At 36.8% G+C, this 144,179-nt stretch overlaps 1 pseudogene; it reads right to left on the reverse strand.

Moving 5' to 3' along the window:
* Positions 1-14,523: 14,523 nt before the first annotated feature.
* LOC149159720 (endoplasmic reticulum chaperone BiP-like) lies at positions 14,524-102,188 on the reverse strand (annotated as a pseudogene).
* Between the last annotated feature and the right edge of the window lie 41,991 nt (positions 102,189-144,179).

Below are 144,179 nucleotides of genomic sequence, written 5' to 3' on the forward strand. Positions count from 1 at the left end.
GATTTTTCTTTTCCGATTTCTTCTTTATCTTAATGAAAACTGATGTCATCAATAATGGGTTCAAGTATTCTTCCTGAGCATAAATGAATGTCATTGCATTGCAGAGGAGAAACTAGTTGGTTTTGTACATCAATTACTTGCAGAGCTTTATTATTATTCGGGTTGGGGTTAGGTTGTACAGGCAGCTGAGGTCTTATTGTCTGATTATTAGGTGGGGCATTTGATGGTAAGGAGAGAGATTGCTGATATTGAGGAAATTGGTTTGGAAATGGGATCTGTGGCGCTGTCCAACTTGGGTTCCATTGATAAGGTTGTTGTAAAGCCCAGGGATTCCACATTGTAGGATCAACAAAAGGAGGATTCGGTTGCTGCATGGGTGGGAAATTCATCTGATTGAAGGGTGGGTACTGCATTTGATTGAAGGTTGGGTAATTTGCTTGAAAAGGAGGATGATTATTCCAACGATTAAATGGCATGTTAGAATTCATACCTTGTCCTCGTGGTTGCCATTGTCTTCTTTGTGTGAGGAGGTACACTGCTTCAGCTTCCTCTTCAGTTGGCTGCAGTGCTGCTTTTATTCCTGGTAGAGAAGGGCATTGTTGGGTCTCATGGTCCTTTTCACAGATAGTGCAAATTGGTACCTTGTCCAGGGACATTCCCTTAGTGGGTGTTTCTCCTTGCATCTAGAGCAGAAAATAGCCAAAGTGGCTTCTTCTTCTGCCTGCTTTTTTTTAACCTACAAGGTATCAATTTGTGAAGCAAAAGAGCTTAACATTTCAATTTTAAATTCTTCAAGTAAGTTACCTATTTCGGCCCATGTTGCTCCTCCACTTGCTAATTTCTGGATTCTTGAATACGCACTGTCTTTGCTCCTTGGTCTGCTTGCTACTCCTCTTGAACATCTTTTACAGAGATCAATAATCTCATCATAGGATTCCTTAGATATGTCTCCTTTCCCAAGCATGTTTAACATATCTAAACAGTCATCTCGTACCCCTCTTAGCAGTATTGACTTGAGAATATCCTTACTCATCTCAGGATGATTAGATCGCTGTAAGTTATATTGTAATCTTTCCATGAAGTCTTCTAGACTTTCGTCCTCTTTCTGAGTCATCTTGAATAATTCCTCCTTTCTTTCTCTTGTTCGACAATAGTCTTGGTATTTAGCCAAAAATTTCTCCTTCATCTGATCCCATGTTGTAATCACATGGGCTCCCAGGCTCATGAACCATCTTAATGCATTCCCTTTTAATGTAGCTGGAAACAATTTTAATTTCTGAGCAGAATTAATATAGTCATAGCTTCTACACAGTATATCAAATTCAAAGAGAAATTCATCAGGATCTTCTGTGGATAACCCATGGAAGTTGGGTAATGCTGAAAGAGGGATATTCTTCATAGGAGTTGCACCTCTGGGGAGGTCTCCAATGGGGAATTCCAGGGTGGAGAGAGCATTTTCTCCCCTTCCCTCTACTCTGCGTCCTCCACCGCAAAGTCCTTCATTGTTATACTCCATTGGTTGTTTCCCTGATGCGCTTGCCCGGTCCTCGGAGTTTTCTGTTGGGATTTCAATGTCCTGTACTGGTTCCTCCACCTTAACTTCCTCTATTGGTTCTTCTCTTGGTCGTTCATCTTCTTCCACCGGTTCCTCAGTGTATTCTGATGGTTCTAGAACCCTCTCTGGCCCCACTACATCCTCTGTCTGAAAATCTGTCTGAGAAGAGTGTTGGATCTGTGGCCTCCGAGAGCATAGCCTCTGGGATGTCTCAGCTTTTGAAATAATATTGTCAATAAAAGTTTTTCTTCCTCCTCCTTTGCCTTTTCCACCTGAACGATTAACCTTTTTGTGTCCTCTCATGCATCCTGCCTTTCTAAAAGAAAGAAAAACATGTTAATACCTTTAAAATTTTCAGTCGCCTTCCCCGGCAACGGCGCCAAAATGTTGGCTGCTCGAATTGTTTATTTATTAAACAGTCGAGTACCACATTAAATTGTCAACCCGGGAAAGTCCTTTTGTTTCAAAGGTGACTTCGTACTGTATGCACTTAATTCTAAAAGTATTAAAGGCTGTAGTATGAACAAATCTACTTTTTATCAAACCCTTACTCTGTGTTACAACAGTTATGATTTATTGCAGAAATGAAATGAAAACAATTAACTAAAGGTAACAAATCTGCTGAAAGAAAAGATGGTTGTCTTGTAACAGAGGATCAGGACCCTATCCTCAGGGTAAGGATGTTCAGCACCTGCCCCTGTGATCAAATTGCCAATGCACACTGCAATTCCTAATCACCGGTGACACACTCTTCTACAGCGCCAAATGATTAAGAAAATAGAGTATCAGCAAAGGGAAATATTAGAAGCAATGCCACACAGAAGTCACACACACACTCAACAGAAAAGAAATGGGTGAATCTTATGAAGAAGGTGGGCTCTGTCCCTCTCACAAGATTCCCCAGGACACAGATACTAAGTAAAAATGCTCAGAATAATGCTCTATTCATCTGCCAAAATGTCAAGTTACAATAAAGATTTAGACTTGATCTGTAATATAATACCCGTGTTACCCCCCTTCCCTAATGTAAATGTCTCCTCTTTATAGAGGAGACATCTATTACAATAGATTGTCATCACCTGTTTAGTTGACCCTTTTGTACAAAAATAGGAAATCAATTCCTGTTACAGCATGTTGTTACAACAGTATGTAATTTTATCATCTTTGTTAATTGGATCCTTTTGCTATTGCAAAGCTGGTAGATTTTGACTTTCCCTTTGAGATCTCGTACAATCCTTGGCTATTCCACCATTTTTGCTGATCTGGTAGATCTTAACTGTTCACGTGAAGTTCTCGTGCTGCTCCTCGTGTTCCAATATTTGCGACTGTGTTTTGTCAATTTTGGACAGTGGCTAATCATGCTATATCAGCATCTGCAACGTATTGTTCTAGCTGCTTCAGACGGTTACTGTTCCTGCTGGGAAATCGCTGTTCCAGATGTCTTGGCCATTTGCAAAATGAGGATTTACCCGCTTTAGTCAGTTGCTATTTCTGGTATGGCAACAACTGCACAGTTGTTGTTTCTGGTGTTCCAGCAACTGTGAATTATAATTCTGCAGGCTTTAAAAAACTTAATCAACTTCCAAGGATTAATTATAAAGATAACATGAATATGTGTTGAATAATTAAACTTATAGTAATGAGGAGAGTTACTTCATACCTTTGGAATAATCAGGTCAAATGTTATCAAGGCTTTCAACTTATGGGCTAAAGAGGGTAATACAATAACAAAATACAAGGTCAAAAGTAGACAATATGGAGTCCTAACACCCTCATCCCATATCTCTGAATTAGACAAGTTTTTAGTCCAAAGTGAATTCATTAAGGCCAAGAGTACATGAGTACACTGTGAAGCCTTGATGAAGAATCCTTCATTATTTTGAAGTGTGATATGCACCCTCCAAGAGAACTAGGCGCAGTCCTCAACCCTCTTTCCCCTTCCTTAAGTTGAACTACACCCTTCAAAATGCTAAGTCTTCCTTGAGTTCACTCCTTCGACTCGAAGAAGTGTGCGCTCCTTGATCATATAGGTGCATCTTAAAGGCCTTAAGCTCCACCCTTTAGCCTTCCCTAATGGGACATGTGCCCCCTTGGAATCTTAGAGGGCATGACCACACTTTGCAGGCACAAAGCCTCAACCTTTAAGAGTGCGCCCTGTGCCTTCTTGGGCCACTTGAATGCAAGAGTGCACCCCAAAGGTATGAAGCCTTCATCCTTCAACCTTCAGGAGTGCGCCCCACAACCACCATATTTCCCTTGGGTGCACAACACTATTCAAAAGCTTGAAGCTTTCCCCATAGTCCTTCAAACTTATGTCATGCACCTTGCCTTTATTGTATTCTTCCTTTGATCACTTGAGCACATGTTGAAGCCCCAAAGCCTCTCCTCTTCATCCCTTCACCCTTTCAAAGTGCACCCATGTGCACTAAAGCCCCTTTTATTCCTCTTAAGTGCATCGAAGAGGCATGAACAAAAAATTTATATGAAGCATGGTAGAATAAGATATTTTTAGCTGACAGATTCTTTTCATGAGTGATTTACAAATACAGTTATTATAAAAATAGCATGGCAAGCACACACGAGGAAGATTGGGTGAGGAAAAAAAATAAAGGAACTAAAAAAGAACAAAGAACACACATGAATCTCAATGATCAGACAAACCCTAAAAAATGCATTTGATCAAATACCATTTTGAGGGTAGAGGACATCAACAATTGAAGTTGCATGAAGAATGAAAATATACTTGGAATCCATGTCACCACTACAGAAAGTCCATGTCATTAGTCACTATCAGTCCCAATCATCCAAGATAGTGACTTGTCAAGTCTCATCATGTGATGATGTGGAAGTCACGATGTATTATTGTGATAATTGCAAAGGAAAAATAAGTGGAATGCCAAGAGTCAGGTATGAACCAAAGAGTCATGGAACTCCAAAATACATGTAATACCAAAAGTAATTTGTAATTTCAAATGTCATTTTGAATTCCAAAGGTTGTAAAAGTCAAAAAGTCACTAGAAGTTAGAAAGTCAAGAGTCATGAGGATGTAAAAGGTCATTCCTCAAGTTATAAATACATCCTCATTTATCATGTGAATGAATTTTAACCTTGGCTTCTCCCACGACGCATTAGAGAGACAAAGTTAGTGCTTTTGGGGAGCAAGTAGTGGCTCTAGCACTCCACTATTGGAGCTAGTGGTGTTCATTGCATTTATGTAGCTTGGGACTTTTGCTTAATATTGAAGCCTTCCAGGAAAACACATTTCACACATGGATTTTGAATGTTTCCATGAATATTGTTTGAATGTTTATGACTCATGTTTTCTTTCATTAGTACTGGATTACTTGAACTATTTTTGTTACTTCGGTGCTTCTTGTTTGAAATGTGTTGTTAGGTTTATAATGATCGTTGCATCCTTGTGAACTATTTCTCTTGACATTAGACGAACCTTTCTCTTTCACATGTGTCTCCATCAGGGTATTACTATTACTTCACTCATAGAGGCTCACTTAATTTCTCCCCGTAGTAGAAGAACCTTGACATATAGACAATTGAACATTCACAAGGCATACTAGCTTTCTCATTCGAAAGGACAACTAAACTTCTTTCTCATACTGACAACTAAAAATAGGACATTTCTTTAAGTAAATGGAAATAGGGCCATATTTTGAATGGGACTTATACACCAAATAATGTGAGGTCTAGTTGGGACATTATATTGGGGAGATCCCATATATGGTAGTGGTATCTATCACTATCAACATTTTGGCGATGGAAGGAGGGCCGCTAGTTTTTTATGGTTGATTACTATGCACACCCTCATCGTTCTTCTTCTAGTAAAGGTAGCTACATTCCACGAACTACTCTGATTCCTGAAGTAGGACGATCTTCTCAGCTTGGCCTAGAACCAAATTGTGACATTACTTATGACAAGATATGGGCAATTTGACCTATAACCCATCCGTTCATGAAGGTTATCAGATTAATTGTTGGAGCCCAGAATAATCCACATTTTTCAAAGAAGAAAGAGGAAACTAAATTGGTATGTTGGTTTCTACATTAGAAGATTTGGTTTTTCCACTCTTGAGGGGTTAGCAGATTTTGTAGACAATATTGAACATTAAGAACAACTTCCACCTCTTAACAAAGGATACAAAGACGATACAATTTTTCTTTCTGATGGCCTATTCGATGGATTAGATGGTGAATATTCCTCAGATTCTGATAAGGAAAAGGAATGCAGAGAGAAGAACATGGCAGACTCAGATTTGGATTAGATCTAAGATGACCCAAGGGAATATTTATCTTTTGGATAACTTTCATAGGATGCCGAGATATCCAAAAAATCTGCTCTCAAAGTAAGATCCAGATAAAAGGACGAAGGCAGAAGATCATCTCGATGATTTTTATCTACATTTATGAATGATGGAGGTGAGGTATGATGATGTTTCTTGTAGGATTTTCCCTTATACATTAGAAGGAAGAGTGACATCATGGTACCATAGTCTTCTCGTCAATTCAATCCACACCTGGAGGGAGTTTAAAAATCTATTTCTTGAGAATTTTACTGATGACAAAACTCCCACCATGCTACTCAAAGAGCTCAGAAGCATGAAAATGGGGAAAAGGAGCAAGTGAATTATTTTAATCAAAATTCAATCGTATATTGAATAAATTTACCCTAGGTATGAAACCATATGATTCAACTACTATTGGTTACTACATAGCTGCCTTTCCCACCAATATTTCCTAGTTCATAAAGAGAGCTACAAAGGCAACATTGGCATTAAAATTTGCAAAAGAAATCTTCGTTGAGAAGGAATTGTGCGCAATTGGGGTGATTATGAATGATGAAGACAAAAATACTTCAAAGAGACTAGTAGGAAGTCATAGAATTCTTCTATTAAGGCCAAACATAAGGAATCATCAAACATCAAAAGCTTGACTAGGATGGTGAAAACACTCACAAATTAAATTTCAAAACTAAAGGAAAAGTTAAGTGAGACTACGACCAACAACAAGTCTCCCAAGTCCTTCCCTTTTTTAAGGAATAATAGTAACAACAAGAATCAACCTACCAAGAAAGTATTGGCATGGACAATTACTATTTTCCCATCAAGAATATCACTTAGAAAAGACATGCCTTCAATGGAACCACAACATGAACAATATTCCTATGCACATCATGGATACTCTATTGGCAGATGAGCATAAAAAATAGCTAGAAGAATTAGAAGAACCTACAGTGACTGAGGAAAGAAAAAGTATTGGACATGTAGTGAATGCATATCATTGTATCTACAACACTTATAAGAAGGATGTTGAAGAACCACCACAGAATGAGCCCCCTCCTTAGAAGAAAAATGGTTGATATATTCTAAGGAGTAAAGGGCCCATCTCTAAATAGGAATTGACAAGACAAAAGTTAAAAGAGAAGTTGCTAAGAAGAATCTCACCACCTGTCAATCTTGCTCAGAATGCACAGAGTAAGCCTGGAGAGGCATCTAAGTCCAAGAACAATTCCTCGAGTAACAAGGGTAAGTCCAACACTTTAGAAGTGTTGAATAAAGCCACTCCTCTAGACACTTCAACATTGCCTACTATTGGTGAAACAATTGATTATAACATTGTGGAAGATATGAAGAAAATGTGAGCCAAAATTTCCATCTATGAGCTCGCAAATATTACAGGCCAGCATGAACTTATTGTCCAGACCTTTTCACAACCTTCGATAGGTGATAAAGCTTCCTCCTCTCAAAAGGTGTCAGGTAACTCTTTTGGTCCTCTTGAATTTGTAGTAAATTCTTTAACATTAGAAGTTGACTCTAGCTACCTGTCGTTTCTATTAACATTTGAAATTTTTAATTGTAATGTCCATAATTATTTAGTATATTATGGTGAATTGGTGTGTCATGCCATTATCTGTAATAAATAAAATAAATAAAAAATGGGAGAAAACTGACAGATACACTGTTTAGCTGGATAGGTCTCTTGTCTAGCCTATTGGTGAGCTTAATAATGTGCTTATCATATTATCAAAATACGATCGAGTTCACTAATGTATAAATATTGTAATTGTGGACATACCAGAAGCCTATGGTGTATTACTTAGAAGAGACTGGTCTAGAAGATTACATGGAAATTTTGCAACAGACTAATCAAATTTTTGGCTTCCATATAAGAGTGGGAATAATCATATTCAAGTAAACATTAAGTCGTACATGAAAAACACTATGACATAGTTGAGGGCCACAACGAGCCTTTGCATTTTATTGATTTTATTTTTGGGAATTAGTTTCTTGAAACCAATATCGAGTGTTATCAGGAACAACCATCGCCCATTCTACCAGATGCAAAGATGGAGTTCCTTCGTTATTCTCCAGCTAGTGCAAATGAAACATGTAATATAGATGTAAATAATAATAGCAATAATAGTAATAGTTGTATAGGAAGAAGCTTAGTAGCTCATAGTATTTGGAATTTATATTTTGATGGTTCGAGGACACAGGATGGTTCCACAGTAGGTTTTTTTCTTACATACCTATGCAATAAGAAGAATGTCCTTTCATGCCATCTGGAGTTTGAGTGCACCAATAAAATTGTTGAATATGAAGTGCTTGTACTTGGATTAAAGAAAGATATTCACCTAAAGGCAGAAATTCTAAAGGTAATTGATGACTTAGAGGTGGTCACTCATCAGGTATGAAATAATATACATTTTGTTTCACCACATAATAAAAAATACGAGCAAGAGGTATGCCATTTGATCAATCATTTCAAAGATTTCAATATTGTTTTTGCTCCTAAAGTTAAATGTGGTGCAACATATGCATTAGAAAATGCTGCCACTAGGATGTTGCCATTTAAAAATGGATTTTCTTCTGAAATTATATATAAACCATCTGTGCCAGACAATGTAACTAACTTAAGTGTTTTCAATGATGACCAATAGATAGTGCAATTTCTGGATAATGATGACAATTCAAAGATGCTGCCATAGAGGAAGATGAGCACAAGAAGGATCTGCAATATGTGTCTAACGCAATAAAAGGAAACACTATGCATAAAGGTGTGGTGTCCCTAGAGAAATTATATTATCTGCAAAATTGATTTAGGGGGAAAACCAATACTAAGAGTTCAAAGTTAGCATCTGAACAAGTCAATTTGGGAACCCCCGAAGATCCAAAGTATGTGAACCTTGGTACTTATTTTTCTCCACAAGATTGGTAGACATTTATCTGCTTATTCAAAAAGTACCTTGATGTGTTCGTGTGGACATACGATGGTTTAAATACCTATGACACTCGTATTAGTCAACACGCCATTCATATAAAAGAAGGGGTGAGACCATTCTAGCAGAAACTACTGAAAGTTCATCTAGCACTAGAACCTCTTATACATAAGGAGTTTATAAAGATATTGTATGCTCGGATCACCTTTAAAGTCAAACATTCCATGGGGGTTTATAATCTGGTCCCAGTTAGAAAGAAATCTAGAGAGATAATATTATGTGTATATTTACGCAACCTTAATTAGGCTTCTAATAAATATAACTATCCAGTCCCATCCATGGAGCAGATACTATAGACAGTATCTGGGTCTGAAATTTTTTTGTTACTAGATGGTTTCTTAGGGTATAATCAAGTGCTAGTAGCATAACTTGACCAACTATAAATTACCTTCCAGACCAAATGGGGAACATTCAATTTTAAGAGGATGCCATTTGGAATTATAAACACTGGTGCATCTTTCCAAAGAGAAATGGACATCGCCTTTTGTGGCCTAATAGGTTAGATTGTTTTTGTTTATTTGGATGATGTTACTATTATCTTCTCGAAAATTTGAGATCATGTGCATCATCAAAAACAAATTTTTGAGCTGTGTCGAAAGTATGGGATTTCTCTTAATCCTAAGAAGAGTGTTTTTGGTGTGTCTGAAGGGATCCTACTGGGGCACATCATAGCAAAGAGCATAATCAATATTGATCTTGAAAAGGTCAAATTTATCACACAAATTGTGTTCCTAGTGAATAAGAAATCCATGCAATCTTTCTTAGGAAAAATTAATTTCTTGGGAAAATTCATCTTCAATTATGCTCAGATAGTCAAACCCATACAGGGCATGATCAAGAAAGTTGCAACGTACAAATAGGATAAATGGGAAAATGATGCTTTTGCTCATATTAAGCAGGCTATTGTTGATGCACCTACACTCTTCAGTCTATATTATGGAAAATATTTTATGCTTTATACGTTTTCTTTAGATTCATCAATTGTGGTCGCGCTGCCTCAAAAATAAAGTGAAGGAAATGAGTGACCTATCTCTTTTATGAGTGCTATTCTACAAGGGCATGTAAATTATCCTGCCATTGATAAACATGTGTATGCCATATACAAGGCAGTTAATTATTTTAGGCCCTACATATTGAAATCTCACACAATTGTATTTGCACCTCATCCAGTAGTAAGAACATTATTCGTGCAACAAAAGCTCGATGAGAAGAGGGCTAATTGGATGACCTATCTTCAAGAGTATGATCTGGATTTCAAACCAGTTCATACAATAAAGGGTCATGGCCTATGTTATCTAGCTGTTGAAGCAAGAGATACTCTCTAACAATCTATTTCAGGATGTGTTGAGACAAATTAATTACCTATCATTTAATTTTCAACCTGGGGGTCTTGTAAACCTTGCGAAGCGTGCATGCACTATATATGCTAGAAATTAACTTCCAATTTAGATCAATCTAACTACGAAGAAAAATAATGAAAAACCAAATTCACCTATTCTAATTCAACAATCAACTAAAAACAAATTATAGTACAACGCACAGAATTGAAATTTCATGAAATGAAAGAAAAATCAATCATTCCTAACCTCTCACACAGGAAAAGATATGAAAGCAAATAAAAACAATTTCTCTTAACTTCTAGGTAGAAAGCAACTAAAAACAATCACTCTTAACCTCTCACACAGGAGAAGATATGAATTAAAATAAAAGCAATTGCTCTTAACTTCTAGATAGGAAAGCAAATAAAAACAATCACTCTTAACCTCTAGGTAGAAAGAAAATAAAAACAATCACTCTTAACCTCTCACATAGGAAAATATATGAAAGAAATAAATCTTAATTTATGTCAAACAATAAATCTTAAAAAAACAATAAATCTCACACATTGTAGGTGGCCAATCCAAAAGCATGAGAGATGGAAAGTTGAGAGGCTCCAAATGAAAGCATAATCAAATCAAAGTGAACATCACTCATGAACATGGTTCCAAATCCAAATTCTATATTCAAAACATGAGCGTTTTCCGCAACTTTACACATGCCTTTGAAAGGAGAAGGCTCTCGTATTTATACAAAAACATAAAAAGCTACCTCATTAATGGAGGTCCATTAATCTTTCCCTATATCCCTTGAAAATCTCATAGAGTTACAACTCAAGTAGGTAATGATGAGACACATATCCCTTTTGACCTTTATCCAAATCTTCTTCCATATCTTGAAGGGAATTCGAATTTGAGCATTGGAGGCCACATAGGGTGCCTTGGAAGATTCCAAATGACCTACACATGTCATAAAACTCAAGCCACTTTTAAGTATTAGCAAGTATATGTCATTTTTCTAAGTTTTAACCATTTAATTAAATTACAATACTAGAAATCATTAGCTTTTGGAAAACACAAAGGTAACCCATATAATTATGAAAATGGAGGCTAATGAAATATTATATGGCTATGGAGTTGCGAAATGTGAGTTAAATGGTGGCGATAAAGGTGAAAGTGGATGATATTTTGAATATATTTTGGAGGCTCTATATACTGCCCAACCGACGTTATTGCATGTCCTCATGCAATCTACTGCATTTTTTTTAATCATGATTTTCTTTTGAATGAGCTTGGCTTATATCATATTTCCTTAAACTTTGCATTTGATAGTATTTGACAATTTTATTTCATTTTGCAAATTATTCCTTATCATACATTTAATTGCAACATGTTTGGTTGGTTCTTGTGTGACAACCAAATCTTAATTGGTATTGGTTCTTGTGTTTCAATACCTTGTTTCTTTTTGTTGCAGCAAGATTCATTGAACATATTTAAGAATGCATCTTTAAATCAACCATATAATATGCTCATCATTTAGGCATTTATTTGAAAATCACATAACTTTTGAACCATAATGCAATCATAAATGATTAGGACAAGTATGTTAGGATGAAATGAAGTGAAATGGAATGAAGTGATATGGATGTGATAATAAATGGATGTCCTTCCCCCCAACTAAAGGTGTTTACGGTTTTTTTTAAATGAGAAAGGAAATATGGTGAAGTATTTTCCAAAAATTATAATTTTAGTATTCAAGGAATTCTATGATTAAAAGCTAGAAAAGAACATACCTTTACTTACCTAGGAAGTGGACAAACTGTGCATATGTAGAGAAGTTGTAACTGTTGCTAGATCATGGAATATAATGTAGAATTTCATCTACTTCTTGGTTTCATAAATGGTGGATGAGGTGGTGAAAGTGGATTCTTTATTTCTGCTACTAAATCTATTGTATCTGCTGCAAAATGCTGAAATGATATAGTCTTCACCTGCTACAAAACCTGATGGTACAATTCTAGTCATGCAAATGAATGTGTTGTTGTCAAGCATGAAGAGAAGTCAATGGATTATCGAACATTAATGAATTTCATTAACCAATGAGAGGCGAACTCGCCATTAATGTCAATGAGTGCCAAGGTACCTAAGTACATCTTACAAAGTGTGAATCAATAAACCGATGTTGAGTCCCTTGCAAGATCAAATGATTAAGGGACATTGATGTATGGACCCATGATTGTCAGCAAGAGAACTTGTCATTGATGCATACAAGCCTCAAGGTACTAATAAGGACTATAGCCCTGAACCTAGATAATGTGCTGATGTCGATAGGCCAAGACTTGTTAGAAGGGAGGCATTATGAATCCCCCATCATCTAACACGAGTATGAAATAATGATTTTGGAAGGACTATGAATGAAATTTTTTGCAGTGGATCAAGATTTATTTAATGGAAAGGAAAATGACAAGAGAGTAAACAAGTGAATGGAAAGCAAAAGGACAAATCAACATGTAAGCGAGTTGAATGTCTCTATTAATGGGTTAATGAATGGAAATTATGGAAAATGTGAATGGAAAATGTAAGTGGAAAATGTGAAGGAAACATGCGACTCTTTGCAAGGAAAATGGTGATGACGATGCTTAGCGAAAATGCTTGGATAGCTTGTGAGTTTGGAGAGGAAAAATGATGGCATTTATGGATGATAGAAATGGATTCAATTGGTTTATGTCTCTTGAAATTGGTCGTAGAAAACCAATCATGCATAAATTGGCCTCCTTCAATTCTTCGATTGTCTTGGAACCTGAAAACAAACATGGCACTAACATTGCAATAAAACATAAGTGTGTTCAAAGAGAAGTGATCAATTTCTTTTTGATACATACAAAAAATTTGCATAATTAACAAGTTCATGACATGTTTTCATTTCAAATGGTTAGTCCAATTTCATAATTGTGATAATAAATCCAATTTATAAAAAAATGATGATATGCACAGGTAATCAATTTCCTCCATTTATGTTTGAATCATAGCATTTCATAAAGATAAAGAAATATTATTTGCAAATGCTTAATGATTCCTGCAAAACAATCCTCAATAAAAAATTCATCAATTGATCCTGCGGATAAAGTGCCTTTATAGTTCTTCTTCTTTCCTGCATCATGCTTGAAAACATAATCATTACACAAATCCAATAAATTTTGATCATGACTTTCTGATTAGAAAGCATTGTTGACAAATAGATCATTGAGTTAAATACAGAGGTACATAATTGTTTTTCAGCTGTAGAATTGCGCAGTTTCTTTAGCTAAAATCATGAACAAAAGGTAAGTACACACAACTATGCATTTTTGTTATGAACAAATAACCAGTCCAATGTTAAAATTGATCAATGCCTCTTCTAGAAAAATTAGCAAATAAAACAAATATATATATCATCTCAAAAGATCTTTTTTCTTTTACTTTGCTCCAATCATGAACTGAATTCCACATCAATTTTGTTTTTTAATGGCAATTTTCTTGAAAAATAATAAAGTAATGAAATATTTACAAAACTAAAAAAAAAAAAAAAAAACAACATATATAGACATTATACATATAATACATATGTATAAATTACCCCACAAATCCAAATGTAACATCCACTCCCAGCACTGGAGGTTGGAGAAAAGTGGAAAAGAAGAAAGGTAGAAAAGAAAAGGCTCAGCTGTAATTTTTTAATTTTTTTGTACCCTGTAAAACAGGAACATCTCATATGCATATGCAATTTAGCATCTACAACATGTAATTTTGTCTTATGAATAAAATTATGATCTTTCCAAGGGGAAAAAAAATACATATGTATAAACTAAAATATGTACAAACTAAAACAAAACATATAACATTCGTATGTAATTACACTACTAAAGACTAGAATATAAAGAAGCATCACCATCAAAATGAATAGAGAGAACTCAGTTCAGTCCCAGCAATATCAAAATGAAAACCTGGAAAAAGCCTTGTCAAACAGACTGCCTACATGAAAAAAAATGACAAAATCCATTAAACAAACTTACACACAGAAAGGTGGCTGCAGGGGAACTGTTGACACTTGAAAATTTGCTGATCATGAATCCAACTTGCAGAACAGCAATGATCATTGTCATGTTTGAAATTTTTTTCTTGATATCTTGCATCCAAGAGCTACTGGAAGCGTTCTTTCTTCTGGTGAAGGCATTCCCCACACTAGCTGAAGAAATCGCGTTGGTGCTTCTTAAGTTACCTAAATATAGTGCTTCTACACTAAAGAACCAAATTCATTCTATGATCAGAAAGAATTTCCTTTACTCCATGATGATGGCGACCAGCATGCAGCATGGCTTGACCTAGTGTTGGCTACTCAAGGCTCTTTTAGCACACTCAACTTCCCTTCTCAATTTTCCCAACGCTCTGTTATCCTTACTAATATCCTTTCTGTGTTTTTTCTTGATCAATTTGATGAAATATTCCATTGTCCTTTAGTCAAAGTCCTCACCTCCAAGATGGGTATCACCGTTTGTAGACAAAACCTTAAAAACGCCGTTGTTAATAGTTAGAATGCTAACATCAAACGTGCCACCGGCAAGATAAAAAACAACAATATTTTTCTCTCTGCCCTTCTTGTCCAAGCCATACGCTATTTTTGCAGCTATGGGTTCATTGATAATACGAGCTACATTCAAGCCAACAATAACACCAAAATCCCTTGTTGCTTGGCATTGTGCATCATTAAAATAAGTAGGGACAATCACCACAACATCCTTTATAGTCTTGCCAAGGAATGCTTCTACAGTCTCCTTCATCTTAGTCAAAATCATAGCACTGATTTCCTCAGGGCTAAATACCTTTGTGTCTCCATCTCATACCTAAACTTGAATATAAGGTTTCCCATCTTTGTTCACAATCTTGTATGGTACTAGTTTCATATCCTTCTGAACTTCTTTGTCTTCAAAAAATCTCCTTGGATGGTCGCATCAAAGAGATGTCTCTTTTAGATGCAGATGTATACAGATTTTGAATGGTGTTTAAAGACGTGGAGCTTCAACTCTCCTAGTGGTGGATCTACCTCCTATAGATCAGGGAGACTGTATTCTTAGCAGATGGTTTGTAGGAGAAAATTGAATGGCTGCAACTGTCTCTGTGTATTAATTAAAAACATTTTTTTTTTCTCACGCAATTTGCCAAATAAGGCTCCAGAGAAACCCGAATATATCCCAATTGGTTACGAATTTGAGAAAATCACTCCTGGGTATCATAATTAACCTTGTTCTGAAGAAAACCCACATTTAAGTTTTTTTGAAATTCGTTTTCATTTGGCCAGAAATCATGTTTTAAAAATGACGTTTTTAAGTTGCTATGCATTTCCTCTATTAGTATTACACTCGGGCTTTCTTCCAGAACGACTGCTTGATCTGGAGATTTGGCATGAAATGAATACTCCTCAGAAATCTAACAAAGGTGGCACCCCCAATTTTTTCCTTCCTGATTAATCTATCAGGAGGATGCCAGCAATTGTGCCCAATGCATTCACACAACAACAACTAATGACAACGATAAAGCTATCCTATGAGAGGTAATCCTGCCAGCTCCATGATGCATGGGCTCGATAAGATGACAAAAATGTTCAATAATCAAGGGCTTCCTTTTAGTCTAATGTTCATGTTGAAGGATCTGATTGATCTGAGAAATAATGGATGGCGATAAAGGAGGAAAGTTGAGGGCTCCAAGAAAATAGAGTAAGTGCTTCGGAATGTTGTGCAAGAATTACATAGACAGGGAACCCACTCTCGAGGGACCTATATGGATCATTTTGGTTAGAGACTTATGATACCTGGATTTAAAAATCGGTCTATGCCAAGCCCTTCAGCACAAAGTTTTTGATGATGGATGTGGAATCAAATTAGGCTTCGATGTAGAAACGAGTCGTTTCTGCAGCTCCTCCAAAAAAGGAATAGATATGTTGCAATTTGAAGCAAGATTTATATATATATATATATATATATATATATATATATATATATATATATATATATATATATTTTGAAATTGGATTTTGATTTTTAAGCTAATGCATTGATATTTTTTTTAGGTCGCACAAGAGCGAGTTATCAATTTGTCAATTTGTCAATTCTCTTAAAAAAAGAATTGATGATTTTTATTTTAAAATTTACATTTCCTTTATTCAAAAACATGAAGATTTTTTTCTTTCTTATTTTTTATGTTTTTTTTTTTTTTATATTGAAAATCTAACATGATTTTTTTTATTATTTAAAATCAAAACATGATTTTTTTATTGAAAATATTTGTGATCTTAATGAAAATTTAAGAAAAATAAATAAAATCTAAAAATTTTAAAGCCTAAAAACTTTAGAAAATGCAATCAAGAACTTTAAAAAAAATACAATCAAGTTTGATTTTATTTTTTCCTAATTTATCTACTTGAAATATTTTTTTATTTTTTATTTATTTTTAAGTATATGAATGTTTCCAATGGAGCCATTTATGGATTATACTTTCTAGAACGTTCATATCCAAGTTTGCAAAATGTACCTGATTGTGCATGAGGACATGAAAAATCATTTTAACCTTTAGATTTGCTGCATAGATCTCTTGAAGAGCAGATGAATGTTGTGGTGCAATCACGTTTCGATACCATTCCTCAATGTAGTCTTTGTGCTCCAAAGAATGTTTGATCTGCATTCTAGATCTTTCATCCATAAATGGTTAGTATCATTTTTTTTTTTTTTAAATGATATGCAGCTAAATGATTTATGCATCTACATGCTTTAATCATGCATCTAGAAAAAAAAATTGAAAAATGAACTCTAGACTTAAAGCTAGTTTCTATGCACACTTCCTTGGCAACGACGCCAAAATGTTGAGGAAAATTAATTACCTATCATTTAATTGTCAACCCGAGGGTTTTGTAAAACTTGCGAAGAGTGCATGCACTATATATGCTAGAAATTAACTTCCAATTTAGATCAATCTAACTATGAAACCAAACAACGAGTAACCAAATTCACCTATTCTAATTCAACAATCAACTCAAAATAAATTATAGTACAATTATAGTACAGCACGTGGAATTGAAATTACATGAAATGAAAGCAAAAACAATCATTCTTAACCTCTCACACACGAAAATATATGAAAGCAAATAAAAACAATTGCTCTTAACTTCTAGGTAGAAAGCAAATAAAAACAATCACTCTTAACCTCTCAAACAGGAGAAGATATGAAAGAAAATAAAAACAATTGCTCTTAACTTCTATGTAGGAAAGCAAATAAAAACAATCGCTCTTAACCTCTAGGTAGAAATAAAATAAAAACAATCGCTCTTAACCTCTCACACAGGAAAAGATATGAAAGAAATAAATCTTAATTTATGAAAAAAATAAATCTTAAAAAACAATAAATATCACACATTGTAGGTGGCCAATCCAAAAGCATGAGAGATGGAAAGTTGAGAGGCTCCAAATGCAAGCATAACCAAATGAAAGTGAACATCACTCATGAGCATGGTGCCAAATCCAAATTCTATATTCAAAGCATGAGCATTTCCCCCAAATTTACACATGCCTTTGAAAGGATAAGGCTCTCCATTTTATACAAAAACATAAGAAGCTACCTCATTAATGGAAGTATATTATTCTCTCCCTAGATCCCTAGAAAATCTCATAGAGTTACAACTCAAATAGGTAATGATGAGACACATATCCTCTTTGACCTTTATCTAAACCTTCTTCCATATCTTGAAGGGAATTCGAATTTGAGCATTGGAGGCCACATAAGGGTGCCTTGGAAGCTTCCAAATGACCTACACATGTCATGAAACTCAAGCCACTTTTAAGTATTAGCAAGTATATGTCATTTTTATAAGTTTTAACCATTTAATTCACTTATAATACTAGAAATCGTTAGCTTTTGGAAAACAAAAAGGTAACCCATATAATTATGAAAGTGGAGGCTAATGAAAGATTATATGGCTATGGAGTTGCGACATGTGAGTGAAATGATGGCGATAAAGGTGAAAGTGGATGATGTTTTGAATATATTTTGGAGGCTCTACAGGATGGGAGCAGAAGATTAAAATGTAAAATATTGAAATATTCCTCATTCCACTTCTAGAATGCATTCATATGCGGATCTTTCTCGAGCACGACACCTTCCCTCACACTTATTGAACAAGAATAAAAGGGAAATCATTTAAAACATTTATCTTACCAATTGATTCATGGAGTTCTTTTTCAGAAGCACCACAATGGTGTCGTCCTAAGGTGCCTTGCGCTGCAAGTTACAGATAAGATCTTGGAAGATTTACATGATGGACCAACAGGTGGCCACTATGCGTGTGACAGCACAACGCATAAGGTTATGCGAGATGGTTATTACTGGCCGACTCTATTTAAGGATCCTCATGCCTATGTCCACAAGTTTGAAGCATGTCATTGATGTGTCGGTCGTGATCAAAGGTCAACCGCACCACTGCTACGAGTAGAAGTTGAAGAAACAATCCAATAGTGGGGCTTTGATGTGATTGGAGAAATTTTCCTCATTCATCAATGCAAAACTGATATATCTTAACGATGATATATGAATTCACTTAGTGGTCAAAAGAAGTTCCTCTTAGACAAGTAAATGACTAGGAGGTCATCCATTTCTTGCAACATAATATTATGACCAAGTTTGGCATTCCTATGTCACTTGTCTTTAATAATGTGACACATTTTTCATCGTTAAAACTTTATAAATTTTCATTAGAAAGTGGAATTATATTGAAGCATGCATCTAATTATTATCCGCAGGGAAATGGTTTTCCTAAATCCACGAATAAGAATCTTATACTTATAATCAATAAAACTGTCTTCTTTGGACAAAGGAACTAGCATAAAGATTTTACCAATGCTCTTGAGGCTAATTGTGTTACCCCAAAACCTTCCCTGAGAACCTCACCCTACTTCCTTGTTTCTGGTAAAGAAGCTATATTTGCTTCGAACCTATATCTTACAGCCTTGAAACTCTCTCAAGTGTCACAAGGTAAACCTTGCCTCTTGATTCAAAGTAGGATAGATACACTACTTAAACTTGAGGAAGAAAGGTGTAAGGCCAAAGAATGATTTTCCATACATTAGAACCATGAGAAGTGTTGGTTTGATAACAAGTCCACAATGGAAAATAGCTTTAGTGTGGGTGACCTAGTCCTGAAGTGGGATAAATCCCACGAAGAAAAGGGGAAACACACAAAGTTCCAACCTTTGTAGATTGAACCATTTGTTATTTATGAAAATTCGACCAAAATTCCCTCAAGCTGAATCATTAGATGGGAGTATTTAATGGCTTCTCATAAATGGCTGAGATTTAAAGCAGTACTTTCATTCGTAGTGACTAGTTGCACTTCCTGTACAATTTTTTTTCTTTCTTTTTTTGAATGCATGTAACTTGTGTCTTGCCACATCTTGTTGGTTGGTTAATATACATAGATAAGACCCTTGTGTAAAGTGAATGGCTCAAAAGGATTTGTAGTGCAATAAAATAGAAGTGTGACAATAAAAACACTTGGCTTTCTATTATTCTCCTTCTTTGTTTGGGAAAATTCCATAGGTTGAGCTAAGTCCATATGTTAAATATGATTCTTCCAATAGAAGAACCTTGAGGGAACCTATTATATCCATGCCTATGTTGGTCTCCAAACTTCCTAACTTGGTGTAAATCTAAATGTGTGTTAACGCTTGTCCAATATAGTAGAGAAGGGATAATGGGAAAATCTAAAGTCAGAAAGCAAAAATATGAGGTATTAAAATACTTCTCTGAAACAAAAACCTCCCCTGCTCTCAATAAGTTGGTATCCCTCTTTTGTGTGTTGAAAATAATAAGTTCCATTGTATATTTCTATTAAAAAATTAAATAAAGGGTGAAATAAGAGGAAGGCTTCTTGCACAGAGAGGTGAAGCAAGTGACTTCATCGGGGTACTATCCAGGCTCGATGGCCGTGAAGCAACATTTGTGCTCCTAAAGTGACTTTGTCGGGGTATTGTCCAAGCTTGCTAGCAGCGAAGAAACACTGGAGATGAAAAATCATACTATGAATTCCATAAAATCATTGTGCACGTTACCCTTTCCTGTACTGAAACAATTGTGATATAATGTATCTTTGGTATGTGTTTCGAGCAAGTAGAGAAAAGTGTAGATGATAGGTATAAAACTAGGTTGAAAAGGGTAGATCGAAGGAATCAATAATTCCCAAATTTATAACCCATAAATGAAAGATATTCCTAGATAAAGAAGCTAAAAGTTCGCCCAGTGTGTCACCAAGTGTTGTCGCTGCTACAACACTATCCAAAATTTCACTACATTCAAATGTTAGAGCCTACTATCATTGTCAAATCTAGAGACACTTTCATATTCAAGTGTTATTTAATGTTTTTCTATGTTATTCAAGTGTATTTGAATGGTCTCAAGTTTCCTTGCATTGATAAGAACATCATTTAGTGCATTTTGTGGTCATAGCATCTTTGTTGTCATAAAACGACATTTTTGGGTCGCAATCACACACACTTCGATTGTTGCAGTTGGGTAATGGGTGTAAAGTGGCGTTTCAATGAATATTTACCCTTTTTCATGTTTTTCTAAGTTCTCTTGATGATTTGGTTTGTGTCGTACATGGTTCTATGTCCAGACTCATCCTATTCACCCCTCATCCCATATCTTAGACTGAGACAAATTTTCAGTTCAAAGTGAATTCATTAAGGCCAAGAGCACATGGGTGTACTCTAAAGACTTGATGAAGAATCCTTCATTGTTTGAAAGTGCGCCATGCATCTTCTATGAGCACTAGGTGCACTCCTCAACCCTGTTTCCCCTTCCTTACTCTGAACTTCACCCCTCAAAGGACCAAGTCTTCCTTGAGTGAACTCCTTCGACTCGAAGAAGCACACCCTCATTGAGTGCATAAGTGAGACCTACATGCCTTAAGCTCCGCCCTTCCATTGTCCCTGATGCGCCATGCACCCTCTTAGACTCTTTGATCGCATGAGTGCACTTAGAAGGAACGAAACCTCAACCTTCAGCCTTCAAGAGTGTGCCTTGCACCCTCTTGGGCCTCTTGAGTGCATGAGAGAACCCCAAACCCCTGAAACCTTCATCCTTCATCCTTAGTGCATCATCTACCCTCAATCTTTGCCTTGGGAAGCTCTAAGGTTTCTCCTTCTTCCTTCGAACTTGCGCCACGCACCCTGCCTTGATTGCCTTCTTCCTTTGAGCGCATCAGTCCATGCCAAAGTCTCAAAGTCTCTTGTCTTCATCCCTTCAACCTTTCAAAGTGCAACCATGCACCCTGAAGCCACTTTTGTTCCTCTTAAGTGCACCAGAAATGCATGAAAAATAAATATGCATGAAACATGGTAGAATATGATATTTTTAGGATGATGGTTGCTTTTCATGAGTGATTTGCAGATACAAGTATTCCAGAAATAACATGGCCATAATGCATGAGGAATATCAAGCAAGGAGAACAAATAAAGGAAGATCGAAAGGAACGGAGAACACACTTGAACCTTGATGATCAAAGCAACCCCGAAAACTCCGTTTTATCAAAGACCCTTTGGAGGATAGAGGAAATCAACAATTGAAGTTGCATGAAGAATTAAAATACAATTGGCAACCATGTCACGAGTAGAAAAAATCCATGTCATCGGTCACTATCATTTCTAGTCATCCAATATAGTGACATGTCAAGTCTCATCATGTGATGATGTGGAAGACATGATGTATTATTATAATCATTTCAAAGGAAAAACACGTGGAAGACCAAGAGGCATGTATGAACCAAACATTCATGGAAGCCCAAAAGACATGTAATACCAAAAGCCATATGTAATTCCAAAAGTCATTTGGAATTTTAAAGGTTGTAAAAGTCCAAAATTTACTAGAAGTTAGAAAGTCAAGAGCCATGAGGATGCGAAAGGTCATTCCTTAAGTTTTAAATAAATCCTCATTTATCATGTAAAGGATTTTTAACCTTCTCTCCTCCCACAAGGCATTAGAGAGACAGAGTTAGTACTGTTGGGGGGCAAGTAGTGGGTCTAATGCTCCACTATTGGAGGTAGTGATGTTCATTGCATTTATGTATCTTGGGACTTTTTATTAGTATTGAAGCCTTCCAGGCCAACATGTTTTCACACATGGATTGTGAATGTTTCTAAGACTATTCTTTGAATGTTTATTGTTCATGTTTGATTTCATTAGTACCGGATTAATTGAACTATTTCGGTTACTTTAGTGCTTCTTGTTGGAAATGTGTTGTGATGTTTATAATGATCATCACATCCTTGGGAACTATTTTGCTTGACGTCAGAAAAAACTCTCTTTCACATGTGTCTCCCTTAGGGTAGTACTATTAATTCTCTCTTAGATTCTCACTTAATTTTCCCTCGCATTAGAAGAACCTTGATACATTGAAAATTGAACATTCACAAGACATAATAGCTTTCTCATTCAAAAGGACAATTTCACTTATCTCTCATGCTGACAGCGAAATCCAAGACATATATTTAAGTAAACAAAAGTCAGGGCGTATTTTGGATGGGACTACTACACCAAATGGTGTGAAGTCTAGTTGGGACCTCATATTAGGGAGATCCCCTATATTTTGGCAATATCCATCACCGTCAACATAATCATAGTACCTTAGAGTATCCCTTCATCCCACACGCATTACACGGTTATGCCGACCCCCACACTTAAACTCCAATTTATATCTTCACTGAATATCCTTGATGTTTTTAAGTCGAAAAATGATTCCATAGCTCATGATGCTGCATGTACATCCTTTTCCACGAAAGTACCTATAGACATACCTAATCTTGAAGGAAAAGCTGGGGAATAAGACACAAACTATGTGATGACCTTTCAACTATGGTGTGCTTCAAATGACATCATTGATTACTTAGCTTGATTGAGTCTCTTTTAATTCACCCACACTAGCCCCTCGACCAAATGGTATGTCAATGAGATGGTGGGATCCCATGACACATTTGAATCCCTAGCCAAGTTGATCCTCACATTTTTTGAACTTCTTATTTGTCATGACACTGGGTTAGAATTATTATCAAAGTTTCAAAAATATTATTCTACCCACATCGTAGACCATATCCATACGTGATGTAGATGTTATGCATTCCCTTGATTCTGCTGATGATACTTTGTCCATATCACCCTCAATTTAATCCTTTAACAAAATAGGAATTGAAGGAATACCAATGGAATTTGTTACTTGGTCGGCCTCATCCATAGTATTGGTTAGGTATCTAAGTAATTGTTAATTGTGATCTCAATATTAAAAACATCTTTACCCATGCCTTCAACCATTTTTTCCATCACACTCAACTTATGCATAGTGGCTTGTTGTTGGCAATGTTCCTTTACCAACACCTAGAACATGAAGACCTTGTTTAACTAGAAAAGTTGAATGCTTTTGAAAATCTTAGCATTCCATGTTCAAGAATAACTAGTGTCTAGGACCCACTCTTTAAACTCCACCTTGAGTCAGTCCTTGAAAGTTATTCATTATTTTTTTCTGGATAACTTTTGTGGCAAACAACAACCCCCACATTTTCCCTTTTAATTCATAATAATAATGGGGACCCTTTTAATTTTTCCTTGATTTAAGCCATTTAATAAAATAAAAAGGAAATTAAATTAATTGAACAAAAGCCACGAACTTGTCCCAAAAATAAATTAAAGGGAAAATATTCGAAAAAAGTTAAGTATGGGATTCAAGGATTCAAATCTTGGCACCCCTCTATCGGAACTAATTTCCTAAATGCTATGAGATTTTCTTCCTAGAGATCCACATGGCATTAATCGAAAAAATTCCTTGGTATCTGAATCTCATAAGTTATTGTAATTTTGATGTCACCTAGCCTCTGATATCTCGCTCCTTTTTTAAGGTAACCTCGGGCTGCTCATATTAGAACTTTTATTTAAAAAACTTTACCAAGAATTCTATTCCAAAGCCCCTCTTACCTCGAAACCTCGAAACCTTGGGATATCAAATTGTTGTGATAAATTTATTTAAATTTCTTCCTCATAATTCCTTTCGCCTCTTTTCATATTGGTGCCTTGACATCTCAAATCATTGCGATATCATCAGTTAATTTAAAATCTTGCCGAGATCTTTGTCCCGATAACTTACATGGAACCCTTCACTTTTTTCACCATCCTATTCATTTAATTGATTTAATGTCATAATAATAGTCCTTGAATGAATAAAGGTCACATTAATGGACATATTTGTTCCCTTGATTGGCTTAAAATATGTTTTAAATTCTGCATTTTTATTATTCTGTCTTGAGCTACCATAAATAGTTTTTATGCTAATTTTTATGTTTTCTTCCTCCAGGCAAGCTCAGATCCTAAAAACAAAAAGGGATGAAAAACGCATCTAAGGCCAAGAAAAAGGTTTCATAACAGCAAACCACACGCCCATATATTGAGGAAATTAATGAAAATATCCCGAGAGTTGGATTATTCTCTGATATAACATGTTCCAAATCCTTTATCCATTCTTCATGGGAGGCTATTTATCGATACTTCAAGGATGAAGGTCTGAGAGTTAAATTTAGAATGGTAACAACCGACAATAAAACTCCAGTATCATAAACGATTGAGAGGGGTGTAGCAACTCATTTCTCCATAGAATCCGAGCAACGCTGAGGATATTACTGTATACATACATGGTATGATGGGTGCGGCAAAATTTAGACATTTCAGAGAGGAAATTTCATACCAGGAAAGGAATAGTCATTGGCTCCTTCCCCAGCAAAGACCTCCAAAGTATGTACCACTTTCCAAAGCCATAATGTACTTATAATAAGCAGTATGTTGAATTCTTCATAAAGGAGCATGGACACCCGACAATCTCAATTAGAGATTGGCGAAAGGAATCCATCAAGAACAAAGCCGAGGAAAGTGGTCAATATGCAATCGATTCTCTTGCATCCCCTTTTTCTCAAGTTGCTTCGATGTTGTGTCAATTATATGCCTACCCTAACATGTCAAAATTCCCTAACCCCTGGGTAACTTTAATTTATGGGGTCTCTGAGGGTTTTATCTTTGATTAGGCTATTATTCTTTCCAATAGTTTGGCCAACCAAATTTTAACTTTCTGGCGTTCCCAAAACATCTCTGCTTACATTATGAATTCCCTATGCTTTTCTTTGGAATTCCCTACAATGGGATGGAAATGGACCATCCAGGACCCTAAACCTATTCACATTTATCATGAAATTTTGTGGGAAACAAAATATTTCAGCCACTTTTAGCATATTTTCCATAAAGTCATGATTCCTGTCTATGAACTTATCTTCGGATCCCGACCATTCAGAATGTCACCAGAGGTCATGGATAATCTTGTCAAGGTTGGAAATTGGTTAGAGAAGAAGTATTTACTTACATCAGAGTTTGGATAAGCCAAGCTAAACCCCATGTTTTTCCCTTATTTATCTCGGATAAATTAGTTTACAGAGAGGTGGCATATCAGGCTGTGGGTTGTCACATTACTAAAGTATTGAAGATTCTGATAAGAGATAATGGCGTGTTTTCCCCTTGATATTTGGCATATTTTCATTGGCCAACTATCATCAAAATGAAAAGGAATCTTAGCCATTTGAGCTCTTAAATTGGCCACCATATCTAATAGGTTGTATGATCCAAGTTCATTTGTCAAGAATTTCACTGCTTCATAAGGGATTAGACAGCTTATTCATGGAGAAGATAAATTTGATGATATGTTTGCTCAAGATCCATCCTATGTCACAGTGTTAAATCATGTGGATGAACAACTAGCACTAGAGCAGAAAAACCAATTTTCTCACTTCAGGACTTCCATATTAGTCACATTTCCTCTTGATCTGCTACAACTACCTCTGCAAAGATTCCCATCTTTGAAAGAAGCTATTATGGCCACTGAACCTGGAACTTCATCTTATATAGTTTTGTCCTAGGTTCAAAAAAATGTTGTTATAAGTTATTCCACCTCAAAGTAAGAGGAATTTTTTAGTAATCCTAAATTGATTGAAGCCTTGAACGAATTTGATATGATTATTAATCCACATTGATCCAGGTGGATATTGGTGGCCACCTGCCAAGTCCACCTGGACCCCCACCATTGTCTTTCTCAGCATTTTCAGTTTCCTTAATTGTAGCACAATTTACTATTTTTAGCAGTTTTTCGGGTCCTGAACTTCCGGAGCCGTTTTGAGGCCCTAAACGACGTTGTTTGGGGAATCCGGGGGCAACATGGGTCCATGGAATGGACTGATGTTGCTCGTTCCAACAATGATAGTGCTCGGATAGATCTTTCTAATGAGCTATTGTACGCGTCAAATGGAGATCATATGCCAAAGTTACGACCCCGGGAAGTTGATGTACCAATTTACCCCAAACGGGACCCACAGTTTGGCGTTTCATCTCCTAGGGTTAGGTTTTGGAATGTTAAGGGTTTTCCATTGTTTCTCAACAATAAATAGGCCTTCAAGCCTCATTGTAACACAATTCAGAGGCATGTAGCAATCACATCTCTTCTCTGAGATAAGCTACCATCGCCCTAGCTGGTTTATTTCCATTTCTGGTTGTAAGCATATTTCAGTATTTTCCATTAATGAAATGAAGTATTATTTCCGCTGCATCTTTGTGTATATGGTTATCTCTGTAATTTGTTGCGTTCCTGTTTAAATCTGGATCAGTGGTATCAGAGCGGTCTGCTTTTTCTCTGTTTTTCTTTGCATGTCCCCAACAAGGTCGGGATATAAGGAGTTAGGGCTTGAATTGGTTGAACCTTTGCAAGACCAGCCTCGCAAATCCCGACGGCCTCCCATGGCGGACGAGAAGAAAGACTAGGGGGTAGGAGATGCCATCAAAATCTTGCTCGAAGAAGCCCTCGAGCGACAACGGAACGCGATGATGGACAGCTTTGCCCAGATCCTTCAGCGGCTACCCAGAAGCAACGCATCGGCTTCTAGCAGCTACTCTGGAAACGCCACACCCTTTAAGGTACAAGTTAATTTTGAAATCCCCATATTCGAGGGTCAGATAGACGCAGATGCCGTAGATAAATGGTTAAATCTGCTAGAGGGTTATTTTTCTGTTCATGAATTTTCGAGTCGGGAAAAGATTGTTTTTGCTCTTCTCAAAGTAGCCCCCCACGTCAAGGACTGGTGGGAAACCTACTGTGAGCAGAAGGATGAAAGTACTGGCTCACTATTTTCAGCCGCACCCACCTGGGATTTGTTCCGGGATGCCATCAAGGAGCAGTACTACCCTGTCGGAAGCTATGAGGATGAATACATAAAGTGGACCACGCTGCGGCAGGGAAGGGACCAAGACGTGCCGGAGTTCACCAATCTTTTCCATACCCTTCGCACAAAGTTGGGTACCAAGGATTCGGAGCAACATTTGATACTCAAATACCGTGGCTGCCTGCACAAGTACATCCAGGAAGCAATACAATTCCTAAACATCCCCTCGCTCGGCGCAGCATACCGATATGCCGTCAAGGTCGAGCAGAAGTTTAAACAAAAGAAGCGAGACTTTGGATCTGCGAATCCAAAGGGGAAAGGTGCCCCTAAACCACAGAACAAAGGACAAAGCCAAGGTGGGACAGCCCAAGACAACCAGCCGAAGCTGCAAGCAAAGAACAGCGCCGCGAAGCCGAGAAAGGACACTGGAAAATGGTGCGAGTTCCATAAGAGCTCCACTCAGAACACAAGTGAGTGTCGGGCCAAGCAGTCACTGGTGGCTGAGCTAAAGGTTTCAGAATCAGATGCATGTTCTGACTCTGAGTCAAAACCCAATAAGGGGTATGGAAAAGGGAAGCAGATCATTGATGCGGATCCCAGCGCCATTGTTGCTACCGCAAAGATCCAGAAAAATGAACCCGAAGATCCAGAGGAGGAGGAGCGTCTCTTCCACTCCCAGATGTGGGTAAAGGGCTCCCCGATACAGTTCATTATTGATAGCGGGAGTCAAAAGAACATCATTTCGGTAGAGGTTGTGAAGCGGCTGGGCTTACCGACCACAGCACATCCACAACCATACACCATTGGGTGGCTTCACCAAGGATGAGATCTTCGCGTGAGCCAGCAGTTTCGCCTTCCATACAACATCAAGCCCTTCACGGATGAGGTATTGTGTGACATTGCTCCCCTTGAAGTTTGTGATGTATTACTAGGACAACCATACTTGTGGAAGCGACATGCTGTGTATGAATCAAGGCCTCGTGCTGTTATTATTACATTGGGAAATAAGTTGTTCAGGATACCAGAGGTAGCACCACCTACCGCCATCTCTTTGATTACTGCAAAAAAATGCAGTAAGATCATTTCCAAAACCAGGAAATTTGTTTTCCTGATGATACGCCTTCAAGAAAAGAAGAAGACAGTGGCCGTGGCCTCCAAACGGGGTCCCTCTGCACGACAAATACAGATGGACAAGATTGTGGAGGAGTACGAGGACATATTCACCTCCCTGGCAGGCGTTCCTCTGCACTGTCAAGTCAAGCACTCCATTGATCTGACCCCAGGTGCGCCGCTACCCAATGGACCAATTTATCGGCGCTCCGTTCTGGAGAACGATGAAATCAAGAGGCAGATTCAGGAGCTCCTGTAGAAAGGTCACATCCGTCCGAGTTCATCGCCCTGTGGGAGTCCGATCGTGTTGGTACGGAAGAAGGATGGGACATGGAGACTCTGTATTGACTATCGGGCGCTAAACAAGATCACTGTCCGTAATAGGTACCCGATCCCGCGGATTGATGACCTCCTAGACCAACTAAAGGGGGAGAAATATTTCAGCAAGATCGATCTGAAGTCAGGATATCACCAGGTACCAATCGAACCCTCTGATGTGTGGAAGACTGCCTTCAAATCCAAGGAGGGCCTCTTCAAATGGTTGGTCATGCCTTTCGGATTGACGAATGCTCCTGCAACCTTTATGAGGCTAATGGATGACATCTTGCGGCCATTCACCAACTCCTTTGTAGTAGTATAATTGGATGACATTCTGATCTTCAGCCAGAGTTGGGAAGAGCACCTCCACCACATCCGACAGGTTCTCCAAACATTGCGGCAACACAAGCTATGTGCCAATTTGGAGCAATGCACTTTTGGCATGACTCAGGTTCAGTATCTGGGATACATCATTGATGAATAGGGGGTGCATGTCGATCCAGCCAAGATCCAAGTCATTCAGGATTGGTCCTCTCCAACCACTCTAACAGAGCTCCGCAGCTTTCTAGGTCTTGCCAACTTCTACCGCAGGTTTGTGTTGGGGTTTTCTCATATTTCTTGGCCCTTGAGTCAAGTCACCAAGGGCGAGGCGAAAGCAAAATTATTTTGGTTTGAATCTCAACAGAAGGCATTCAGGGAGTTGAAGGATCGCCTCTGCACGGCACCAGTGCTTGTGTTACCAGATTTACAACAACCATTTGAGGTCGAGACAGATGCCTCTGACTATGCTATTGGGGCAGTCCTTACTCAACATGGACATCCAGTGGCATATCACAGTGAAACACTTTCAGACACAGTCTGGAAGTACCCCACTTATGATAAATAGATGTATTCCATTGTACAGGCCTGCCGACAATGGAAGAATTACATTTTGGGGAAGGAAACGGTCATCCACACAGACCACCGACCTCTGCAGTTCATACAGACCCAAGGGAAATTGCAGAATGATCGCCATCAGAAGTGGTCTACATACCTACAACAGTTTCACTTGAATATCAAGTATAAAAAGGGCAGCACCAATAATGTTACAGATTGCCTCAGTCGACCACCGATCATGGCGCTAACCACCGTGCTCAACTCTTGTGGGCACAAGACTTCTGATTGGCCACTTCTCTACAAAAGCGACCCAGAATTCGGCCACACATACCAGACACTCTTGGAGGGTCGGCATGTTGCAGATTTTCACCTCCAGGATGCCCTATTATGCCACCTCGGTCACCTTTGTGTTCCTTCAAGCGAGCGTGCCAAGATGATTTGGGAAGCACACTACAGTCGGGCTGCTGGGCATTTCGGGGTCGAGAAAACAGTGGCAGTACTGCAAAATTATTTCTATTGGCCGAATCTTCGACAGGATGTTGGGAAGTACATCCGATCATGTACTGCCTGTGCCATTGCCAAACCGACCATTAAGAAGCACGACCTCTATACCCCGTTGCCTACCCCTAGTCGACCTTGGGAATCCATCTCCATGGATTACATGTCAGGCCTTCCTTCCACTAAACATGGAAATGACTGTGTTTTTGTGGTCATCAACAGGTTCTCGAAGATGGCCATTATGATGGCCTGCAAGAAGAATATCACATCAGAAGCCACTGCTAAACTCTTCTTTGAACGAGTGTGGGTGCACTTTGGGATCCCACAGTCTATCATCTCAGATCGGGACAGTCGGTTTCTCAGCACATTTTGGTCCAGTCTCTGGTCAATGCTGGACACCAAACTCACGAAGTCCACAGCCTTCCATCCTCAAACTGATGGCCAGACAGAGGTTGTCAATAGGATGATTGTGCACATTCTGCGCATGTATAACTCAAAGCATCCACGCACATGGGACGAGAGCCTCCCCTATGTTCAGCACAGCTACAACCGAGCTCTTCACAGCTCCACTGGCCATAGCCCTTTTCAGGTGGGTTTGGGATTCCAGACACTATGCCCCATTGATGTGGCCATGCCACTTGCAGCTACTCACATGAATTCAGCTCATGTCCAGTCCGAAACAGATAAGGCCACCAGCTTCATTGAGCGCATCCAACATATTTGCCAGCAGGTCCATGACATTCTTGAGAAATCAAATGCCAAGTACAAGCAGCGACATGATCAACATCAGGTGCCACACAAGTTTCAGGTGGGCGACAAAGTCTGGTTGCATTTGCAGAAGGAACGCCTTACTGGAGCCTATCGGAAATTGAGACCACTCTGATATGGTCCTTACACCATTACTAAGGCCATGGGAGACAATGCATTTGAGCTCAGCATTCCCCCATTCCTTCGCCTGCACCCAGTGTTCAATGTGGACCGCCTTCGGCAATACTTTCCACCATTGCTAGACACATCCGACATTGCAGAACAGCTGAAACCCACAGAATTAAATCCAGATTGCATGGAACAAGCTGCAACTGATCGGATCATGGACACACAGATCAAGAACACTCGCCAACAGAATATCCAACTGTATCGAGTTGTCAAAGCAGGCCAACTCCTTCAGCAGGGCAAGTGGCTCACCAGGGAACAAGTTCAGCAGAAGTTTCCTCATCTCATGGAGGAGCTCAATGCAATGGGGACCATTGCTTCCTAAGGGGAGAGGAATGATCCAGGTGGATATTGGTGGCCACCTGCCAAGTCCACCTGGACCCCCACCATTGTCTTTCTCAGCATTTTCAGTTTCCTTAATTGTAGCACAATTTACTATTTTTAGCAGTTTTTCGGGTCCTGAACTTCCGGAGCCGTTTTGAGGCCCTAAACGACGTTTTTTGGGGAATCCGGGGGCAACATGGGTCCATGAAATGGACCGATGTTGCCCGTTCCAACAATGATAGTGCTCGGATAGATCTTTCTAATGAGCTATTGTACGCGTCAAACGGAGATCATATGCCAAAGTTACGACCCCAGGAAGTTGATGTACCAATTTACCCCAAACGGGGCCCACAGTTTGGTGTTTCATCTCCTAGGGTTAGGTTTTGGAATGTTAAGGGTTTTCCATTGTTTCTCAACAATAAATAGGCCTTCGAGCCTCATTGTAACACAGTTCAGAGGCATGTAGCCATCACATCTCTTCTCAGAGATAAGCTACCATCGCCCTAGCTGGTTTATTTCCATTTCTGGTTGTAAGTATATTTCAGTATTTTCCATTAATGAAATGAAGTATTATTTCCTCTGCATCTTTGTGTATATGGTTATCTCTGTAATTTGTTGCGTTCCTGTTTAAATCCGGATCACACATGCCAAGGGGGAAATCATAGACATTCAAATCATAACATCCTCAAATAAAACCAATGTTCCAAGTACTCCTAAGGGTATTGAACAAAGCATAGGATCAAGGGAGACTACAGATCCTAAATATTTTATACACGATCAGACATATGTTGAGGTCATCCCAACCTTTCCTACCTCTGAAGTCATCCTAAAAGTTGAGGAAATTCCACCATTGGATTTCTTTTACAGTCCCCAAAATAACGCTGTAGTAAAAGGGGGTAGAAAGAAAAGGAAGCTTGATCAGTCTCAGGAACTAGTACCTAGAAAGGCCACTCCCTTTGAGGTTTTATGGAAAGGTTCTTCCACTGAACCATTAGATGAATTGGGAAAGTTAACTCAATTCACAGGAGCATATGCCTTAGCCACTATGGATAAAGTAGTGGAGGTTCAAGAGATTCTAAAGGAAAAAGAGGAGAAAATTGCCACAATGGAGCAAACATTCAATGCAGAGAAAAAGCCGATTAGTGAATAGTGGCAGAAAGAATTGACTGAATTGCAACAAAAGTTCGATGCATTGAAGTTGAAATGTGATGAAGAAATGAAAATCAAAGATGGCAAAAATCAAATAAATCCAACAAATATTAGAATAAATCCAATCCAATCCTCCTCAATTGATATAATTTAAGCATGAGGAAAAGGAATTAAATTATCTACTCAGGAATCAACATAAAATTCTTTGTAATAAACTTATGTTAATTTAGGATAAATGCAAAACATGAAATACAATTGTTGATCAACTTGCTCAAATGATGAGTTACCTTGATGAGTTGAATGAGAAGTTAAGTGATCTATTAACTTGTAAAGAAAGCACAAAATAAGAAAGGAAAATTTGCCTAAAATCGATGAAACTCATAAGTCAATTATTTTCCGAGAATGGGAAATAAGGATGAAGCAAGTTGAGGCTGCAGTTAATGAAGTCCGAGATCTATCCAATTCTATTATTGAATCTGTCAATGATTCTTTGTTGCAAGAAAATATCATCTCCACCTGATCTGAATATTCTCTTCCAGATGTCAAAATACCATTGAAATATTATCTGGAGCATGGTACAAAAATGGATGAAAATATCAATCAGTTATGAAAGATTATCTCAAACATCATTGGTAGTTTCTTCTAAAACCTCATAGTCAATGGTTGGTATTCAGTAGCTTATCAAATGTCACCACTTGGATGCTTTCACCTTTGAAGGCCACCATATTTACTAGCCAAATGTGGATTAAGCCGAAATTTCCTTCCGAGCTAGCTAGTATTCTCGACATTTAAAGGCTACGACAACTCAACTTTGGGAAATCTTCATCTTAAGTTCAAAATTGTTGTAACAATTTCCTTTTTGGTCTTTTATGGTTATAGTTTTGATGAGAAATTTTAGGAGATTTTTTTGCACTCTCCTTTTTATTTTGGTTATAAATTTCCCTCTCTGAGACTAGAGAATGGGTTTTGAATTTGACAAGAAAAGGCTTGAAGTGCATTTTTGTATTTAAGTTTTTCCTTATAATAAAGTTGAACCACCAACAATTCCAGAATGAGAAGATTCTCAATCTCTCAAGTACTATTATCCATTACATATGTTTCTTTGCTTTGGAAGGAATTATTTTATTATTTTATATTGTTCATATATGTATACTTTATGTCACTCTTTCATTATCACTTTTGACATGTTTGAATGAAATTCAATCCATATAGTGAACAATGAAATATATATCATATATGATGTTTTATTAAAATTAATTTAATTAACTATTTAATTAAATTAATTTTCCTTAATCGAATTAAATATCATAATCACATAATAATCTTCATTATTGTGTTCATTCTGAAATATTCTAGCACATAAGATTTCAGATTTCCCAAGCAATATAGTAGATTATAGTAATTTAAAGCTAAATAGTTAGAATATATTATTAATCTTTAGATCCTATTATCATCATCACTCACCCTACTATATATAGTATTTTGTGAGAGGGTAATTGGTCACATAATTCTAGCTGGAGCCACTATTCCAAATGGAAAAGGATCTAATTGGTCCCTGATTGGGTGGTTTTCCCCAATGTTGATGATCTTAATTTTGACCATCAACATTTTTGGTGCTATAAGGAGGGCCATCAGACTATGAATGTCAAGAATATCATATAATAAATCAAGTTTCCATCCTAAGGTTCAATCCCCTCAAATAAAATCACCTTCAAATTATAAATCACATTCCAAATCACCTCCTTCACGATCTAAAGTTGCAGAACCATCTTCCAAATATCCTAGCCATGTTACAAGATCATCTAGGGAACAGTGTGTAAATACTTCTCTTCCTGATCAACAAGTTGAAGCTCCTGAACTTCAAATTATTATACATAAATTGGAAGGAATTTCAATTTCTAGTGAACAATCTATCCAACCTGAACCTTCTCAAGGGAGTGTTACATATTCAATAAAATATTCTGAAGTCCTTACCAGATCACAAAGTGAGAAGCTTGGAATCAAACCATTTGAATTCCCATTACCAACTCAACATAAAAAGAAGCATACTTCTGGTGCCGATTCTTCTTCTAGTGAGAAAATTACATCTTCTCCACCTCCCACACCTACCATTTCTTCCAATTATTCTCAAATTGTACCATATTATTCCTTAAAATCATCCTATCATCCCTTGACTCTTTCATCCAAATATCCATTTTCTTCCACTCATTCACTCTCTTCTCAATCAACTAGTGCTACTACTCTTAGTAGTTCTGTTGGGGCATAAACATAAATTGTTATCACTTCAATTGACCATTTAACATGTTCATATAGTTTTGGATCTATATCATCAACTACTAGGGAAAATATTAATCCCAAAATGAGAAATAGACCATAGAACAGTCTAGGAGAATTTGCAATGAATCTTCCTCTGCATCCTCTCCCAAAAAATAAAACGAGATGGTTGCCTAAATTTAATCATGGTGATGGAATTTCTGCAGAATAACTTCTACACAACTTTATGTTGTATATCAATCTTAATGTTATTATTTAAGAGGATGTAGTTTGTATATTGTTCCCTCACACATTTTAAGGATCAATGAGATCTTGGTATTTTTATCTACCTGTTGGGTCAATAAAAATTTGGGATACAATTGAAGAGAAATTTCTTAGGAAATATGGAGAGGACAAAACAAAAACAACATTAATTAAAAAATTATCTAATCTTAAGGTATCTTCTAATGAAAATATTAAATATTTTAATTCCATGTTCAACAAACTTTTAAATAAGATCCCAACTGCGTCTAGATTAGGTGCCAATGTCCAGGTAGAATGGTATATCAATGATGTGCCTTCAAATATTTCTATGTTCATTGATAGAGCTCAAAATGCACTGTTCACTTCAATAATATTAAAGAAGTTATGGAATTCGAAAAAGGGTTGTTAGCTATTGATAAGAAAGCTGCAGTTGAAGAGAGAAAACCTACCAAAAAAATCACTTTAAAAGAAGAACCAAGAAAGAAGGTTTCCAAAGATCCTTATGATATATAAGGCTTATAGAAAGTCCTAAAAACTATTTCCAATGAAATGGTGGAATTAAAAAAGCAAGTAGCTAGAAGCTCAACTAAAAAAACTTTCAGACTGATAAGAAGAAATCATCCTACTCAATCTCAGCCACCTGCTTAAGTATCTGCTACTGATTCAGATGAAGAATAAGAGGAGGAAGAAGAAGAATAAGAGGAGGAAGAATAAGAAGAAGAATTCACCGAATCTAATGGCCTATGGGTCATTATTCTTATTGCTTTAGATACCTAATAAGAAGAGGAAGCTCTTCCTATCATGAGTTGGAGTAAAGGACCCGCAGATATAGTACAGAAGAATAAAAAATTCCAAGTAACTCATCAAATGAAAAGGTACACCCAAAAAAACTTCTAATCAATCTATAGGATCCACATCAAATACTCCCAAAACTCCTCCTTCAACTTCTCCTACATCAAAGACTCTAATAGTATTAGATAATATAGAATATAACATAGTGGAGGACATGAAGAAAACCAAAGCTAATATTTCCTTGTATGAGGTTAGTAAGTTGAAGCAACAACATAAATTACTACTTAATGCATTGAATGCAGTTCCTACCTCCCCATTACCTTCAATTGTTGTCACCACTAAATCCTATAAAAGAAAGAACAAGCCTCATGATCCCATATCTGATAAGATTACTCCCTTTGATGCAATTGTAATCGGGGATAGATCTAATTCACATACACCTCCTTTCCTCCCGACTTTTGAAGTTTTCAACAAGAATGTTCATAATTGTCTTGTAGATTATGGTACCTCTTCAAGTATTATGCCTTACTCAGTATGTTTGAAATTAAATGTAAAACCCCAAAAATATTCTGTACAAATAGTCCAAATTGATATAACAAAGGTTAAGGTGTTAGGAGAGATGAACAAATTTTTTATTAGATTATCATCCTACCCAAAGATTTTTCAGATCATAGATATGTTGGTTGCATATATTACTAAATTTTATGGCCTCATTATGAGTAGGTATTGGCCTAAGAAGTTTAATGGCTATTTTGCTACACATTGGTCTCATATTTAGCTCCCTTATAATGGTAAACCCAATCAAATCAGAGTTGATAGGGAGAAACACATGAAATATATTGTGGCTAATCTGGATGAAGAAAATGAGCCAATAGACATCACTAATAACATATTGGGAAATTATTCTTCTAAATCTTTTCTTTGTAGTTTCTTTTCACAAGCATCCCCTTTTCCTGCTAAATCTGTTACATCATAAATTGAAAGTTTTTCACAGACAACTTCATCTAGGTGCGTAAATATTGTAGAATTACTGATGCAGGAGCAAAACCACCCCAAGTCAAAGTTGAAATTCGTGATTTGGTAAGTGTGTGGTCTTTATATTTTTGTGTAGGTAGCAGCAGAGGAAGGTGAGAAGATTTACAGCATCCTAGAGCATGGAGTGCTCATATGGTTCCAGAGGAGAGAACCAGAGAGATGCCAAAAGACTAAACTCAGAGGAGAGAAGCTTAGTGAGGTATCATGTAGTAGGGAGGACTTGCTACTGCAGAGGTTTTGTTGCAGCTCACAAATGTTGTTACGAGAGACCAAGAAGGCATATGACTAGGAGGTCATAAAATTTTTGTGCCTTGGGAGTCCGATGCAGGAGAAAAACCACCCCAAGTCAAAGTTGAAATTTGTGAACCTTCCAGAATGCAAGCGTGGCATGAGAACAAGATTTACTGATGTTCATTTGAGCTTTTTAATTATTTTTTAATGAAAGTATTATTTTAAGAGATTGTGAGCGAAGTTAAGGATTGATTCGACCTCACTTGATCTAATCCATATTGTATTATTCTATTTAATTGTAAGTTTGTGTGTTTGTAAGGGGGCTAGTATCAATGTAATACCAGGCTGAGAGCGCCGCCATTCCATGGGGCATATGTAATATTTTTTCTGTAATACACATATCTGTGTGTTATCTGTGTGCATTTTTATGAAATCAGATTTAGGCTTAAACATATACTCTGCCTGAGGATAAATTGTAAGGCAGCATTGGGTGTGTAACGAAGGTTCTGTATTAAATGGGTTTCTTGTTTTGTTTACGTCATGAGCATTTCACATTATATCACATATCAAAATTCGGTTTATAAGTCTTCCTTTTTAGATCGTGTTCAGTCTGGTTGTTCTTATCGCATATCACATGCGAGAGGAGGAGTCTTAGGAATGTGATGAAGAGTCACATGTTGGTGTGATCTGCGATATTGCGATGGATTTCTGTGAAGGAAACTTTGGCCATAGGAACAAGATCATTGAGCAATAAAAAAATTAACCAATTATTGTGGGCTCATAACCCACAGGTCCGGGGATGTGAAAAGTTGTAGCTTTGCTGCATCGAAGTGGTACCAGAGCAGAGAAAGATTTCCTGTAGAGCGAGGAGCATGCAATGGCCAGAGGTACAAATATGTTGTGATTTGGTAAGTGTGTGATATTTATATTTTTGTGTAGGTAGTAGCAAAGGAAGGTGAGAAGATTTATAGGATCCTAGAGCATGGAATGCTCATATCGTTCCAGAGGAGACAACCAAAGAGATGCCAAAAGATTGAGCTCAGAGGAGAGAAGCTTAGTGAGGTATCATGTAGTAGGGAGGACTTGCTACTGCATAGGTTTTGTTGCAGCTCACGAATGTTGTTACGAGAGACCAAGAAGGCATATGACCAAGAGGTCATAAAATTTTTGTACCTCAGGAGTCTGATGTAGGAGAAAAACCACCCCAAGTCAAAGTTGAAATTCGTGAACCTTCCAGAACACAAGCATGGCATGAGAATGAGATTTACTCATGTTCATTTGAGTTTGTTAATGGTTTATTAATGAAATTATTATTTTAAGAGATTGTGAGCGAAGTTAGGGATTGATCCAATCCATATTGTATTATTCTATTTAATTGTAAGTTTGTGTGTTTGTAAGGGGGGCAGTATCAATGTAATACTAGGCTAAGAGAGCCGCCATTCCATGGGGAAAATTCAATATTTTTTATGTAATACACATATTTGTGTGTTATCTGTGCACATTTTTATGAAATCAGATTTAGGCTTAAACATATACTCTGCCTGAGGATAAATTGTAAGGCAGCATTGGGTGTGTAACGAAGGTTTTGTATTAAATGGGTTTGTTGTTTTGTTTACGTCGTGAGCATTTCACATTATATCGCATATCAAAATTTGGTTTATAAGTCTTCCTTTTTAGATCGCGTTTAGTCCGGTTGTGCTTATCACATATCACATGCGAGAGGAGGAGTCTTAGGAATGCGATGAAGAGTCACATGTTGGTGTGATCCATGATATTGCGATGGATTTATGCAAAGGAAACTTTGGCCACAGGAATGAGATCATTGCACAATAGAAAAATTAACCAATTATTGTGGGCTCATAACCCACAGGTCTGGGGATGTGAAAAGTTGCAGCTTTGCTGCATGTAGGAATTTACAGGGTAAGTTCCTCAGACAGAACACCAAAGGACACCGCTCACAAACAGATCACAGATCAATACACTAGTATTTTTGACGTGGTTAAAATCGTCAAAGAGGGAAACAATCCACATCCTGAGCCAACGCAGCCACTTCAAGGAATTTATTAATAAAAGAATGAAAATTTACATAAGCTTCTCTCATGAACGGTTACCCTACAAATGACCCTACATGCTCTTTAAATAGAGATCATGGACCAATCGGGTGTTAAGCCACGAATCAAGTGTCGGTAATACCAAGGAGAGAATGAACCATCAGATCACTACATATCGTGACCGTCAGATTGTAAGTTACAAAAGTACATAGTAAAGAAACACACTTTACCTAACTCTACACTAGACCAAGTTATACTTAACTATTTCCTATGTGTCGGACTATCATAATGTCCCCCGTTAAGAGCAACTTGGGATAGGATTGAAGGATGTACAAACATGACAAAATAGGAGATGGAAGGAGGCACTAGAGCCTATACCCCCTAGTGACAACTTCCTGAACTCCAACCATAAATCGAAGTTTAGTAAACTTCGCCTCTATGAGAGCCTTTGTAAAGATGTCTGCAACTTGATCATCTGTTGAACAATATTTCACTTCAAGAACATGGTCATGAATGAGCTTTCTAATGAAGTGCATTTGTAGTTAAATGCATTTGATGCGCTGATGTTGGACTGGATCTTTGCATAGTTGAATGGCACTTTGATTATCACACCAAAGTGTAGTTAGATGCTGCTGCTGAAAGCCAAACTTTGACAGGATCTGACAAAGCCATAGGGCTTCCTTACTGGCTTCTATGGCACAATGATACTCTACTTCTGCTAAAGAAAGGGAAATGGCACTTTGTTTCTTGCAAGCCCATGTAATAGGTCCTGAACCAAGAGTGAACAAATAACCTGCAGTAGACTTCTGATCATTAGGGTCACCAGCCCAATCGAAATCAGTGAAACCAACCAGTAGAGGAGACGCTTCTGCACTGTAATGAATCCCAAACTGAACTGTACCTCGAACATAACAAAATACTCTTTTAGCTACTTTCCAATGACTTTCATGTGGGTTTTGCATAAATCAAGCAATAAGGTCAACAAAAAAGGAAAGGTCAGGATGAGTATTGGTTAGATACAAAAGTTTTCCTACAAGTTGACGGTATAAGGTAGCATCAACTTCAGGGGAAGTACAAGTGATTGAAAGTTTGGCTCCAGACTGAAAGGGAGAAGGGGCTGGCTTACAGTCTTCCATGTGAAAAGGGCGTAGAAGATCACAGGCATACTTGGACTGGGAAAGGGAAATACCATCCTTGGATTGCAAGACTTGAAGACCAAGAAAATAATGTAAGTGTCCTAAGTGTGTCATTTCAAACTTCTTTTTAAGGTTGGAATTCACATGGTTTGTAAGGTTGGGATCACTACCAGTAAGGATAAGATCATCGACATAAAGAACAAGAATGATAAGAGACTTGCCCACTTTCTTGGTGTATACAATAATGTTAGAATGACACCTAGAGAAGTCAATTTCTCAAAGAAATCTATCCATTTTGGCATATCAACTCTGAGGGGCTTGCTTGAGACCATAAAGGGATTTCTTAAGCTAACATACAAGACTGGAGTTTGTTTGTATAAAACCAATAGGTTTCTCCATATAGATTTCTTCATGTAAGTCCCCATGCAAGAAGGCAGATTTAGCATCCATCTAATGGACTTCCCATTTGAAAGAGGCAACAAGGGAAAGAACAAGGTGGATAAATTTCATTTTGGCAACAGGGGAGAAGGTTTCAGTATAGTCGATTCCTTCAACTTGTGAAAAACCCTTAGCAACAAGATGAGCTTTATGTTTATCAACTTTTCCATCTGGTCCATACTTGGTTCTGTAAACCTATTTGCATCTAACAAGTTTTTGTCCCTTTGGAAGAGGAACAAGATCCCATGTATCATTTGCCAATAATGAACGATATTCTTCATTCATAGCTGCATCCCAATATGGCTGGCCTGAAGCTTCTGCAAAGGTGTTAGGATCATAATTAGCTGAAGCGTGAGATAGTAAAGAAGAGGCTCTATCTAACTGAGAATGTGTATGTCACTGATCTGTAGGATCACCAGCAAGAGCACCTGCTGCATCCCGAGTAGCACAGACCCCTTTTGGAAGCTGAGGAGCTGAAGGAGGATCTTGAGAAGGTGGGGGAGGATTGTCATCCTCGCTGTCATAATCTAAAGAAGAAATATTTTTAGAAGTAGAAGGGATAGAGAGAGGTGGCACATCCGCTGAACTAGGCTCGTAGGCCGATATATTTTCAGCAAACTTTACATCTCTTCTAATGATAAATTTTTTTGACTTAAGTGGAATAAGTCTGTATCCTTTGACATCTTCAAATTATCCAACAAAAATACATTTTTCACTCTTAGGTTCTAAAGATTTATGTTTTTCATCTAGAATATGGGCCTATGCTTCACTTCCAAAAACACAAAAGTGACTTACATCTGGTTTAATTGAGCTCCATGCTTCTTCTGGAGTGATATTCTTTAAAACCTTAATAGGAGTGCAATTTATTATGTAATTTTCACAGTTGATTGCTTTTGCCCAAAAATTAAGAGTAAGTCCTTTAGATTGATGCATACAATTAGCCATTTCCTTTAAGGTGCGATTATTCCTTTCAGCTACACCATTTTGTTGTGAAGTATATGGAACAATATGTTGCACTTGAATTCCATTCTCAGTGCAAAAGTTGATGAATTTGTTGTTAAAATATTCTCCACCATTATCAAATCTTAGCTTAAGAATTTGATGTCCAGATTGTTTTTCAACAAAGGCCTTAAAGGCCAAGAACATGTTAAATACTTCACTCTTGAGTTTTAAGAAGTATACCCAACTGTGTCTGGAGAAATCATCAATGAAAGTTAAGAAATATTTGTAGCCAGAGAATGAAACAACTGGAAGTGGACCACATAAATCACTATGCACAAGATGTAAAGGGGCTGAGGCATGCTAAGAGGCACGTTTTTCAAAACTATCCCGATGATGTTTTCCGATTACACATCCAGAACAAACACCATCTCTGCAAGATACCATTGGAAGACCTGTCACCATATTTTCTTTACATAGATTTTGAAGGGAGTGATAGCTTAAGTGACCAAATCACTCATGGCAAAGTTTGCTCACTTCATCATTATGAGCAACAAATACCAAGGGAAGATTTGATGACCCAAAGTTGTTAAACTTATACAACCTTGTAGAATCATCAGCAATTCTAGTAGCTAAAATCTATCTAGGATCTCTTAGGTCCTTAATTACAACATCGTGAGGTGAAAATTCAATGATTTTACCTTCATCTGAATGAGCTATCTGATATATAGATAGAAGGTTGCAAGATAAAGTTGGAACACATAATACATCATTAAATTCACCATTGTCAATATGAATAGTTCCAGTCCCTACAACACTAAGAGATCTATCATCACCAACATATATATTTTTGGTGTTACAATCATTTAAAGAAGAAAACATGGCTTTTCTTTTGTCCATGTGATAAGAACCTCCAAAATCAATGAGCCACTCATGAGAATCAGAAGAAGAAGATACATTTAGTGCATATTCAGACCGAGATGCTTGACAACCACATGCAGAAGGTGCTATTCCTGAAGATGAAGTTGAAGTTGAAGAGTGCTCCAAATGGATGTTATGCTTCTTCATTGCTGCTTCCAAGGCTTCCATCTTCTTAAAGCATTTGGATTCTAAGTGGCCATCTTGATTACAAAAGTGGCAATGTCTATTAGTCTTCTTCCCTTTGTTTTTATTTTCCTTATCATTTTGATGAAATGATTTTTTATTTTGAGACTGAAATTGCTTAGGACTTTTGTTTGGTTTAGGACCATTCCTTTTAGGATACAACTTCTTAGGATTCTTTGAATTTAGTTGCTGCTGGGTAGCTAAGGCTTTGTTAGAAGAGTTTCCAAGATTAAGAATACAAAGATGTAAGGGTTTTTCTTGTTCTCTTATTAAAGAATCACAAAAGGCATCAAAGGAAGGGGACTTGTAGTCTTGTCCTTGAGAAATGAAGACTTCTCCTGTAGAATGGAAGGTGGAAATAAACACAGAGTACGCTTGTCCCAACTTAGTAACAATGGAATAGATAAGGTTACCATCTTCTTTCTTAACCTTAACACCTTCCAAGAGAAGTCTAGGGGTCTTGAACTTGGACAAAAAATATTTAATGGAAGAGAAATTATTGGGGTCCAATGTAAGCAACTCATTTTCAAGTTGATGGGATCAAAGTTCATTTTTAATTCCAAAAACTTTAGTGATTTGTTTCATTGCTTCATTAGGGGTACCAATTTATGTGATATGGAATCTAAGGTATGGATAAATAGACATCCCTATCAACCCATGTGCTTGATCTTTCCTATTTTCCATTTGGCTGCCTTATCTTCATCTTTCAGTTTGGTTTCTTGGCCTGAGGCTATTCTGTAAAGACCTTTACTTCTAAGTAAATCCACAATGTAGGACCACCATTGGAAGTAGTTGGTGCTATCAAGAATAAATTGGCAAGGAATTTCCATTTTAACAAAATATGAAGCTATATATACTAAAACTAAGTGTTCCAGTGGAAAGATCTCGAAAAATTAGGCTGATTAAAAAAAAAGGGCTCTGAAAATGGCTTTCGGATGAAGAAGTTATGGCTTTTTGAAGAAAAGTTTTTGAAGATGCCAACGAAGTACGGGAATGTGCATAAATGAATGATAATGTTATATTTAATAAAAAACCACCCCCTTTCCAAACTTAATCTAATTAGCTCAACAAAAAAAGAATTGAACTCAAGACCTCTCTTCTCATAAAGTAGCTTTGGACCAAGTGAGATAGATTAAAAGGTTAGTAATTTTTGGAAAAGAGGAAGGGTTTTTTTTTAGTCACAAAAGCATTGGGGTGCGTTCTTACTTGAAAAAACTCCTTTTTTCCTACAAAACAAAAAGCAAAAAACCCAACATGGACATACAAAAAAGAAAAATAGCTTTAGCTGGAAACTAAATATTTCCCTTAATGTTTCTGATTTTCCTAGATCACACTAAGGCGCAGCGGAAAAGAGCATACGCATGAGAAAAATTCTTCCTTTCTATTTATGATTTGCCCAGATCGCACAGAGTCACGGGGCAAAGAGCGTATGCAAAAATGAATGGTATAGATCCGGTAATAAAAAAACAAAGAGCTAAATAAACCGAAATAAACAGAGAGAAAATAACTAAAAACTACAAATAAACACTGTATACCTCCAGATCTTAAAAATGACGTATCTAGGGCTACCGGAAACCTTTTTCGCATCAAACAAAATGGGTTCCTCACTAGAACTGATGATCTTAACACAATAGAGCAGTCCTCTCAGCCCAAAAGTAGTCAGTAACAGTAGATCTAGGAAACGATAGGCGGATGCAGTTCTACCAGCTTCAGATTTGGATCACCAACAGATGCGGCCCTGTTGTGCTATACAAAAACCCCAAATTTCTTTAAAATTTTACACAAAATATTTATGAATAAATGGGTCCCTTTTTAAATAAACTTAATTATATTTGTGAGTTGATGAATAAAACTGGTATTGACCTCATTACAAGAAAATTCTCTATCAAAAAACCCGATGTAAATAATCCATTTTATAAAGCCTCTGATAAAAAACAAAGTGTTCCTTTAAAATATTATAAATAATTCTACTTTTTCGATAAAGCGATCGAAGATCGCATATCGCAATGACTAAAGGACACAAACAAACAAAGCCTCGTCAAATCCTCCAATCCGATAAAGGAAATCAAAATCAGCAATCAAAGATATCATATGACAAAGCAACACACACAAGGCCTCATCAAATCTTTCGATCTGATAAAGGATATCGCAATTGGCAATCAGAGATGTTCGTATGACAAAGGGATAAAAGCGAAAGCCAAACCCCGATTTACGATCAATCAATTGGGTGCGCATCTCAAGAGGGAAACATACGCTAAAACCGTTTGCATGCATAATACTCTGCTGTATTATAATATCACTTTTCGGCAATCAGAGATATTCGTTGCAAGTCATAAAGCCTCTCCCTTTGAAACCCCCGATTGCGATTTGCGATTTATCACCGATCGCCGATCGAGGAAATCCTAAGACACGCTTGAAATAATCATGTATACGATTGACAAGATGGGTATTTATGGTATTAATTCACCATGATTGGTGGTTTGAACAACTATTAAATTTTAGAGTTAAGAGTAAATCCTTTAAAAAGATTTCATTCGTGGTAATTCTTAACTGCATCTGATTTATCTTATGACAATCATCGTAATTATATTCATTTTCATTTTGGCTTTTAGCGGCAATATCTCTGTGTTAGGGTTTGCAATTGCTTGTACAAAGTTCCTTCGAATCCATGAATCCAAAGAATATGGGAAAGAAATCTATGAAGGCCAAAACAACTCCTGCAGCCAAAGAACTAGGACCGAGCAAGAAGGGATTAATATCATATATGACATGTCTCGGACTGGGAAATGCTAGCTGGGAAAGCATTTATAATTTGATAGAAGCAGAGGAGCCTAAGGAATTAGAAGTGGAAGCCACAACTGATTCAACCAACAAGCCAGAGGGAACCCTCAAAGAGTTGGCCTGCTCATTCCTTTACAGGATAGCAGCACGGGCCAAAAATTTTCCCTACACTGATGTGGTTAGATGGGTTTTTGAGAAAATCCCAACCTCACATAGAACATTTTCCATGACAGATGGAAGTATATTCGGCTCATTCAAGCCTGAAGATCTCATAAAAATGTACTATCTACTCCACCCGAGAAGCGATACAACAAGGCATTCCTAGAAGCATTTGCAAAGGAAAACGACTTGGAGTCAGACCCGATCAAGCAATGAAGGCATTTCCCAGAGAAACATAAGCATGAGTCATTGGGTAAGTATTATGTCGACTAACAGTAGTAGGTAGCTGGTTCGGAGAGGAGAAATTTACCTATGTGAGGCTTTTTGGCAGTCTCACTAAACCCCATGTTCTCCCTCTATATGTTCCCGATAAATTGTTAGCATGAGAATTGGCATATCAGATAAATGTTGAAGGGACATCAAGAATCCTTAGGGATTCCAAGAAATAGATGTGGCCTATATCCCCCCTATGATGTGGCATTTTTACTTTACATGATTACAAGCATCCACAAAAATAGGCAGAGAAGATTCAGATGCTGAATCTTGCCACTATTCTGAATAGGAAATATGACCCAAGAAAGGTTTCCCATAACGTTATCGTTCAAGCTAAACTTACCAAATTCGATTATGAAGCGGATGACTTTGATGATTTATTTGCTTCAGCCGAAACATTTTTCCAGGTTAAAGGATTGGCCAAAATCAAGTATGAAGAAGAGGGGCTAGAAACGTTCAATGCACTCAGAGCCCAGAGGTTGCAAACTCTACCTATGGACCTATTATCTACAATCCCTACAGTTCAAACTAAACAAGAAGCTACGGACAAGACTCCTATATTCGAAAAGATTCCTGAAAAAGAAAAATTTCCAGAGCAGGACCAGGGACAAGAAAAAAGTGGTGAACTCATTGATTCAACCATTTATGTTGATCCCAAACTGATCAAAGAATGGCAACAATTTGATTCTATCATCAGTAATACTAAAAGTCTACAAGGATTCAACACACCTGAGGTGACAACTGGTCATAAATCAGCAATCAATACAGTTTTGACTGAAGGAACTAGCGACCCACCCATGACTCAAAAGGATGTAGAAATAATACCCGAGAATCGATCTGATGAAATTGTTTTACATGTAGAAGAAATACCACCCTTGGATGTCTTCTACAACCCTAAGCATAGAGCTGTAATAAAAAGACAAAGGAAAAAGAGGAAAGTTGATCAATCTCCTCTTTCGACTTCACAAATGGAGATAACAAATGTCTTATGGAGAAAAGAAGTCAATCCATCTGAAGATCTCTCTAAACTTTCTCAGTATGTTGGAGCATACACAATGGCTACAATAGACAAAGCATCGGAGGTTAGTAACTTACTCAAGGAAAAGGACCAAGCAATTATTTTGCTGGAAACAAAGGTACAAGAGAAGCAGTATAAGATAGAGCAGTTGGAACAACAGTTAGCAGCCTAGAGGTAGTCAAATGATCAATTGAACGAGCAATTGCTCAAAGAAAAACAAAGGATTGATCAACATGCAATTCAAAAGCAACAGGAACTATCCCAAGCATTGAGCAAGCTGCGATCATTAAATGAACAGTTGAGCAAATCAAAAGAAGAATAGATCACTCAACTATCACTGCAAATAGAAAGATTCAAAGAATATCCCCAAGTGGGAGAATTCAGATCAGAAGCTCTACAAATTACCAAAGCATTGTCTAATCAGTTGAGCTTATTATGTCATAACATCTCACTCATTCTTCCCCTATGTGAAATTTCATCATCTATGATTGATAAATTAGTTGATGCAAGACAGAAATTGGAGTAAGAAGATGAAAGATTAACATATTTTCTCTCTTGGCAAGAAACCAAAGAAGGAAAAGCTGCTAATCTACCACAAATTCTGGAATCGCATAAAGAAATCCTATTCACTGAATGGCAATCTCAACTAATGAAAGCGAAAAGGGTGACATCAAGATGCAGATCGAAAACAATAAATTTGGTTGAATTGATTAATGATACTCTTTATTTGTCAAATGTAATTACAAAGTGTTTTCCAGGGAAACTTCCATCGATAAAAGCATTAGAACAGACATGGAAACAGGAGCTGGAGCAGAGGGAAAGATTAATCGCAGGAATTCAAACTTTAACATGGAAAACCTTTTGGTTTTTCCTTGTTAAACCACATAGTCAACGGACAACTCACCGATGCAATTGGTCATATGATTCCTGAAATTACTGATGCCACATACACTGCTCAGTTACACTCAAACATGAGTCATCTGCCAGAACTTCAACCGATGCTAGCCATTTGCCAACTCAAGTCACGAGATGATCAACCAATGCAATGAACCATTCTGACCGACTGCAACATGCCTATTTTGAGAAGATTTTCACATTTTTTTGATTTGGTTATACCAGCACATAGCACATTTATTTCATAGTTTGTTAGTTTAATAGTATTTATAGACCCTTTCATGTTTTTAGAAAGGGTCCTCAAATTTTTGTATTAAGACTTGGATCGAAAGTTGCACTACTGTGCTTCCGATATATTTATTTTTATAAAAACTGGACTGGAATTCTGAGTTTTGATGAAGAATACTTTTATGTGATATGCACTATTGCTTCCTGTAAAAGAATTTCCAAGTTGAAAGGCAGGATCTGAATGCAATTCATATTGGAGGAGACTCAAATACATATGGTACTACTATCTATGTTTTTGCTTCATGCTTTTATATGAATTAGCATTTATTTATTTTGCTATTATTGATATATGTATATGCTTTCACAGCAATTCTTTGACTTATCACTATTGAATGTTTAAGAATTGTTATTTTTCATACATATGTATGTCAATGATATATAAATATTAGTGTAATAATGTTTTAATAATTACTTTGTTCAATTACTTAAACACAGTAATTATCATATAAATAAATATTTTTGTTTATAAGTAGAGTCATTTATATGCCTACTTGTCAATAAGAATCATCAAAAATTGCACTAAGAGAAAGACTTCCCGAGATAGATTAGTTATTTATATTGTTGCATTTTAGAATAAATCATCCATAATTCCCATTAGATATTAGAAAATCAATCACTTATCCATCCCATTTATAAATCATTGGGAAATTGGTCCCATTATATCCAGTCAGAGCCACCACACCAAATGGAAAAGGAGCTGCCTTTAAGGTCCGGACCGGGTGGTTTTCCCGGATGTTGATGCAACGATTTTGGAGGCATCAACAGGCCCTCAAATAGCTCTGATGCCATGTAGGAATTTACAGGGTAAGTTACTCAGACAGAACACTAAAGGACACCGCTCACAAACAGATCACATATCAATACACCAGTATTTTGACGTGGTTAAAACCCTCAAAGAGGGAAACAGTCCACGGCCTGAGCCAACACAACCACTTTAGGAAATTTATTAATAAAAAAATGAAAATTTACATAAGTTTCTCTCATGAACGGTTACCCTACAAATGACCCTCCATGCTCTTTAAATAGAGATCATGGACCAATCGAGTGTTAAGCCATGAATCAAGTGTCAATAATACTGAGAAGAGAATGAACCATCAGATCACTACATATCGTGACCGTCGGATTGTAAGTTACAAAATTACATAGTAAAGAAACACACTTTACCTAACTCTACACTAGGCCAAGTTATACTTAACTATTTCCTATGTGTTGGAATATCCTAACACTACATCAAAGTGGTACTAGAGAAGGGAAATGTTTCCTGTAGAGTGAGTAGTGTGCAATGAACACATATTTCATTAAATTTGGAAGTATTTTATTACAAGGCCTTCAACAACATTCATTCTTTTGTAAATCGCCATATTAACTTGATTCAACATTAAAATAATTTGCAAGTAATTTCAAACCAATTAGAGATCATGAATAAGTCAAACATGGGGTTGTTATGTACAATAGTATCAATACACAATAAGAGTGTCAAATCAAACTCTTAGAAGGAATTGATTTAAGCTAAATCATATTAGTATGTCAAACATCCAATAAAGATATTATAGTTATGGATAACATGCTAGATTCCTCAATGTTTAAATTTTATGTCTGGCAACTCTAACCCCCTTTCCCCCAACCTATGGGGGATTTGTTGATTGAATGATGGTGATGTGAGTATCTTATTGTAAATGACAAGGATAGGTGTCCCTTGCATTGCATTGACAGTAGTCTACTAAAACCTTAGTAAAATGTTCTTGTGCTCAATTTCCTACGGTCGCTTTGTGCCTTTATGAAGCACTAATGAGGTGGTCATCATTCATCTTCATAGCATGCAGGCATCCACTATAAAAGTTATACATTGTTGATCTAGGTATTTCAAGAAGGTTAGGTACCATTGATCTATATCCACTCAAATCCAAGTACATCAAATGAGATTTCTTAAATGGGTATTCAAGTCATTCCATTATGATGGACATTGTCACAAATTGAAGTAAACAAGAAACTTTAGTGGTGACTCCGTGTAAGTAGTGGAGGCAAGGGTTTTCAAATATTCGCACAGTTAATGGTAGTGTGGATATTGATCTCTTCTTGTAAACATTGTCAAAACCAATAATAGTGTCAATGTAAATTTAGTGTCAACCAATTGTATGGAAAATCATGATTGACCATTACTTTCACTAAGAAGAGAAAATGATATGCATTTTTAATGGGGGAGAAATAAATGTGAAACATAACTCATGTATTTTAGTTGAAATTTATATAAGTCCCCGTGTTCTTTAATTATTAAATACTTAATGTAAATACAAATAAATTATCATTAAGATATTGATTTTGAAGATTAAATATGTATTAAAAGGCATTCATCTATGACACTTGATTTTTCATGTAGCCTGAATAAACCACTTAAAGCTGATTATCAATTAATCCTAAATAGTTTTGTATCAGACAAATCTTTACTTGCAATAATAGCTTTATTTAAAAAATAAATTACATTTATAAACTTATATGAATACATATAACTAAATGAAATTCAATAAATAAATTCTGAGTCTTGTTGGATTCTATGAGATTATTTTAAGTACAAATAATTTATTTAAGAATTCAAATTTACAAAATGTTAATATTGATGGGAAAAGCATGTCATATGGTGTAAAAAGTTTAAAGGCATCCATTTATGGCCCATCTCTTGAATGAGCTTAAATAGTCTACTTAATGCTCATGGCGGATTTATTAATCCATGTTTTATTAGAAAATTCATTTTCTTTACATGGTTTTTTATTCTAGAAATAGCAATTTCACATTTATACATTCATATTAAACCACATGATAGTTAAATAAAAATCAATTAATGCTTTCCTGACTTATTGACTTATATGACATGATTACATATAGGAATAATTGATTTAATAATGCATAGTTAAAAAAAGTTGTCAATTCAAAATAGAATAAACCAGTTAGAACTCATAAATAATTAATTTTAAATTATTAATTTTCTAAAAAATATATTTTTTACTTACATTGAGATCTTTATTTCAAAAATAAATTCCATTTATATATACATACATTCTAAATATAATTTAATACATACTTGTATTGTTGGTTTCTATGAGATTATTTCAATTACAAATAATTTATTTAAGAATTGAAATTTACCAAATGTTAATAAAATTGGGAAAATCAAATGCCATATGTTGCATAAAGTTTAAGTGCACTTATTTATGACCCGTGCCTTGAAATAACTTTAGCAATCTACAAAACATTCATTACCAATTAATTATTCCACGTGTTGTTAGGAAAAACATTTCATATTACATGGAGTTTTATTTTAAAAAAAAAGTGCCACATTTACACACTTAGATTAAAGTTCATGATATGAAAATAAAAGTCGATAAATGGATTTATATAGACCACTTAAAACTCATTATCAATTAATTATAATTTGTTTTGTAAAATATATATATTTACTTACATTAAGTTACATTTAAAAATTGCATCACATTTATGAACTTCTATCAATGCATATAGCCAAATAGAATTCTTCAAGTCATATTGGATTCTATGAAATTATTTAAACCACAAATAAACTATTTAGGAATTGAAAATGACAAAATGCTAATATGGATTGGAAAATCAATGTCATATGGTGCAAAAAGTTTAAATACAACCATTTTTTACCCATCTCTTTAATGAGTCTAGATGGTCCACTTAACACATTGTTAATTAATTATCCCATGTTTTATTAAGAAGAGAATTTTGTTTTTCATAGAGTTTTGTTTCAAAACAATACAATATGAGATTAATACAGTCTTAATAGATTATGTGATAGACAAATAAAAGTCAATAAATGGATTCCTTATTAAATTAAATGAGATGAGATGATTGCATATACAAATAGTTGATTCAAGAATATATGAAAAAAAATATGGGTTAAAAATTGAATGCCCTACAATTTCACGAATAGTATTCAATTATGAGCCATCACCGTTAGCCTAAATAGTCCACTTAATACTTATTATCAAGAAATTAAAAGACTTATTTTTCAAAAGAAATCATCATAGTATATGGCTATTATAAATCACATTTATATACTAATATTAATGGGCATAACTAAGTACAAGTCAATAATATAATTATAGCTCAAGTGATATGATTTCAGTTTATTTAAAATATAAATTTACAAAAAAACGACTTTAAATAATGAAATTAAATGCTTTATGATTCAAAAAGTTCAATGACATAATTCATCCATGATAGTATGTAATCAAACCTTGATAATCCACTTATCAATCATTATCATCATATACATGTTTTTTTAAGAAATGCAAAATTATTTACAATATATTTTTATCAAAAAAATTACATATCACATTTATGCATTCATATTAGTGCATTTTATATGTAAACAATGAATCACTGACTTAGTTCCTTGTTGATTTTCAATATGATATGATTGCAGTTACAAACATTAATTGATTTTAGCATATAAATTTATGAAAACTATCGATTGAGAAATCACATATCTTATGCTTCAAAAAGATCAAATCATTTACCTATGACACATTTATCATTAGCCTTAATAGTGAATAATGCATTGTGAATAGTGAATAATGCACATACCATTTATCAAGTAAATTATTCTAATTTCTTTAGTAAGAATAGCACCTTTGTTTGCAAGGAGTTCTATTTCAAAACTTATATTTCACATTTATATATGATTATTGACACATATAAGTAAACATATGTCATTAAAAATAACATGCCTCGATGGTTCATGTAAGATAATTTGAATGACAAACAATTCATTTAAGAACACACGCGCGCGCGCACACACATCTTAGAAAAAAAATCGATACAACAAAGTCATTGCAAAAACATTTATAAATAATAAGAAATATACATATTAATATAATTGGCAATTCCCATATATTTCAAAAATTATAAAATCATACAAATTGATTCAACAAAAACTATGTCTAAAATGTATTGAAAAATTGGAATGTACTTTTCAACAAATTTATAAAAGAAATTATCTCCATGAACTACAATGAAGTACATGTTCTATTGAACATTCAAATGTACTCATGTTTTTGTTTGATACGATGAAGTGTCTTAAGAAATGGGAATAAAACTTGCATAAGCCACGTACCTTACTCTTTCCCTGTATATGATTTTATCAAGATGTGGTTTGATCAATATCTGATGAATTGAGAAGTATTCTTTTATGTATCTATTGGAAATACATTTGATTCTTCATAATTATGTCCATATTGGGACCACACATCAATCAAATTTTTCTCATAAAATTGTCTTGCTCTCCCTACTTCCAATTTTGTTTGCAAATGACAATGAGACCTGTCCCATGCAAATTTAAAGTCCGCTATATCAATATTTGATTTTTCAAGTACTTTTCAAATGTACTTGTCAGTGACATTTAATGTCCATATTGCGACATCATAATTTCTTAAGCAATATTTTAATACTTTTGACTGAAAAGGCCTTAAAAAATAGGACCTATCACCAAACTACCAATCTAGTTCTCTTTGAATATGAAAATTTTGTTCATCTTTGGTGTATGATTGGAAGAATACTCTTCCATTTCAAATATCAACAACATCTTTTGAATTGTAGTAATTCCCATCTGTATCTACACTGCAACCACATGTATGATATTAATATATCTCCACTTCAACACTTCATTGCTTAAGGACATAAAAACCTATCATTTTAAAAATGATGTTAGATTTATTATGAACTATTTCCATTTGTATGCAAACATAATTTTATAATAAGTTCAAAGTATCACAAAATGCAAATACAATTGCCCCATTAAAATGAACAAACAAATAATATGTTTACTTTATACATAGAGCCTAATACCTTTATTTAATTTGTATGGAATAAAAGTCTTATAAGAATGCATTGACCCACCATTTAAATCATTGATTTTACAAGTTGTAACAATTTATTTAGTTGCAATTGAAAAATATAATTACAATGGTCTAGTACAAGTACACAAACTAATTATATATTAATTTTCACCTACAATATAATACAATTTTTAAATTTCAAACCTAATTAATTATATGTTAATTTATAGAGTTTCTACCTTAGTCTTTTTTTGTGCTTCTTTTAGTACAAATTGTATGTTTATTGTTGGTGCTACATACAACTTAATATAATTTTTCAACTTATATGAAATAAAAAGGGTTATAAGAATGCAATGGGTCATCCTTCACATTACTAATTTCTAAGAGGTATAATGATAACTTAAACCACATTTAAAGCAAATAATTGTAATGATATAATTAAAACAAATAGACCAATTATCTATTAATTTTACATACAATGTAATCCATTGTAATATATATATATATATATATATATATATATATATATATATATATATATATATATATATATATATATATATATATATATATAGCATGGGAAATTTTGATATGAAAACATTAAATGACCATTCATCTCACCAAAAATAAAAAATCAAAATCAAAATATTTTATTTTTAGTAATGACAAACCAAATCAACAATTCTTTTATTAGTGTTGTGAAATAAAAGTAATAATTCATAATGTCATACATATAATAGCATGATATAAACATCTGTAATCTTAAGGTACTTCTAAATGTAATTGAACATCCTTCAAAATAGCTTGCACATTCGTAGCCTTGTTGAGTTTATGCAATATTCTCCATAGCTCATTGATCAACCAATTATCCCCTTGATTTGCTCCAATGAATGGAGGGGCAAGAATCACATTTTCTTTTGGATTCTCTTTCACTCTCTCAATTAAACAAACAACTCTAATAGCATTGGTTGCATCATATTGGGTATGCATTTCCCACACTTTTTTCAATGATTTAGTGTGTATAACTTTCATTGGATTGTCAATGACCTTATGTCCCTTTTGTGGCTTACAGTCTGAAGTAGTCCACTTAAACACAAGTTTATCTTGTAATGTTTCTAAAACCAACTTTTTTAGAAATCTTGTTGTGCTTTGTTTCAAAGATGTCGTCCAAATTTCAATGTCAAGAGATTCATTTTTGAAACACATTTCAAAAATTGATTTTGCATGTGGATGAATCCAAAATAATTTTTTCTCTATTGTGTAATCAGCATCAGCTCCCATTTTCTCAATATGCCCTTTGTTTGTTGCTTCATCATCGATACTATGATTAAAAATGTCCTTTAGTTCAAAAATAACTAGTTTCTTTTCAGTTATTTTGGCTGCAACACAATGGAAAATAATATAGTCAAACCATTTTATTCATGTTACAAAAATTACTAAAAAAATTGTTGAAACGATACACTTACCTTGAGTGGTTTTTGCACTATTTATAAATGAAACAATAATTTCTTTTATCATCTTGATAGGACTTGGAGTAAACATATTAAACCTTCAATAAAATACCAATTGTACTTCTTATTAAACCTTCAATAAAATACCAATACCAAGAAAAACATTAGTAATGCAACCTTTCAAAAGAAACACACACACACACACCTTTAACATTACTTTGATGGTTAATTTTATCCTTTTTATTTGTTCCTATAATAAAAATATACAAAGTTATGGTAGTTACAAGCATTTGAGTTTGAAGAATAATAAGATAAACAACAAGACAAGTTATAAGTATCTGATATGACATTATCTTCATATTTGTAGCATTTCACCTCATCATCATCTTAGTTACCTTTATTTGTTTCCAAATTAAACATATAAAATATTTTGAATTGTGAAAATGAATAGAATTGTTAAATAACAAGGAAAACAAGTGGAAAAATTATAAGTACCTGATGTTATATTTTGTTCTTGATTAAAGTTTCGTTTAACTTTCGTTTGATCAATGTCTTGGTTCTCTTTCCTTGTCACTAAAATAAACATAAAAAAGATGTTATGAATTGTGACAATGAACAAAATTCATTAAACTATACAAAAAAAAGAATCATCTCTAATCGTCCATAATAATATTTTGGTCTTGATTGTGGTTTTGTGGGACATTACCCTGGTCATTATATGCATTCTATTTATTTCCAACTATAATCAACATATGAAATGATATGAATCATAATAATTTAGAATAATAATAAAATAAAAAAAGATAGAGTTACAATGATTAATACCCATTTCTATCTCCATCATTCCATGGTCATTGTCTTGATTAATTTCATTCATCTCATAATTCCCTATAATAGTCATCCAAAAATGTTATGAATATGGAAATTAAATAAATTGAAAAATTATCAAGAGAAAAAACCAAACAAATTATGTACCTGGTATGATAACTTCTTCCTCTCCTCCTTCTCCTCCTATTTCCATCTCCATACTTTTTTCAACAACATAAGCACTATGTTGATTAATTTTTTTCTTCCCACTTTCATCATTCTTTATTTTAGAATCTCCATCATTAGTCATTTTAGTAAACACTTTGACAATTAAGAAATATGAAAAAAATAGTATCCAAAGTATTATAATAATAAAAAAATGAATTGTCTTACCTGAATTTTCCAAGTGCATGGATACTGGATTTGATAGTTGAAAAGATTTGTAATTATTTAACATGATTGTCCTTTGTGACTCTATTTGCACAACACAAGAAATTCTTCTTCCATATGTACAACAAGCCTTGATTAAATTTTTCCCCGCATAAAGAGAAATAACCACTTTTGCATCACTACATTGTTGGTTTTTTCCACTAAATCCATCCAGAAACCATAATCTCTCTCATTTTCATCAAATGTGTCTTCAAATGTGTGAGAGTATTTAATAGCCTCCAAAATTTTTAATTCTGAAGTATAGAAATGTATAATAAGAACTATATCATAATTATAATTGTTTTGGGACTTATATTCATAAATTCCACTAGTCATTTTATAGTTGAACTTGGAGTTCTTTATGGAAATTTCCAAATACTGACGTACATCATTACAAAACCAAAGTTTTACTAAGAGAACTGTAGTAAAGTCATTCAACTCGTTTTTGTCGATAAGAAATTGAAAAAATTCAATGTAATATCCCTTGTGGAATTATTCTTTTTTCAAAGCGAGTGTATCCAAAACAACAAGGTCATTATGTAAAATTGTTTGCAACTGACATGGAAAAGAGTGCAAAAGTGTTGACAAAAGATGAGGACCCCCAAAATGAAAACCAAATTCAAAATTGTTATCAACCTATTGAACACTTGTTGATCCATTTATCATTCTGTCAAGGACTCCACATGCTTGCTGAGAAAGGGACTCTATCTTTGTATTACGTGTTCCTTTGACATAAGTAGACCCCTCCACCGTGTTGCAAAAATTGGTAAATATGATATCATTAATTTCATAATGCTCAAGAATGTTGAATGTGGTAAGAGTCATCTCATTCAAGTTTTGATCATGACTTTGACAATATGTAACCATTGCATCCAATATTGTTCTGTTAGTTTTCAATTTAGAACAATAATATTTTAATTTTATGGCATTTGATGATGATTAATTGGAATAGAAAACCAAATGGTTCCATCCAATAGCTTATATGCTACTGAAGCAATTTCTTCCATGGTTAATCCCCGAAGGGGCCAAATAGTAGCTGGTGTCAAACTATGTAGACTATTTCTCTTGTAGTTCTCAAAATCAGGTTGGCTTGGAGAACACTTTAATGTGCCTAGTTGGTAATAGTTAAAAACAGTGTCCCATTTATCCCAAATAGGTTCATCAAGATATAAGAGAATTTTTTTATCAGAAAAAATTGTAATTGGACAGTCAAAGAATAAGCACAACATTTCATCATCAACCTGGTAAAATAATAAATATAAACTAATAAGAATTCAATGTAAAAGTGAAACTAAATAATTTGTTATAATCTAATGAGAAATCATTATAAATATAAAAAAATATGACTTATATTATCAGCTTTAGTCATTTATCTACAATAAAAATAGATACAATAATAAAATGTTAAATGTAAAAATAATTAAAATTACATACCTTGTCTTCAACCATCTTAGAACATCCAATCCTCCTTTTCTTTAATTTGTCATTGGCAATTAAGAAATGTCTTGCCGAGCGCACACAATCAATAAATGGAGTTTTGAAGAATACCTTATCTGCATAATTTAATTGACAACAAATGCAGATCACATCAGTGGGTTCCACTGATGGATGCAACAATCGAGCATTACGTTTTATATATATATATATTTTCACTTCTCTCGATACATTATATTTAGGATTTGTTAAAAAAAAATTCGCTGCTTGAATGGTATGTTGACCATCAACTATCGAAAAATTGATATTCTTAGAATTTAGATCTGTCTCATTTATAATTTTGATAGAGTTGACCAATGGATTAGGCTTATTAATGTCAAATGGAATCAGAAGAGCATCGGGTAATGAGGTTTGAAATTTTTCTAGGAATGATTTCACTAATACTTGGACATTTAAATCATCTCGTGATCTTAATTTGAAACTTTGGGGACTTCTTTACATATTTCAACAACAACTTTTCTACTAAAGGAGTTTGAAAATAGATAGCAATGCTTGAAGGCTTCTTGAATCTCATCACATTGATTTGCAAGGTTAGTTGTCTCAAATTCAACTTTCCTAGATTTTTGATTGCTATAGTGAGCTTGAAATCACTTTTTGTTATGTTCTCCTCCAAATCAGATAAATATACTCTTATCAAAGCAAGTAATTGAGAATCTGTTTTATCATCTCGTATTTTATTAATAAATTTACCTTTTTGTTGTAAATGAAGAAGTACAGATGATGTTCTTTTACTTCTTACATAGCGATATCTCAGAACGGTGGCGATGCATTTTAAAAGATCTACACAACTATTTAGTCCAGATTTAGAGAAGCTCTCAAAGTTATTCGACTTGAACATTGAATTCTTTATTGTATTTGTTGAATCAGTACTTGAAGCTTCAATCAAATCTGGTCTAAAATTTGTATATTGCACTTGACATGAAATTAATATTACCTCATTTTCTTTAATAATTTCCACTCAAAAGTCAATGTCATTTTCATTGTAAGCATAGCAATTAATTATTATTCCTAATATCTCTGGTTCGTTTCCATCTATTGATCCAAATAGATACATATCAGGAAACATATTCATGGGAGCTTCTATTTGGATGTACTAATCTTGCACAAACTCATATTTATTATATGTATTGTATTTTTTAATCATTACAAAAGTAGAAGTAGAAGGTGTTATTGATACTGCCTTTTGAGTTGAATAACTTTTCTTTTTCTTAAGTGATGGTTGTAACATTTCATTTGCTTTTGGGCCAACCAATTCTACAAATAACAACAAAAAAATATTTGCATTAATCAAAATGAAAATATAATTTCAAATATTTTCACATAATGTTCTTATAAATATTGAAAAACCACCCAATCTAACCATTTCTAAGAGAGTGTACATAAAATATGAAACCACCACACGAGTTGGAGGCAATGTTTGAATATCACTTTTTTTTTTTGCTTCTTCTTCACTACTTTACTTCGAATTTCAGGCACACCAGATTCCACAGTTTCTAGAAAAAAAATTATGGAATACATGAAATACCAAAAATTATTAAACAACCTTATAATACACGATTTCTATTTACATGCACAATAATAAATAAGTACATATGCTATGCAAGTTTTACTATATGACACCAAAAGTTATCACGTGGGTAAAATTGCTAAGAAAAGAAACCACCTAATCCAACCATTTCTAAAATATTACATAAAATATAAAATCACCATCCTAGTTGAAGGGGGCATCATTTATATATCACTTGTTTTTCTTTTTCTCTTTGCTACTTTACTTCGAATTTCACACCCAGCAGTTCCATGGTTTCTAGAAAGAAAAATATTACGAAAGATATGAAATAACAAATAGTATTAAACAACCTTATAATACATGATTTCCATTTACACGCACAATAATGAATGAGTACATACGTTATGCAAGTTTAGTATATGACACCAAAATTTATCACATAGTTAAAATTTCTTGGAAAAAAATACCCATGTTAGTATGGGTTGTCCTCATTAAAACCCCACTCCTAAAGCTATTTCCATAGGTTTTATTAATGAAAAAGAAGTTATTAACACAATTTCTAATGATTGTAACAAAGTATAAACTAAAATTGTCATACCATTTAAAGAATTTGGTGTCGTGTTTCTTGAACTTCCTTTTTCCTTGGATGCTTCTTTTGAATTCTCACTAGCTTCATAGTCCATAATATCTAAAAATAAAGTAAAAAATTGTTATCACAATTTTGAATTATTGAAGAAAATATGAATTTATAAATACTATAACTACTCGCATCATTATATGTGTAACAAAATGAACAAGAACACTAACAAGTGTAGAACTCACAATAATAGCTAATCAAGGTTAGAAAAAGGGCACCCCCAAATAATTTATTATGTTCTTTTAATCGTGAATATAGGAAAGCAAACATCTACTAGGTTTCCTTCTAGCACGAGCATAAGAACATTTCCAAAAGACATTACATTGTGAATAAATAAAAACAATTGTAGAGACTACAACATCATATATACACAAAATTTATCTCTTATAGTCATGTATATTCTTAGTTTGCTTTAGAAAAAATAAAAGAAAAACACAATGAAAGAACATTAACTATGGCGATCATTAGATTTTCTTCTAGATCTTTGTCTAGCACAAAGACAAACACATAGCAACTTTGCAAGGTGAAAGAAATATAAATGTGATATAATTACTTCTAACATGAACAAAAGCATATTGCCAACAAGAACCTTGCAAAGCAAAAGAAATATTCGCATCCTAGATTTATTTCTATTACAAACGCATGGATATTGTCAAAAAAAACATTGTAAGGTGAAAGAAATCTAGCACGTGCTACAATTATTTTTAGTACGAACACATTCATATTTCCAAGAAAAACGTTGCAAAACAAAATAAATATAGCACAAGCTAGATTTCCTTCTACCACAAACACAAACACATTGTCATTAAAAATATTGCAAGGAAAAGGAAATGTAACCCATGCTAGACTATATTCTATCGCATACAAGAAGATTGCCAACAACAACATTGTATTGTAAAGCAAATATAGTGGATGCTAAATTTCCTTTTGGAAAAAACATAAACACAATGTCAATAAAAACATTGCAATAACAATATTTCCTGGGACATTTGACCTTGCCTTTTAGAGACTATGAGGTTTTAGTCCATGCCTACATAGACTGTTGTTACAATGTAAAAAATGTTAAACCCTGAAATGATTAGAAGGCCCTTCATATGGAATATGTCGTCTAAGAATGGGATAGTGTACAAAGATTTCCTCCTATAAAAAACACAAGAACGTTGCAAATAACAACATTACAAGATGAAAGAAATATAATACATACTATATTTCCTTCTAGCATCATCACATAACAACATTGTAGGGTGAGAAAAATTTAGTCTGTGTTACATTTACTTATAACACAAACATATAAATATTTCCAATGACAACATTACACAACAAAAAAAATCTAGCAAAAGCTAGATTTCCTTTTAGCCTAAACAGAAACATGTTAGCATTCACAACATTGCAATGTAAAACAAAATCTAACATCTCTTAGATTTCCTTTTAGCACAAACTTGAGCACATAGAAACATTGTAGAGTGAGAAGTCTATCAAGTGCTAGATTTACGTCTACCACAAATACAAGCACGTTGCCAACAACAACATTGTAGAGTATAAGAATTCTAGATTGTGTTAAATTTTTTTCCAACACAAACACAAGCACATTTTAATTTGAAAGAAATTTAACACATGTTATATTTCCTTTGAGCACAAACACAAGAACATAACAACATTGTAGGACTAAATAAGTTTAATATGTGCTAGATTAACAACATTGCAATTTAAAATAAAATCTAACATGTGTTAGATTTCCTTTTAGCGCAAACTCGAGCACATAGAAACATTTTTAGAGTGAGAAATCTAGCAAGTGCTAGATTTATGTCTACCACAAATACAAGCACGTTGCCAACAACAACATTGTAGAGTATAAGAAATCTATCTTGTGTTAAATTTTCTTCCAACACAAACACAAGCACATTTAAATTTGAAAGAAATCTAACACATGCTATATTTCCTTCTAACACAAACACAAGAACATAACAACATTTTAGGACTAAATAAGTCTAATGTGTGCTAGATTAACAACATTGCAATGTAAAAGAAAATCTAACATGTGTTAGATTTACTTTTAGTGCAAACTCAAGCACATAGAAACATCGTAGAGTGAGAAATCTAGCAAGTGCTAGATTTATGTCTACCACAAATACAAGCACGTTGCCAACAACAACATTGTAGAGTATAAGAAATCTGGCTTGTGTTAAATTTTCTTCCAACACAAACACAAGCAAAATTAAATTTGAAAGAAATATAACACATGTTATATTTCCTTCTAGCACAAACACAAGAACATAACAACATTTTAGGACTAAATAAGTCTAATGTGTGCTAGATTAACAACATTGCAATGTAAAAGAAAATCTAACATGTGTTAGATTTTCTTTTAGCGCAAACTCAAGCACATAGAAATATTCAAGAGTGAGAAATCTAGCAACTGCTAGATTTATGTCTACCACCAATACAAGCACGTTGCCAACAACATTGTATAGTATAAGAATTCTAGATTGTGTTAAGATTTCTTCCAACAAAAACACAAGCACATTTTAATTTGAAAGAAATCTAACACATGCTATATTTCCTTCTAGCACAAACACAAGAACATAACAACATTGTAGTACTAAATAAGTCTAATGTGTGCTAGATTAGCAACACTGCAATGTAAAAGAAAATCTAACATGTGTTAGATTTCCTTTTAGCTGAAAATCAAGCACATAGAAACATTGTAGATTGAGAATTCTAGCAAGTGCTAGATTTATGTCTACCACAAATACAACACGTTGCTAACAACAACATTGTAGAGTATAAGAAATCTAACTTGTTTTAAATTCTCTTCCAACACAAAAACAAGCACATTTAAATTTGAAAGAAATCTAACACATGCTATATTTCCTTCTAGCACAAACACAAGAACATAACAACATTTTAGGACTAAATAAGTCTAATGTGTGCTAGTTTAACAACATTGCAATGTAAAAGAAAATCTAACATGTGTTAGATTTCCTTTTAGCGCAAAGTCAAGCACATAGAAACATTGTAGATTGAGAAATCTAGCAAGTGCTAGATTTTTGTCTACCACAAATACAAGCATGTTGCCAACAACAACATTGTAGAGTATAATAAATCTAGCTTGTGTTAAATTTTCTTCCAACACAAACCCAACCAAATTTAAATTTGAGAGAAATTTAACACATGTTATATTTCCTTCTAGCACAAACACAAGAACATAACAACATTTTAGGACTAAGTCTAATGTGTGCTATATTAACAACATTGCAATGTAAAAAAGAATCTAACATGTGTTAGATTTCCTTTTAGCGCAAACTCGATCACATAGAAACATTGTAGAGTGAGAAATCTAGCAAGTGCTAGATTTATGTCTACCAAAAATACAAGCACATTGCCAACAACAACATTGTAGAGTGTAAGAAATCTAGCTTGTGTTAAACTTTCTTCCAACCCAAACACAAGCACATTTAAATTTGAAATAAATCTAACACATGCTATATTTTCTTCGAGCACAAACACAAGAACATAACAACATTGTAGGACTAAATAGGTTTAATATGTGCTAGATTAACAATATTACAATGTAAAATAAAATCTAACATGTCTTAGATTTCTTTTTAGCGCAAACTCTAGCACATAGAAACATTGTAGAGTGAAAAATCTAGCAAGTACTAGATTTATGTCTACCACAAATACACACACGTTGCCAACAACAACATTGTAGAGTATAAGAAATCTAGCTTGTGTTAAATTTTCTTCCAACACAAACACAAGCATATTTAAATTTGAAAGAAATCTTACACATGTTATATTTCCTTCTAGCACAAACACAAGAACATAACAACATTTTAGGACTAAATAAGTCTAATGTGTGCTAGATTAACAACATTGCAATGTAAAAGAAAATCTAACATGTGTTAGATTTCCTTTTAGCACAAACTCAAGCACATAAAAACATTATAGTGTGAGAAATCTAACAAGTTGTGATGGATTTCTCACACAAAACAATCTCATTCTCACCTTCATATCCCTCCACATGCTCCTCCCCATCTAGGAGATGCATATACATGTTTATAAACCACATCAAGTAAATTGTCTCTCTCACTCATGTGAAATCCTGGGTCTTTGTAAGATTTCCAAAACTATGGAAATGGAACAAACTCTAACATTATTATCAAGAAAAAATTCCCTCTCTACGCTGACTAAATCTAGAGTTAAGATGGATCTAAAGGAAAAGCTTGCACCTTGAGAAATTTGATCCCTTTATAGGCTATCTAAATCTAGAGTTAAGATGAATCTAAAATGGTTTAATTATTAATAATTATAATTCTTATTTTATTTTATATTTATGTAATTTGACTAAATTAACAAGTTTAAATAACATTACATAACCTTAGAACATCTCATTCACTTTGGGCTAAAGTCTCCCATGTAATCATTCATGTTGGACTAAAGTCTCTCCATGCAATTATTTAAATTTGTAGATATTTATTTTTATCTTAATCAATAATATTTAATATAAAGTAGAAAACATAAACTTGGAAAAGCCCATAAATATTATAAATATCAAGTGAATTACAATGAAATTTGAACCATTTAAAATTAAAATTTTATATTTTTATTTTGGAAAAATTTCAAACCATAAAATTGATAATAATAAAAAATTTATTAAATATATGGTTATTTTATTTAATTTTATAAATATTATATACAATAATACATGAAAAATGTAATATAATTTCAAAAATTGTAATTTATAATTTTAAAATCACTAAAAAATAATATTAACATACCAAATTCTTTATTATTATTATTATTAAAATTTGTAGATATTTATTTTCATTTTAATGGATAATATTTAATATATAATGGAAAGTATAAATTTGGAAAGGGATACCCATATTATAAATATTAAGTGCATTAGAATGTAATTGAACCATTTAAATTTATGATTTATATTTTTAATTTAAAAATAAAATAAAATTAAAACATATAATTAATTAAATTTATGATTTTACATTTCCAATTAAAAAAAATTCAAAACATAGAATTGAAAACATATTGAAAAGAGGGTCCTCTGCATGGAGTTGGTAGAAATGTTCACTGCAAATGAGATAAGGTGTCCTTGAAATCACATTATACACTTGTCTGATTCATCACTGCAATGAGCCAAGGTATACAAATTTTAGGGATACCCAAAGAGCAACGAGTAGCTAAAATTCTTTATGCCAACACTATGGAACTAGAGGGAATGGATTCAATGGAGATCAAGACCTTGCATTGTGTTTTGCTAAGTGGAAGAGGTCCCTATAAATTAAAATTTTCCTGGAAATAGGGACAAGCAACTAATAACAAGCGGAAGCACTAACAATGTATCAAGGAGTCAGGTTCCTCAAGGACATTGTGCAAAGGGATGTAGTTATTGTTGAGGACTCCATCATAATCACAAAATTTAATTTAAGGAAAATACCATTGTACTATGAGGAGCATACAAGAGTATGCTTACATATTACTACTATATTCAATGCTAACCCTAAAATTCATTAATGGTATATGTTGAACTAGCCTTATGATTTATTACCTATGTTGTTTATAATCAAGGTAATAATGAAAACCAACACCTTGCACAAAAAGAACAATTACCATGAAGTGTATGGAAAGTGAACCAAATGGTAGCATACTCTCCTAGTGGAATCATGTCTTTCATAGTTGAATATTACCTTGTAATTGAGTCACAAGTGTAATCACTCAATTAAATGTTGTAAACATACCCTTGTCATTTTGGAACTAGATTGGTAAGCCTAATACTTGTTAATTTATAAATAAGATTAAATACTTGTTTAGCAATGACATGGTACACTAATTAGAACCGGTCTAGATCCGTCTTAATTCTAAATTTATTAAATGCTGAGAGGGATCAAATTTTTTGGCATGCAAACATTTCTTCAGGTTTTGCACTAAAAAAACAGGTTTTCACTTCAAAAGATTTGACCTCTCTCAATAATTGATAAATGATTTAGGCTAATATGCTAAATGATTTAAATAGCTTAAATTCACATTGTATTAATATAAAAAGTTATTAAATCATTTATAATTCAACTTTATATTTATTTTAATTTAAAATATATTGATAAATTAGACTTGTTAAATAATTTATAATTAAATATATCATTTATATTAAATTTTAAATCTAATTTTGTATATTTAACGATAATTTTGTCTAACTTATATTAATTTCATTATTTTTATTAAATATTAAAATTTAATTATTTTTAAAAAAGTTTACTAAAATCACTATTGAAATTTCAAAACTTTAAAGATATTAACATTTATACACAATTCAATTAAAAAACTCAAACTTATATAACTTAGAAGCCTCTCTTATATACAATTTATTTAGTTAAAAAGCATTTAATTTAAACCATTTGTAAAACTGTCTATCATTTATACCAATCTAGATCCATTTTAACTCTTTATCTACTCAAAAGGGATTAAATCACCATGGAAAATACCATGGGTTCTCATAAAGTCAAAGCTCAAAAACTGACTTGACCAAGTCAAATTTACCATAACTACCCAATAAAAATTAATTTAAAAAATAATAACTTTTTATTTTAATATAGGGTTATTTTTAATTTTATTTCAAATTTACCTTAACTACCCAACAAAAATTGATAAAATAAATAATAACTTAGAATTTTTATCTTATTTTAAGTAACCAAAATTATAATATAATATATCAAACATTTCACCCAATAATAATGAAAAAAAAAACATAATTAAATTAATTACATGTTACACCATTAATATTATTAAACATTTACCTAATTACATTGTACACAATTGAACATTTGAAAAAAGCTAAGGAGAAAGAAGAGTATCAACATGAACATTAAGGACCAGCAACAACTTTGAAAGAATCTCTTCGCTATCAAGAGGCAACTCTAAATAAAGCCACTCCAGATTTAGTGACATATGTGCAGGTGTGTCGTAGCTTTTATTACTCTGCCATATAGTGCATACATCTCACTCAATGTTGGGAATTGATATGTAATTTTCAACCACCTTGCCCTTTTCATGATAAGCTCCGGGGAAGATATTGTCAGAATAGTACAGTTTCAGGCACAGGAAAATATTAAAAGACTTGTTGTAGTAAACAAATGGAAAAAAAAAAAGAAGCTATTTTACACTGGTTATTTTTATTTTAATTAGATTTCGAAACTATTTTAAAATTTGACGAACAAAATATTAAATAATTGACATCGTTTTTATCAATCAAATTTAAAAATATTCTATATGCAAAAAAATGTACAATCACATTAAATTCAACTATTGTAAATACTTTGCAAGAGAAGTTTCGTTATTTGTTTAAACACTTATATTGGACTTTGACAGAAGAAATGAGAACATAATGAGTCAGGACACGTTCTATGGTGGATGTGCAATAGCCATGAAAGTTGGCCCCCTTTTCATTGTGCAATTTGTTTATCAAAAGTCAAAGTAAGATGTTGTAGAGCTTGATATCCACTGTTTAGGCATTGAACCATAGAGCTCTCTATTTGATTTCTATTGTTGATTTTTTTAATAAACAGTTAGTTAGTACAACATCAACTGCTAGAACAAAGATAAGGAGTGGTGAGATTTTTTCATCAAATGAGTGAAAAAAGTACCTGGCCTCCTTCATATTATTATACCTTCCCACTACTAGGTATATAGCGATTGATAAATCACTGAAAGCCTATTATTTTCTTTCGAATTTTTCCATATCGCTTGATTTAAGCCAATGTTTTCTAGAAATTTTTATTTAGAATTATTTTAATTTTATTTTTAATTTTATTTTATTGGACAAACAACTTAGGAGTCTTACTGCAATTTATTACAGGTTTTCCAATTTTAGGTTGGGTTAAAGAGTCAAGTTTAGATATAATATATAGAATATGACGAAAAAATTTAATTTCAAAAAACTAATGCTAAGTCTCACTTAGCATTAATCTAATAACATTTTTTGTTTGGAATTTTTTAGCCTAATTACATAGCTTAATATTACATAGCCATCTGGTTCTTTTCGTTTGGAATTTTTTAGCCTAATTACATAGCTTAATATTACATAGCCATCTGGCTCTTTTCGTGTTAATGACATACTAATGCATTTCTTAATATTACATAACCATCTGGTTCTTTCGTGTCAGCGAGCACTAAATTTCTCTGTCCAAAAAACTTCTTGTTTTAAGTCCTCTGCACCTAAATCTGGTCATGTACATTCTCTGTCCTACAGACTTCTGGTTTTAAGTCCTCTACAAGGATACACATTCTCAACGAATTGCTATGTTTCGAGCACCCTAATTTGTCCTTGCTTCATATGCCTGCGGCTTGCATAATGACTCGCCAAACACTAGTTAATTAAGGCATAACTTTTCAAGTACCAGATCTTCAGGTACTAGATGACGATTATTATTGTCTCGTTCCTTCAGTTCCTCAACTCTCCAGGCCTCTCACTATTCTTATTACAACATCATATCAACGCTCTCTTCCTCTTCATACATGTTGGATACATATAACAAGCTACCCCATATACAATTTGATGGCATTGCTTGAGGCCTCAGTGCCTGTGCACTCTTCGTTTTGCTTTTTTTCTCCATAAAACTGAGGCCATATGCAATTTGATGGAATTGCTTGAGGCTTCAGTGCTTGTGCACTTTGCATCTTCCTTTTTTTCCTCCATAGAACAAAGGGAGGGACAGAAAGGAGAGTAATTATCCATCTATGCTGCATTTTTCCTCTATAATCTAATGTTTGCCAAAAATTTATGTGCAATCCTCCAATCAGTGATCCTATTACTCTTAAACACTTGCTCCATCAACCCCCAAAATTACTAATGCAGTAAACAATAATCGATTCCTTTCTACTCATGTCTTGAATTTCTGGAATTTTTTTATAAGAAGTCCCATTTTAACCAAAGCTCACCTAAGGGGGAGTCTCCCTAAGCACCCTAGCATTTCCTCAGCTATTGTTGTTGCTACTTGAAGTCTTTTTGCAGAAGTAAAACGTAGTGGCATAGATTATCTTGTGTTCTATGTTCCCAATCCTAGTTTTCATAAATATTGTTTCTCCATTGTTTGCAGAGTTGGTATCCATCTTCTAACAAGACTGATTTGAACACTTATAGTCAACGAAGAGTGTTACATTGGTATCAAAGCTCCCCCCTACATAAATAAATCTCACAATCTGGAAGACACAAGTGGAATTGGAAAACCATCTCGGTAATTGGCTAGTCCTCTGTGCTTTTATTCAAGTTACCCTAACATGTTATCTGATACAATTATGTTTTGTTCTAGCTCCATGAATCTCTTGGCTATGTTGACTAAGTTGTTATTTGCAGCATCATGGTAGTTCACTGTGCACTTAATTTAAATTCCTCTTACTTAGGATGCACTCTTTCATTCATTTCATTTGCTTTATTGATACAGCCATATCTGGATTAAATCTCAACCACTTAAAGATTAATATCCAAAACTTACCCTTGATACTGACTGTCCATGGACAACCCAAGAGGGATTCCTTTCTGTGCTAATTGTCTCGAGCAACCCAAGAGGGATTCCTTTCTGTGGATTCCTTTTTGTGGTAATATTTGAAATGCATGGCAGTAGATAGCATTTAAGGACATAGTGCCCAACGCATCCATGAACCAACGAACCCTTAACCAACTTGGAATTGCATCCGTGTCCATTTCTGAAGTCAGTTGCAACCTCTATAAGAGTAGCTTCTGACCATGCTCACTTTATCCATTGTGCTTCCACTATCACCTTTAGTTAAAAGAGACACTTCTGCTGAGACTACGATAGAATTATTTCAGTGCACCATATAGTGTTACATCCAGTACTGTAGCGCTTAATCTAAAGGAACCCTTATTTGCGGTTCATATCTTGGGCCCACAAGATCGGACCTCGGTCTTCTCTATGCCAAGCTCCTCACTATGGTATGTCACCCCCAGTATAAACGAATCAAGGGTGATCTTAGAAGCAAACAGTTTAGTAGGATAAAGAAATCATGTTTGAAGCCACACTTGGGTTTGAACTACCACCACTCTACTAACCCCTTGATATTTTACTAGCACTGAAACTACTAGTACTTCCTCCTACTACTGCACCAGGCTGACTACAACTGGTAGGATAATGATTGTACCAAGGCAAATAGAAAGCAAAACCAGAAAAAGAAAGTAACATATGACTTATGGATGTCGGAGGAGTGGTCGACACTGGGCTAGCTTTGTGGTTTCCTGACATTACCTCTTCGACAACAGGGGTTTAGAATCTTGACTTCCTTCATTATCAAGAAGCAGACAGTTTAGTAGGCTAAAGATTCAATCAAGATTGTCTTACAGTTCTCGGTGATATATTTTTACTGATGAAAAGTAGTTTCATGTTCTAACTCTAACCAGGGCACTATGCTTTGCTAATCATAGCACTATGTTTTTATACACCTATTCTTTAGGTTCTTTGGACTTCTTTGGAGAGAAAACCCCGTCTGAAGTTCTGTAGTGCAGTGTGTTACTATCCCCAGTCTACTCTCAGCATATGGATGGAAACTTCCCTTCTATAGATTTTCGACTTGAGGTCACATTGTTCTCCATTGTTCTTTATGGGTTTGAGGTGTGAGGACCTTGCGAGACAAACCGTGCCAAGATATAGAGTGTAGAGACCCATATGCTTCCGCATGATCAAGAGAAATAAGACAATTCCACATGCCATTGTTTAGGTAGAGTTTGTGATCCATTCACTCTGGTTTGAGACCATTTTTAGATTGGTCTAGTTGTTGCATCATATTTGCTATATCTTTGACACAATATTTAGTAGGGAGTGTTATCCATACTTCGATTTTTATACCTATTAGGCCATAGCCTCGAATAGAGACCCATTGATTGGCTTCATCGTTGAAAGCAGACTCGAATAGACCCATTGATTGGCTTCATCATTGATGCTTTCAAAGGTTTCAGACCATCGTCAGTCAATTGCCATCTTGGTGGATAGCTTCCACATATATGGGTAGGATTTCTAGGCGTGACTTGACCTACCAAGTCGGTTAAAGGCGAAAATGGCCTTTTTTGTAGAGATTTTTCCCTCATATGGTATGAGGTATTCAACCTGAATTCTCGATGGATCTGTCAGTCACAATGTATGGTCTCTCCATTTAAGCTACAAGGTCTGGGACTTTGTTCCATTGGTAGTTCAAGGGCTACCCTCCAAAGTTCACCATGCCAAAAGGAAGCACTCAGAGAGTTTATGCCCCTTTTGTCATCGTTTAAAATCCTTGAAGCATCTTTTAAGCGATTGTAGATTTTATAGATTATGTTGGAGGTTGGTGGAGGACTGGCATTTTGTTTTGCTTCATGGGCAGCTTGATTCGTGCACACAACTTCATTGGTGTGTAGGTCTTCTTGGGGTTTTTCGGTGCTTGGTTTCATGCTTTCAGGGGTTTGGGACTGTATTTAGATTTCAGCTTTCATCCACAATCTAGAAGCTTCAATGCAAGTATGCTTGAGGTCAGTTTCGTCAATTCTTTTTTTCACTTCTGGCGAAAGAACTAGGTATGAAATTATTTCTCAAAGGATACCTCCTAATAAAAAATGCCAAAGAGCTCAATGCTATCAGGTACTGAGGTTATTGCTGCCTTAGTTTCTCTCAGGAAGAGGATATGATTCATGTCTGTATACACTCTTTTCTTTTGGTTGGTTTTTCTATTTCAGATACTAAGTACAATAGAGCAAAATTTTATCACTCCTTCTGGACTTCCACTAATGAGGCAAAGTAATTTGCCTATTCTCAATTCTACACTACATATTAACAATGTAAAGCCCATTGCACAATTTGTATAATAAATTACACTACATGTTAACAATGTAAAGCCCATTGCACAGTTTGTATAATAAATTATACTACATGCTAACAATGTAAAGCCCATTGCACAATGTGTATAATAAATTTGCAATTTATGTAAAACATACCTGGGTAATTGCAGAGATCTTATAGATAATTTAGAAACCTTGAGTGAATAATGTAAAGTAGCATTAAAGTAATTTTTTTCAATATAACAATAGTGTTATATTTAGTTATTTTTCATTGGGCTCTTGTACAAAAGATTGTGTCATTAATTGCTGCCATTGATCGAACCACGTTGGCTTTCTTCTGTTTTTAGTTGCCCACTTACTGTTTTTTTCTGGGATATCCTATTTTATCTTCTTAGTTTATTATACAAATCATTTTATTGGGCAGCGCTTTTCTTCTATTTTTTAACACAAAGTTGGATTTTGTTTATGCTTTTTTTTGTTTGAATGATGTGGGTTCAACTGATTTGAACTAACGTAGTTATATTTTGCATAATGAGTGGCGAGCACTTGGGATTTAGCAGTCTCGCAGGTGGGCGCACTACGCTATTCACTACCCTGAACCGCACATTCTGTTATTCAGAAAACCTTTCAATTACCAGCAAAGCCACCAACAGGAAGCACAACAAAGTTGATGACGTGCGTTCAAGCTATGATTAATTTGACTATACATTTAGAATAATAAAATAATAAAATGTATATTAATTCTTATTGGTTACTTCAAGTGAAGTTGATGTTAAGGAATAAGTTTACAAAGTAGAAATTAACAATCCTCATATTGCAACAGTTAACAACCCTGCTAGTTTAATATTTGCTTTTTCTTGGAAATGATGAATGTTAAGAACCCTCGTGCTTAGGTTATTCACAATCTAGAAAAGGTTATCCACAATCTAGACATGGGCAAATGTTATGCTCTTAACCTGCAAAAAGATACCCAAATACAGAATATGCGAAGAAAGATACCCAAAACATAGAATAATGAGAGACAACAGCAAATATTTTATTATTCAGAAAGCAATGTTCACTGGCCTCTTCGAGGGGGCAACCTCCAATAGAGCAGAGCTCGATACAAAAGTAAGACATGATGCTCCTCACAGGGAGTCTCTATCCTTTATATATGACTCATACATGCAATACCATGGATCAATACCATGGGTTTTATTAATACCATCTATCTAATACTACGGCCCATTTGCAACTAACTGTGGTCCCGTCATTAATTGCGGGTTAACCACTTACAATTATTAATATGGGCTTTATTGACTCTTGACTATGACTTGATCCCATTACATAAATAAGGGGGTTAGGGTGGGACCCTAACATGACCTCCCCCTTAAGACTAGCCTTGTCCTCAAGGCTGAAGCTATGGAAACTATTGAAGAATAGTGGCTGGTTCCCAAGTTGCATCTTCCAGAGAGGTGTCTTTCCACTTGACGAGGACTTCCCTAATCATGCGGCCCTGCAGGTGCCTGTCTCGTGTGTCTAGGACATGTTCAGGTTGGAGCCAAATTGACTCTTCTTCATCCAATTCAGGTAGACTGGTTTGAATTTTGCAATTGTTCCCAATCACCTTCTTGAGGCATGAGACATGGAAAACTGGATGGATTTTTGCAGTAGGTGGCAAAGCCAACTTGTAAGCCACTTCTCTAATGCGCTGAAGTACTTGATATGGTCCGTAGAATTTTGGGGATAGTTTCTGACAACCCTTACCTTTGAGTGATGTTTGCTTATATGGTTGCAGCCTCAAAAAGACCTGATCCCCTTCTTGAAATTGGCGCTCTGAGCGATGTTGGTCTACCTGTTGCTTCATGCAGTTTTGAGCTTGATGAAGATTCTCTCTAAGATGGGCGAGCATGGTTGCGCGGTGTTGTAGGAGTTGATCCACTACTTGTACTTTTGAGCACCCCTTGATATAAGAAGTAGGGGAAGGAGGGAGTTGACCATATACTGCTTCATAGGCAGTCATTTTTGTGGTGGCATGATAGTCGGTGTTATATCACCATTCAGTTAGAGGTAACCACTATACCCAAAGATGTTGCTTTTCTGAAGTGAAATAACTAAGGTAGGTTTCCAGACATTTGTTGACCGCTTCAGTTTGACCATCCGTTTGCGGTTGATAAGAAGTACTAAGTTTTAGTTGAGTGCCTTGTATCCTGAAGAGTTCCTGCCAAAAATTACTGGTGAAGATCGGTTCGCGATCAGACACAATAGAAGTGGGCATGCCATGCAATTTGAATATCTGATCCATGGAAGATTGAGCGACCAAAGTTGGTGTAAACGGGTGGGGTAGGGCGCAGAAATGAGCATACTTCGAAAGTCTGTCCACAACCACCATGATGACTGACTTGTTTCCTGACTTTGGAAGACCTGTAATGAAATCCATAGAAACCTCCATCCAAATTGATGTCGGGATAGGCAACGGTTGTGCCTGGTGTGTTGACGGTCTCCCCTTTGTCGCGTTGACAGACATCACATTCTGCTACGAAAGTAAGGATGTCCTTTTTCATGCCTGTCCAAAAAAAGATCTTCTTGTGTGAGCATACGTCTTCTGAAAGCCTGAATGTCCTGCAATGGGGGATGAGTGCAATTCTACCAAAATGCGACTTTTGAGGGTGGATGTTGGTGCGATTACGACTCTGCCCCTACAGCAAAGTATCTCATCATGCCACGAGTAGCCCTTGGTGGAATTTGGAACTACCTGCAATTGAGAAATGCGTTGGGAGAGCCCGGGATGTGAAAACCATTCCCTGCGAGCCTCTTCAATCCATTCTGGAATGGGGAAGGAAATTGCTAGTAGAGTACTTTCCTCCTCAAATTGGCGAGATAATGCATCGCTACACTATTGTCTTTCCCTGTCTTGTAAATGATCTCATAATCATATCCCATCATTTTGGCCAGCCATTTATTTTGTTGTGGGGAGCATAGGTGTTGCTCCAAAAAATATTTAAGACTGTGATGATCTGTGCGGATTTGGAAACGTCGCCCCAATAAGTAAGGTCGCCAGGTCTCTACTGCATGTAATATGGCCATCATTTCTGTTGTCGGGAAAAATGCCTATGCAGGACGATCCTATCCACCTAAGGTGTGACAGTGCCTTAGCAACAAGCAGAGACAGCTATTCTAGTATTCTTCCTTTATGAATTAAGAATGAAGAGAGATGGATGGACTAACCGGTGTCTTCCATTTGTCCCTCGATCCAGTTTCTCTTCTCTTGGAGAGTTCCCAGCTACTTTCCTTCTCACTCGCCCAGCTTCAAGAGGTTTCTGCAAGATCACAAGAAGAGAACACTACACAAGACATGGATTCATATTCATAACTAGTTCAGGATTAGAAATAAACTAAACATACTAATGCAATCATACATCAAAATACATCAGTATATAGGAGAAACCAAGATAGCTTTATTGATGAATAACAAGGTTCAGGAAGAGATACAACCCAGAGGGCTCCAATCCAGCATCTCCTTCCCAGCTGTTATCACCCTAAAATCTTTGTCTCTAAGCTTTGGTAAGTTGCCTTGTTTCTAATCATAGTCTTATAAGTTTTGAGTCAGCTCATCACAATAAGTGTCATTCTCATTTACAAACCCTTCTTTTAGTCATGGTGTTAAAGGGTCTCTAGGTCATTTCATGCTTTAAGAGTTAGGTCATAAGGTTAGAAGTCTTTCAAGGTCATATCTCTTTTCCATCAAAGTTTGACAGCCTCATTCCATGTCCTAGAAGCCTCACCATGAGTTTGTAAGTCATATCTCACATCATTTTGGAGAAATTTTGAAAGTAGCTACGAAATCACTGAACTAGGCGTTTTCGTAGCGCGCTACGAAACCCCTGTAGCAGCCTGTTTCAGCAGAAAAAACTCTGTTTTCTGCGTTTACTAGTAAATTTCCAGAAGGGGTTCTGAGCAGCTGAAAACTTAATTTTGAAAACTGAAAGAGGCTTTTATTCCTAACATAACAAAATACAAAAACCGCTTTCATTTTCATCAAATCCATTCTGAGGTTGGAGGAATTTATGATCAAACTTGTGCTACGAAACTGCTGTAGGTGCAAGTTTTCCACAGGCATATTTCTCTGTTTTACACCTATTTTTTAAAAATCCGTTTCTGGTCACATGAAAGGGTATTCTGAAATTATGAAGGAGGTTTATCTTGATAAACTCTCCTAATACAATAACCTATCTCAATTTCTTCATAAGTGTTTTCAGTTGGGAGATACTAAGCTTTCATTGAGACCCTACTTTCATAAAACGGATTTTTCCTGTTTGCCACGTGTTTTTCAAGGACAGTTTCTAGACAGCTGGAGAAATGTTTTAAAAAACCAGGAGAGGTTTTTGTTCTGGACAACATGGGCTACAAAAACATCCTTCAGTTTCGTAAAATGTGTCATGGATGAAGAGATAAAGGCTCTGTCCCACGTGCCAATTTTCAAGGATCTAAACCTAAAAACAGGGAAACATGTTCCCTAATTTCTAGGGTTTGTCATCAGCAACTGGGTGACCACGTGGGAGGCTTCATCAAATTTGACTTCTTGAGGTTGCAAGTTGTCAAATAATGCTTTAAATGCTTAGATAAGGTTGTTGAATCATGATAAGGAGTTACACTCCTAGTTGTATTAGGTCTCTAGGACTGCTAGTTAGGTGTCATTTGCATTTAATAATTAGTTTTATGTATCAATAGGTGTCATAGTAGGATGAATTCGAATTTCCCTCATGCTGGAGGAGGAATCTCAGTTATGTAAAGAGCTCTATATATAGAAGAAGATCTAATGTAATCAGGGTTGGAAATTTTATGAAAAGCTTGTATTTGGCCTATGTAAAGACTCATTTTCAGTAATACATGCTTGACTTTACTTCTCAGGATTCATGAAGGATTTGTTATGTTCAGAATATGTGATGTTGTCCTTTTCTTAATTCTTACAATGGTATGGATGTATAATCACTCAAAATTCACTGAATGTGCTCTGACTTCCTGTATACATTTATAAACTGTGTGGTCCCATATGAGTTTATATTATGAATGTTTAAATGTTGAATGCCCTGACTTCCATGTAAGGTTGAGTTCATTGTTATTTTGAGGTGTTGTTGACTCCATAAGCCCAATGGATGTTTACTGATCATGTTCAACCATTCATATTTTCCACTTGTTTCATAGAGTTAGCCATCTAATCTTTATCAAAATCATTAACCTTTGAGAGAGCCCTCTCAGGTTGAGGAGGCTAAGCCTCAGCCAAAAGTTGGTTTGAAATAGTTACTTGAAGTCTTCCTGGTCTGCAGCCTTCCAGGGCCTGATTTTGAGATAACACCAGCAAATGGAATTCCTAACTTCGCCTCCTTCAAAGCATTAAGCACCCAATGATTCCAATCTCAAACCAACAACAATTCTTTGCAATAACAAAATTCCAGCGTCTAGATCTCATGGAGGAGAGATCCATATATATATGTTTGGAGAGAGGATGAGTCAGCTTGAGATCTGACTAGTTTCCTCTCCCTCTGTCAGTTCTTGATTCCACTTGGAGGTTCTTGCTTCCACTTGGAGATTTGGAACCTCTTACTCATCACTAGTCGAATTCACTGAGGCAAGTGTCATTGAGGAAGATTCTGGAAGCTTCCTGGGTCTTGAAACCTCTTGGAATGAACTTGCCATTTCACAATTCTCGCTCAATGCAGGTAGCCAGTGTTGGCTTTGACATTCAGCGCAGGTATCCAGTGTTGGCTTTGACATTCAGCGCAGACAGCTAGTGGAGCCACTGAATTGATCCTGAATTGACTTGTTTTTGAGTAGTTTCTAGTGGAGAACTTCTGTGAATTGCTATGGTTTGTTAGCCTTGTTCCTCTAGGGCTAGGAACAACATGTTTCGGGACTTTGGATCCCTTAGATTATCGACATTTCATGCTCAATGCTGTAAGGCACGAAAATGTCTATAACAGTTGCCCCCTAAAGTATGAGGCCGTTTATCGGGTGAAATGCTTTATCAGGGGGATCCGAAGTTCATCCAATGCTGGGAGGAGACCTGTAATAAGATACAATACAATACATTATTTTTCATACTCCTTTCATGATCTAGCTGAGGCGGGCATCCCCATGCTCAGCTTTATAAATTCATTTTTCTGTACATAGAACAGACAATCGTCTAATGGTAGACTGATAATTTTGATGAAATTATCATCCTTTGAGTAGGATGATTATCTGCTGCAATGATGTACATGTCAATGTCTTTATCTTTCCTGAATATATATCGCAGCCCAGATGGATGAAACTAGATCCGGGGTCTTCAAACTCGTTTGATCTTCACTCTAAGTACAAGTCGATCCATGTGAGAAATGTTCTGAAGTCGAACATGGAAAGACATCGCTTGATTACCGGTCAATGAGGTAAACCGTTAACAAGCGCGAGAGGAATCACCGATAATGATAATGACCCTCAAGGTACTGCAGTACAATTCACATGGTGTGAATAAAGGACTTGGTGTCGAACACCACGCAAAATCTTTCGGTCGAAGGTCATTGATGTATACCTGTCGCCGGAAGTGAGAAACTTGCCATTGAGGTATGCAAGCTTCAAAGTACTGAAGGGGTTGTTCCTAGATCAACTTCTTGGATAATGAGCTGATGTTGACAAGAAGCAATCCGTCAAAGGAGGGCCTTAATGAATCGCACATCAATGACACGGAACGGAGCTAATGATTTTGATGGAGGTGAAAACGATCTGTGACATATGATTCAGGGTGGCGGTCATGAAAGGATGAAGGATAATGTATGGCAGTGGATGGGACACGGTTGACTTTTCTGAACGAATTCTCTTGAACATATGGCGACACTGATGCGATGGATCGGTAGCATTACCCCAAATATGGATGGTATGGCGAGACCATGGATGTGACCAGTGAATGAAACAACCCAACCCGATTGTGGTACGGAGGAAAAGTGTCATGTTCAAGAGCGACTTGCTACCATCAAAGTTTTCTTGAGTTTCTCCCAATTTTTCCCCAGTCATTGCTGACCAGTACCTCTTTATTTTTGTCAAGCTTGAGGAGGATAACATATGCTTGTTCTATAACCTGCCCTTCAGGCAAGCCCATCGCTATGTTTTAACGAGCCTAGCGATAGTGAAACTCGTTCTCGTCTAAAGACAAGTTTGTCGCTATTTAATGATTTTAACGAGTCTAATGACAAGGATAACTCGGTCCTTTTCATTTTTAGAGAGTCTGAAAAGGTACATAAAGTTAACTCCAAAAGTCCTTTTTCGTCATCTAATCCCTTAAGTCCGAAAAAGTATAAAACAATATAGAAGGGTTGAGTTTTCGATAGTTTTAACGAGCCGAATCAAACAAGCGCTCGATCTTTTTGTGCAATAATACCTCAGGTCCAAAAAGATTAAAATCTAGAGGAGGGATAGCACTTCCTGTCCCTTTAACGAGCTGGAAGGCCAAGGACTCGACAATCTTTTCATATTTTACGAGTCAGATGAAAAGAGCTTAAAGAAGACTCGTCTTTTGAGGAACGAGTGATGAAACGGGTTAGCAGCTGATTCCAGGTACAGGTTGGAATTTTCCAATCACGGCAGTGTCACAAGGATGGCTAGGTGAAATCACTCTTCGTAGCTGTTCCTCAAAATGGGTAAACAATCATATGGAGGTGAACGATCGGCCAAATGAAAAGTGGAGGTGACGGTGCAAACACGACCAAGGCTTTAATGGCTGATAATGTTACATTCACAGTGGTTATTTACCAGGAATTTGGTTCATTTTTTATTCTAAAATGAGCTTAAACGCTGGTGGAAACACTTGCTCATTGCTTATGTTTATTTTTTAACGAGCATGAAGTCCGCGTTAAAACTGCTCGGATCTTGCGTTTATTTTTTAACGAGCATGAACTGTGTGCTAAAACTGCTCGATCTTGCGTTTATTTTTTAACGAGCATGAATTGTGTGCTAAAACTGCTCGATGATAATTTTGCATGCCCCCAGTATAATGACGCAAATCGAGGTGCATGCATATTGGTCACTATTTAAGCATAGTAACGCTTGAGGTACAACCCATTACGGGGTTGCGCCAGTGGAATTCCGTCATAATCCATTAACTCGTAGGCTCCTTTTGCTAACACTCGTTTAACAATATAGGGGCCCATCCATAAAGAATTAAATTTACCCGCTCCCAATTTATCGGATTCTTGGTCATAAAGCAAGACCAAGTCACCTTCTGAGAAGACACGGGGTTTGACATTTTTGTCGAACTGCGCCTTGACTCGTTTCTTATGGGCTTCGTTAGCCAAAGCGGCATCACGACGGGTTTCATCCAATTGGATTAATTCCATGAAATGAGCCTCTTCTTCCGAAGTTCCGGGGAGGAGATCAATTGCGAGTTTAAGAGATGAGATTTCACACTGAATTGGCAAGACTGCTTCCAGGCCATACACCAGTTGGAAAGGTGTGAACCCGATCGCATTTCTTACTGATGTTCGGTAAGCCCACAAGGCTGAGTACAGGATTAGGTGCCACCTTCTTTTGTGAACCCCGATCATCCTTTGCAACATACGCTCCAGGACCTTGTTGATTGCTTCAACTTGTCCGTTGGGTTGCGGATAATACGGGGTAGAGCTGTCGTGAGATAGCCCTAGCTTGGCAGCTAATTCGACCATCATGTGATTGCGAAAATGCGATCCATGATCTGTAACTATAGCCTGTGGTACGCCGAACCTGGCGACTACATGATTGAAAAAGAAAAGGGCAGTTGTTTCACCAGTGTTATCTAATGTAGGCATCGCCTCGGCCCATTTGGTAAAATAGTCAACGACGACTATAATATACCCATGCCCCCCGGTCGAGGTGGGGTTACATGTCATGAAATCGATGCCCCATTTGGCGAAAGGCCCAACAACAACTATTGGCTGTAAAGGTGCGGGTGGTCTTCTGGTTTTGCTATCAAAAATTTGACAAGCATGGCAACTTCTGACTGCGGTTATGCAATCTTTGAACATGGTTGGCCAGAAGTATCCTGCTCGTAAGATTTTTTGTGCTATAGCATATCCAGATTGATGTCCCCCACACGCGCCTGAATGACACTCATGGGTAAGGCACCTTCTCAGAACTGTATTGGTACCACGACGGTAAAGCGTATCACCGACGATCATGTAGTCTTTCGCTTGGTATCGTATACGTTTATGTTCTGAGTGAGAGGTGTTAGGCCTGAATTTTTGGGTTTGGAGATAAATTATTATATCTCCATACCACTCATTGCTTGCAGATATCAGAAACAAACTTTCATCCACCATTGATTCTTCGGATGTTTCATCGTTGGACGACGATGGGAGATCGCACAATAATTCTGCGAAAACTAAAGCTTTCTTTGATTTGGATTTTACAAATTCTAGATCAAACTCTTGAAGGATCGCTATCCATTTTGAATATTTTCCCCCCAGCAACTGTCGCGACAATATATAAGTCATGGGGTTGCAATCTGATAGAATGGTAGTTCTCCGAAAGAGGACATAATGTCGAAATCTTTGTATCACTTGAACAGCAGCGAGTGCTAGCTTTTCAACGTAAGAATATTTGCTTTATGTATCATTCAAGTTTTTACTTAAATAATATATAGGATGTTCAATTCCATCGACTTCTTGAACTAAAACCATCACAATGGTCGTATCCGCTGCAGCCAGATACAGGTTAAAATCTCTTTGATAGTCTGGGGCATACATTAATGATGCTTTTACTAGAGAATCTTTCAGAGCATCAAAGGAAGCTTGCACCACCTGATCCCAAACAAAAGGTACATCCTTTTTCAAAAGACGAGTATAACCTTTAGCAAGTTCTGCGTAATTTGGAATGAACCTCCTCAGAAAGTTTTCTTTCCCTTGGAGTTTCTGAATCTGAAGCAAATTTGAAGGTGGAGGCAAATTAATGATTGCCTAAACCTTGCAAGGGTCGAGACGAATCCCATCCTTAGAGACTACAAAGCCAAGTAAACAACCAGAACCGACGCAAAATACACATTTGTGCGGATTGAGTCTTATCTTGTAGTGTCGGCAACGTAGAAATATCGCTCTTAAATGCTGCGGATGATCAGTCCGCTTTTGCGAATGAGCTGGAAGGTCGTCGAGATAAGGTTGAACGATGTTCTTGATGTCATGGAAGGCTTAATTCATTGCCCTCTAAAACGTTGCCCCTGCGTTCTTTAAACCAAAGGGTAATTTTCGATAAGCGAATGTGCCCCACGGACAAATGAATGCAGTCTTTGACTGGTCCTGTGGGCGGATATTTATTTGGTTATACCCGGAGAATCCATCCATGAATGAAAAGATGTCACATCCGGTGCATTCATCAATTATCTGGTCGACGAAGGATGTAGGGTAGTTGTCTTTCGGACAAGCTTGGTTTACATCCCTATAATCGACACACACTCTAATTGTTCCTTGTTTCTTCATAACAGGGACAATATTCGATACGCAATCGGTTAGAGGAACCGGGTAGATGAAACCAGCATGGAGAAGCTTTTCAACTTCTGCTTTTATGGCAGCGGCTTTCTTGGGGTGCACCTGCCGAAGCCGTTGTCTTACTGGTTTGACATCAGGATACATCTTAATTTCGTGTTCAACGATACTCGAGTCAATGCCTGGCATTTCATCATATGACCAAGCAAAGACATCTCTGAACTCGCGAAAAAGAGCGTTATATATTTCCAGTTCTGAAGGAGAACAACCTTTGCCGACATAAATATTCTCTACAACATTTTTTTTAGTCGAGATATTTATGGCTATAGTCTCTTCAATATTGGATAAGTTTCGCTCGGAATCCACCGCATTTACAGTGTTTGATAGGAATTCAAAAACTGAAGGGTCGTAAAGGTCCTGTTGAGTATCTTCTTCATAATCTGGAAGAAGGGAACGATGGTGGCAATTATTCCATAGTGCCCCCTCAATCAATATTGATTGTAGGATTCCTTCGTCAGTCCCATGTACTTTTGACCAAGGATCTAATGGGGTACCATATTCTCTAGACCTATCTACCCAAACTCTTGATGAGCGTTGACTTGGGTTCGCCTCCCATGCCCGAAACATTGATTGCTACAATATTTCTATAGGGCTTGGGGGCAAAACCATTGCATGATCCATGTCGATATCGTCTTCTGAGATCTTCGTGGAAGATATCATGTTGCAGGCTCCTACCAACTCTACTTCTCCTATAAAGATTGGAGGTGGAAGTGCGAAAGTTCCCATTAATGTGGGGTCTTTCAGTAGGCCTACTCCGATATCTTGAAGCGAATGGTTGCTTCCGTGGATCATGGGAATGCTTCCTGTAACTTGTGAACCATTAGGGAGGAAGTCTTGTTGGTCGACGATCGTAATCCCTCCTTGAAAAGGGAATGCGATCTTCCTAAAATAAGTCGACACTACAGCTGCCATGGCATATATCCATGGTCTTCCCAGTAGGATGTTGTAGTCAAGATTCCCATCGATGACTTCAACATCTATTTCTATTGTTTTTCCCCCCAGTTCAACCTTCAAGTTATTAAGGATACCGCACGGGGTATAGGTCCTTCCGTCGAATGCTTTCAACATCGTCGAAGATCGCGACAAGGTTGGAGACCCTAAAGTTTTCCAGCAACTCATCGACATAATACATGTAGATGCCCCCTCATCAATGATTGTTCGGTGAACAGTTTTGTTGAGGGCTTTCACATGAATAAGGAAAGCTAGTTGAGCTGGTAACTGAGGATCGTATCCTTTGTGGTCGAAGGATACAAGATTGGAATCCTTAGGATCAACCCCACCAATAGCCGATAACAAAGCCTGCCTTTGGGATGGGCAATTTTGTAGTACTTCAAGAGTCGACATAGCGGATGGCGATTGGGCCAAATCTTCCACTATGTTATAATGCTGCGCCGCTCTGGCACGAGGATTAAATGTCGACTTGTGTACTACTCCCTTTGGCGGTTTTATTGTTAACTCAGGAATGATGGGCGGTACAACTTCTGTCGAAGTTGTTGTCAAACTACTTGGTTAATCTTTACCTTTGTCGTTCGACAGCTGCGGATTCCCGTAATCTTTGTTCCTTGTCGAAATCAAAGCATCATTTTGTTGTTTTGAAACCGACAACATAAGCACTTGCGACGGGGAAGCATTTCCACTATCAACCAGATTTTGACCTGGATTTGGGAATGGATCAGTTAACACAGCTGAGGTTTGCGAACTTTTGAAGAACCGTTTAAGCTCAGCTTTGTATGGACAATTGCCTGTCCAATGATCCTCATCACATATTTGACATGGACTTTTTGGTTTCCCTTTCCCAGGAGGGTTTGCAGAAGTTTTTCCGGGAGATGACTCACCCTGTTTCTTCTTCTTCCCTTTGTTTTTCTTCTTCTTGCTTCCTGGTTGATCGGTTTCTTTGCCTTTATCTGCTGATATGGCATTTACTTCCGACGCAAGAATTTCTTCTTTTGCATTTTGATCTGAAGTCTTACGGGCTTTCTTAGACGAAGCCTTTATCGATTTCGCGTTTGTCGTGCCAATCACGCCATCGCCGGCATGAGAGTCACTATTTGATTTAGGAGGAGGAGGAATTAAGAATTCCGGTCTAGGGGCGTCAGGTATTTTGTCGTAGAGCGTGCCAGACTGAGTGTAGACTAATTCTAGATATTGTGCACGAGCAATAACTTGGTCCTCCGTTACGACCCCCCCCTTGGCCACATCTTCTGTTATGGCAGGAAGTAACGACTTGATAAACCATTCAGCTAATAGCTGATCGGGAACGTATGTTTTCACCATCCTACGACGACGATGCCACTCATGTATATGATCGGATATATGAGTGGCCGTTTTCTGCTTGAAGTTGGTTAAGATTTCCGTTCCTATTTCATACCTTATCGGTAATTGAAAATGGGTTAAGAAAGTCGTGGCTAGGGAGCTGAAATTGTCGAACGAGGCTCTAGGTAATTCAATATACCATTTAGCCGCTGGACCCGTTAACGTCCTCTGAAAAAGGCGAAGCCTTATCGAATCATCGTTTAGGGTGTTTGATGAACACCACAGATGAAAAGTCATCACGTGATTCGATGGGTCTTCACCCAGATTTCCATTAAATTTAGGAATGTCTGATGGAAGTTTGTGAGGAATCACCGGCCACCAAGGGGCATAAGCAATTGGATCGTTTGTTAACCGGTGTAAATCGGGTAACTCTAAAGTTGCCACGAAGGGTAACTATTGATTCAGGTTAGGTGAAGCATACCCAGGGTACGATGGAATTGCCTGAGCAGTGGGCCTTTGTATACCAGCATAATGTAATTGATGTTGGTATGACTGATACGGTTGGTGGACTTGACCACTGTAAAGCGGTTGGTTTTGACCGTTTTGAATGTACGGTTGTCCACTGTTCACAAAGATCTGCTGCTCAGAACCTTGGTACACTTGTTGGAATTGTGGTTGGTGGTATTGCACCAACCACGGTTGTGAAGCCATGTTCTGTTGCGCTATACTAACTGTTGGACCAAGGTGTGGGGTAATTGTACCCATTTGGACCTGTGTCGCCCCACCAATTGGCGATTGTGGTTGTGTCACAGGGTCAAGGGGTTGTTGCATTACAACCTGAGAAATCTGAGGTTGACATACAACAGGCAACGTTTGAACCTGTGACACCGTCACAAAGCTGGTGTGGTTGGGATGTTCGACATAGGTACACATTTTTGCATAGAATACACAACCCTTGGTTGTTGAGGCAGCATAGGTACCCAACTACTTGATGTAACTCCAGTATAACCTGAATACTGTTGTGAACTCCCGTATGGACACCCTCCCGGAGGGGGTAATGAAAGGGCATACTGCCCCCCATACGGTAGCAATCCGGAACTCAAGGGGATTGTTTGTCCTTGGGGACTGGATTGCCCAAATTGACCTCCAAATGGATCAATCTGGCGAGTTTCAACATAAGAGTTGCCCGATATTATTCCGGAGGAACAAACTGGAACAGACCACACTGTCGAAATAGTCCCTGGGTGGATTCCTTCTAGCGGTTGAGAGCTAGTCGGGACAGATGGTATGCCGGCAAACATTGTCGGAGTGACGGCAGGGAGTTCTGCTGTCGTTGTGTCATTCGACACAATCCTAGATGTCGACGGTTGTTCAGACATTTTGAGTCTATCCAATAGATTGCCTAGCGATTCTACAGGGACTTCCACTGGTGATAGACTAACTTCTGATGTAGAAGGAAATAGAGTGACCCCTACTCCAAAATGTGTTGGAGTACTTGCTTGCGGATCCTCTACAATTTCCTCTATCACAATCAAACCAGGTGGAAGAGGAAGACCGTTAGGTCCGTAAAATATTTCTGGTGCCGAAGAAGGGGTTGAATCGACAACGACAGTTGTTTGAGGAGCAAGACTCTCCGAACCGGTCACAGATGGAACTGGTTCAGTAACGCAAGTATTTGCTCCCAGACTAGGATTAGTGTTACTGTCCCTCTGTGGCTGTTGAACTTCTTCTATAGAGGCAGGGTTTCCAGAAATGTTTGGAGTAACCAGAATCTCAGATGTTGTTGGAACACTTGTTCTAACTTTGATAGGAGATTTCGAACCGGTTAAACGAGTTCGCTTTGTCCGTACTGTTTTTGATTCCGGAGACAAAGACGGTTGACTCGTAAGCCTCCGCGAACAACGGGGTTTCAATTGACTTTCTTCCACGATTGTGGATTACTCGATCAACCAAAATACAAAAGGGGAAAGTGTGTTTCCGAATTAAATGAATTTTTAGACGCTTTAGACACAACTTGCTTTTTCACTTTTAAAGAGTCGAGAAAAAGCTAAAGATGACTCTAGTCTCCTTCGATGTTTTAATGAGCCCGAAGTGACAAATGCTCGGATGGACTTTTTCCATTATAGAGTCTGAGAAAGGCCAAAAGGAATTGCTCTGGAGTTCTAGACAGAGGGTGTGCCAAACTTTTCGCAAAACCGCAGAATACTTTTTAGGGTACGGGCGGTCGATCTTCCTGAATGTTGTGTTCAGTGCATTGCGATCAGTAGGGCGGACGACATGGCTTCCTAAGGATAAAGGTTTTATGCCTATAGGGGTCTCCCAATATATACGCGACGGTACGTGGGAGCACAATCCGTACTGGCGCTATCGTCCCTCAGGAGGAATCACCCACCATCAACGAGATCGACAGTCACCAGGCTTTACGACGCCGGAACACGTCTCTAGCCTAGACCTCTATGTCGTGCGTTATGTTGCAAAGCGTTGTTAAGTTCATTCAATTTATTTTAGGTTGATCTTTTTAGAATTTTGCCTTTTGAGGTTCACCATGAGATGTATGATACAATTCCTAAATGCAGTCTAAAGATGATAAGCAAGCTTTATATCTTTTCAACTTTGAAAATCCTAGCTACTAAGGGAAAAGAAAGACACCATCTTTTCTCAAAGAGCAATCAGCACACTCTAATGCACTTTTCCTAAATCAGACATGCAAACTATCAAAATGCAAATGCACAATGCAGGTGTTTGTTTTCCGCTTTCTTAGTATTGATGCCTACATAGAAAGCTTTTTGTACAACTTTGAATTTTCTTTTAAATGACAAATACAAACAAGTTTACTTTTTCGAAATCAGAGAGGGTAGAAGAGATTACAACACTTAACGATTTTTGAAATGAATACTTGTTTCGACACTTAAAAGAAACAAACTCAAACCAATAAGCAAGAGTAAATGTATAATCGACTGCAAACAGCCAATGAACTCTCTTCTAAGATCACAATCAACAGATCTGAATGAAGGGCTACAGGATGACTATTTCACTCATGCAAAGGAAAACTGTAAATGACGCCACAAACACATAAAAACATTCACAGTCTTTTTGTACAAAAGGAGGCGGAATTTAAGAAGAAAAAAGGAGTTATCAGACTAGTACCTATGATGGTTATAGGCTGCAAAAATCAGAGATCAAAACAAGGAAAAACAGAGCAGAGAACCCCAGCTGCACAAGGCCTAACTGGTTCAGCGCAACCTCAACACAGGGGTTTTGACATTCAGCGCAGGTAGCCTTCACGGTATCTGCGTTGAAATGCAGAACCTCTTCACAGGGGTCGTGCTGAAGGAGAAACGAGAGTTTCTCACTGGGTTCTGGGTCACAGATTGCTATTTAATCTACAGTTTCAGGCCAAATTAAAGCAACAAGCAAGGTACAATCAAAGGGATGCTTTGAGGGGGTACTAAGATCTATCACAAAGGATCATCAAATCATTTGTGAGTCCATTGTTCAGATCATAGACAAGTCCAGTGATTGGATCAAAGCAGCAACTATCTACTTTGCATCTGGGAATAACAGATGCAGTTCGATTGTTGTTGTCGAGTCTATGAAACAAACAATGATAGAAACACAAATAAAATGACTAAACAGATCTCCCCAGCGGAGTCACCAATTTGTTGTGGGGAAAAATTCCTATGCAGGACGATCCTATCCACCTAAGGTGTGACAGTGCCTTAGCAACAAACAGAGACAGCTATTCTAGTATTCTTCCTTTATGAATTAAGAATGAAGAGAGATGGATGGACTAACCGATGTCTTCCGTTTGTCCCTCGATCCGGTTCCTCTTCTCTTGGAGAGTTCCCAGCTACTTTCCTTCTCGCTCGCCCAGCTTCAAGAGGTTTTTGCAAGATCACAAGAAGAGAACACTACACAAGAGATGGACTCATATTCATAACTAGTTCAAGATTAGAAATAAACTAAACATACTAATGCAATCATACATCAAAATACATCAGTATATAGGAGAAACCAAGATAGCTTTATTGATGAATAACAAGGTTCAGGAAGAGATACAACCCAGAGGGCTCCAATCCAGCATCTCCTTCCCAGCAAATGGAATTCCTATCTTCACCCCCTTCAAAGCATTAAGCACCCAATGATTCCAATCTCAAACCAACAGCAATTCTTTACAATAACAAAATTCCAGCCTCTAGATCTCATGGAGGAGAGATCCATATATAGATGTTTGGAGAGAGGATGAGTCAGCTTGAGATCTGACTAGTGTCCTCTCCCTCTGTCAGTTCTTGATTCCACTTGGAGGTTCTTGCTTCCACTTGGAGATTTGGAACCTCTTACTCATCACTAGTCGAATTCACTGAGGCAAGTGTCATTGAGGAAGATTCTGGAAGCTTCCTGGGTCTTGACACCTCTTGGAATGAACTTGCCATTTGGAAATTCTCGCTCAACGCAGGTAGCCAGTGTTGGCTTTGACATTCAGCGCAGGTAGCCAGTGTTGGCTTTGACATTCAGCGCAGACAGCTAGTGGAGCCACTGAATTGATCCTAAATTGACTTGTTTTTGAGCAGTTTCTGGTGGAGAACTTCTGTGAATTGCTGTGGTTTGTTAGCCTTGTTCCTCTAGGGGTAGGAACAACATGTTTAGGGACTTTGGATCCCTTAGATTATGGACATTTCATGCTCAATGCTGTAAGGCACAAAAATGTCTATAATAATTTCCTTCTCGTAGGTAGATTGTCCCAGATTCTTCCCACTTAGTTGTTGGCTTGTGAAGGCCAAAGGTCGCCCTTCCTACATTAAGACCGCCCCAATACCTGTACCCGAAGCATCACATTCAATGACAAAAGATTTGGTGAAGTCAGGTAGTGCTAAGACTGGAGTGGAACACATGGCATTTTTGCGAGCTGTAAATGCTTGTTGTGCTTCCTCATTCCAGAAGAATGAATTTTTCTTCAGGAGTTGAGTGAGGGGCTTCGCTATGCGACCATAGTCGTGGACAAATTTACAATAATAGCTTGTGAGACCCAAAAATCCTCTCAAGCTCTTCAAGGTCTTAGGTTGAGGCCAATCCTGCATTGCCTGGATCTTTTTGGGGTCCACCTTGACACCTTCACGCCCAAAAATGAGGCCCAAATACTCAAATTCTTCCATGCCAAACGAACACTTGGACATCTTGACAAATAATTTATGCTTGCGGAGCAGTTGCAAGAGTAGATCTACATGCTGAAGATGTGCGGCCCAAGTGCAACTATAGATGAGGATGTCATCGAAGAAGACAAGGACAAATTTCTTGAGATATGGTTTGAGAATGTGGTTCATAAGGCTCTGAAAAGTATAGGGGGCATTACAATGACCGAATGGCATGGCCAGGAACTCATAATGGCCTTCATGAGTTCCGAAAGCAGTCTTTGGAATGTCGACTTCCTTCATGTGAATTTGGTGGTAGCCAGAGCGAAGATCCAGCTTAGTGAAGAATTGAGCCCCATTAAGTTCATCTAGCAAATCGTCAACCACCGGAATGGGAAATTTATCTTTGACTGTCAACTTATTGAGGGCCCTGAAGTCTGGACACATCCTCCACTCCCCATCTTTCTTGAGCACCATGACCACCGGTGATGAATAAGGACTAATGCTAGGACGAATGACACCTGCTTCCAAAAGTTCCTTGATTATTTTTTCTATTTCATTCTTTTGGGTGAACGGATATCTGTATGGGTGCACATTTGGGGGTTGGGCCCCTGGAACCAAGGTGATGCTATGATCATGTTCCCCTCTCGAGGGTGGAAGCTCATGAGGCTTGTCAAAGACCGGCAAATGGTTATTTAAAATATGTAGCATCTCAAGATGAATCGGCAGAGACTTGGTTTCGACTGCCTGGATGGCATTAAATTGAGCTATAACTCCATGATGGCCCTTTTTTAGCAATTTTTCCATCCTATGCGAGCTGATGATAGAGGGAGCTCCCGCCTGGAGTCCACGGAGGGTATGTGTGGAGTTGTTATGCTTAAAACTCATATATAACTCCTGGAAATCCATTGTGATTGGCCCAAGAGTGCGGAGGCATTCAGCTCCAAGGACAATGTCACATCCTCCCATGTGTATGGAAAACATGTGGGTTTTCAACTGATAATCCCCCATTTGAAGTTTGACATTTTCACAGCGGCCTTCACATTTCATTGTGCCCCCATCCGTAATTTGGACTTGGAAGTTAGAAACTGCTCGTACAAAACAATGCACTGCTTTCGTGACTTTTTGATGGAGGAAATTATGTGTACTTCCACTATCAATCAAGACTACTACTGGGCGATGTTTAATAAAACCTCTGATTTTGAGAGTTTGAGGTGAAGAAATCCATGCCAAAGCATGCAGCGAAATAACTGGTTCGTCAGAGACATTGTCCTTTTGGTTGTCCTCTTCTAGTGCCTCATGTTCCTCAAGTGGTGGATCTTCCTCTGATGAGCTGTAGTCAGTGGCATCAATTTGAAAAAATTTGGACTCCTTGCGTTTATGACCCGGGGAGTATTTTTCATCACAGTAGTAACATAATCCTTGCTTTCTTCTTTCGGCCATTTCTGCAGGTGACACCTTTTAGACCTTAAGTGTTTGAGTCGTGTTGGGAGCCTGTGGGGGGCGACCTTTAGTGGAGAAAGTTGGGTGACTATACTGGGCTTCTAATGCATGTTCCACGTTACGAGCTACCTTGCAAGCCTCCGTCCATGTGGTAGGGTGGTGTAGTAGGACTTGGGCTTTTATGGCTTCTTTAAGACCGCTGATAAAACATTCTGTGTAGAACACATCTGAGAGACCCCAAGTGCGGAAGGCTAAGGCTTCAAAGGCTATAATATATTCATCCACTGTGCCAGTCTGTCAGAGCTTAGTAAGACGACCCAAAAAAGAAGATTCCTGGTCAAAGCGGTATGTAAGAGATTTTTTGAATTTGGTCCAAGCCCGAAAAGGTCCATTGCAACGTTGATACCATTCCCACCATTGCCACCTTTCATTGTCCAAGTACATTCTCCCCACCATAAGCTGAGTCTCATCATCTAAGATGTTATTCAGATTGAAATACTGCTCCATTTGTGCTATCCATGCTGCCGGGTGAGAATCGTCAAATTTATGCATATCCAACTTGGGAGGTCGCTGACGAGATTGTTGGTGGTTGCGCCAGGCGTGAGGAGAGTGGCTAGACTCACCCTCACAGTACCCTTAGCTGTAGAACCCGACTACCTTATCGTACAGGCGAGTAATCTCTCCGAGTGCTGTTCTTGGTGTACTATAGGAGCAAGACGACCGACTATTTATCTATGGCGAGGTTGGAGAGGAGCTAAGGGGCTTCTGATATACCTAGAAGGTACTTGGAAGACAGTCCGTACGCGGTTCTGTCTAATGCGCTACTACTCAAAGGGGTACCCACAGGGGTTACAAGGGAGTCCAACAAGCGTGACCACCTCTTGTATTTCCTGCTTGCATGCCTCCCCAAATCCGCAGGTTTATGCGCTCAACGATAGATCCCGTGGTTGGAAGACGCCAGAACACGTCTCTAGCCAAAAAAAAAATTGCTAAGAAATGGAGATATCACTGACCCTGGAAAGTGCTCTGATACCACTTGTTATTGTCTTAACCTGTAAAAAGATACCCAAATACAGAATATGCGAAGAAAGATACCCAGAACATAGAATAATGAGAGACAACAACAAATATTTTATTATTCAGAAAGCAATGTTCACTAGCCTCTTCGAGGGGGCAACCTCCAATAGAGCAAAGCTCGATACAAAAATAAGACACGATGCTCCTCACAGGGAGTCTCTATCATTTATATATGACTCATACATGCAATACCATGGATCAATACCATGGGTTTTATTAATACCATCTATCTAATACTACGGCCCATTTGCAACTAACTGTGGTCCCGTCATTAATTGTGGGTTAACCACTTATAATTATTAATATGGGCTTCATTGACTCTTGACTATGACTTGATTCCGTTACATAAATAAGGGGGTCAGGGTGGGACCCTAATAGCAAACATTAGTGTACAAGTTTACAAGACTCATGGATTGCTTTGGGCAATAGGCATAGTTAACATATTGTCTAAGGTGTTCCAATCTTACACGAAGAATATTTGAGATGTGTTACACTGATTCAATGAATAAACACGAAGGGGCAATGCGTTAGACGTTTCGATCATGAATAAAAATAAATGTGCAGTGCATTAGACGTTTCAACCATTACATAATTATAGGTTTATGGGTACATGATGTTTGGACAAACACACAAATATCACTTCACTGATGGGATAAAATCACACAATTATCACTTCACTAAAAAACTATGGGATTCCACAAGAGTCAAACCTTGGAAATGGGATTAACTACATTAGGAATTAACCAAAGAATATCTATCTTACCAACCCAATCGTGGTGGTATTTTAACAAAATAAAAGACACCTTACCAAACTCTCTCAATATCAAATTGCAAATCTCTTACCAACCCAATCGTGGTGGTCTTTTAACAAAATAAAAGATACCCTACCAAACTCTCTCAATATCAAATTGCAAATCTCTCAACAAATGGAAAAATTAGGTCTAGAATTACTCTTTGAATTCCACTTCTCTAGAAGTCAAATTGAAATCACTATTTAAAATCTCTGTACAGATATTGGCCCTGCATTTAGAGGACATTTTTTTTCTGCTATTTAGTATTTAATAATCTAATTGTCTCGTAGGTGGATAGTGTACTTCTCTAGTTATCTTTTAAATAAAACCGATCTATTTTTTCCAGTTTAAGAACATAATTAACTGATATATCAAGAAAAGATTTTTTCCAGTTTAAGAACATAATTAACTGATATATCAAGAAAAGAGTATTGCTTATGTTTGAACTTTATCATATTTTCCTTTTCCATCTAATGGAGAGAGATGGGCATACTATTCAAATATTTTAAGCACTAGAGTACCAATTATAAACAGGTGCTAACCTATGGTTTGTGCAGAGTTTTGATTGAGTGAAATAATTGAAGGGTCTCTGCAGGCAAAGAAGAATCTTTGGAGGACAATTACAATAATTATCCACCAGTATTTGAACCAGAGTTCATTATCATTTTATTAGCCTGGGGACTTCATTTGAGATCCTTTGTTGGTGCTTTCAATAAAACAAGTGCACCTGTTATTGAGTTGAACTTGAGTGCCTATATTCAACATATCTTTTGCATGTTTTTAACATGAGTCTGATCTTTGACAAACACAAGGCACTTTTCTGAGTTGGTTTAAGGCATCTAGGATTAGGGTTTTTATAGGTCTTATATTTGTAGCATAGGTAAGCGTTAAATTAGAGGAGAGTGCTTTTTCTTATTGTTGTTCCAAACTTTCTAATACAGAAGGATGAAACTAAACTTTAAATTCCTTTTAACTATGAACTAAAGAACGCTCATGATCTGATATAGGTTTCTTACTTCCTTTGTCTGCACTAATAAATACATAATTAGGGTGAAGAGAGAGCCTGTTCTAAAATCAGGATTAGTACTAAAACAAAATCTGCCCAATCAAAACAGGACAAAAACCAAAATCATAGGCTATGTTTATATTTGATCTCTATTCAATGACCAACTGGGTATTTTATACTCTATGCATAAGGAAGCCCATGATCTGATAAAGGTATTCCACTTTAAACCAAATTCCCCTATCTGAAACAATCAAGGTTAGGCAGGCTACTCTAACATCAGAACTGCAAAAACCATGACTGAAATATCTCCAAAGTGAGAAAAATATGTTAGAATTCAACCATAATTCACGAATACATGGACAATATTAGACAACCTCTTCTACGATCAGAACTACTACTAAGACAAAAGTCTGGAAAAATACCAAAAGCTAGCACAAAATATTCGAATTTAGTCATAAATCATTGCTTGGTATAAAATCATTAATGAAAAGTAGCATTTTCCAAGTTATCCATATTGAATATAGAATCTTAGAACAATTGAAAGTTTATATCGGATCAATAAGTCACATAAAAAGTTTAGTGTGCAGGTCTTCTTGGGGTTTTTCGGTGCTTGGTTTCATGATTTCAGGGGTTTGGTACTGTATTCAGATTTCAGCTTTGATCCACAATCTAGAAGCTTTAATGCAAGTATGCTTGAGGTCAGTTTCATCAATTCTTTTTTTCACTTCTAGCGAAAAGAAGTTTGTATGAAATTATTTGTCATAGGATACCTCCTAATAAAGGATGCCAAAGAGCTTAGTGCTATCACGTACTGAGGTTATTGCTACCTTAGTTTCTCTCAGGAAGAGGATATGATTCATGTCTGTATACACTCTTTTCTTTTGGTTGGTTTTTCTGTTTCAGATACTAAGTACAATAGAGAAAAATTTATCACTCCTTCTGGACTTCCACTAATGAGGCAAGGTAATTTTCCTATTCTCGATTCTACACTACATATTAACAATGTAAAGCCCATTGCACAATTTGTATAATAAATTACACTACATATTAACAATGTAAAGCCTATTGCACAGTTTGTATAATAAATTTGCAATTTCTGGATTCTACACTACATATTAACAATGTAAAGCCCATTACATAGTGTGTATAATAAATTTGCAATTTATGTAAAACATACCTGGGTAATTGCAGAGACCTTATAGATAATTTAATAAACCTTGAGTGAGTAATGTGAAGTAGCATTAAAGTCATTTTTTTCAATATAACAATAGTGCTTTCAATGGCCAAGAATAAATGGGAGGTGCAAGCCATTTAAGCATTCAAATATTACTGTTGTAAAAGCCTTGCAGGGGTTGGGGGTCAATGTTTTATTGCCTGCTTCATTGTTCGACTATATGCAACTATTTTCCTCTTACTCATATCTATAATATCCGGGTTTGCTCTCAGAAAGGAAGGTTCTCATCTACATTTACATTGAAACTTTGTTTTCTGGCCCAAGCACAATTTGAGGAATGAAAAAAACTCTTGTGAAAACAATACCTATTTGTATACACTGTCATCAATGCTAGTTATTTCCATGATTTTCCTGTCTTACCTGTAGTATATCTTTCCCAGGGCTTTTTTTTCGAGATTTTTATTTTAGAAATGAACTGATTAGTTAGTCCTAAACTACCTTTGAACTATATATATGTGTATGTGGGCATTAAACTACCCTTGAGGTATATATATATATATATATATATATATATATATATATATATATATATATATATATATATATATATATATATATATATATATATATATATATATATATATATATATATATATATATATATATATATATATATGTGTACGTGGGCATTAAACTACCCTTGAGGTATATATATATATATATATATGTATGTGGGCATTAAAAAGTAGCTTGAGAAAGTTGTGTTGTTCACAAAATCTGAACATGATCCATTGGCAAAGCTTGTAAATAAATGTTAAGGGATGTAATGGCTTTGACTGTGTCAGAAAATTTCAGTGAATAAAAATGATGGCTAGTTTGAACATGTTTGAACATATAAGAAAATGATCTTTGCTTTTGAATACCGAATTATTCTGAGCCGATTTGTCTGGTTTAATAACGTGACCATATTCACACAGGTTTATTGTATAGAACATCTATAATCTATTAAGCAAATAAATTATTTATTGGGCAGGTATGTCGTTGCATCGCAACCTTGTTGTTCTATCGAAATCGTTTTCACTCATGAGTTAAACAAATCACACATTTGTTTTTATGGTCTGGGGATAAATATTAAGCAACCTATACAAGTTAACCATACCATCGTATTTACTACTGGCTATAATATTTGACTAGTAATTATACCTAGAGTGTGCAGTTTATATATAGCACACTTGATACATATCTTAACTTACAACCTTGAACACTTTCCAATTTTGCAAAGTAAAAACGTCCTTGCTAGCTACTAGTTGAGTCAGGTCACAAATTTTGGAGGAAGTACTCTATTTTATTCCATTTTATTATATTTTGTCAATCAAGCCATAAAATCTTGTTGGGCAATAGGACTTCTATTGTTGATTTCACACGTTTTAATTAAAAACAATGAACTACATTATATTTAGATGTCAGCATTCTCAATAATTGATTAAGATTGAAAACTTTTTTGAATCTTGCACTTGAGACAAATCAGATGGAAGAAAAAAGCAATCATATTACCACAGGAATTTAAAGGGTTATGGTAAAATGGGATCCAGCTATATGAGAAAATCACAGTAACAAGTACCTAACAAAAATACTTTCAGGAAAATGGGAAAATGTTTTTAGGGCTTAAAATGCATTGAGAGTAAAAGGGCTAGTTGGCCTCTTTTCCGTGGTGGATGCCTTCGAAGTAGTATTCCACATGGTAAGCACATTCTCTGGCCTCTCTGTAATAAGATATTAATTTGCTAAAAGTCATTAGAATTTAATAAAATCTTCCTTTTACTCCCATTAATCCCCACCCTAAATCCATTTCTATCTCGCTTCTCAAATCAAAACAATTTAAGACCTCCTCCAAAATATGAGTTTTTTCCCTCAGCATAATAATATAGTTCCGAGATGACACGCAGAAGTGATCTGAGAACTTCACGTGCAATTCCTTAATGTAGCACCATATACTTTGCCTTATATCACTCACTACGTTGTACTTTTCCTTATATCACTTACTGCGATGTAATAGACTAAGCCATGCCTATAATTCTAGCTAGACTTAATTTTATGTATCATGAGTAAACCACTCGAGCTTAGTGAAAGTAACAAGCTTGATTAAGCTCAAAAAGCGTAATTGAAAAATAGACTCTTACACATGCACAAGACTATCAATCGTCCTGAAGATAGGGCTATAATTACATAAGACATATATCTTATCATATTCAAATTGTTGTTAGATAATTATGCCTCTGTAAATTCCCAGACTAGTGTGATTAGATAAAGTTAATCCACAAGAGTGATATTAACTCCATGCTACACTAGCAAGGTCGCTGGTATTATTACTCTGTATTTAACTAATAACCAGGATTTACTAGACTAACCACAGATAGTGCTAGTGTTCTAAATAGGTAAGCATTACGACATAGATAAGTAATACAAGTAGTGCTAGTGTTCTAAATATCTAAGCATTACTACATAGATAAGTAATACACTATTTAGCCTAGATATCCTTTGGTAAGGTTACTAACCCTTTTTTATGATGAGCTAATAATACATATCAAGGTATTAATCAAGCATGGTTACAGAGTCAAGGTATTAATCAAGCATGGTTACAAAGTATGCTAACGGTCTAACTAGATTACTCTTATGGTCTAACTAGCATTAAAAATCAAATCTTTACCAAAAACAATACCCAGATTCTCAGAGCCACTTGCTCTGATGAAACAATCATGTTATATAATCTCAATTTCATTTATTGCAACCTTAAATCCATCCTTTTGCCAAAAAGAAAACATATTGTCCCTCTAACTTTCCCAGATTTTAGTGACAAGCACATTTGAGAATAACTCTTTAAAATACATACACAATAAATAAAATTATGATTTTACTTGCATGTCAAAACCAGAACCCTGAAACAGATAAATCTATTTCTGCGAGTCCTTTCCATAAAAATGCATAGATTTATCAGACTAGAGTCTATTGTTAACTAATAATCTATTTCTGTGAGTCCTTTCTGTAAAAATGCATAGATTTATTAGGCTAGAGTCTATTGTTAACTAATTCCAAATATTTCACTCAAGTAAGAGAACAGGAAAATATGGAAATTAGAAACAAAAGACAGTTATAGAAAAAGTAATATAGAATACACAAATGTACAGGGAAGTAGGGGGAGTAAGAGGGTATGAGAATGAAGATTCCGCAGTAAAAGTGAGAGCTCCAAGCTAGGAGACTCTGAGACCCCTAAGGAGATCACTCATGACACAAGATTCAACAAAAACAATGAAGACTTCATCTCTGAGAGCGACAAGTTGACAACAAGGAGAACTGGATAATGAGTAACCTAGTTGTGCAACGGCTAAAAAGACCCACACAATAGACTAAAAAAAGGCACATTCCCATCTTTGCTTTTACATCAGTATGTCCAGCATACCGCGCTTTTAGAAACTGGAAGTAAGGTATAGCCTTTTTGTAAAAAACAAAGATTAAGGTTTTGATAATTATAAGAAAAATATTATTAGGTCAAGCGAGCAAAAATAGATTGTAAAGTAGAGAACCTACATGAACTTACTCGGCAAGGCTGAGGTTTTTCCATATATGTAAAATAGTAAAAAAAGAAGTTCGATAACATAATTTTAAGAAAAATCGAATCAAAATATTTGGATTTTCACCCAAAACGATTACAGCTACACCAACGTCAAAGATGATTTTTCTATTTGAACATTTCATGACCTACTCAAGTCCTGTGCATTACTTTGCCTTATATTCATAGGAAATTTGTTATGGCATTATTAAAATATCAATCCACAGTCCAAGCGTATTTTACCAAAAAGGGTAAAACGTAAACAAAACAAGAGACATGACTACATGGTGAATAGAACAAGAAATAGGACTCAAGGTTTCTAGCGAATAATAAGCGTAAATCACCTCCGTGATGGGGTACATTACCACTGTAAAATTGAGTTTTGGAGATACAAAACCTACTTTACTAGAAATAGGAAACATAACATAACTAGAAACAAAACAAAACTAGAATCGTGACTATAGAATTTTGACGGATAAGCAACTTGAACCCACCCATCTCCCTGAATATATCATGCACTTAAAAACTGGTGGTGTTGTACAAGTGTAATCCCAACAGAGGAATGGAAATGATAATAGGAAGAAGAACTAAATGGAAAAGAGGTATACTAGTCACACCTCTACTGACATTGATCTGAACAATGTTTCCTGTCATCAAATGGGTATGTAGCACAGGGTATAGAAGTCCATCGGTCGGGTAGATCTAATCTTCCATTCACTGCCCATCATAGTTTTAACAAAAGTTTACTTGGGAATATTGACCTCCAACCTAAACCGTTCTATTGAATGACATATGACAAGCTATTAGTTATTTCAAAAGTGAAAATCTCTACATAAGCCACCAATAAGGCATTGGTTCACTAGTGAGGTCAGCAGAGTTTAACCCAACCACCAGGATTCACTATCACGGTTGTCCACGCCACCTGAATGGAATAACAGGAAAGCACCGGCCAATTTTGGTAGAAATATTACCATCCAGACTTATCACCTAAACCAACGGAAGTCACTCATGGACAAGTTTCTTGCATTAATTCTTATAATTAAACAATAAAAATAAAATGTAGTTACCTACGTCTTGAGTGGGTTTAGTATCCTCTCGAAACCTCTCCTCTGGCGCAGAGCCTTGGTCCTAGTTGTCTCAGCTCACATCCATTTCCTCGGCATCTGATTTCATTGCTCTGGAACTCTCGGAACCCTGTGGTACAGGCAAATCTGATGCCTTTTTGTGTCTCTGACATTTATAGGGACGACTAGATCATGACAATCCACCTGTGGCAGAGCATCTAGATGGTGACCTCCTATAGTCTTGGGACATTTTATTTCCTTGTCTTAATCAACGCATTTTTGCTCTCTTTTCTGCTTAATTTCTTCACTGATTTCAGGGTCAGAAAGACACCTGTCGTCTTCTTTGGCACATAACCCATACCTTTTGCTCCATCTTCCTCTGTGGAATCTTGTACATACAGCCTCTTGAGTGCCTCTTGCACTTGTCTAGAAGTGTTTTAAAGTTGCAAAGAGTGATGGAGGCTTGGGGATGGGCCATCGCATAGGAGTGGGGGGAACCTTATGCAGATCCCTTCGTAGAATGAAACCACCACGATTGGAGGCACCTAGAATCCAATTTATTGTATTCAACCAGATGTATCAAATCAAACCTGCGACAACATGGCCGCGACCTTCCTCTTTCTTCCCTGGAAAAACCCTGCAACATGAGGGAAATGAATAAATTTTGATATTTGAGAAACAGAATGGGATGATATGGCGACCTTCCTCCCTGGAACGCGAGGGAAATGAACAAATTTTGATATTTGAAAAGCAGAAATGTGGTGAAACCTTGAATGGAACTTAAATGAAATGATTTTGTGTTTTTCAATTGGAATTAAATTCCATTAAATGAAATGTGTAAGTGTTTTCTTTGGCTTAATAGGGAGGTATTGCTTATGGTAAAGAATTATTAATCATATGACGCTTTTTTCTATGTAGGAAAATTTATTTGGGGGGATTTTGGTTGATTTTTGAATGTAATCATGTTACATTAAAGGTGAATTATGGTGACATAAAAATAAGTTGTGTGTGGTTAAAAAGTGCAGTGAAGTCATAATGTTATAATATTAATGATTATTTCTAATAAAATTTTTGGTTTAGTAAAGCTAACTAATCTATGGATATGCTCCAATATTAGATAAGAAATTGCAGATAGAACAGAAATCAAACGGAAATAAGGAATTTGTCTAGAGAAGATCATATGGAAGAATAAAAGAGGAATTTCCATGGCAGTGTAACCCTAGGGTTTTTTCTGGTGTGAAGATGGGTTTTCACCTGCACCTGGGAGTGATAACAGCATGAGGGAATGGTCACAACGCTAGCCAACAAGGGTCAGTGCACATGGTTTATATTTATCTGTGGCGGTTTGGCAGCTTATGGTCTCACGGGTTTTCTCGATCAACTAGTAAGGGGATCGAACGGTAGAGGTGAACGTTTTGTTCAGTTGGGCCAATGTCTCTCAGAGGGTGCCATGCACAGCATCACATAAGGATAGTATAACAGAGTACATGTGAACATCATTTTGTATCGACGAGGAACTTGTGGATTATTCTTCTCATTCTATGGAGGCTTCCCAAATTTGGGTTGAAGGGCCACATCAACACCAAACTGGGGTTTCACCAGCGATACACCATGAACCGAAAGTCCAGATCAACGCATTTACCTCAAAGATGGATGATGTGAAGGTTTCCCTAAATGCCCTAGGGTTTTCCCACCCGGGCTCGATGGTAAATCCGAACTTTCTTCAACTACAGGAGGACCAGGCTCAACCGGTCCTGAATATCCCATCACCATCGGAGTTACAGTACTGGGAACTCGAACAATAGGGTCTCGCGACAAATGTACAAGGGGCGTCTTATGCACGAGCGTTCATGGGACTGATACATATGGCATCGTAAATACTGGGAATAATGTACCATGCTCATGAGGAGCAGACCCCCAAGGCTAGCGACCTGCTCCTATGGCTCACACTTCAAGACTTTTTGATGGCATCACTCGTCAGGAACCTGGTATTGAGGATACTAGAGCATCGGATTTGGATGAGTATGAGTCAGCAGAGGACGAACAACACCCGATAAACCACGCACAGAGAACGGGGGGGAAGAAAAAAACAAAATGCACCAAGGTGCATGAGAAGGGGCATCTGTTGGTATTCGGAGAAGGTATCAGTATGGCCCAAGATGCATTTATTGAGAGTATTGTGCTTGTTGGAAGGGTTCATGGTCGAAATTATACCCCTAGGCGATTGAAGCATTGGACTGTGGAAATTTGGGGACATTTATTGGACCAGTTGCCGGCGATTATTACCATGACAAGAGGTTGGTTTGCACTCATCTTCACACAACCAGACCAAGGAGGAACCATTTTGGTGGAACTTGGCCATAAAAGGGACATCTATATTTTCATAGTTTTTTAAGAGAAAATATACCTAGTGGATTATGATTGTAGGCACATCACTTTAGTATCTAGACTGATGTGTAAACACTAACCAAAGGGTATTTAGCTAAACCCACAAAATTATTATAGGTGCTTCTAGAGAAGTAGGTGTTCTTGTGCTCTCATTAGTTAGGTATGGACAATGAAGGTAAAGTAAGTGAAGGCTTTGGCCACTAGTCTTTACTATAATTTTGGTCCAATTTTTCAACATCACCATTTTTAAGGTGGTTGTACATTTAGAATTGAGAAGGCCAACATGAAACTGAGATAAGCTTTGATGGATCCTTTTAGTTGAAAACTACAATTGGGAGGAGATATCAAACATATTTTGGGAAGAGTATCTAGTAATGTGGCTAAGATGAGGGTTATGATTGCCTAAAGTAGGTATTTTGCACGTGTATATATTTCCCCATGGTTGTTCTAGTTATCATCATGTGTAATTGTAATAAAAAATCCATAGGGATATTAGAGATCTACCTATGTATGCTAGTCCTACCATAATAAAGTTACACATGTAAAGGGTTCATAAAGAAAGTTACCTACTTGTGATCATCATAATCCAATATTTAGATAAGGGGAGTTATCATAGGTACAAGCCATACTTACTAGGTGAAAGTTTGATATGTGCCACGCGATTCAAATATTGGTCATAAGAGGAGGACATATATGAAGCATAGAACCCAACTCAAGGATGAGTTGGAAGGCATGATCGAGGCATTTTTGTGTATCATCTTTTACTAAGTTTTGGCACAAAGAGAAGCTCAACAAAACTTGAAGAAATATGAATTTGTAGAAGTAAACATGTAGAAGGTTGAATATGTGGATTTATATAAGGCCAAGTACACAAGGCAAATGAGTCATCTCATATATTCTTTGCACCTACTTTTATGGATAATTTGTGTATCTCTCTAAAGAAATAAACTCTTTTGTACTCTTTTTTTTTGTTAAGTGGCCTATGGTTGGTTGATTCTCTCTTATAATTTTGAATCTTTTGCAGCTACTCTAGTTTCCTATATATACGAGGTTTGTAAGGTACTTAAATAGATTCAATATTAGGGATAATTTGTAAGAGGGGTTACATTTTGTTTATCAATTTTTTGTGTTCACTCTACATTAGAGTTATGTAATACCATGCATGTTATTAGTATAACGAAATATTGTTCTACTGATGTGTTTGTATTTGTAATATATTTGGGCGATATATGCATGTTTTTATTCATTTGAATGATGTTAGTTCTAATGGTTTAAATTGGCACCAATAATATCATAATGAATGTGATCCCCGCTAAAATATTTGACATTTTGCGTATTACTTAATGGGAATTATTATATGTGCCTCAAGTGAAACCTTCTTGCTCCTAGAAGATGGAATATTTTAGGAAATTAGACAATAATAGGCCATGTTTGGAAACATTCCATTAACCTTGAGTGTATCATAGAGCCAACATAAAATAATGGGAAATAATTGTCTAAAATCTTTGAACTATGGTAGATAAGTTAAATTAGGGTTTAGTGATTGAGGGGGTAGGATTAACCTACAAAATGGCTTCAAGTGATTTAAATGATTTTAACCATGGCCCTAAATTTCCCCTTAGAGCTTCAAGCGTTGAATCTCTTTCAAAATGAAAATCTTACCCTTGAATTGCAAGGCATTAGCCAACCCTATAAAAAACTTAGCTATAAACAATTTAATCAAGTTCACTACCCTCATATTGTCATTATACAAGAATCAATGGCAGATGGGGAAAAGGGGATCCAATTACTATAGAATTCTCTCCCTCATCGGGAGTTTTTATCTAATGATGTTATTGGCCATTTAGGGGGCCTTGTCACAAGATGAAATGTTGGTTTCATTAGCCTAAAAAATGATTATTCTATTCACTCAGGATTCTTTGTTGATATTTAATCTGAGGTCCTGGACATGTCTTTTTGTTGATTAAACCTTTACAAGCTTTATTTGAATAGATAATATTTCTAGCTCTCTTTTGTAAAGCTTCCCTCCATTCACTTGGGTCACACTACTATCGAGGGAGATTAAAATTTCTCTTTGGGGGGGTTTTGAAGTTTGGGATCCATAAGCTTAACAAGACCCTCTTTTGAAGTTCTTTATAGACCTTTTTGACAACATTCTCCTCTATGATATCCTCCCTACAAATTCTATGCCAACCTAGCCTAATTATAGATGAATAAATGCTCACATTGCAAAGAAACTATATCATTTTCTTTTATTTGAAGATCCCTTGGACACAAATCTCTAAATTTTTCAATTCATGTAGAATTCAATATCTCTAAACATGTGCAATAGAAAATGATAGAGCTCTTATATGGCCCTTCTAACTTGAAGATTAAATTCCAATGATTAAAGATACTTCTCAACATATTAACCACTCAATCTTGCATGGTTAATATCCACTATTAGAGTTGCAAGTGCAAGTTCTTCACCAACCTCTCAATTGACACCTTCATACATTTCAATTATATGTGCATGTAGTCCAAAGATCCTCTTTGCAATTTTAGGAGAAATAAGTATGTATAAGAGAGAAGTTATAATATAAAATTAAACAATACCAAAGTTCAAATAAAACAGCATTACTTGGACTATCCAAAATGAGAATTTCTAAAGAAGAAACTAGAATCTCATCATATTTTTTATATCATTGGTAAATGAACATGGGTTGATTATTCAATATCTCTTGTAATTGAAACAAACTAATGTATGAGATGAATAATTATAGGTAATAATTTCTATAAATGGTCATGATTACTATGTTACATATTGATATCTTTTATTTCATAAATAATTTCATCATATCTAATAGATAAAATAACCACGACTTTAGGTAGCACTTTTGATGGATTTTACTCATTGTTAACTAGATTTGTATTTCTTTGTGAGTGAAGTTGAAAAGTGGAAATACAAAATATTTAATAAATGAGAGTAAAGATTATTTGAAGGGTGTTACCAAGCCTATGGCTTGAGGTTTTATATGAGACAACTATATATTTCTAGAAGAATAAAGGTTGCAAGATAACAAGTGTAGCAATAGGCATCAACATATAACATGAAAAATTTTGAACACTTTTTCATGCTAGATATTCTAAAATCTGTAGTAGTAGTCAATATGAATTAGTCACTAAAGGAAAATATTAAACATTTTCCATACAACATATCTAGGAAAAATATTTTCTTTTTAGGGGTTGTATTGAAGTGGCTTGGGAACTTATACATGGACCATGAACATTATGTTACACCTCTTTTGGACCCTCATGAACCCATTTTCATCCCTGAGCAATGCTTAAGGCCCTAAAAACCATCCCTTAAATGGTCTTCATGAGCATCACTAGGCCAACTATTCACTTTAGAAACAACTGGTAGTGGTTTTGTACATTTTCATAGTCTATATTATTAGAGAGCCTTAAAGACCACTTGTAAACTCTAGGATGGCAATGGTCTTTCTCCTTAGATAATGTGCAATGTCCAATGGCCCAACCAAAAACATCCAACTAAACAAATTATTCTGCTTAAATAATAAAATTTGTAAAATATTCCAAATTCTTTGGATTTAATATTCCAAATTCTTTGAAAATCCATTTGATTAAAAGACAAATCTATGGTCATCGATGACATGATTGGACAGTAAACATCCTATCCTGCCCTTAGATTCAAAGCCTCTTGGTAGTTTTCCACCATTGCATGTATCCCTCGACCTCGCAAGCCCGCATCTGAACAATATTGGTTTGCAATCGCATAAGCATTGCCCAGAATCGATCCCTGAGCCACTAGATCTCTTCGTGCATGGCTTCCAACAATTCATTTGTGTTTCTTCACCGTCAAAACGAGTTTAGAAAAGGTAATTTTCTGCAAAAGGGTGCTAAAATTGCAAAGCGCCATTATTTTTCCTGTTGTCGTCATGAATCGTATAAGCTTTCTCTTGATGAAATTATTTTGAGTTCTTGATTGGAAAAATTGGTTATATTTCGAATTTCTGTTCATTAAATAATCCATTGTATTCTCTAAACTAAATCTGTCGAAAGAGGCCATGCTCAAAACAGTGTTTTAAGTGGAAGAATCAGAGATAAAAAAATATCATTAATATATATTCAAGGGTTCTTTCCAGTTCAGTTATTCCGAGCTTTCAATGGAAATGTTTGACTCTATTTTGGCTTACATGCAAGATTTCATAAATTAAGGCTCTCTATAAACAGACTAGAGGAGGCTGTGCTCAATTTTGTTTGAAAAAAACAACAGAGTTTGGGAAGAAGTGCATTGAGTTAAGGATCATGATTTTGTAATTTGATTGAATGATTTATGTCTCGGTTCTCCAAATTTCAAAGTTATTTGAGAATGGACATTGATTATTCTAGTATTTGATGGTGTTATGTTCAAATTACACAGAAGAAGATAGAAAGTTAGGGCTTTTAGAGGCTAAGCATACACAATGGCACAAACTTTACAGGTTTTTGTGAGATTTTTATGACTGACAAATAGGATAGAACATTAGGGCTTTCACTAAGCTAAGAAATCTAATGCCACATTCTTTACAGATTTACTTCAACATGCTGGGACTGAAAATTTGTAATGTTCAGCTGGTTTGTAGATATCTTTTGGCGGTTTCTATTTGTATGGAACAAAGAATCTGAGACCTCATCATGAAATACTATGCTCTGGCAGATTTTCCCTTTCAACGCATCTTTGTGCAATGGAATACAATCTCTAATGCTCTTTAGTGTCTGGAGAAGCCAAAACCAATGGATCAAGAAGCAGGGGCTATCAGAACGGTCAGTAATGGAGGGAAACACTATCCTTCACAAGATAGCAACGTAGAGGAATAGGCTGTCCAAGCATGTCGTTAGAGATTTCAAACATAAGCTCTTTGTTTTCTTTAGTGTCGGCTGAAGTTGAGAACTTTTGCCACATTCCGGGATCACCTGTGTCTGTTATATAAGGAGGTCTTGTAACCTGCTTTGAACTTCCAGTTTCTCTCTTTGAAAGTTTGTATGGAAAACCAGTGTTGGATCAAAGGTTTACTCATATGAAGGATGCGGAAAATGAGACTCCTTTAGCGAGTCCAAGAAAAATGCCTGGCGAAGAATTGATGCAAAATGATACCTGCAACAGAGCCAACAAATTTTCAAAATTAGAGCTAATCGCGCGAATTAAAAATTGCAAACAACCTGGAATCATAGCTTCAGGACAAGATTGTTCGAAGCATCCAAAAAATTCGAGTATGTTGCCACTATGCTACCTTTCTATAAACTGAAATGATTTATTTTATTGCTGTAATATCAGTGATACAGTCTTGGTTCAAACATTTGAAAGATAGACTTGATTTTTCATCTAGTTGATTATGAGACTCTGTACTCAAGATCATGAGAAAAAAAATCCAATAATTTTTAGCTAGTCAAGCATAAGTTCCTGAAAGTTAAATAGTAACTATCTCTATCCTGCTTCCCACTGTGCAGACAGGCATATCGTTGATTTTAGCAAGCCTTAGCATTTTCCTCTCTACCTTCGTAAGGAAGCAAAATTCTGAACTCTTCCCTGACACAAATGAAAGTCATATGCAGTTTCTGCAATGGTATTGATAAATTGTAAGAAATTATTGTATAAGAACCTTCTTATAATCCTTGCTTCTCAATTCCAAGCAGATGTCCAACCATCCAAAATACATAGTTCCTTCTTCCTTAGTCTTTTAGCTATTGCAGTATGATTGATGGAGCAAAGATTTAACTGTCCTAAACATTAGCACTAAGAGGATACACACTAAAGCCTGCCATAGTTATTCTAGCGCCCCATACCTCTCAATAATTTCTTCCCCCTCACAAGAATTATGTTCACCATGTCTTGGGCAAGGCATTATTTTTCAATATTCATGTGATCTATGATATTCCTTTTAAGTGTAGCATCTAGAGACTCAAACACTGATGAGTAACAGTTTAATGCTTCCATGAACCAGAACAAGAAAGGTGTAGCATTAGTGTTAATATGTTGTTCTACTACTATGACCAAGAAAGGTGTAGTATTAGTGTTAATCTCTTGTTCTTTATGGTTGAGAGACTTCGCCATCCTAAGAAGTCGGTCACACGGGTTCTTTGTAGACACACTTTCATCGGACATGTGATGTAGTTGGAATGAAAAGTTGAGTGCTAAAACCTCATATAGATTTATGTCAAGCATTCTTCATGCTCTAATTTAAACTCGGGCATACTTGTCACCATCTGTCTCACATCAGGTAGAGCCTTATAATGAATATGGGCAAACCTCTGGTGCCATAGTTCAAATTGTAGAGATGTGTCGCAAGACATGGCTCCCAATGGACTTCCTCCAACTTGATGCGAAGTGTCAACCTAGAACCCAAGAGTAAAAGCATCTTTAAAATTCATTTTCCAAATGCGTACCTTTCCATCGATGAATGCCACCTTGTATCCTTTGTTTTCCATTGTCAAAATGGACACAAGGTCCTTCTTGAGATCAGGTACATATAGAACTTCTTGTAAATGAATTGTGTTACCTTGAGTCAATTGAAGGGTAACATTTCCTACTCCCTTCATGGGATAGGTGGCATCGTCTCCAAGAATAATTTCCAAGTTTGTCTCCTTCTCTATCAGATTAGAGAGAGCTTCCTTGTATCCGGTGAAGTGCCTTGAGGCACCACTATCAATTAGCCAATTACCCAAAGAGTCCGAAGGACAGGTAGTGGAAAGGGCCGATATAAGATGGTATTCCTTTTCCTTATTGTTAACAACATTTGATTCATCATACCTGGAGTTCCTTGCTTTCTTGGAGGGTTGACTATTTCCTTGATGTCTTGCATTGCTTTTTCCATTGAACCTACCATTCCTTTGATTGTTGTTGTTGAAGTTTCCCCTGGAATGGTTGTGATCATCATCATGTGATGTGTCCCTTCCATTTCAACACTCCCTTGCATAGTGGCCAAACTTATTACAAACAAAGAACTTGCCCTTCCTTCCACCCTTAGATCTAGGCTTTCCATTGGAATGACCTTTAGACCCTACATTATTTCTCCTTTTGGCATGAGAAGAGAAAGCAGTGGGGTTGCCTCTATTAGAAGGAATTTCTTGCTCCACTATTCTTGTTTCTTCTTGAATGCACCTCGAAATTAATTCTTCAAACCTTGGAATTTGATCATTATTGAGAATAGTGGTTCTAAATATATACCACTCGGGTGGGAGTCCTCTAAGGGTAGTGATAGTAAGTTCCCTTCCAGGAATGACCTCTCCAATCAACAGAAGATCATTCTTGCTCTCAGTGATCCTTAAGAAGTAGGATTGAATATCCTCGTCCTTGACCTTCTTAATATCCTTCAACTTATTCTTGAGAAATAAAATTTGATTTGCATCACTAACCTTGAACATGCTAACCAACCTGTCGTAGATCTACTTGGAGGTGTTCAAATCAGATATGTAGGCGACCAGATGCTTATCAATGGAATCTCTGATAATCTTCTTCGCTTTGACTTCAGCCTTATTGTAATTTTTCTTTGTAGCAAACGATGCATTTGAAGAAGGCTTAGGGATTTTCTCCTTCACATAATCCAACACTTCTTGTTCTTCCAATGTCAAATCAAGAGACATCTTCCATCCATGATAGTCAAACTTTTCACGGAGCTTGTCTTTAGCTGGGAAGTGGGATGAGGAACCCATTGAGCCTTTTTTCCTTGTCCAACTGTCTTTGGTGATTTCTCTTTCACTCTTGCTTAGGCTTTGTCTTCACCTCAACTCTAGTATCATGTTAATTTTTGGTATGGTCTATGCTTAAGAGCAATTTACTACAATTTTTTATTAGCCCAATATCAATATCCAATTTAGCAATCATATCATCATGATAGTGAATTGCAGATAGAACATAAACATAAACAGTAGAAGACAAGCCAAGATAAGAGGACATAAGATGTGGCACCAACCAAGGACAAACCCTAATGTGGGGAAACCCTTGATCAATTCTTCTTATATTCTTCAATAGTTCAGTAGAGAGAGATAGTACAAATTTATAAATTTGATATTTTATGATAGCAACAGAAAAGCCCTAACCAGAAAAGTCAACGCTAGTTAAACAATGCAGAATTCTTCCTCTAAGTAGCTCAGTCAAAACCAGTCAACTTCGGCCTCCAACAACAAACCCAAACATTCCAAGACAGTCTGAAAAGTTCAGTCAAAGTCTGGTCAACTGAAGTCAAACTACAGCCAACAACGAGGGCAGTCAAACCAGAGGTCAGATCACCTTGGTTTTCATGCCCAGATCTACGGCCTGCCAAGGAGGAGATGCCTCACCAAAAGAGTAGTCAAAGGGAGGTCAACGTTGTTCAATGTAGCCCAAAAAACAACCTTCTGAAATTCGGTCAATGCAGTCAAACAAAAAGTGTCCTTCCTTTGCACATGTGAGAGATCGCTGCCTAGATTAGCGTACCCAGTCAAGTGAGGAGAGAGAGATGTGATGAGATGATGAAATAATTCCTTGAGGTCTCCTCCTTTTATATGCAACGTTGAGGATGAAATGGGGGTAAAAATGCTTGTTTTGTTTGTTGGCCGACCTTGGCAACTTGTCAATAATACAAATAAATTCATATCTTCATTTTTACATGTCAAAATCGAATGATCTTTAGATCAATCCTACACCTCTCGGAGAGAGGAATCCAAGAAAAATATCAGCTATCACAAATAAGGTGACCCATATGGAGTTTGGCCCTAGTTGCCAATTTTAACACTCACTAATGATTTCTAACGCCATCTAAAAAAATTATCTCATTCTAGAGGAGAAACCTATGATCACAATTGTAGTGACCTACATCAACATTATTTATTATAGTTAAAAACATAGACATTGTGTCTATTAAGAAAAAATATGCATTTAAAACAAGGAAACATACTAGTATCACAATCTAAAAATGTGAAAGTATGTGAAAATATATAGCAAGATACATTTAAGATGACAATGGAATTAGAGGGATCATAAATAGTTTGGGTTTTGTCATCTTCCTCTAGATGATCTAGTGAATATTCTACTAACTCATCAATGGTTTCTAATGCCATCTGAAAAAATTATCTCCTTCTAGAGGAGAAACCTATGCTCACGATGGTAGTGACCTACACCGACATGATTTATTATAGTTAAAAACATAGATATTGTGTCTATTAAGAAAAAAATGCATTGAACATAAGGAAACATATAAGTATCACAATCTAAAAATGTGAAAGTATGTGAAAAAGTATGAAAAGATTTGTTTAAGTAGAAATATACTAAATCTCAATGTCATAAGCAAAATTGACAAGAGAAAAGGAGGAAATGAGGTCAGGTATTTACATGGCTAAGGAGTTCTGTTAGAGTTTTTCGTACAACCTGATTGAAAATTCAATTGTAATTAACCAGATGTTATACAACTATTTATGAATTTTTATGAAAATCTATTGCCTTATATTTCAGTATCGTACTTGATATCAATGTTTTTTTAGATCATTTTATCTTACTAGTAATTTGTTTTGGGTAACAATGTTTGTTTTTGTTTCACAGGCATGAGGATCTTTGCATCCCATTTGAAAGGTTTGGACCAGTAAAAGATGTTTATCTTCCCAAAAATTATTATACGGGGTATGGCCATCTTGTTTATTTTAGATATTGTTAATTATGCTTGTTTATAACTTTTGAGGTTTTAGCTTTATGAAATATTGACACAATTTTCATATTATACATTAATTGGAAATTTATATGAACATCTAATGGTATTTGGTATCACTTTTGATTTTATGTGAGATCATGTTTTTTCATAATTATATTTTGTTTTTTAGTCTATTATCATGGTTTTACTTGTCTTTGTAATAAAAAGCATATGTGGTTGATAAAGTAATAATGCTATTAAGTGTTGTAATTACTTTATGATGATGGTGGTGGTGGTGGTGGTGGTTAACGTCCACTGAGACCAAATTGGTCTATCGGACCTACAATTTTCTTAGTTTTTAATTATTTGGCTCCCCGTCTTTCTTGGCGAGATTGGTGTTGTAGCTTTCTTTTTTTTCTCTACGGTCTTCCAACTTCCTTTATCTTGCATCTCCTTCATCTCTTCTAGTTCTTGGGACATTGGTGTCTTAGCTTCGTAATCTATTCTGTTTGTCCTTTTGAAGATAGTCGGAGAAGAAGTTTGGTCTAGGAGATTTGCTTTGCTGTTAAATGAAGATTTATTTTATGCGGTATTCGAATCCTCATAGCTGTTGATCTGTTGGGTGGGGCTTTCTCCCTGCTTGTCTTGAGAGTTGTTTCTTTCTTGCCTGATTTCTTGTGATTCAGAGTTTTCTCTAGAGTATTCTTCTTTGATGATAGTGTAGTGTTCTTTTCGTGCTCCTTCCCACCATGTAGATCTATGGTGGTTTTTTCTAGCAGAATTTTTCTGGGAGGCTTTTGGGCAATTTTTGGCTAGATGGCCTGTCTCAATGCAGGATTGACATCTGAAGAGGACACTTTCATAATCTAGTTTCTGGTTCCACACATAGTCTTTACTTGTTAGGTTTATTTCAGTTGGGAATCCGACGCTGAAGTCCATTTCCACAAAAATTCGTGCATAGGTGGTTTTGGAATATTCCTCTGTTTCTAGGCACCTACAGTAAAATTTCCCAATTGCATTTCCAATGGATTTTAGCGAGGAGAGATTCCAGAGATGCAAGGGTAGGCTTGGCAATCTCACCCAAACTGGTGCTGAGGTTATGAGTGTTGTAGAGGGATCGAATGATGGGTTCCATGGCTTCATGAATAGGCCTGATTTTTCCCAAAACCAAGGGCCAGAATCTAGAATACATTGTCTGCTTTCAGTATTTTCAAAATCTACTATAAAGAAACCCCTAGCATAGCGGTAGATATTAATTTCATCAGAAATGACAAGCTTCCATACCTCTGAGATCCAATTGTGGAGAGCTGTCAGCCGTGGCCAAAAACCATTGAACCGGTAGATTAGGGCACTTTCGGAAAACTTCAAAGCCTCATCGAGTGAGGCTTGGACCACCTAGACAGTTGGAGTTGGGGCTTCACTGACAATATGGGCAGGAACTTGCCCTCTAGAAGCGGATGAGCTAGCAGCTATTTTCACGAAGCTGAGAACCATATTTTACTTGCTCGTAGACCCCAGCCACAGAGAAATAAGGTAGAAGATAAGATTTGATATAGATCTAGCCGAAGAAGATTAGATATAGAACCTAGCCGCCTAGATCTAGATCTAGTCGCAGAAGATTAGATCTAGAACCCAAAATGTGCAAACAAACTTATTCACTCAAAATTTCAGATGCCGGTGACTAACCAGATCTCACCTAAACAGCGAGTGCGAATCAGAATTATTAAGAACCAGATGCGCACTTGATGGATCAGGGATTCCCACAAGCCATTCATGGACGATGGAGAAGCTATATCATGCAGGCTTTGCAGGATCGTCTGATTTCCTGCAACGCACTGTCGTAATACGTGTTCTGGAAATTCTGCAGGCTCACACTACGAATAAATCTCCACAACTTGGTTTCAGAACTTAGTTCACCCTGCACATCATCTTTCACCTCCGGGTCATTGCACCTCAGTGGACAAATTGGAATGCTCTGCCGCCGCTGCGCACTTGATGGATCGGTTACTCAGTATCTAAGCTCACCCTCAATGCCTATTCTCGCCTTTTCTAAAGCTGGTTATCCCAGCGTACAGAAGAACATAAGATCAGCATCAACAAAGAATCTTCATAATAGATGAACTTATAGAAGAATAAGCAGAGAATAGAGACGGCAGAAGAATACGCGCAGAAGGATCACTGAAGAAGTCGTAGAAGGATCACCAAAAAGTTTAAATGCGAGCCTTTGTTCTATGTAAAGGGGCCATCACTAGGAGATATTTCTTAGCAATGTGTAATAACCCTAGTTGCATTTCCCTGCTTATTTTAAGCATTAAAAATTTAAGTAAATTAAATAGGCTGAGTTGGGGTACACAGATTCTAGAGATGAGGTGGAAGGGGAAAACTGCTTGGAATGTGGACTTGTGTGGCATATTCTGGTAGGTAGACACAAAATAAACTAAGAATGACAAAACAAAAACTAACAAGAAAAAAATCAGAGAGACAAGGGGCAACTCGCATGATTTCACAGGCTAAAGAGAGCTTAGCCAGGCAGGCAAAAATGAGGGAGGAAACAAAATGTGGAAGGCAGGTAAATGCTTCCATGTTTATCATCTCAGGGTTATCTAGGAGATGAGAGTCTATGTTAAAATTGGCAACTAGGGCCAAACCCTACGTGGGTCACCTTATTTATGGTAGCTGATACTTTTCTTGGATACCTCTCTCCGAGAGGTGTAGGATTGATCTAAAGATCATCCGATTTTGTTAAAATTGGCAACTAGGCCAAACTCCATATGGGACACCCTATTAATGACAGATGATATTTTTATTGGATTCCTCTCATTAAGAGGTGTACGATCGATCTAAAGATCATCCAATTCTGACATGTATTCATGGAGATATGAATTTATTTGTGCTATGGGACAATTCGTCAAGGTTGACCAACAACCAAATTGCCCCCACTTGTGCTCAACGTTTTAGAATAAAAAGTGGTGGCTTGCTAGTCATTTGGACACACACTCTTCTTGTGATCTCTTCCTCTCCACTTTTCTTTGGGTTTTGGTGGGAGGAGAGATCCTAAGAGACTAAGCAGCCCTAAGAAGAAGATGCCCTAGCTCTACGCTGTCATGAAGAAGACATGCCCTAGATCTAGATGCAGCCAAGGGAGAGAAGGCTCTACGTTGTCCTAATATGGTAGAAGCATAACATGGAGGACAACTCTTATGGTGGATCTACACAAGGTTCTACGTTGTCCTAAATGGGACCTTTCTACACAACAATAAGAAGCTTAAGTACGCTACCATAAATGATGTCATACCCTAATCACAGAGATAATAAGATGCTACCTAAATTCCCTATGGAGATGACCTTATAGCCTAATGCAATCATGTAGGAGGACAACCCTAACGCATTTAAAGAGAAGTCTACACGCTGGCCTAAAAGAGACCTCACAACATTTTTGTGTATGCCCTAGTCACAGTCCGAATGCACTCTAAATGCTGGTCATATTCTGCAGCAAAAGAAGTGCTCCATGCTACCCTAACCAAAGAGATATAATCCTCCGCAAGAAGAGGATTCCTATAAGCTGGAAAGAGGAGAGCCATATGATGCCTAATCTGAACATTGTTTTGGACAGGGACAGTGTCCAACTTCAAGCATATGACATGAGGTAGAGTGCTGAAAGATGTGTGTTCAACAAGATTGGAGAATATATGATTAGGACTGTGTTGACATAAATGCAAGTGCACAAATTGTTTATGTTGCAGACTTTGATTTGGATGGATAGAGAAAGGGATAAAGGCAATAAACAATGAAAGTAATCACTGCATTGAAGACTAGTTGAAGGGATTTGCAATTATAGCCTAGCTGCTCTCCTATGCTGCAAGCCATAGCAAATAGATAAGGCTGGTGAGTGTAAATGGTGCAACATAGTGCATAGTGATGGGTACAACAGTGATGGAGTGGTGCAACACAATGCACAGTGATGGAATGGTGCAACATATGCACACTGATGGGTACAACAATGATGGAGTGGTGCAACATACTGCACAGTGATGGAATGGTGCAACATAGTGCACATTGATGGGTACACTAGTGATGGAGTGGTGCAGCATAGTGCATAGTGAGTGTAAATGGTGCAGCATAGTGCACAGTGATGGGTACAACAGTGATGGAGTGGTGCAACATAGTGCACAGTTTTGGAATGGTGCAACATAGTGCATAGTGATGGGTACAACAATGATGGAGTGGTGCAACATAGTGCACAATGATGGGTACAACAATGATGGAGTGGTGCAGCATAGTGCACAGTGATGGGCTATGTCACAAGGTTCATCGAACTTTAACCTTGAGGTTCGAATTTTGGCGAACCTCATAGACAATGACCAAGTCCATAGATCAAAACTCATAACTTCATGTCACAAATCAAGCTTGTATTTTACCCTTGCAGTTTCCAAGTTCTTACAGTTTCCAAGTTTGTGATAGCATATTTTATGTTTATTGATGTTGATTTGTTACTATTTTATCTTATAATTCATTTCAAATTAATATATGTTTATATATATAGATGAACCTCATCAAAAAATTCAAACTCAAACCGAACCCAATCATTGTCGAACCCAAACCATGTGACATTGGTGATGGGTACAGCCATGATTCGGTGCAGCTTTGTGATAAGAGCAACTTAGTGAATGGGTGCAGCATGATGATGAGGCGAGGTACATCACAGTGGGGTGCAACATGGTGATGGAGTCGCCTTGGAGGATCAGTTGAAGCAGTATAACTTCACTTGAGTCCAGATCAGCTACCTCATGTCACATCTTCTTTGAGAAGATCTCTGCTCTTATTTTGATAAGTAAAAATGTTGACTTCTGATGTATATGTACTATCTCTATCTCTGGTGAACTATTGAAGAACATATAAGAAGAATTGATCAACGATTTCCTGACATTAGGGTTTGTCCCTGGTTGGCGCCACATCTTGTGTCCTCTTGTCTTGGCTTGTCTTCTGCGATTTATGTTTATGTTATATCTGCATTTTACTATCATGCTACATGTGCTTGCTAATTTGGAATTGATATTGAACTAATATGGAAAATTGAAGTAAATTTTCTATCAGCATAGAACATACCTAAAATTAACAGATTTCGACATGTATTTATGGAGATATGAATTTATTTGTATTATTGACAATTTGTTAAGGTTGGCCAGCAAGAAAATTACCCCCATCTCAACCTGAACGTTGCATTTAAATAGAGGATACCTCAAGTCATTTCAGGCATACATGATCTCATGATCTCTCTCCATTTGTTTGGGTTTATCTTCTATCAAAGAGGACGTATTGGAAATAGTCATCTAAGAGAGTCCTAACCTTAGTCATGAAGGAGATCTAGTCGTAGTTGAAGAGAAGCCCTAGCCGTAGATCTAAGGAGCCCTAATGTGCAGCTAGAGGAGGATCCCTAAGCCACATCAAAAGGATCCCTAGCCATGACTAAAGGAGAGACCCGAGTTGCAACAAAGGGATCCCTAACGTAATAAGAAGAAGCCTGAAATAAGCATGAGAATTTCGGGTTACAATGCAGTGATAGAGGTCGTTCCTAGGAATGGGTTAAGGACTGTTTGAAAGGCGGGGGAGCTGCCTTGAATAGATCTCTCCTATAGGCTCAGAACATATCAACGTAGAGCTAGATACATATGTGGATTGGGTGCTAGAAAGTGTTGACAACAAGGTGAGTTCTTGTAGGCTAGATATTACTCCATTGATGGTGTTTGTAAGTTGTTTGATGGAGGACCATAGGCCTAACTTGCTACTTGGCTAGGTCGCAGGCCATAGCTAGAAACAAAGGTTGTTCTAAGGGTTACCTTAAGGATAATCAAACCAAACTTCGATGGCATGGTAGTGGTGGAGTCTCACCTTGGTAGACCACTGATGAGCCTCATCATTGGGTAATGATGTGGGCCTTAATACACCTCCAAGCTTATTAAAATCAACTCTTCTCATAATTCCTTACATGTTTTAATTATATTTTTCTTAATGAGATGAGTAAAAGTTAGATGTATGTCTAGTGGTCTAATGTGCATTGATTGCAGGTTTTTGAGAGAAAATCATGGCAATTTTGGCTAATTAAGGGCAGAAACTTGAATGAGACAAGGAGGAGAAATTATAGGAGATAGATCCTCCTCATTAAATCCTTACTCATTCGAATATCCCTCAATCAAATCACACTAGCTTGAAGTTGCAAGCAGTCGAGTCATGGAGATCATGGGCAACCAAGCCAGTGACAGTTAAGAGCCAGTTAATCTTAAGTTTGGGAGCCAAGCCACCATAGGTTTAAGGAAGTTGTTGGAGACTTCAGTTGTATAAATAAGGAGGCCTAAAGCCTCATTAGGATTAAAATTTTTTATGTAAGAGCATTAAGCATTTTCGAGCTCAAACTTTGTGGAAAAACATTATTATGTAATTTTCCTGATATGATAATGAGAATGAGAATTTCCTTGATCCAACTCTGAGTTGACTCTAAGGGCTAAAGCTCTTGGGTTAGGGCCCAACCCTAGCAACAAAGGCTCCTCTTCTTCTACTTGTATATTTAGGTTATTTCATAGATCAAGTGTTGAATTGGTTTTAGCATTATTTCATTGCTAGTAGTGGTGAATTTGATTAGTTTTCTTCCATTTGTGCATTGCTTTAGCAGTAGCTTTAGAGAGATAAAGGAATACCAAAAATAATGATAACAGGTGGATTTGGCCTCACTCCTCCCTTCAGGGACCATGGTTTGAGGAAAAACTCCTATTCAGCCCCAAAAAGACAGAATTCTGATTTCTTATGGAATTTAGGGTTTTCTGCTACTTAGGCCAACATCTTTTCAGTTTTCAAGAATAGGTTTCAATTGCCATTTCTGATATCTTTAGCTTTGTATTAGATCTCATGGTGTTTCACAATATTCTGCAAGTATTTCCATGCATGAATTAGGCAACTAAATAATGAAATTCTATTTTCTTAAGTTGATTAGAAATCTTCCTTGTTTGATATGATTTATGGATAAATGCCAGTAATGTATGTATTGCAGGAGTTTCAATAGTGCAGGAAGATCTCATGCTAGCAACCCCAGCCTAACCTCATCCATCCATGATCACCAAAAGCCACCAAGTCCCTCAACCAATTCATCATTCCATAAGAACAACTTCCCAAGTTTGTTGAGCAAATCCAACCATCTTACAAACTTTGGGTTGAGCTCTGAGGAAGTCCTAGCCACTCCCTTGCCTTGTTTCTTCCATCGTTCACCTTCCCTAAGCCCTATACCACCTTCCAAGTCACCCCTATTTCTCTTGACTAGATCCTGTAGGAATACAAGGGATCCTGTAGGAGAATTAGGACATCCTGTAGGAAGCATTAGGACATCCTGTAGGACGACCTGTAGTGGCTTCTTTTGAGGCCGATTTGTGGGAAAAACATCTAGGAAGATAGAAAAAGACCCCTACTTGCCTCCAAAGCCATCTGACCTTCAATCACCATCTCTAACCTACCTGCCACATCACCAAGAAGATTCAACATTGACATTTTCACAAAAAGGGACAAAAAGGAAAAAAGAGTTATTGTGTTCATTCATATGCACAACAGTAGAATGTTTGGTTATTTCAGATTGCATGCCTAGGAAAATTAGGATTACACACATATTAGCTTAGAATTCTTCTCAAGCAAGATCTCTTAGCAATTAGTTAGATGAGTGGTGTGTTTAAAGCATTGATTTTAGTCTTTCCTTACTGCAGTAGACAATATTTCAATTCTCCCAATTAGTGCAAATTTCCCTTTTCTTCATTAGTAATCAAACTCCTCCTGAATCAATAGAAGGATGGTTTGAGAAACCATAGTGGTCTATTTCCAGCTCAACAGTGACGAAGAGTGGACCCATCGCATCTACTTGTGTATTCAGCATTGTCACCTCTAATTTTGTACAAAACTCGGGTTGATAAAGTAAAGTTGGTAGCCCTAGGAGTTGCAACATTCTTGCTGCAATACTGGTGTTCATCAACCGCAACCTAAGAAAGCGTGCATTATTGACTGTGTGGAGAATGAGGGTTGACGGTTGATGCCCTAACTCTTGAAGCAATGACAACAAGTGCAACAAGAAGAAAACAACGTTCTGGGAGATGTATTGGGTCAAGGTTTGACCATGTTTGGCTAAGTTTAATGAGCATCCTATTGGTGCCATATGAACGATCTTCAGAGAAAGATTCTATCCTGTTTGACCAATATTGACTTCTCTGGTCAAGGCTTTACTATTGTTGTCATAAAATATTAGATTTGTATATTAGTGGTTCATCCTTCTCCTGTTGAGACACAATCATAGGGTGAGTGGTCCAACCTTCCACTAGTGATTTGTTGTGTATAGGGTGAGTGGTTCAGCCTTCCCCTGTGATACCCCATGGCGACATGTAGGCAGGATGAGTGGTTCATCCTTCTCCTACTGAGACATCCTACCCATGCAGTTTGGGACTGATGGGAAGTACCTCTCGTCTGGCCAATGAGTAGTGAAATGAGGATAGGTACCACAGTACTATCGATGGACGCATCATGTACTTCCATACTCCCTATGCTAGGATGACCTATATTGATCTGTGATCAATTGGAATTGACTTCGGGTCAGTAATAGTGGTATGAGACACTCTCTTTTATTTGAGACTAACTTTGGGTCAGTAAGAGTGGTATGAGACACTCTCTTTATATGGGACCGACTTCGGGTTAGTAGAGAATGGAATGATACATTCTCGATCAAACTTCTTCTTCATAGTTCAACAGAGCAGAGAAGAGCAGACCAGTGCAAAGGAGTGCATTGATGGAAAAGATAGTACTGACTGAGAGATAGATTAGCAAATGGAGTTCTCCCTAGTTGAGAGGGAGTGTTAAAATTGGAAACTAGGGCCAAACTCGATGTGGGTCACCTCATTTATGGCAGCTGATATTTTTTCTTGGATTTGTCTCTCCGAGAGGTGTATGATTGATCTAAAGATCATCCGATTTCGACATGTATTTATGGAGATATGAATTTATTTGTATTATTGACAATTTGTCAAGGTCAGCCAGCAAACAAATTACCCCCAGCTCAACCATAACGTTGCATCTAACTAGAGGAGACCTCGAGTCATCTGAGGCACACATCATCTCATGATCTCTCTCCACTTGTTTGGGTTTGTCTTCTATCAAGGAGAACGTAGTGGAAAGAGTCATCTAAGAGAGCCCTAATCTCAATCATGAAGGAGATCTAGCCGCAGTTGAAGAGAAGCCCTAGCCACAGATCTAAGGAGCCCTAATACGAAGCTAGAGGAGGAACCCTAGCCGTAACAAAAGGAGAGACCCTAGTCGTAGCAAGAAGAAGCCTGAAAGAAGCATGAGAACTTCGAGTTACAACGCAGTGATATAGGTTGTTCCTAGGCATGGTTTCAGCATTGTTTGCAAGGTAGGGGAGCTACAGGAATACGGCGAGGTAGTACGTTGAAGAGATCTTCCCTATAGGTTCAGAACAGATCAGCGTAGGGCTAGATGCATATGTGGATTGGGTGCTAGAATGTGCTCACAGCAAGTCGAGTTCTTGTAGGCTAGATACTACTGCATTGATTGTGTTTGTAAATTGTTTGATGGAGGAATGTAGGCCTAACTTGCTGCTGGGCTAGGCCGCAGGCCATAGCCAGCAACAAATATTGTTCTAAGGTTTGCATTAAAGGTAATCAAACCATACTTGGACAACGTGGCAGTGGTGGAGTTTCACCTTGATACATCGCAGCCTAAGAAGGCCTGCATTATTGATTGTGTGGAGAATGAGGGCTGAAGGTTGATTCCCTAACTCTTGAAGAAGTGACAACAAGTGCATCATGAAGACAGCAACGTCCTAGGAGATGTATTCGGTCAAGGTTTGACCATGTTTGGCTCAGTTTAATGAGAATCCTGTTGGTGCCATATGAATGATCTTCAGAGAAAGATTCTATCCTGTTTGACCAACATTGACTTCTCTGGTCAAGGTTTTACTGCTGTTGTCATAAAATATCAGATTTGTATATTAGTCATATCTCTCTCTGTGTTGAACTATTGAAGAATATAAGAAAAATTGATCAAGGGTTTCCCCACATTGGGGTTTGTCCTTGGCTGGTGCCACATCTTGTGTCCTCTTATATTGACTTGTATTATAATGTTTGTGTTTATGTTCTACCTGCATTTTACTATCATGCTGATGTGATTGCTAAATTGGATATTGATATTGGGCTAACAAGAAAATTGAAGTAAATTGCTCTTAAGCATAAAACATACCAAAAATTTAACATTTGACTTACGGGGTTTACTCTTTTCCTGGTTCACTAGCCCCTTCCATGCTATTAAGTTTATTAACATTCAGAACATTAATGCTCCTGACTTGTAGATTTGTAGAAAATCCATCCAAATACCAAGCCAATCATAGGCACCAACATTGTGGAGAGTAGATCTAGTATACGTATCAGTCAATTCAGCAGGGAGAATTCCTTCTGTAGCTTTTGGAAGTATATTTATTTTTGTAGTTTTCTAAAGTATACATATCTAATTATATCTCGTATATATATCAGTCAACTCAAAAATTCTCAAAGGTTTGAAGTGCAGAAAGAATTCTCCTTGCTATCAAAGGCACTCCTATATGCATACATGTACCAAAAGTTGAAACAGAGACAAATGTGGGTGTAACAGAGAAAAGAAATGTTGTGATAGTTGATGTGTAAACGTATTCTTATAGCCAACTACATTATGCCTGCCTCAAAATTTCTAGATTCCAAAGAAATCTTGTTTCCCAAGCCTACAATTTTAAGATCCTCCTAATTTTTAATGTCTCCGATGTGGCCTTCATACTTTTGTCTTTTTATTCCATGATTCTGTTTTGAATTTTTTGTTGCAATTTTGTAACTGGGAAATTTGGCAACATAACTACCAATGAGGCTGCCAACCCTGAAAATGTTGTCAAGCCCAAGTTCTGATGTAGAATAATGAAGGTCATAACAACTTGAAGAGGTAAAATCCAAATACCATGCATATGCCAACAAAAAGCTCCAACATTTTCAACATTTTTACTCTTGTAGTTGATAATTTGTCCACATGTATGCTTTTGTCTTTAAAATCAATGTACCATGCAGAGGAAGGAACAGGATCTGAAGACCTTTTAGCCATAAATGTGTAAAAGGCAGACTCTGTCTGCTCGGAATGTTCTGCAACATTTGCTGTCTGATGTGGCCCTCCCTGTTTCCTTTGTTCAGAAGAAATCCTTTGTCGGCAATCTTTCTTCATGTGACCGAACCTGTGACAGTAATTACACTGCACACTTTTCTTCCTAGCAGGATCAAAAGGCTGAGAGGAGCCTTTCTGCTGAAAAGACTGAGAGAACTGATATTTTGCAGAAAATGCATTTTCCGAGGACACTGATGAAGCACTACTACCAAACTGCTGTTTCCACCGATCCTGCTGCAGAAGTTTGGTACATAAATCTGGAAACTTCAGATCAACATTTGTGGTGGTAATGTTGAGTGTTTCTATGAAGTGTTCATAAGATTTCGGTAGACTTTTCAAAGTAATGACTACCATATCTTCTTCCTCCATGGTCCGACCAATGGCTTCGAGCTGATCTCGAATGTCTTTAATTTTGTTGAGATGTTCCTGTAAAGACATATGTTCGTCCATCATGATGGAGAACAACTGATTTTTGAGAAAAAAAAGCTTTGCTTTTGTCAGATGTCTCATGCAGTTCTTTCAACTGTTGCCAGATTTCGGCAGCTGTCTTGCCAGAAGGAATCTGTGGTAACTGATCATCAGCAACAGAGAGCTTGAGAAGCATAACAGCCTCTCGATTTCGATCATCAAATTTATCTTGATCGGTCCCAGCTGTACCGCGACGAAGCTCTTTGCCCAAAATGAGCTGATCAAGACGCCTGTATTCAAAAATGGTCAACATTCTTTGTTTCCAAATGTTATAGTTGCTGCCATTAAAGCGTTGATTTCCTTCTAACATTAGATTGGTGAGTGTGGCCATTTTCCTAAAGAAAATACAGAAGTATGACACACAGAAGTCTGACACACACAAAAAAAATGTATCTGCCTGTTTATCCTGGTGTAAATTAAAAACAGACTTTGTTCTGCTAGAAAAAATATTTACCCAGCAAAAATATCTCTCCAGTCTAAAACAATAGTAATACTGCTGCAACTGTCCCCTTCTTTTAGTTAGGAAAAAAACACAGGACAGAGCTTTAATAAATGTGACAGGTCCAAATCATAAGGTAAAGTTTGAGGTTCCTTTCTCTGTCCAGATCTGAGTTTTGTCCTAAGATAAGCACAGGTCTGAGAATACAGTCTCCCACAGGTCTGAGAATGCAAGTCTACCACAAGTGTATACTGCTGCAATGTCCAAGCTATAAACAGATGTCACAGGTATGCTCAGGTTCGTGGAGCTGCACCATATTCCGAGCTACAACAGGTGATTTCAAGTCTGAGTTGTAATGGAGGCTATCATGATCACGATGAAAAGAGAAATCCGCTGATTGGGAAAACACTGCCGGCAAACAGGACCGTTTATGATAAGGCAAATACGTAGATCAAAGGTGGACCCACGTGAGGCATCAAAGCTTCACGTCTTAGCTACGTTCCGTGGTATAGTTCCACAGAACCGAGGTGTATCCACGGGCTTGAAATATAACCCTTCAAATATCCACGGGTTTGAAATATAATTAACCAACACACGCGTATCGAGGCCGGTATCTAAAAGGCAGACATATGCGCGCTGGCGCTCAGAAGAAAGTGTTGGGATGTGACGCAAAAGATCTGTCGATTTCGAGGGTAGAAATCAGACGGGATCCAGGACCGAGGGCATATAGTTTTCAGCGAGAAATTTAGGATTTTTTGAGACAGAGAACTACGGATTTAGCAGCGTTAGAGCCTCGAACTCGTGATTTGAATCGGTCTTTAATTACAAGAGCCACGATGAGGTGACAGGGTTTCAAACAAAAAAACAAATAGACTGTTGTCCGCAGAGCGTATTTTCAGACCACGACTCCGATTTTCAAAAAACAAATGAGTTTTGAATGAGAGAAAACACCTGGGTCACATTTGCCAAAGAAAAGTAGTCCACGTGAATATCCGTGGATACGTGCTGAGTTCGAGTAGCCGCCAGGCGAAGAAGAAAATAGCCGAATTCAATTCACGATTCCAAACCGGAAAAATGACTTTCACGATTCCAAGCAAACTGGCCAGCAAAAAAAAATTCCGCTCCCACGAAACAGTCACCGCCACAAAGTTAATTCCTTAGAAAAATGATCATGCAGGGGAAGAATCCATTTCTGTATCGAGATGGACGACTGTAAGCTTTTATCACAGCGAGCAAAGCCAAGGCTAAGACTCAGTGAAGGCTACTTGGCTTACAGAGGGCTTGACCTTAGAAAGGACTCAAGAGATTAAGATGCAGAGAGAATAAATGTTCAAGAAATCTCTTAACCTTGCTCTGATACCATAAAAGAATGTTGAATGAAATAATTCCAAATGAGCAAACAGCTCAATCATAATACAGAGATATTTACAATAATAGAAACATCAAGTTTCTATGTAGAATATAGAAACACTCAGTTTCATCTAAGAAACTGCTAAAAGAATACAAATAGCAACAGCTAAAAGGAATGAGCATTAAATACTAAATAGGAATATTCTAATAGTCTTGACTGAATGGAGAGCAACAATCCCTTCTTGTATATAATAATTGTTAATTTTGCTTTAGCCCATGAAGCTAATTGGTGTTGTTTGTAATGCCCTTGTCGTTGTGACAAGGATCCTAATACGTTTTCCACAAAAAATGCACAAACTAGCACATAGCCTTGACTTTCAAATTGTTTCTTTCCATCTAGAAAATTACAAAGGCACTTATAAAATATGGACCTACATATGATGCAGAAGTTTCCAGTGCTGGTAAGGATGCAGTCAAAAGTACTTCCTTCCATAGAGATAGCCATAAGGCTTTTGCTAATGACTCAGTTTGACCTTATATCGAGCTTTATCACTAGTGTACTCCTTTATGGATAGTAACTAAACTCTCGAAATGGACCTCATTTGTCAAAATTGATCCTAAATGTGAATATGTTTTCTACTATGCCTGCGATTATCAGCTCTTTTTGTGCCTTTGTGTAAGGAAGGTTGAATTTTTATTTTGTATGAGCACAATGATGACTTGAAACTTTGTCTTGTGTGTCAGTGTTTGATCTATGGAAAAAGATAAATATAGATTTTAATCACTCTTGAATAGACTGTAAATTTTTTTGGCATTGCATGATGTTGAATTTAGTTAGGTGGATTAGTGTAGAGCTTAAGAAGATATTGAGTTTAATGGCACAACTGACACCATGAAAGAATCTTTGGAACAAGTGGTGGAGTAGATTGTGCCTGAGTAAAGGGTTGCAACAATGTATATGAATTTGGAAAAGGCCCCATGTAATGGTGGGTAAGCACATCAAATCAAGTTTCACTCATGGCATGATATGATAGAGGTACTTAATGATAAAGGCCTACCAGAAATTGGGGCTCCACTAGGTAATGACATTTTGGAATCCAGTTCTGTCAACCAGCCCCTACAATTCGGTGGTACTTCCAATCCAATGGGATATATGTATTACTGCGAAGTCATTAGGAGATATAGGAGGTTCCTATTTAACTATGGGTTCATAATTTTATGCAAACCTTAGAGCCATTTCCAAAGAAGTGATATCTTGAGGTAAAAATGCAGTGGCAGACAACTAGATAGGTTGAATTATGAGAAAGCTTCTACAACACTTTATATAACTTTACAAGGAGGAGGCACAAATTGCAAGTTTGATAGAGTTCATTTGGTGTTTCCAATAAATGGACCACCCACAAAGTCTAATAATAGGATCCCCAAAGGAGTACCCCTTAAAGGAACTTTGCCATCTGTGGTATAAAGAAACTGATTCCCTTTTGAAACTATTGATAATGTGGTAGGTGGTATTTCCCTGGAAATGAAAAGTATTGATCTCCTTGTTGTTTTTCAAGTTGTTGATAGTGTATGGGAAGATGGTGAAAATAGTGGGGAATAAGATAGATCTGCATTCTATTTAAAGGATCATTTTTTAGCAAGAAATGTGTTGCAGTGTAATTAAATCTGCATGTTGTTTCGAATATTTCTCAATCAAATAGATCTGAAATCTATTTAAAGTTTATTTCCTTCCAAACTCAGTGAATATCCAGTGTTGGGTTGTGAAAGTGTGCTTGATATCTAACTTGGACGGATCCTAGCTGGTGTAGAGTATGCAGTGTTGGGTTGTGAAAGTGTGCTTGATATCTAACTTGGATAGATCCTAGCTGGTGTAGAGTCCCCCTGAGGGTCCACTCAAGCTCACTACTATGTTATTTCTAATTCACTAATTTTTTTTGAAGCAGCACTAGCAGTTCTAGTTCCAGTAGTATATCTAGTAGTATACCTAAGAGCATATATATGCATACGTAGCAGCAGAACAAACAGAGTAAGTATATGAACCTTGAACCAAGCTAGCATCATGATCAGCCTCTGTTAAGGAAATATCTCCACGTGTTGTGGGAGTCTCACCACACTAAATGCATCTTAGAGACCCTTGTCATGACCAGGTTAGCCCTGTAACTTCACTGCCTTCTAACGTGTTTGGAGGTTGTTGTTACCACTAGATATTGGTTTCGTTCATTGTTCACAGGTAGCAAACTTTCACTGCCATATTTTGTTGAGAAATATCAGGAGCCCTGAAGGAGGAGGGTAGGCTAAAACCTTGCCTCCATGTACTCGAATATGGAAAATAAATGCAGCCTTGCAGCCATTTTCCTAGTCCGGGTTAAAATTTCAGTCAACCCACATTACTTTCACTGACAAGTATTTGAATGCAGAGCTAATGTAACAAAAATTAATAGAAAATACAGTGGCAAGCCAATTCATCTTGACATGACAATATATCCAAGCCTGGTTTGGATGACACTTAGACATATAGCTCTTGGGAGTGTAGAAGCTTTTATAAGGTCTCAAAAATGGATGTGAGATCGAATACATTAAGTATCGTTATGTAATTAGAGGGTGGAGGGGGTCAGCCCTATCGAGACCTGGTTCTAGCCAAGCAAACCATCAACAAGTTTCTCACAACACTCTACTCTATTTTACAACTACAAGAAACACTACAACCTTGCATTTTGGTAGATTAACCCTACCACAAGTTGTTTTAATGCATTAGATATGTGCACTTTTCAATTTTCCAACTTCTCATTAGCATCATTGCCATCCAATATCACATTTAACATATTCACCTTCACATTAGACTATTTCTTGTAGAAAAATAAGGACACTTCTAGCAGTTTGCAACCCGACTTCTAAGCTTGCCCAAATTCACACGAAACACATGATAATCCATGATTCAACGATTTGGGAAACTTTTGAACAGACAGATAATCAGTGATCCGTGTGCTTTGAGGAGCGGATGCACACATTATCTCCAATATGGTCGGGGAGTATCCTGTAGCATTAACAGGTGAGGCGCATCTGTCAACAACCCTTCCGGACCGCCAAGACAGTTTTATAAGCTCTGCATTTACTACCATTTTTTTCTTTTTCTTTTCTGTGAGGCCGATCTTCCATAGTTTTTGCCTAAAACAAGTATTTGTTTAGGCTTTCTATTTGTTTTATTAAAAAATAGCTCTTTGAATAAATTATTATCATATCCTGTTGCCTATTCAGATTGTTGGGGCTACCTTTAGATTCTATCTTTTTGATTGTACAGACTTTAAACACATATCCAACCCATTTCCTTGTAAGCTTTACTAAGCATAGGATGATCATACGGGGAATTTTCTTGGATCGAATTCTAGCTTAGTTATTTCCTTTGCTTTTGGGCATATGTAAAGTTAAGTGTATTTTAATGGAATTTGATTGCTTGTTTCTTTGTTTTAAGATATTTTCAAATTTCCTTGCTGACACTCTGACATCAATGTAAGTTCATCCATATGGCACCAATAGGATGCTCATCAAACTGAGTCAAACATTGTCAACCCTTGACCCAATACAGCTCCCAAAAACACTGATAACTGCTTGCTGCACTAACTGTAACTGCTTTATGAGATATGGCGTCAACATTCCATCCTCTTCCCTCACACAGATACCAATCCATGACTTTGAGGTGCAGCTCCACCATTGTCACGCTTTCAAGTCAATACCTTTGCTGCTAGCTATGGCCTGTGGTCTAGCCCAGTAGCAAGTCTGGCCTCTGATCTTCAGTCAACAAATAATATCAATGCAGTAGTATAAGTCGTACAAGGACTTGACTCAATCCGAGTGTAATGATTTGAACTTTGGTCTAGGATCGATTTCATTAATATAATATGACTGTAGGTTACCAACCTTATAAACAGTCCTCAGGAATAGTTTCAATCACAATGTTGTCACCATCATGTTTCCACTGAAATACTATGCTGATCCTTCAAGTCTCGATATGTTGTTAGGGCTTCTTCCCATCAACAGATTGGGGTCTCTCATTGATGTGGCTTAGGACCTCATCATAACTGTGAAGCCTTCCTTTATAGTGGTATATAATTCCTCTAGCTACAGTAGTAGAGCCCTCCTTAATTGCTGCTTAGAACCTCTTTTGACAGCGTATAGGTCCTCCTCATAAGACAACTGTAGAGACTTCTCCCTTCAACGCAGCTGGGCTTCAAAACTACGGCTAAGACATGCTAGGTCTCCTTACTTGAACAACACCTAAAACACATCCTTTAGGACTGTGTGTTGAGTCTCTTTCTTATTGTGGATTAGGTGCTCATTTAGGCTCCCTTTGATTTTGTCTTAGCTGTGAATAAAAGACTGCAACTAGGGCTCTTTTGGAGCTTCCTTTGATAGCGTATGGAAGCCTCCTTGCTGTGATGAAGAACCTTCTTTTGGGATAGCGAAGGAACCTCTCTTCACTGTGATTTAATCTTTGTGAGTGCACCCTTTCCAGGCCCCAAAATGTTCCCTCAGCATTGACTTCATGTGGATTTGTTAGAGGTTTGTTGTCTACATTTCCTTTTAAAACTATAGTGCATGAATGATTGTCCACATGTTCATGGAGAAGAGAACATATGTGCATTTGATGTGGTCTAGAGAGAAATTTTTTATTTGGTCAAGCCTGTATTCTTCATCAACGATTTTCTTGACATCGTTTTCATTCTCAGCACTGTAGTTGTATATGTCATCAAGGGTTTCAGTACAGGTTTAATCAATCTTTTGGGGCTGTCCAACTTTGTTATTGTCAACAATAGAGCTATCTATAGGTGGAAATGGATTTGTATGACTTAAAGATTCAATAATTGTGTGTTTATAACATACCCTTTATTTGTCTACCAAGGAATATCCATCACATATGTCAATAACTTTGTCTTCCAGATGAGTATTGACAATAAAAGGATGAGACTTCCCTATCCCATCTGGCTTGAGGAATAAATTTAGATCGTAGGCATAAAAAATAGTAGGATTGTCAGATTCCGTGATATAGGATCTTTTAGGATTGAACTATAAAATTAATTGTTTCTTCACTCATATAATCATAATGGTCACATTATTGCTTTGTTGGCTTTGGAAAAGTATATTGACCTCAAACTCTAGGAAACCATGATTACTTCCCTTTATTTCTTACACGATCATGATTGACATCAAAGTGCAACATGGGGGTTACATTACTCCTACTCAAACTCATAATGAAATGTTGAGGTTCCAAGCATATTACCATGAAAGTCTACAGCTCCCTTACTTTCAATGTCTGTGAAAATAGGATTAGTTTATTGAACTATATTTTTGTGACCTCAAAAGTGTATTCAGGATTTAAATTATCAGAAAGGAAAGCATGATCTTCATCGTCCTTTTCATATGGTTGATCTTTTGGGGTAGAAACATGGTTTCTACCTGCCTAGAACTGCATATGGGTTGTATCAATGGTGGAAATATTCAAAAAATCTTCATTTCCTCTATTTATCACTTTGTCATGTAGGAAAATGGAGTACATGAATATGGGTTAGTCTGACTTGTAACTGTAAAGTTTCTGAGTCTCAGTTGTGATTATGTGATCTTGGAAGGTTTTGAGAGTATATAAACTCTTGTCAATGTATGTCCTTTCCTTGCAAGACTTGGAGAGGGGGATATAGAGTCTTCTTATTGGAATGCAGAGGTTGTTTGACTTTGTATAGTTGCTTATTATCTAATCATATGAAGAAAAAATAGAGTTACAAGAATACAAGTTTAAATGCCAGGCCTTCTTCTACTTATATTTTGGAGAACACATAGAACCTGATCGTTCTAAACAACAAAACACAATAGCCAAACTCATTCCTATACCTCTTTAATTTTTCTCCTTTCCAAATAGGTTGAATGATCCTAAATTCAGTGGCAAAGTACCAGCCTTCTCTTCATGCAATCTCAAAACAACTCTGAGGGCCAACCTCCCTTCATTGGATGAACGGAAAGGTATTAGCACATCTATTTAGGGTGCATCTTTATGTGCATTTGTGGATTCTTCAGCACAAGCATACACCACAGAGATGATTCGTTTTTGTGCTTGTGCTGAGGTGAGAAATCGCATTTTATGAACAATGCTGCTGAGTGTTCCTTGAACAGAGTTTATATTGTTATAATCCTTGTGCAATTCAGTACTAGTTTGGAGAATTGATGGGTATTTCATATTTTTACAGGTCATGATCGGAGGCTATTTTGCTTTGAAAAGAGTTGAATATCCATCTACAGATTTATTGTATCCATTTCCATTTGGAATCAATAAACCATTAAAAAGTTTTTTCACCGCCTTTGGAAGTAATAAATACCCTATTGGTATTCATTTTTATCTCTAGTATATCAGCATTATTTATGGAGGAACAGAAAAAGGGACTGATGTAGTATGGTCAGATGTGTGCCAGCATTTGCTTAATTATAATTTATCATTTATATTCCCAGAATGACAGTCTGCAACTTGGTAAAGCCCTGAAGTTGGACAAATGAACTAATTAGGCTGGTGAATTGGGGTCTCTAAATTATTTTTGTTGTCTTCAGAAGCAATTAGCAATCTATTTATTTCGATATTTATCTTTATTATATGAAAATCATATATAGAAAGACAGAAAAATAGGACCCGTCTAATATGTTTGTGGCAGTTTTCAGTTATAATTTAGTTTTCAGCATGGCACTACTGCTGTGTGCAATTCAGTACTAGTTTAGAGAATTGATGGCTTGGACTTTCCTTGATTGGATATGCTATGCCAATAGCAATTTGGCATGTTCTGTGATGATTAAGGCTAGATGTAAGAATTACTAATTAACATTATTTCATGCCAAGAAAATCTTCCCACAACCGTATTTAGGGAGGGCTAACCAAATCCATTTGAGTAGTGAATTTCCTTTGAAGCAGTCAAGGTAGTGATTGTACCATGATTCAAATAGTTGAAAGACATTTATTTATCATAAGATGTGAATGGAAATGCCTCAGAAATCACTGAAATAATACTAGTATTCATGCTATCATAAAGGTGAATCCAATTTACCTCATTGGCCGAGAAAATAATTGTTCTTCTGACAACTAAGTTTAGCCATCTTCACCAAAGCTTGTAAGGGCACAGTCTATGGATTCCTATCATAGCTAATTCTAGGTGCCCAAGTAGTAGTTGCATGAACAGTTAAAGAATTCCTCTTCCTCTTTGATCTGCTCCCTATTGACAGTCCATGAAACAACAATGTTGATCATTTAATTTCTACGAGGTGGAAGAAACAAAATACCAAACCCAGGTAGTGGAATTACTTCCTTGCCATTCTCATTTTTTTCTTGGAGGCCTTTGAGAGATGACATGGTTCCTTTATTGAGACTGCCGAATGCAGAAGAGGTAGACTCTTCTTGACATCATTAACAACATGTGCTATCTATTTTCTAGACTGTAAGTTATCATAGACATTCTCCTGTCTCCCCTCTACCTCTTGGCCAAAAGGTTTTCTTGCTTCTCATAAAGACATACACATATAACTAGATAGATAGATAGTTCGAGCAGAAATTGCCTTAATGTATTTTGTAAAGTTTAAAGCGATTTTTCCCATATCTAGCCTTCAGCTTTTACTAGAGATGCATGAAGCATTATATAAACACAATGCAATCCTTTGGGAAGTCCATTCAAATGTGGAACATTACTATGGAAGCCAAGTTAAGCATTGACTTTAGACCTTGCATGCACATTTCATGGATTGTTGTAGTAGTGACATAAAAATAGACTAGGTCAGTTATATCATATATATCAGAGATATTTTAACTCAAAGAATGAAACTGCCATTTAAGCTATAAACCTGACTAAATGGTCCAAACTTGAAACTGTGACCCTTCCTTGCAAATTGCATGTGCTACCTGTTGGCATTATGTTTTCTGGTATGGCTATATGTTACAGATGTTGTACTTGATGGCAACTCCCATGACAAGGCTCTCAATTTATGAAAAATTAATAAAGACGCAGGATATCAGTTCAGAAGGTGCGTACCCGCAGGTACACCATGCAGGGACCGCGTCCAGAGTCGCAGGCCAGCCATTCAGCAGGTGCGTCCACCCAGTGCACACTTTTTTAGGCAGAGAAAAGCCCACGTGGGGGTTTCTTGTGTTTTACTCTTGGTATCTAGCCGACGGTATTGTGTTATTATGGTGTCGGCTCGTGGTATTGTTCCATGTTTTTAGGAGGAGCTTGCCTATATAAAGCGAAGGAGATCATTTGGTTTGGGTATGTCTTTGGTTGAATATCTTATTGGGTGAGATCTGGTCTAGATCTAAAAGGCGAATCTACTGAAGGACTGAGATCTCTTTGGCGCAAGATCAGATCTGTAGATCTGACTGTTTGGGTTACACTTAAAGTCTTGAAATCATTCATACCCGAAGGGACGCAGGTACAGTGAAAGGAAAGCGCGCCGGGACGCAGTGCAGTGACTGGAGATCTACGTGGGGACGCAGGGCAGACGAAGTTCAGGTGCATCTGGGACGCAGCTCAGTGACTGGAGATCTGCGTGGGGACGCAGAGCGATCAAGGTTCAGGTGCGTCTCTGAAGCAAAAGGACGTGGCGCGATAGTGTTTTTGGGTGCGTCCCTGTAGCAAAAAGACGCGGCGCGATAGTGTTTCGGGATGCGTCCCTGAAGCAACAGAATGCAGAGCAGTTAAAGGAACAGTGCGTTGGCACGCAGCGCAGCAGAAGGATATCTACGTGTGGACGCAGGGGAGCAGAAGGTTAACTGCGTCTGGTCGCAGGGCACAGAAGGAAAAACTGCGTCTCTGTCTTAAGATGTTCTGTTGATTGAATTTCTCTGTTGATAAGGTGTTCTTGATTACTTCGGTTATTGCTGATCTGATATCAGTAGTGGACTGTAACTGTTATGTACTTGTTGATCATCTGATGCTTTATGAAAAGAAGTAGGGGGTTGTAGCTCCCTTCCAGGAGTAGACTGGAAAACGAGAGAGAGAGAGATTTGTAGCTCTCTGCAGGTTGCAGCCTGCGTACTGGTAAAGGACTGCACCAGTACAAAATCATTGTAAAAGAAGTTTCTAATTTGAAAGAAGATAGACACATATTGCAGCAGGTGGTTTTCACCCACATTGGGTTTCCACCTTACATCTTGTGTTCTTTGGTGTGACTATCTGTTTTTCTTTGTTCATGCTCATTATTTTATGGTACTGACATGCAAAAATAATTCAAAGATCAAATAAGGAAGATTTATTAAATTGCTAGATAATACTGATTCACCCCCCCTGTCAGTATTATTTCCAACAATTGGTATCAGAGCAGGTCCTTCAGAGAAGCTTGATCGCTTGAAGGTAGATCGTTCATCATGAGCAACTACGAGAGAGAAGCATCAATCAGGCCACCGGTTTTTGATGGGACAAACTTCAATTATTGGAAGGTAAGAGTTACTGCATATCTTCAATCTCTTGGTACAGAAGTTTGGGACATTGTAGAGACAGGCTATGCTTTTCCTTCAGCTACTCCTACAGATCCAGCTGAGAAAAAGAAGTATGAAACAAATGCAAAAGCAGTCAGTACTCTATTAGGAAGTATATCCCAAACGGAATTCATGAAGGTAATGCACTTCAAATCAGCAAAAGAGATATGGGACAAAATGATCACGAGCTATGAAGGAGATGAACAGGTAAAGCGAGCTAAACTTCAAACTCTCAGGATTCAGTATGAGACTCTCAAGATGTATAATGATGAAAGTATGGCTAATTATTTTCTTCGGGTAGATGATATTGTTAATTGTATGAAAAAATTGCGTGAAGAAATAAAAGAGGCTATAGTAGTTGAAAAGATTCTAAGATCATTATCCCCCAAGTTTGAATCTAAAGTATCTGCAATAGAAGAAAAGGAAAATCTCCGAATTCTCACTATGTCTCAGCTACATGGAATTCTAACTGCTTATGAAATGAGAAAGGGAGGTCCATCAGACAGAAGGGAAGCTGCTTTCAAGGCATCAGGCAAAGAAGATTACTATGAAGCAAGCCATGTTCCAGAAGAAGAGGAAGAAGAATCAAATTTTGTCAGAAATCTTCAAAGGGGTTCTGGAAGGTTCAGAGGTAAGCTACCTTTCAAATGCTTTGCTTGTGGAAGAGTAGGTCATTATGCTGCAAAATGTCTTTATAAGGATAAAGGAAAGGAACCTGCTAGATGGAACAAGAAACAAAGTGCAAATAAGAAAAGCTACTACACCCATGAAGATAGTGATGGTCTATCAAACAGTGATGAAGATGAACGAGGTAATGAATATAAGTTATTAATGGCATTTGAAGATGATGATTATATGGATGCTATAGATGTGGATAACCTTTATGATGAAATCACTAGACTCAAGAGATGTATAGAAGAAAGGAATGTGATCATTGATACTCTACAATTTCAAATTGATGAAAAGGAAAAACATCTTGAAAAACTAGAAGGAGAAATTGTTGGTCTTAGAAAAGAGATTGAGAAAACAAAAGCTATTAATCTTAAGTTTGTCAAAGGATCTGAAACTTTGGATAAGATTATCAATGTGCAGCGGTCTCCTCTAAATAAGACAGGTCTGGGCTACAATGGAGAAACCTCTCAAGCATCCACCTCAAAGAGTTATCTTGATGCAGCAAGAAGAAATGAGCAAAAGAACAATGAAGATCATCAGGTAAAGCAGGGACAAATTACAAACAGAAACTATCAAGGGCAATCCATCTTAAGGGTGAACCAGCCACAGGTAAAATCTTCTCAATTTGGTCCAAGAATAGATGAAAATAGAAATTACAATCAGTTGGCTGGTAGATTCGATAACCGCAGAAGTTTCTTCAATGGACAATGCTTTTCTTGTCATAACTTTGGTCACAAAGCAGCTCAATGTGTTGCATATAAAACAATCATGACTAGGGAAGCTCAAAAACAAAGAAGTATGACAGGGATTACAAAAAGGACCTATAACAACTTTTCGGTTCTTGAAAATGAAGTCGAATGTTCTATTTGCAATAACTTTGGTCATGAAGAATCTGAATGCAGGAGCAGGTTTCAGCAGAAAAAGGAGCAAGCCTCAAGCACCAAAACATGGAGAATAAAGGAACCTCAAACAGAAAGATGTGGAATAGCATTTTATGCAGAGGGACAGGAAAATCTATGGTACATTGACAGTGGATGTTCGAAGCATATGACAGGTGATAAAGAAAAACTTGAATCTTATTCTGCTCTAGAAAAGGGAAAGAAAGTCTCTTTTGGAAATGATACTCCTGCAACTATAAAAGGAAAAGGCATTGCTCAGTTAAAAGAAAAGGTCAAAGCTGGAAATGTTTTGTATGTTGATGGATTAAAGCATAATCTTCTAAGTGTCAGCCAGATGTGTGATCAAAGAACCGAGGTTATTTTCAGATCGAATGGATGTCTTGTTCGTGATCTTGATACAGGTAAAACAATACTCAAAGGCAAAAGAACTCCAAATAATCTGTACATATTTGAAGAAGGACAACAACAATGTTATCTGAGCAAGGATGAAGAGCACTGGTTATGGCATCGAAGGTTGGGACATCTAAGCTTCTCACAAATAAGGAAAGCATGCAAATATCAGGCAGTTTGCGATCTTCCAGATATCAAAATTCCTGACAACACCATATGCAGATCATGTCAGTTTGGAAAACAAACCAGAACTAACTTTCCAGAGAAAGAAGGATCAGCTAGCATGCCTCTTGAGCTAGTACATACAGATACATGTGGTCCATTCAGGAAAAGAACACCTAGAGGAGAGGAATACTTGATATTATTTATTGACAATTTCTCCAGGTTTGTCTGGTTGGGACTTATGAAGCACAAAGATGAAGCATTCGAAAAATTCAAATCCTTCAAAGCCTTGGTTGAAAATGAATCAGGTCACAAAATTAAGTGCCTCAGATCCGACAGAGGTGGGGAATTTACTTCAAATGAATTTTTCGATTTCTGTGATGAACATGGGATAAGGAGAGAATTCTCTACAGCTAGAACTCCTCAGCAAAATGGAGTTATTGAAAGAATGAACAGAACAATCCAACAAATGGCTCGTGCTATGCTTGATGAATCAGGAACTCCCGCAACTTTCTGGGGTGAAGCTGCACATGCTGCGGTTGTTATTCTCAACAAAACAAATGTCCAGGTGAACAACACTCAAACTCCTCATGAGCTTTGGAGTGGCAGGACTCCTTCGGTAAAGCACTTCAAAATCTTTGGGAGCAAATGCTATATCAAGAATACTGATGAGCAGCTTGGCAAACTTGAACCTAGGGCAGATGAAGGCATTCTTCTTGGTTACTCTCCATATAGCAAAGCATACAAATGCTACAATAAAAGACTTGGCAGAATTGTTGACAGCATTGATGTAGTGGTTGATGAGAAGGGATACATTCCTAGGCAAGTCCATCATGAAGACATCGAAGAAGATGAAGGCTACCCTCAAAGACAGAATGATGAAGAAGAAGAACTTCAAGAAGAACCTCAAGAAGAGCCAGAGGAGCAAACAAGAATAGAAGAAAAGACTCCATCCAGATATGTTCAGAAGAATCATCCAGAATCTCAGATTATGGGGCAGAAAGAAGCAGGTGTACAAACAAGAAGAACAGTTGCAGAAGCCTCAAGCTATTTGGCATTACTCTCCTCTACTGAACCACAAAATGTGAAAGAAGCATGCAAAGATGAATGTTGGGTGAAAGCAATGGATGAAGAACTTGAGCAAATCGAAAAGAACAACACTTGGGAGCTGGTTCCTAGACCAAAGGATAAAAATGTTATCGGAACAAAATGGGTCTTCAAAAATAAATTGAATGAAAATGGAGAAGTAATTAGAAACAAAGCCAGACTTGTTTGTAAAGGGTATGCACAACAAGAAGGAATAGACTTTGAAGAAACATTTGCTCCTGTTGCAAGACTTGAGGCCATCCGAATGTTCCTTGCTCTCTCAAGTTTTCAAAACTTCAAAGTATTTCAAATGGACGTGAAATCAGCCTTTCTGAATGGAGACTTGGAAGAAGAAGTGTACATTGAACAGCCAGATGGGTTCATTCTTGGAAATGATCCAAATCTTGTATGCAGATTGAAAAAGGCTCTCTATGGTCTCAAACAAGCTCCAAGGGCTTGGTACTACCGCTTGGACAAATATCTTCATCAACAAGGTTTTTCAAAAGGTTCAGCAGATAGCAATCTTTATATAAAAGTTGAAAATGACAAATTGCTAATACTTGTTGTGTATGTAGATGACATTATTTTTGGCAGCAATGAAGAAGCTATGAGTCAAAGCTTTGCCTCGGTCATGCAGAAAAAATTTGAAATGTCCTTGCTAGGAGAACTGACATATTTCCTTGGTTTACAAATCCAACAAAAGGAAGGAGGAATCTTTTTATCTCAAACCAAGTATCTCAAACAGATTTTGAAGAAATATGGCATGGAAGATGCAAAACCAGTATGTACACCCATGGTCACAGGATGTAGTCTTAGTGCAAATGATGAATCTACAGCAGTACATCAACCAACCTACAGATCTATGATTGGAAGTTTACTATATTTGACAGGTACCTGACCGGACATCATGCATGCAGTTGGAATAGTTGGAAGATTTCAGGAAAATCCGAAGGAGACTCATCTTCAGGCAGTGAAGAGAATTTTCAAATATCTTCAAGGGACTCAAAATTATGGCTTATGGTATCCTAGAGATACAAATCTTACTCTTCATGCTTATACAGATGCAAATTGGGCCGGAAGCGTGGATGACAGGAAAAGCACAAGTGGTGGTGCGTTCTTTATGGGTTCCAGACTGGTATCTTGGTTCAGCAAGAAACAGAGTTCGATTGCCTTGTCTACAGCTGAAGCGGAATATGTTGCTGCTGCATCTTGTTGCACCCAACTTCTTTGGATGATGCAGACTTTGCAGGATTTTCAAATCACTTGTACACCACCTATCCCCATCTTATGTGATAACACAAGTGCAATCAGCATCTCAAAGAATCCAGTTATGCATTCAAAAACCAAGCACATACCAATCAAATATCATTTTCTCCGGGAACAAGTGCTTGAGCAGAAGGTCAAGTTGGAGTATGTTCTTTCTAAGGAACAAGTTGTTGATATTCTCACCAAACCATTGCCCAGGGACAGTTTTGAGTACCTCAGGCAAAAGCTGGGGGTTGTTGATGCATCATCTTATTGTTGAACCTTTTCTGATTGATGGTACAGATTCAGGGGGAGCATATAATGCATTGTTGGCATTATGGAGGATGGTCAGAAGGAGATCTTGGAAATAGCTGCAATATGTCTCTATCTCTTTCATGGAGGATTATGGTTCTTTGTTACAGATCTGGTTCAGGGGGAGCATGATCTTAGGGGGAGCATACCCCTTTGCCCTTGATGTTAAAGGGGGAGAATGAAGTTGAAGTTTGTAAGGTTGCCATCAAGTCCAAAGGGGGAGATTGTTGGCATTATGTTTTCTGGTATGGCTATATGTTACAGATGTTGTACTTGATGGAAACTCCCATGACAAGGCTCTCAATTTATGAAAAATTAAGAAAGACGCAGGATATCAGTTAAGAAGGTGCGTACCCGCAGGTACACCATGCAGGGACCGCGTCCAGAGTCGCAGGCCAGCCATTCAGCAGGTGCGTCCACCCAGTGCACACTTTTTTAGGCAGAGAAAAGCCCACGTAGGGGTTTCTTGTGTTTTACTCTTGGTATCTAGCCGACGGTATTGTGTTATTATGGTGTCGGCTCGTGGTATTGTTCCATGTTTTGAGGAGGAGCTTGCCTATATAAAGCAAAGGAGATCATTTGGTTTGGGTATGTCTTTGGTTGAATATCTTATTGGGTGAGATCTGGTCTAGATCTAAAAGGCGAATCTACTGAAGGACTGAGATCTCTTTGGCGCAAGATCAGATCTGTAGATCTGACTGTTTGGGTTACACTTAAAGTCTTGAAATCATTCATACCCGAAGGGACGCAGGTACAGTGAAAGGAAAGCGCGCCGGGACGCAGTGTAGTGACTGGAGATCTGCGTGGGGACGCAGGGCAGACGAAGTTCAGGTGCGTCTGGGACGCAGCTCAGTGACTGGAGATCTACGTGGGGATGCAGAGCGATCAAGGTTCAGGTGCGTCTCTGAAGCAAAAGGACGCGGCGCGATAGTGTTTTTGGGTGCGTCCCTGTAGCAAAAAGACGCGGCGCGATAGTGTTTCTGGATGCGTCCCTGAAGCAACAGAACGCAGAGCAGTTAAAGGAACAGTGCGTGGGCACGCAGCGCAGCAGAAGGATATCTGCATGTGGACGCAGGGGAGCAGAAGGTTAACTGCGTCTGGTCGCAGGCCACAGAAGGAAAAACTGCGTCTCTGTCTTAAGATGTTCTGTTGATTGAATTTCGCTGTTGATAAGGTGTTCTGGATTACTTCTGTTATTGTTGATCTGATATCAGTAGTGGACTGTAACTGTTATGTACTTGTTGATCTTCTGATGCTTTATGAAAAGAAGTAGGGGGTTTAGCTCCCTTCCAGGAGTAGACTGGAAAACGAGAGAGAGAGAGAGTTGTAGCTCTCTGCAGGTTGCAGCCTGCGTACTGGTAAAGGACTGCACCAGTACAAAATCATTGTAAAAGAAGTTTCTAATTTGAAAGAAGATAGAGACATATTGCAGCAGGTGGTTTTCACCCACATTGGGTTTCCACCTTACATCTTGTGTTCTTTGGTGTGACTATCTGTTTTTCTTTGTTCATGCTCATTATTTTATGGTACTGACATGCAAAAATAATTCAAAGATCAAATAAGGAAGATTTATTAAATTGCTAGATAATACTGATTCACCCCCCCTCTCAGTATTATTTCCAACACTACCAATTAATCATAGTTAAATGGTTTTAGATTCAATATAAGAGTAATATTATGGAGGAGCTATTGGGTTTGGAAAGTCACCACATAACAAAGGCCAGTGGGTTAATCTCCTAAAACAAGGTGTTAAAATAGTCTGCTGAGATGTACATTTTGCATCAGGATATCCCCTAGACTGATATCTTTTTATGAGGAAGCAAAAACATGGAAAATTTTTGGTTAGGTAGGAATACAGCTTGTCAATTTGGTCTAGCTTGAGTGATTAAAAGAGAAGGTTGTTAGGCTCTCCACCATTTCATGGATTGATATAGAGATGAGACAAAGGAGGCTCTCTCTTGAGAATATAACCAATCTTATCTATGCATTCATAAGCAACATCTGACAAACACATTTGGCATCTAGCCTTTAGTTTTTACTAGAGATGCATGAAGCACTATATAAACACAATGCAATATTTTGGGAAGTCCATTCAAATGTGGAAAATTACTATGGAAGCCAAGTTAAGCATTGATTTTAGACCTTGCATGCACATTTCATGGATTTTTGTAGTAGTGACATAAAAATAGACTAGGTCAGTTATATCATTTATGTCAAAGATAGTTTAACTCAAAGAATGAAACTGCCATTTAAGCTATAAACCTTACTAAATGGTCCAAACCTGAAACTGTGACCCTTCCTTGCAAATTGTATGTAATACCAATTAATCATAGTTAAATGGTTTTAGATTCAATACGAGAGTAATCTTATGGAGGAGCTATTGGGTTTGGAACGTCACCACAGAACAAAGGCCAGTGGGTTATTCTCCTAAAACAAGGTGTTAAAATAGTCTGCTGAGATGTACATTTTGCATCAAGATATCCCCTAGACTGATATCTTTTTATGAGGAAGCAAAAACATGGAAAATGTTTGGTTAGGTAGGAATACAGCTTGTCAATTTGGTCTATCTTGAGTGATTAAAAGAGAAGGTTGTTAGGCTCTCCACCATTTCATGGATTGATATAGAGATGAGACAAAAGAGGCTCTCTCTTGAGAATATATGAAATACACCAATCTTATCTATGCATTCATAAGAAACATCTGACAAACAAATTTTGCATTTAGCCTTTAGTTTTTACTAGAGATGCATGAAGCATTATATAAACACAATGCAATCTTTTGGGAAGTCCATTCAAATGTGGAACATTACTATGAAAGCCAAGTTAAGCATTGATTTTAGACCTTGCATGCACATTTCATGGATTGTTGTAGTAGTGACATAAAAATAGACTAGGTCAATTATATCATATATGTCAAAGATAGTTTAACTCAAAGAATGAACTTGCCATTTAAGCTGTAAACCATACTAAATGGTCCAAACCTAAAACTGTGACCCTTCCTTGCAAATTGTATGTGCTACCAATTAATCATAGTTAAATGGTTTTAGATTCAATACAAGAGTAATCTTATGGAGGAGCTATTGGGTTTGGAAAGTCACCATAGAACAAAGGCTAGTGGGTTAATCTCCTAAAACAAGGTGTTAAAATAGTTTGCTGAGATGTACATTTTGCATCAGGATATCCCCTAGACTGATATCTTTTTATGAGGAAGCAAAAACATGGAAAATGTTTGGTTAGGTAGGAATACAACTTTTCAATTTGGTCTAGCTTGAGTGATTAAAGGAGAAGGTTGTTAGGCTCTCCACCATTTCATGGATTGATATAGAGATGAGACAAAAGAGGCTCTCTCTTGAGACTTGACTAGGTCATTCATAACATTTGTGGTGTTGGTGCCTTAACTTAGCCAGAAAATGCCAAAACTCTATTGATGAACAAAATTTATTACTGCAGAGTATCCCATAGTCACTGAATATGACATGCATGGTTTTACCAAGGAGGCCCTAAAATTTTGAACAATGAAACTTTATATTGGTATGGTCAACCTACATGGGGAGAAATGAAACTTTTTTTAATAAGATGCTTGCAAAACCTGGACACTACTGTGTGAGATTATTGCTTGGTACCTGCACATTTCACAATGACCTGTGTTGGTTGAGCTAGCAGGAATTGATTTCTTCAGGTGGATCTTCCTGGTACAAATGTTCCTTTACTTGTAAGACCTTCATAGGGGTATATAGATTCTTGTCAATAGAATGCATATTTGTCTGTATAGTTGTTTATTAAATAATCATCTAAAGGAAAGCTAATTACATGAATATGGGTTAGGCTGCCTCATAATTGTATAGTTGCTGAGGCTCAATTGTGATTACGTGATCTTGGAAGATTTTGAGAGTATATAAACTCTTGATGTATTATGATTTCTCTGGCAATGTTCTCAAGGCAACTGTTACAAAAATAACAAAAGAATATCTTTTGTCATTAAACAGAGATTGTTTTCCTTTAGAAA

This window comes from Pinus tabuliformis, chromosome 5_2 (genome assembly GCF_031772625.1).
Source record: "Pinus tabuliformis cultivar Carrire ecotype Pingquan chromosome 5_2, CPIR1, whole genome shotgun sequence".
NCBI classification, from domain to species: Eukaryota; Viridiplantae; Streptophyta; class Pinopsida; order Pinales; family Pinaceae; genus Pinus; species Pinus tabuliformis.